The sequence below is a fragment of the Dreissena polymorpha genome, chromosome 11 (assembly GCF_020536995.1).
Source record: "Dreissena polymorpha isolate Duluth1 chromosome 11, UMN_Dpol_1.0, whole genome shotgun sequence".
Taxonomy (NCBI): Eukaryota; Metazoa; Mollusca; class Bivalvia; order Myida; family Dreissenidae; genus Dreissena; species Dreissena polymorpha.
Genome location: NC_068365.1, coordinates 38,228,820 through 38,372,998, shown reverse-complemented (window position 1 = coordinate 38,372,998; position 144,179 = coordinate 38,228,820). Strand labels below are relative to the sequence as shown.

The window sequence follows — 144,179 nt, the reverse complement described above, 5'->3', positions numbered from 1 at the left end:
ATCGAACCTTTATATCGTTTTTCCTTTTATTCACGTATGAAAACAAAAGAAGAAATTGTCCCCCATTTATAATTTTAAACAGTATCTCGTGGGACCTGAGCAATACAATAATGGTTTAAAGGGACCTTTTAACGTTTTGGTAAATTGACAAAATAAAAAAATGTTTCCGATTTGCAAATGTTCTTTGTAGTTATGATATTTTTGGAGAAACACGAATACTGGACATTCCCCATGCTCTAAAATATCCATTATTTGCATATTTTGTCAATTTAAAAACCTGAAAATAATAAAGCGTTACAAACGAGAAACGATTGAATAATTTCGAGAGTTTTGTATCTATAGTTATATTTTGTGACATGACGAGGATTGCGTATATAAGTTATAAAATACGCCTCAAAGTAAATGACGCTCACTCTTAACCCTAACCCTAATCCTGATACGTCAGGTCGGGCTGTAAAGACTTGGTGAAGGGGCAGGGTACGACCTGTAAAAAAACCCTGATATACACACTCAAAGCGATCACGGATGACCGATTGATTTCAGGCCTAGACTTTTACTCTGATGGTCAGTGGTTCGAGCCCAGTTTTGGATTACGTTTTTTTTTTCTTAAATTCTTGTTTCATAGTGGATATATTTAGTTCCAATATTTACATTTATCAATTAAAAGCATTTAATGACAAACTGCAAAACATGCCAAAATCTGTATAAAGTCGCGTTAAGGGAGACAACTATAAGATAATCCTAACTGATAAATCCAGAGTTAACTCTCTTGGACATTTAAACATTTCCTCACTGCTCGCCTACCCAACAATGCACCTCTTGTAGAATGTTATCGTAAGTTTGACGAGCCTGTCATCCCTGGCTTATTACATTCCAAACTACTTCAAAACAAGCGAAGTTCAGTACAGATTAGCCATCACACAATTTATCTTGTCGACATACATGTATTATCAAAGCGAAGTTATTTTACAATTAGTACGTCTTTGTTTACATATCGGTAAGTGATATGTTTAATGCCCGAGGTACAGCATCGTTTTACATTTGTATATCATCATTTCGAAAACACAATGCCTTTAATGACGATGCAGCTTTATGACAACTTTCTGATCTGACATCGGTACATCTTGTATATAACAAGGAATTCCATCTGAATTTTACAAGTGTTCAAAAACGGATATTTCTCCAATAATGTTGTTGTTGTTTAATAAAATATTAGACACTGGTAACTTTCCCGAGTCGTGGGGTCAAAGTATCATTACACCGATTCATAAGTCAGGTCCAAGTAATAACCCTGGTAACTATCGTGGTATATCTATTACGAATATTCTATATAAAATATTCTCTGGAATAATTAATAAGAGATTGTATGACTGGGCAGAAGAAAATAATAAGATTGATGAATCTCAAGCAGGTTTCCGTTTAGGATATTCGGCAGTTGATAATGTCTTTTGTTTACAGGCTATGATCCAAAAATATCTTTCAAAACGGGGTGGTCGATTCTATTGTTTGTACGTTGACTTCCGTAAAGCCTTTGATAAAGTTAACCATGTCAAACTATTTTCATCGTTAGAGAAGAAAGGAGTTTTTGAAAAGTTCCTCAGAGTTCTTAAATCTATGTATTCATGCTTGACTTCTCGTGTAAAAGTCTCAAAAGATGTTACAGATGCGTTTCCCTGTAATATTGGAACCAGGCAGGGAGACAAATCGAGTTCGACTATTTTTGCACTATTTATAGATGAGTTATCGTCACTTTTAAGGATTAAATGTGAAACTGGTATTTTCATAACTAATGATATCCCAGATATTTTATGTCTAATGTTTGCAGACGATGTCGCCAACTGTGCCGAGACCGCCATTAAGTTACAACAACAAATTAACATTGTTGATCAGTTTTGTACTGATACTGGTATGGAAATTAATCTGGATAAGACCGAAATCACTGTATTTCGCAATGGTGGTCCCCTCCGGAGATATGAATCTTGGTTCTTCCGCGGACAACAACTTAACGTTACTCCTGTATACAAGTACATGGGGTTATTGTTGACTCCAAAGTTAAGCTGGAGCTCAGCCCATGATAAACTAGCTTCCCAAGCGCAAAAGGCAATATTTGCTATACGAAATTATCAGAAACCATTTGGGTTTTTTCCTGCAAAGGATTTATTTAAAATATTTGACACTATGGTAAAGCCAATATTATGTTACGGTTCCCAGATATGGGGTAACGAGTACAGCCCAGCTATTGAATTTGTCCATAATATGTTTTGTAAAAAAATATTACATGTTCGTAAAACTACCAATACTTGCATGGTTTTGGGGGAATGTGGAAGACTCCCATTATGTATTACTTATTTTACCAATTGTATCAGGTACTGGTGTAAACTATTGACTATGACATCTGATAGATACCCTAGGCAATGTTATATTATGCTTAAATCAATAGATGATGCTGGAAGAATTTGTTGGGCGACCAAAGTAAAATCTATACTTTTCACATACGGTTTTGGATATGTGTGGATATAACAAGAAATTGGTGATTGTGATATGTTTATCAATGTTTTTAGAAATAGATTGATTGACTGTTTTACTCAAAACTGGCATGACACCGTGAGTAACTCAAGTCGTTGTCACCATTATAGTCATTTTAAAACCCTACTTAATATTGAGCGATATTTGATAATAGAAATGCCAGCCAAACACAAAATAGCCTATGCTAAATTTAGATGTTCAAACCATAAACTACAAGTTGAAACTGGCAGACATCTGAATATTACTTTCCAGAATCGCGTGTGTAATGTTTGTTCACAAATTAATATTAATATGACATTTGTGGATTGTGAATATCATGCATTTTTCCATTGCACTAAATATACAAGTATTAGAAATCAGTTTCTGTTCAACTGGTATAACTCTGGTACTGACCTGAATAACTTCTATGACTTATTGTCAACGAATGATTTTGAAACTATTAGAAAATTAGCAGTGTATATTTTCTATCTTATGAATTCTATAAAAGACTAGATACATGTATCAACATTTACTTCAATACAATAATAGTGTGACACAATTCTGCAGTCTCTGTATATTACATGATATGTATGTAAAAAATACGCAGTGTATGTTTTCTATCTTATGAATTCTAGAAACTGGTATAACTCTGGTACTGACCTGAATAACTTCTATGACTTATTGTCAACGAATGATTTTGAAACTATTAGAAAATTAGCAGTGTATATTTTCTATCTTATGAATTCTATAAAAGACTAGATACATGTATCAACATTTACTTCAATACAATAATAGTGTGACACAATTCTGCAGTCTCTGTATATTACATGATATGTATGTAAAAAATACGCAGTGTATGTTTTCTATCTTATGAATTCTAGAAAAGACTAGATACATGTATCAACATGTACATCTGTACAATATTGCAATGACACAACGTGATAATTTCTGTATATTACATGGTATGTTTGTGGTAAATTTGCAATGTATATTCTCTATCTTGTAAATTCTAGAAAAGACTAGATACATGTATTAACATGTACATCTGTACAATATTGCAATGACACAACGTGATAATTTCTGTATATTACATGGTATGTTTGTGGAAAATTTGCAATGTATGTTCTCTATCTTGTAATTTCTAGAAAATACTAGATATACATACATGTATTAACTTTTGCATCTGAACAATATTGCTGTGGCATAGCTTTGCAATTTCTTTATGTTACATGGTGTGTATGTATAAAATCTGTGATGTATTTTTTCTGTCTTACGAGTTCTGTAAAAGATTAGAGACTTATTGTCTGTATACTATCACTATGACGTAACTTTGTAATTTCTATATATTACAGGATATGTATGTAGAAAATCTGCAGTGTATGTTTTCGTTCCTATGAATTCTGGAAAAGGGACTAGATACATGTGCTAACATTTACATCTGAATAATACCACTAACACACAACTAACTCACTGTACATTGCATGATATGTATTTTGGGCCGGAGGCCTCTGTTTCTTTAATAAAATGTTGACTTGACTTGACTTGACTTGACTTGTAACGATTTACCAAATACTCTTGGCTGTCGTACACTTAAAACAATTTCTAAGCAAGGGTTTCATTTTAGCTACATTTTTCAACAGTCTATTTGCGTTGCGATACTGACTAAGTTTAAATTATCTGAAACCTACGTTAGGCTACAGCTTACAACTTGCTTCCGACAAACATACGTAAGGCTCACTCCCAACATATAGCCTATGTTTTCGACTTAAAATCTGGACTACTTTTTTCTTTGTGCAGTCTGGATTATTGTTTACTCCCGACATATATTAAACCGGGTAGGTTACAGGTTACTCCCGACATAATTGTATTATAGGTTACAGGTTTCTTTCGACAAATACCGTAGCCTGTAATACTTACCTAAGACATAGTCTTGTCTGCAGCTAACTTGCGACATAGTAAGATCTGTGACTTACTTGCGACACAGTAAGATATGTGACTTACTTGCGACATAGTAAGATCTGTGACTTACTTGCGACATAGCAAGATCTGTAACTTACTTGCGACATAGTGAGATCTGCAGCTTACTTGCGACATAGTAAGATCTGCAACTTACTAGCGACATAGTAAGATCTGCAACTTACTATCGACATAGTAAGATATGCAACTTGCTAGCGACATAGTAAGATATGCAACTTACTAACGACATAGTAAGATCTGCAGCTTACTAGCGACATAGTAAGATCTGTGACTTACTTGCGAAATAGTAAGATCTGCAACTTACTAGCGACATAGTAAGATCTGCAACTTACTAGCGACATAGTAAGATATGCAACTTACTAACGACATAGTAAGATATGCAACTTACTAACGACATAGTAAGATCTGCAGCTTACTAGCGACATAGTAAGATCTGTAACTTACTTGCGAAATAGTAAGATATGCAGCTTACTTGCGACATAGAAAGATCTGTAACGTACTAGCGGCATAGTAAGATCTGCAGCTTACTAGCGACATAGTAAGATCTGCAGCTTATAGCGACATAGTAAGATCTGCAGCTTACTTGCGACAAAATAAGATCCGTGACTTACTTGCGACATACATGTAGTAAGATCTGCGGCTAACTTGCGACATAGTAAGATCTGCGACTTACTTGCGACATACATGTAGTAAGATCTGCAGCTTAGTTGCGACATAGTAAGATCTGCAGCTTACATGCGGCATAGTAAGATCTGTGACTTACTTGCGACATACATGTAGTAAGATCTGCAGCTTACTTGCGACATAGTAAGATCTGTGACTTACTTGCGACATAGTTATATCTGTAACTTACCTGCGACATAGTAAGATCTGTAGTTTACCTGAGACATAGTAAGATCTGTAACGTACTTGCGACATAGTAAGATCTGCAACTTACTTGCGACATAGTAAGATCTGCAGCTTACCTGAGACATAGTAAGATCTGCAGCTTACTTGCGACATAGTAAGATCTGTGACTTACTTGCGACAAAGTAAGGTATGCAACTTATCTGAGACATAGTAAGATCTGCAGCTTACTTGCGACATAGTAAGATCTGTGACTTACTTGCGACATAGTAAGATCTGCAGCTTACCTGAGACATAGTAAGATCTGCAACTTATTAGCGACATAGTAAGATCTGCAACTTACTAGCGACATAGTAAGATCTGTAACTTACTAGCGACATAGTAAGATCTGCAACTTACTAGCGACATAGTAAGATATGCAACTTAATAGCGACATAGTAAGATATGCAACTTACTAGCGACATAGTGAGATATGCAACTTACCTGCGACATAGTAAGATCTGCAACTTACTAGCGACATTGTAAAATCTGCAACTTACTAGCGACATAGTAAGATCTGCAGCTTACTTGCGACATAGTAAGATATGTAACGTACTGGCGACATAGTAAGATCTGCAACTTACTTGCGACATAGTAAGATCTGTAACTTTCTAGCGACATAGAAAGATCTGCAGATAACTTGCGACATATAAAGATATGCAGCATGCTAGCGACACTGTCTAAAATAACCTTTGCGGAACGTTTCGTCTAACTAACAGCTTATTTGCTACCAATTCTTATATACAGTTTATTTGACAAACTCTATACTACAACTTTCTTACGACATGGTTATTATACAGCTAAATTTCGACATAGTCTACTCTACAGCGTAGTTGCGGTAAAGTTTAGATTACAGATTACGGTAGCTGCGAAAAAGTATCTACAGACTACTTTTGATATACTCGTGCCTACAGCTTATTTCAGACACAGATTACTATAAAACTTATGTGCGATTTAAGTCTACAATTAACTTGCGACATAGTATAGCGTAGTAAGCAGCTCGCTTGCGACACAGTCTATGCCACAGCTTACTTACGACATAATATATAATACACCTTACTTTCGACATATGCAATATGCACATTACTTTCGACGTAGTATTGTCTATCTGAGAGCATATGCTGAGCAATCATTTACTTTCGGCATAATCTAGACTAGAGCTTATATGCGTCATAATCTAGACTAGAGCTTATATGCGTCATAATCTAGACAATAGCTTACTGACAGTAGTGTTTTTCCATGAGGGCAAAGGAGCTTAGTTACGGCATAATTTAGACTACAGTTTACTGACTGCATACTCTAGACTACAGTTAACTTGCGAATTATTGAGACCACATGTTACACATTTTGACACAGTGGAGACTAATGCTTAATAACGGCATAGTCCATACACTAATTTACAAGTTTGTGGCGAAGTTTTAACAGCAGCTCTCTCGAAGCATAGGCTATAGGCTATAGCTTAGTGACGACATTTTACTTAATGTAAATCATGTAGCATACAGCTTACATATGACATACATAATTAATGTAGTTTATAATACACCTAACTTGCTGCATAATGAGCATACAGTTTACTTGAGATGCAGCACTTTCTGGATATCGTATATGAAGCATTTCTGAGTCACAAAGCACTTCGGGACTAAGAGACTGCCGAGTCTTGTATTTTAGCGAGCGATTGCTACATGCATGTTGACTTATGGTGTTGTTTCTGTGACTTCTCTGTGGTTTCATTACTTTGAAACTATCAGTCTGAGCTATTCATATGAGCCTCGCTCTGATAAAACGGGGTTTAATGACTTAGCGGTCAGTGTCGTCCCAAATTAGCCTGTGCTGTCCACACCGGCTTATCAGATGTCTACACCGGCTTATCAGGGAAGGCATTTTCCGCTTTTGCTGGATTTTTCGTATAAAAGAAGCCTCCTCTTACCGAAAATCCAGTTTAACCCATTTATGCCCAGTGGACTCTCCCATCATTCTAAATTGGATCAATTTATTTCCAAAATTAGGGGTGTCAAGTATATTTATTTCTATAGTTAGAATATTTAAAAAAACAACAACATTTAAGCAAACAGCGCAGACCTGGGTCTACGCTGTTTGCAATGTCCTTTTTTCAGGACGCTAGACATGAATGGGTTAAGGCGGAGAGTATCGTCCCTGATTCCCCGATAATCTGTGATGACACGTTATGCACTCGCATTAAGCGGAGTTTTCCCAGAATCAGGGTTCTATTAACGTATTTTGAATTATTTTATCAGAACATTTTGTATATATTTAAGCACATAAATGGCTCTTAATTTTGAAAGTGCATTTTGTGTATATGTTTGTAGGCTGTATGATAACTCATTAATTTAGGTTGGTTTTCGATGTCATTTCACGCCCGCTATTCCAGTACCCACGCCCAGTTTGAACCCTGCCCCGTTGTATACTTTAAACCTGTTGCAAATACCATCTACAATAATTTAGATAACATTTTGTTTGTTCTTCGGACCGGAGGAGTATTTTTACGATTGAGAACCGGCGTTGTGTCAACAAGCAAGTGTCTCTTATCAGTCAGCGTTCAATCAGGCAGTGTGTGAACTTATCTCGCCTGCTGCAAATTTTATTAGCAACCCGAGTCAATATTAAACTTATCGGCGTATTTTGATGGTGTATGGAAACATCTGTTCAACGCATAGTCGTGTTAAGTTAAGAGATACGTTATGGTCTTGCCCAGCTTCTTTCTGGTCTGGACGCTAAATAATCCTTTCAATGACAATGACTATCTTGTCTATTCATGTTTAAAAAACAAAGAAAATAAACTCAAATGAATTCTTTATTACAATTGCATTGACATTATTAACCAAGAAAGTCGGGCAGTAAACATGCATAAGTAAAAAAACTTTCTTGTCAACTGAATGTTTGTTTGTTAATTAAGGCACTTAAGTTTGTTTTTTTTATAGAAATTTCATGAAATTTGCCCAGCTTTCTCTGATTGTCGTGCATTCAAAGACCTATAGAATACGTGTATTTTATATGTTTTTTGGTGCATTAAAGAAGCATTGTGTATGTGCATTTTATCATATAACTTTTGCTATGGACCATTTGCAATACAGTATGGATGCTGTTGAAGCTAATTACAGTAGATCTACATTCTCTAAATTACATAAATCGACAGAAAAAACACTTAGCCACATAGCATACTATCTTATTAGGCTTATTTAGTGGGCGTCAAGTGCGCGGGTTTGATAGGGTTTGTGTAAATCTAAATAAAATAAACTTAAAACACGGGGCGTTAATTACGTCCCTGTCTCAAACGTCTTGCTAACTGTTGCAATTTAATCGACCGTGGTTAATTTGATAGTATTCCGAACCTTAAATTCATTTATATGGTTTAAAGGACGCTGAAAGTGATGGTTGTGCCTGAAACAGTCGTTAATGTTAAGTCTCACAACCCTATACCTTTGTTAAAAATATACTAGTAGTTTAGCGTATCTTGTTAGTTTCAGTTTTGTTTTGGTATATATTTTTATATTTATAACATTATAAAATATTTTTCAAGTTATGCCCTTATATAGTTTAGCTAAAAAAATAGTGCGCGCATTTTACTGCGCACACAAATGTTTTTGCATTTGAGAAAATTTATTTGATAATTATTCATAGCATTGTGAGATAGAAGATATTAGACACGTGACGTGTAAGAGTATCCGGCTTTTCGCGCATGCGCTTTCACCATATTATTTGGGGCGAGGCCGAAAGTGATTGAAAGTTAAAATTTACCAAGTTTTCTGAAGCCAAAACGCTGCAGAAATGAGTGACGACGGCACAGATGTTGCCAACGGGACACAGGCGCCTGATGAAACGAGCGATATTCCAAAATACGATCTGTATATTCGGGTATGCACCAATTAAACTTACTTTATTACTCGCTTGTCCCTGGAATTTTCGAGCACATATCGCGAACTGTCACCTGCTTATTAATTTCAGTACAATGTAAGCTTTAGATTCTTTTTATTAGGTACTAGTGTTTTCATGTGCCATATGTTTTTTATGTTGATACCAAGTTGTCAATGTGTACAAATACACGCGTTTACCAATATTCACAAGTGGTTGGAGTTATTGTTCTTGGTTGGAAATTAACCTTAAGCCCAATGGAGGGGGAGGGGGAAAGTAACCAAACCCAGGGTCGGCATTTGAATGTTGAGATAAACCAATAGGCATGCTTTAGGTAAAATATTCAGAAGTTGAAATTAAAGATAGTTAAAGCTGTGTATTATCGATTTCTTTTTTAGGTGAAAGGATTTCTATAAACTTATGTTAAGGGCGTATGATTAATGCGACTGTAAAATGACCTAATACATGCACCAAAATCACAAAATTTTTAGCATGTCATATTCTATTGTCTAAGCAGATCTCCAGTCAACACTCTATAAGGGATCCGGTGTTGCATCATTTAGTTTTTGTTGCATGACCTGAAGTAGAAATTCCACTATGAATAAATTGGAATTTGATAAATGGATTTTACTTCCGTACATGATGGATTGGAAACTCTGCGTTTACATAATTTACCATTATTAGTCTGTCTTACTGTACATGTTTTTTTTGAAGATACTTCATCTACAATACACGTATCTACAATATTGGTTTGTTATTGATTTTTATCAGTATTAAAATAAGTTGTAAACAAACAACAATTGAAATATTACTGTTGCATGAAGGGAACTTTTTTTTGGCCAACAAACACATATTGCTTAGTTACTTTAATTATGGCTAATTGACTATTTTCAGGCATCACTGATTGACAACGAAACACAAGGGGCGTGTCCTATGAGTCAGCAAGGATTTATGCTTTCTTACATCCTTGCTCAGGAGAAAAATGTTGACTTTAAAGTGTGGACTGTGAGTCAAGTGAACCCACCAGCAGACTTTAAAGACAAAAACAGGGCTAAAATTTACCCGTTTGTTGAGGGGATTAGTGGTAAAGACATTAATGGACAGTCAATCGCTGGTGTTATGCCCGAGTCTGCTGACAAGGTGGAAGACTTCTTTGATTCAGTGAATTTCGACTGTCCACATTTGAAAAGGCCAAAGAACTTGAAAGATCACATATTGGGGAAAATAGATGGCATTTCCACGGTAAAAAGTTTGTTTTGGCAGTTTTGCAAAAATAAAAATGTTTGGACCTAAAATGACATGTACATATTAACAAGTAAATACTTTGCCTATCACAACAGACATTTTTCGCAAAGACGTTTTTTTTTCAATGCATATATACTGCAATTATTTTATTACGGTTTAAAGTTTTACGCTTTATCCTTTCGGAGTGGGGAGCAAGAACTAACTTCAGTTTATCCAGACTCTATTTCAACTCTGTAAGTTTGTATAGACTATATTTCAACTCTGTAATCATTATTGTTCTGTCTGCGGTTCAAAAACTTTTTAGATTTTTTACTTAAATTGGTAAGTTAAGTTGTGTGTTTTTTTCCTTGCAAATGGTATAAAATTGAGAATCAGGGTTTGTAACAATACATTGTCTAAGGTGTAACTTATAAGGAGATTCATTGTTTTTTTCACCATTTTGGGAATGGGGCTGGGTCCCTTTGGATTGGGAAAATTTGCGGCGTTTTGACTAAAATGGGGAAATTAATGGTGTTGCTGTTTTGCTAAAAATGCTTCAAAATTGAGAATACAAGTGTTTTCAGTATAATATTTACTATGGTTGAACTTATATGGATGGGAATTGAACAAAGTATTTTATATTTTTTTTGAAACCTTCTATCGGCAACGTTTAGCTCCCATACTTTTTAGCAAAAAATTATTGTCGCCGCTTCGTCTGTCCGTGCGTGTGTGTCCATCCGTCCGTGCATAATTTTTGTCCGGGCTATTTCTCAGCAATTAATGACTGGAATTCAATTAAACTTTATGGGAAGCTTCACTACCAAGAGGAGATGTGCATATTATCAGCCGGTTCTGGTCGGATGATTTTTCACAGAGTTATGGCCCTTTGAAATTTTCCATTAACTGTACATGTGCATGTAGTGCAATTCTTGTCCCCCAACTACTGACTGGAATTCAATGAAGCTTTATGGAAAGTTTACCTACCTTGAGGAGATGCACATGTTATTTGTGGGTTCTAGTTAGATGATTTATTTAGAGAGTTATAGCCCTTTGAAATTTTTAAGTTGCTAAACCATCCATCGTATTAATTTGTCCAAAGTTATGCCCCTTAAGACGTTTCCTTTTTAACCAGGTTTTCCGAAGGAAAAAACTGGTTATTAGATTGGCGAATGCGGGCGGGCTGGCGGAATAAGCTTGTCCGGGCCATAACTATGTCGTTCATTGTCAGATTTTAAAATCATTTGGCACATTTGTTCACCATCATTGGACGGTGTGTCGCGCGAAATAATTACGTCGATATCTCCAAGGTCAAGGTCACACTTTGAGTTCAAAGGTCAAAAATGGCCATAAATGAGCTTGTCCGAGCCATAACTATGTTGTTCATCGTCAGATTTTAAAATCATTTGGCACATTTGTTCACCATTATTGGACGGTGTGTCGCGCGAAATAATTACGTCGATATCTCCAAGGTCAAGGTCACACTTTGAGTTCAAAGGTCAAAAATGGCCATAAATGAGCTTGTCCTGGCCATAACTATGTCATTCATTGTGAGATTTTAAAATCATTTGGCACATTTGTTCACCATCATGGGACGGTGTGTCCCACGAAAGAATCACGTCAATATCTCCAATGTCAAGGTCGCCTCAACTAAAAATAGATTTAAAAAAAAAAAAAACTTACAAAGGGGGTTAATTTTTTTTGGTCATTTCAAAAGTTCAGATTGAGTTTTCTCCCTTTATCAGATTTTTTTTTCACAATGAAAACCTGGTTTTGTGACAATTTTGTCCCTTGTTTTTAATATATAGTGCAATATTGTGACAAAAAACCTTTGGGGAGCATCACCTGTCTCTGACGGTTTCTTGTCTCCATTGGGAATGGGGGCAGATTACCGGACCTGGTTTTGAATGGAAAAAAACACACATGTTTTAAATAATAAATTAAAAACTTGACTTTGGAATATTGGCAGACATTTGGGAAAATAAATTCTTTTTGAATTGGAAAGAATTTTCACCCTGAACAACTTAGCAATTCATTGAAATCATTTTTCAGACTTCACTTAGTAAACTCCTTCATTTTGTCTTCAGCAATTCAACGCGTTCATGAAGGGTTTGAAGTCCGAGGGGGTGTTGACTAATATCCTGCAGTCTGTAGAGGACCACCTGGCCACCAATGACAGCACGTTCCTGGAGGGAGACATGCTCTCCTACACTGACTGCTTCCTCCTTCCTCGTCTGCAGCACATCATCGTGGCAGGCAAGGTGAGACAATCTAGACAGCCCTCACATAGGGACTGGGTTGAACGTGATTTATAACAACATTACACTGATGCTGTGAACAATCCCCTTGTTTATAACATGACTGTCGCTAAGTCTATTACTTGCAACCTATCAAAGAATAGGTCAGATACCTTATTTCATTATATGGCAATCCTAGTATTTTTCAAAAACAAACATGACAGGTAACCAATGTCAGATGGAAAAAGTAAAGCAGCCATTTTTTTTCCAATTGGGAAAAGTACCCGTACAGGTCCAATTTGGAAAAATTGAGTCGTGAAAACCCTCAAATTGGGAAAAATCGAGTCGTAAAACCCTCAAATTGGGAAATTGGTGTATTTGATTTTATGCTCCCAAATACTTTAAAATTGATAACTAAGTGTTTTCAAGCTGTCAATATTATATTTACCTAGGTTCAAACCATAGAGCTGCACAGGGAAACTAACAAAATGTTGCATTATCCAAAAAAAATTTTTATTTTTTTTTTTCACCTCAAATTGGGAATTTTTAGGCCAGCAATTGGGAAATTTGTAGTTTTTTCGAAATTGGGAAACTGCCGTTTACCGGTACTTTATAAAGAAGGAAAAAAATCTCTGTAAAGAAAAGTTAGGTCAAGCTTATTGTTATGCCCCCCTTCGAAGAAGAGGGGGTATATTGCTTTGCACATGTCGGTCGGTTGGTCTGTCGGTCCGTCCACCAGGTGGTTTCCGGATGATAACTCAAGAACGCTTGGGGCTAGGATCATGAAACTTCATAGGTAGATTGATCATGACTTGCAGATGACCCCTATTGGTTTTGAGGTCACTAGGTCAAAGGTCACGGTGACCCGAAATAGTAAAATGGTTTCCGGATGATAACTCAAGAACGCATACGCCTAGGATCATGAAACTTCATGGGTAGATTGATCATGACTCGCAGATGACCCCTATTGATTTTGAGGTCACAAGGTAAAAGGTCAAGGTCACGGTGACCCGAAATAGTAAAATGATTTTCGGATGATAACTCAAGAATGCTTTTGCCTAGGATCATAACACTTCATAGGTACATTGATCGTGACTCGCAGATGACCCCTATTGATTTTCAGGTCACTAGGTCAAAGGTCAAGGTAACAGTGACAAAAAACGTATTCACACAATGGCTGTCACTACAACGGACAGCCCATATGGGGCAGGGATGGAAATTAGTGGATGCCCGTGAGCCCGGCAGGGGTTTTTTTTAGAAAAAGGGGAAGACGCTGGACGCTGGGTAAAAGGGGAAAATCGAGCGCAAAAGAGACATATTTGGGGAAAAAATTTTAATGTCTATAACTCGCCTACAGACTTCAGGTTTTGTTTTAAAAAAAGAGGCATGTCTCTGACCTTTTTGTTCTTAAACACATGAACAAGTATGATATTAAAGTCAAAGTCCTAAATATAGTTGCAGGTGTAGATCTAATAATGAGAAATGTTTTCAACTGGGGCCGGGGAACGATGTCAATATTATGATTTCAATTTCATGATGAATGGGTTGACGATATAGATCTGCTACAGTATTGGAAGGGAAAGGTGCGGCAGCTGCCGATTGTCTACTTTCACTTTCACAATAATCCGACAGTATTAATCGATGTTGATAACATGTACCTCCGAATCCTGCTGGGTTTCAACGGTTTTTGATGATTCATTCTTAAAAAATGCGTCAACGCAATTAATATTTTCCGAGTCCGATCGTTTTATTTTGTTCGTGTATGAACGCCAATTGTGAGACTTTTTTTCTGTTTTAACGTTTATATCTTGGCTTTCATATAACCCGGATGAAAATTCGACTGGTTTCCGGTAATTAATTGACGAAACACCCTTCTCGCGCAAGACCGGAATCCAGTAAAATAGTCACATGATTAATACGATTAGTTACCCGGTTTCCATGACATACTTTAAGAGCTATATATAGAATCACTGGGATTCCCAGATTTGAGTGTTTGTCGGGAGAGAGAGAGAGAGAGCGAGATCGTTGTACATGGTACAAATTGGATACGTGTCGACTTTCCCAAAAGAAAAAAAACATGTCTTTGAGGGTAAAATATTATATTTGGGTGAAAATTATATTTTTTTGGGGGAAATGTTATTTTTAGGGGAAAAATTCTGGTAGGGGAAGACGCCGAATATCGGCGTCACTTTCTTAGTAAAAAAAACCCCTGCCCGGGGCCAGTACATTTTGGCCTGGGCAACTCAAATTCAAAAGTTAGTAGTCCGGCTGGGCAAATTGCTTTTAAGCTTGAAACAATTCATTGCAATTTAACATTTAATAAAAGTTGCGTCTGTGAGTTAATAATTAGTTTAATAAAATGCATTTATCAAAGCCAATAAAATGATTAAACTCAGACTTGTGACATAAAACTGAGACAGTTTGTCAATGAAGCAATGTTGTTGTTTATTTATCTTTAATTTTATATAAAGAAAGTCTTATATACACATGACACTACATGAACATGGTACTGGGCTCGTTAGTCTTTAGCTGGGCAACCAAAATACAAAAGATGGTTGCCCGTGTAGGCAACCAATTGTAAAATGTTAGTTTCCATCCCTGTGGGGGGCATGCATGTTTTACAAACAGCCCTTGTTTGTCATGATATCTCTTTAAACCTCACGCCATATGCAAGTAGTGTTGCCATGATCGCAACATCTTGATGAATTATAATTTAATTTTTTGTCTCATAAACATTAACTTTGTTTAACAAACAACCTCTACAAAGTTATCATTCCTACTGCCTTTCGGCACTTCATGAACCTGAAAAACTCGTAACTTTATGTTTCCTCAGGCAAATATCTTCTTTGTACAATAAACAATTTCTTCACCACGTTAATAATCCTGCTACACTCACTAATGCCTCAAGAATTAAGTAAAGTTCAGGTGATCCAGGGCTCTCGGAAACGCTTAATTATGCGTATTTTTATGCATAAATTTGAAAAAGGACGCATGTTCCAAACCAATCCAGAGTCTCTGGTACGCACGTTTTTTGCAATAAAAATATCGAAAATTGCATCGTATCAAGCAGTTGAAATGTGCCGAAATTGTCCGCCATTCAAATCTGGACTGGTTTTCAATTTGTTTTTATTGTCAGCGTAAGCATTCAAACAAAAAGCGAAACCCGGTCTGCACCATAGTAAGCAACCACGCGTGACCTTTTTATTATGGAAGCGCGCATGCTAGCTGGGCCAATCAATATCAAGCTCGCTTACACATGAAATGACGTTGTCAAATGAAATGTGAGAATGGGTGGAGCTATCGGATAATATGTGGTCATTCATGATTCATGCGCAGACACTGTATACATTGAATACACAGTTAATATCATCGTCTGCCCACAAAATAGGAACTGGACGCTAAATTGTATAAAGAGATTAGCAAGTGAAAAAAACAACGTGACAATACCCATAAATAAATATTTCTAAGCTGACCACTTTTTATCTTTCTACCGAATATTTGCCGTATTTGAAGTAAAGAGTGGTAATTAAATGATTAGTTCTATATGGCTAATATTACCCCTTTCTGGCGATTGTCGAATTTGGCATTTGATAAAGAATGTGTTTTGTTAATTGCATCTACACTGATTAAAACTAGACATTCAAGTAAGGACTAGTGTAATGTGGGTTTTTAATAATAAAACCAATAAGAAAATTATGTATATTTTGCTAAAAATTTGAAGATGTGTGCAAAATGCAACTGGACTCCTACTTTTTCCTTTTGGACTTCTTCTTTTTCCTTTTGGACTCCTACTTTTTCCAAGGAAGGAGTCCATGGACTCCTGTTTTAAAATCCTAGCGAGAGCCCTGTGATCTACGTCATTAGGTATTTTGCATATGTCATGAACTATATAAGTAACAGAAACTTTGAAACCTAAAAACACTTTTTGGAATTTTGGAAAAAGATTCATGATTGAATGAAGGAACTTTCATTAATCTTGTAGAACATGCGTAGATTTGATCTTAATCATCTAAAAATATGTGAAATAGAAAGAAAGACAATATCTTATGGAGAGATAAATGTACCTACATTATAAGCAAAGGACCTGTGCGACAATTCCCGGGCTTTTTAGTCTGTTTAGTTAACACCGTAGTAACGTTTTCCATGTATAAAAATGCTCAACCTTCCAACTTTAAGCGCCCAGTGGGACGAGGGATAGAAGAGAAAGTCACATGCTTGAGTACATTTCAACCCATGCGCATTGCACGCTTTTTTCGCATAAAAAACAGTGGAGCGATCAGGTTTTTATTCCACTTTTTGGGAAGATAGCCCATGGCTTTGGAATTGGGAATTTTATCAGCATTTTCATGAAATTGGGAAAATAAATTCATTAGCCTTTTTTTCCACATGAAAAGTCCACTGATTAGGGAAATACTAAATTTGATATAACTCTTTATAATCATTCAAATTAAAAGAACATAATCATATAATACTTTATTAGATGTAATTTAATTAAAATTGAGATAAAATAAGCATTAGACTTCTTTCTAAAAAAAAAATAATTTTTTTTTTTTTTTTTTGGAAATAGGGATTTTTTTGCCACATTTTGAAAAAAGTATACTTTTTGAGATTGGGAACATAGCCAAATTTCGGCTATAAAATCGGGCCAAAAAAACCCTGGCGATACAGGGCCAACATGGCCCTCTTGTTTTTGTTTAAAATAAGTCTCTTTAAAAAAGCCAGTTTAGCCGGAAAGTGTTGACCCGTATGAGCATGTGCCTGTACAAACATGCATTTAGCCCAGTTTTCCCAGAACAGGACTCACTTCTTGTACTGTGTGCATATCATTAAACTGGAAACTATATTATGCAATGTTTCCCCTAACCTTTCAGTATTTTCGAGGTTACGAGATACCGAAGACGTACCGTAACTTATGGCGGTACCTAAAGGACGCCTACAACTCCCCTGCCTTCTCTGAGACACTGCCTACAGACGCAGATCTCTGCAAGTTCCACTGGACTCGATTTCCTGACGCAAACTTGAATGAGTTCAGGAAAATGGGAATTAAAGGTAGAGTGATGTTTGAGGAAAAAACTTTTGACTGATTAAAAGTTGAAAATTATTAATTCCGATGCCTGATTTAAAGCTGAAAATAATGAAATCTGAAGGCGGATTAAAAGCACACAATCTTGATGACTGAACGCTCATTAAAAGCACACAACCATTAATTTTCACCATTGATCAAAAGCACAAAATCCTGAATTCTGAAAGGTTTCTTCTTGAAAATTGTATGGTCTTTGTTTATACATTTCAATATTAGCAGAATCTCAAACCTGGGATGATGAAGAATCCTTATTGCTATTAACCCTTTGCATGCTGGGAAATTTGTCGTCTGCTAAAATGTCGTCTGCTGAATTTCTAAAATAATCATTTTCTTCGTTTTTTTTCAAAGAATACTATCAGAATAGCAAACAGTTTGAATCCTGATGAGACGCCACGTTCTGTGGCGTCTCATCTGGATCCAAACTGTTTGCAAAGGCCTTCAAAATTTGGTTCCAGCACTGTAAGGGTTAATGGGATATCAATATATTTAAATTATGTTTAACAGTTATGTCTTTTTTTCCTTTCAAGAACATTAAGGTTTTGTTGAAGCAATTCTTTAAATGATTTCTTTCCTAGAACTTGTCTTAAGGTTGATTAAAAGTCAGAAAAGTTCTGTGTTTAATCAAATTCAGTGAAGTTCAAGACTTCATTGGTGAAAGAAATTGTTTTATAATGGCAGGGAATTTTTTTGTATTTTTTATTGTATTGAACAAACATCAAACATCAAAAATATTTTCATAATTAACATCAATCTCAAATGGCAGTTATTCTCCATGACCCCCAATTGTTATGCCCCTGAAGTGTGGCATAGAGTTTTTTAATTGTTGGTAAGTCCGTCCAAAAACTTAAATATTGGGCATAACTTTTGCAATATTGAAGATAGCAACTTGATATTTGGCATGCATGTGTATTTCATGGAGCTGCACATTTTGAGTGGTGAAAGGTCAAGGTCATCCTTCAAGGTCAAAGGTCAAATATATGGCTTCACAGCAGAAGGGGGGCATTGTGTTTCTGACAAACACATCTCTTGTTATAATCATGTATGATACATTTTTTACACCATTTTTGTTAAGCCATTAGATAGCACAAACCTATGAAGTTAGAGCTACAAACCTATTAAGTTATAGCTACTTTCTTGTACTTTAATTGACTTAATATTTTTATGCGGAAAAAAGAGAAAATGTGTTTCGTTTGGTGGATGTTTCATGGGTTTTTCTTAATTTATTGGGAATATGTCCTTTACATTAGAATAGGGAATTTTAGCATCCGTTCACTTTATATTTGATAAAAGTATAGTTGCTTGATGATGTAAAAGTTACCAATAATTATTATGAAAATTCAAACTCGGCAGAAAGTGTTGTCGCTGATTAACTTCTGCAGACTGCGCAGGCTAACATGTGACGACACTTTCAGCACATGCATTAAGCCCAGTTTTCCCAGAGCGAAACCCATATACTTCACCTCGTGTGTTACAGGTGTGTTTGGTGTGGAGACAACCAACAAGAAAACAAACTCAATTCCCGACGATGTTGCTGCCACCCTGAAAGATACCAGTGCCAACGGAGACGACGACGATGTTGTTGATGACATGGACGACTAGTCTTTGTCACCATGGTTAAAGGCCGTTGCGGGCAGGCTGATGGAGCCCTTCTTGCATTGAACTGCAGGCATTGCATACACAAGAAAACTTGCGGTTTCTTTATACAAAAGCAAAGTTTTATTTTTCGCTACACAATAGTATGTTTTAAGAAATGTTTAAAGATAATTTGTTATTGAAGATGACTGCACTGTTTGTACATCCAGAATTTGCTAATTGTAACAGCTGTACATTTTGCTTCTAACACAGAAGTGTATACATAGAAACTTGTGTTGTTTTTTTTGTAATTAGGCCGGGATTTATGTATCTAACCGTGCGTCTACACAGTGTGATCATAAGGATTCATTAATTGTACGAATTGAAGAACCGTGTATGCATATTACATGTACTTGACAAAAAAGTATTAACAATTAGAATTAAATATGAAGTAGCCTTATTTATATGAAAAAATCTTTTAAAGTCATGTACAAATACTGTGATACTTTTAGTTGTTACGCCATATTCCATGTTATATTTGTATACCTAATCTCTGTAACAGTAGTTAAGGTTTCAGACAGTTTTAAGACCCCGAGAATTACAGAAATAAACATTGCATATTTTGAAAAAGTTGTCAGGAGTGTTTCTTTCCCATAAGTCTTACATATCATTGTATCATTGAAAATGAATGTAATTGTTTTGTGTTGCCTTAAAATCTGATTACATGTTTGTGTACACCAGTAAGGTTGTGTTTAGTTACAAACTAGGCTAGGTAGCGTTGTAGGATGAACAAATTAACATCTGGTGCTCTTCTTAGCTTAGAGAGTCAGTGTTTCAGTTCTTAAATGCTTTCAAACATAAACAGAAGACACACATTATCCATTCACCTTTTATTGCACTTCAACTTTTGAATGATGTGATTGCCTTACATTTTACTACTAGTTATTAATATTTAAACACAAGGTGTTATTGTCTGTGTTCAAACTTCTTAAATGCTACTTAATGTATGCTTTTTTCCCCCTGGCATTTAATTGTTGTCTTCATAAAAATATGCATATATGGTGAGACAAATAAATAAAACAAAGACTTTTGCCATCCTAACCATTTGATCGATTAAATCCAGTTGAAGAAGGAAGAAAACAATGTTTTATAGTTGACTATGTTTATCAATGTTTTATAGTTGACTATGTTTATCAATGTTTTATAGTTGACTATGTTTATCAATTGCATAATAAGAGTAAACTTGCTTAATTTTGTTCAGTAAAAAAACACAGCTCCTTGTTAAATTCATTTATTTACGTTTATTTTTTTATTGGGTCAAAAGCTGCTATGTCAGCTTGTTGTTAAGTCTCACAAAAAGGGATTTTTAGGGTTCATTGTAATTTTTCTTGTCTTCTTTAATGCAAGTTATTTGTGTAATCATGTTTAAACAGTTTTGTGTATTAATTATATATGATATTACCCATAGTTCAATAGTACAAAAAAGGAAAGTTCTTGTTGAAAAGAATATTTTTTTAATTTTTGATCAAGAGTTATTGTTCATAGACAGATGTTAGATATTTGCTGTTGTTTTAGTTGTATACATTTCCTTGCCAATCATTTCAGAGGTTGGACCAGGGGGTGGAGAATATACACTAGGGTTTCCCTGCCCCCTGGCGACCCTTGTTGTATTTTTTTGTTGTACCTGTAATAATGTGCCTTGCTTCCTTTACTACTATCATCTTGCTTAGGCTATCTATTTAAAATGACGTCTATTATCACACGCTGACCCAATCAACCGTGACCCACATTCACAACCAATTCTAACAGGTCAGATGTTCACGTGAATAATATTCAAGTCCTTGCTCTAATAACTCTTAAACATGAACTACCAAAAATACAACTTCTGACTACAGCATCAACCTCTATAAGACTTATTTCTTAAGTCTGACATTTTACATCATAGTTTCATTTGTTGATTTTTTTCCCCAAATCTTAAGTTTTGGTTGGTAATTATAGTTTGTCAGTGTGATATTGGGGCAGACTGTATACCACTGCCTTGTTTAGCACAGAAAGTGTGAGCATTGCCTTTTCCTGCATATTCCAATTTAGATTATTATTCCTGCAAGCTTTGGGATGTTCATCATCCTTCATTGTATTTCTTTGATATGCACAAGTTTTGCATTGCTCTGGTTTTTCTACGCAATGAATAAATGGGAGCTGTGATTTTTAGTGCTACTTGAAAACAGTGTTAACAACCATTCATTTAATGGCAGAAGTGTGTAAAATACCTAGATAAAAAGTTGAAAGGAAATGGACTTAAAAAAAAGGATTTTTTTTATCAGCTTTGTGTTTGTTTTTTCAAAAATCGGAAAGTTTTATTTAATGGACTGTTTTATGTTTTGGAGTAATTAGAGACAATTTGTGTTCAAATGTAATTTTTTTTATTCAACTATGGCCATTGCTGAAATTTACTGCTAAGGACTTAAAATGGTGATTGAAGTTTGTCTATTGCTGAATTTCATCGCCAATGTATTAAAATCATGATCGAAAAGTTGTCAGTTTTATGTGACCAGCCATGTTTATAAGTCGTTTTTCAATTTGAAGATAATCTATGAATTAGTGAGGTATATTCTTCTATACATATTTTTCTTCTTTTCTCCTAAATGTATTTCTAACTTGCTGTCAAGTTTTGCTCAATACAAAATGTTGTGCAGTTTATTCAGTCCTTAAATGATTCTAGCTACATTCTCAAATAATAATTATCTTATCAGACTTACGAATGTGAATATTAAACTATGTATATAAGGTAATCCAACATGGACTTGTAATATAGTCCAACATAAATTAACAAGAAAAGATTTATACCTGAACAAGTCATGAAATCAAATTACGTTAATTATAATATTAATTAGAACTAATATGTGTATTTTGTGATTTCTTTGCTATTGAGTTGAAATGTTGTGTATATCGGTAAATATGCTTTAAGGAGTTTAAAACAGTGTGCCATATCTGAAACAACAAAAACTATTTTTGAAATGGCACCTAAATTAGAATTGAAGTATTACTGCTTACAAACCGTTTTTTTTGAATTCCCTATTGAATATTTGAATGCACAATATTTGTACAAGAGTTTTTCTAGTTACTTCTAGCCAATATATAGTGGGCAGAGACATATAAAAGCTTTTTATACATGTATCTGTATAATATGGATTTCAATGTGTATTATAGCATTGTATTACCAATAAATTGTGAAATAGGAATCAGAATGGTGTTTGTTTGAAATGCTGTCACATGACAAGGTTTGAACCAATGGGTGTCCCATGAACAGTTGATGTATTTTGAACTTTTATTTCAGAATCCCTTCATTCCCCAATCCTCTGAAGTAAAGTCGCTAAAAAATAACCGAACAACTACGAAAATGTGGACTGCTCACAGCCCGATTGGTATTAGTTAACCTTTTGTATGCTGGGAAATTTGTTGTCTGCTAAAATGTCGTCTGCTGAATTTGTACAATTAGCATTTTCTTCGATTTTTTTCAAAGAATACTATCAGAATAGCAAACAGTTTGGATCCTGATGAGATGCCACGTTCTGTCGTGTCTCATCTGGATCCAAACTGTTTGCAAAGGCCTTCAAAACATTGGGATATGTTAGTTTCCAAATGGGTTCATTCAATGGAAGCATACCATAATAAATTACTGTTCTGAAATACGTTAACTTGAGAACCTCATAAAGGTAAACTCTCGATGCGCAGGATTTTGAGTGATCATGCTAGATTTTTATCAGGCAATAAAACAAGAAGCATTGTAAACAATATTTTATTGGACGGAATGTGAAATATTAACAACAAACATTTACAGACAATGAAATGCAGATCTGTTCATTCATGGTAATCTTGTGATGACTTAAGATGGAGGAAATTCTGTCATCCTCTCTGCCTCACTTGGTTCACTTGCCCTTCTCTTTAAAATAATCCGCTGAAACAGTACAAGGAATGTTTTGAATGTGCTGTTGTACATGCTTTAACCCTTTGCATGCTGGGAAATTTGTCGTCTGCTAAAATGTCTTCTGCTGAATTTCTAAAATTAGCATTTTCTTCGATTTTTTTCAAAGAACACTATCAGAATAGCAAACAGTTTGGATCCTGATGAGACGCCACGTTTTGTGGCGTCTCATCTGGATCCAAACTGTTTGCAAAGGCCTTCAAAATTCGGTTCCCGCACTGAAAGAGTTAATCATATGTGTCTCTGATGTCTCAACATTTCCTGTAAGGTTTGTATGAAAACAGAAATTGGAAATCACTCGAGTATAGTTTTAAAAGTGAACTAAATGAAAAAAGCTTGGCCAACTTTTCTACACTATTGTTGAGATATAAGTTGGAGCAAACAACTGACTTTTTTGACATTCTGGGCATCTGATTAATGTTGTATTTGGGCCGTGCTCTGTTAAAAAGGGGTTTAATGCATGTGCGTAAAGTGTCCTCCCAGATTAGCCTGTGCAGCCCGCACAGGCTAATAAGGGACGACACTTTCCGCTTTAATATTTTTCGTCTCTCTTGAGGAAAAACCCAGTTAAGGTGAAAAGTGGCCTCCCTGATTAGCATGTGCGAATTGCGCAGGCTAATCTGGGACGAAACTTTAGGCACATGCATTTAGCCCCCTTTTCACAGAGTGCGGCTCATTTGTTTATCTGATAAAATGATAAGAATGAGCAGTTTTATGTTTTACCTCATGATTCATAGCACACAACCAGGATACACATACCAGCACATGTATCATACTAAATAAAAATTTCATGCAGCAATACTCGGCTACGTTATGTCAAAAGTTGTGACCTTATAAACAGCAAAATAATGAGTATTGTTTAATAGCAAAGAGGTTCATGGTAAAGGAATGCTAATTAATGGGAATTTGACATGCTTGAATTATTACTTATTTTTTCCATTTACATGACATTTTTCATATTGTTAAATGACTAACATTCTTGTTATGATGTAAATCTTAATGTTAATTGATCTCAACAATAATTGATGCTAATTGAACACAACAATTATTGTGTTATCAAAATGTACAACTTCAGATAAATAGGCCAGCAACTAAGATAAAAGTATTGTAATAAGAACCGTTTACAAAAGAGACAGTTTTTAAAAGCTTGAAAGTTTGTACTCGTGAAGTACACAAAAAACACTTGACATCTGTTGAAAGACACTTGGAGATCTGTTGAAAGCTGTGCCCATGCTTAGTCACAGAGCGGTGAGCAATGCACAGCAACAGCACCGTGACATGATGCATAAAGCTATCTAAATGTCAACATATGACACACAGATTTAAAATGTAAATCCTCTGTTGCATTATTGAATTGCATCCTTGCACATCAGTAAAAACCATAATGCAACAATAGACAAACTGAGATCACTGACACGCTGGAAGACTGCAGACAAACACGAGGCAGGAACAATTAGCGTATACATGAAGTTAAAAACCAAATTTATTTCTGCCTGGGAAAATGGGTTTAATGCATATGCGTTTAGTGTTCTCCACGATTAGCCTGTGAATTCTGCACAGGCTAATCAAAGACGACACTGTCCACCAAAACTTGAATTTTTGTTTATAAAAGACTTCTTTAAACAAAAAATTCTATAACACCAGAATATGTCTTCCAAGTCTGCACGGGCTAATCTGGGACAACTCATCAAACACATGCATTAAGCCCCATTTTCCCAGAACGAGTCTCATTAAATTGCAGCTGCAGTCAAGGATCAAACTCAAAACCTAAGCAGACAACAAAAAACTGTCTTCCATGCCCAACCAAACATCTTTTTCTTAATTTCACATTTATCTTCATTAAATAAATTATGGAAGTTTACCTGAAATAATCAGTTGTAAGCATGCTTGTTAAACCTAATTATAGTATGATTATCATGATAATAATTAATTTAAGCGTTTATATCAAGTTTTGAATACAGGCATAAGGCGCATAAATCATGGTACAGTGCCTTACAGCGTAATTAGAAGTTGTGCCTGGCATGCATAAACGGGCAGTAAATCCATGACTACACTTGACTTTCAAAGGTACAGTCTCACAGGTGTTTGAGTGCAAGAAACACTTTTTGTAAAAACTTACCTATGTTTAATACATGTTGGTGTTTAAGATAAAATCTCTTACAAATATCTGTAATTTTTTAAGATTTAAAAAAAATTTATGTATAGCAAACCTCATAGCATTTCTATTTTAGTATCAACATTCTGGAGCAATGATTTTCCAGTTCCAAATTGTGAAACTGTCCTTTTAATCCCACTGTTCCATTGTAGAGACTGGTTACCATAGTTACCTAGTTTCTCTACTGCCTCCACACACAAACACTAGGTTCATGGAGTTACTGTAGGTTGTCATAGTTACCTAGTTTCTCTACTGCCTCTACACACACACTGGGGTACATGGAGTCACTGTAGGTTGTCATAGTTACCTAGTTTCTCTACTGCCTCCACACACACACACATTGGGGTACATGGAGTCACTGTAGGTTGTTATAGTTACCTAGTTTGTCTACAGCCTGCACACACACCCTGGGTACATGGAGTCACTGTAGGTCGTGATGACCTTGTACTGTTACTCTGACCCACTGTGACCTTGACATACCAAGTTACTGGGATACATGGAGTCACTGTAGGTTGTCATAGTTACCTATGTTCTGTGCCTGCCAGCCTCCACGCACACAGACTGGGGTACATGGAGTCATTGTAGGTAGCTTGTACTATTACCTTGACATTTTGTGACCTTGACTTACCTAGTTTCTCCACTGCCTCCACACACACACTGGGATACATGGAGTCACTGTAGGTCGCGATGACCAGCAGAGTAAGTGTCTTCACCAGGATCAGACCTCGGTTCTCCTGCAGAGACAGATTTACAAGCATGTGATATGGGTAATCCTGTGCAATATCTGCCCATGTTTTTTCTTTGATTGTTTTAATGTGGTGGCCACCTAAAGAGGACCAAAAATATGGTCTTAAGACAGAGGCAGTATTTACTTACAATTCTTAGACTTAATCCTTTACCACTCAGATCCACATTTGACATTGACCTTGAAGTCTCCTACGTAATAATCCAATCAAATTAAAGACCTTTCTTAACCCTTTACCACTTAGATACGTATTTCAACGCATTTGAAGTCCTTTAGAAAATGAATTTAAATTTAAGACCTTTTTTAATATATTCAAGTTTAAAAGGCTTCATTTCCAACCCTAAGATACTGATGAGTAGCAAACAGCATAGAACCTGAACAGACTGCGAGTTACTCGCAGGCAGTTCTGGTTTTATGCTGGTTGCAAAAGCCATGTTCACTTTGCTTCTGATAGGGGAAAAGGTTAACCCATTTATGCCTAGCGTCCTGAAAAAAGGACATTGCAAACAGCGTAGACCCAGATGAGACGCCGCATAATGCGGCGTCTCATCTGGGTCTGCGCTGTTTGCTTAAATGAATTTCTTTATGAAATATTCTAAATATAGAAATAAATACACTTGACACCCCTAATTTTGGAAATAAATTGGTCCAATTTAGAAGGATGGGAGAGTCCACTGGGCATAAAAAGGTTAATAGATACAAGTTTTAAAGGATTCATTTGCAGCTGTTTAGTAACAAACAACATAAAACCTGAACAGTCTGCTAGTAACTTGCAAGCTGTTCCTGTTTTATGCTTGTTGCATTAACCCTTTGCATGCTGGGTAATTTGCCATCTGCTAAAAATGTCGTCTGCTGAATTTCTAAAATTAGCATTTTCTTCGATTTTTTTCAAAGAATACTATCAGAATAGCAAACAGTTTGGATCCTGATCATCTAGATCCAAATTGTTTGCAAAAATTAAAATTCGGTTCCAGCGCTGTAAGGGTTAAACCATTTTCACTTTCTTTCAGAGCGGGAAAGTGTCATATATTATGCATATTGTTTTGACTTGTTACAAGTTTACAACAAGACGTAATTCACAAAGCAACACTTGATCTGATGCATAAAACAATGAAAAAAGATATTACAATAAGATTTGTATCAACAAAGTTTTTCTTTCAACAACATTTAGGCCCAGAATGTCAACTTACTTAAAAGGGACCAAAAAGTTAAAAAAAGTCATTCATTATGTGAACATTAAAAAATAAAATACTGAGTTTGGTTTTATATGCCAACTCTAAACTCAACCTGTCATTATTTAGAAAATGTGAGAGATAAAATAATGAAATACAGTCTTTATACTCAGGTACTTGATGCTGTTATCATACATTGCAGTTATTTAAAACCATTTTAAGGAGAGGTACCTACAAATTTTGTTGCCTCAACCCCATATTTAAAATGCTCTTATGCAGTCAGTGACTATCACGGAGCAATAGATTGTCAGCATGAATATAGAAACATTCTGAGAATACTGGGCTTAATGCATGTGCGTAAAGTGTCATCTCAGATTAACCTGTGCAGTCCACACAGGCTAGGAGGCTAAACAGGGAAGACACTTTCTAATTTGTGAAAAGTTTAGTTTAAAGAAAGTCTCTTCAAGTCTCTTCTAAACGAAAATTCAGTGTAAGCAGAAAGTATCGTCCCTGACTAGCCTGTGTTGACTGCACTGGCTAGAAAGTATCGTCCCTGAATAGCCTGTGTTGACTGCACTGATCGTGCCTGACTAGCCTGTGTTGACTGCACTGGCTAATCTGAGACTACATATTAAGCACATGCATTAAGCCCAATTTTCTGAGACTGCTGCTTAAAACACTGTATTCTGTACACTACGATACTTCTAAAATGGTTATTTAAAATTATAAATGGCAATGTGGATTGTTATTTTCTTAAAATTCATTTCATAGGTCAACTTAGTCGTATCAATTATAAAATGCTATACAGGAGGGGGTTATCGTCTCATAAATCTTGTACCCAGGTGTTGATAATAATATAAGATAGCATACTTCAATTGCATGAATCACAAATGATAACACCAAATCAGGTCTGAACATTACACTGTTTACAGATGATTTCCTAGGACATGTCTATGGACATGCTGCAAGTTGAAGAATGCCAAGATAGGACATGTCTATGGACATGCTGCAAGTTGTAGTATGCCAAGATAGGACATGTGTATGGACATGCTGCAAGTTGAAGTATGCCAAGATAGGACATGTCTATGGACATGCTGCAAGTTGAAGTATGCCAAGATAGGACATGTCTATGGACATGCTGCAAGTTGAAGTATGCCAAGATAGGACATGTCTATGGACATGCTGCAAGTTGAAGTATGCCAAGACAGGGCTTAGTGCATGTGCATAGAATGTCACAGATTAGCCTGTGTGCACAATACTGGATTGTTTTTGTTTAAAGCCAAACAACTTATTTGACATAGTAAATTTAAGTATAAATAAGAAACATATTTTATTTATGCCAAATAGAATACATCTGGTGTTTACAAGATAGAAATCCGTCTTTTTTGCGCATTAAAACTTAAAAATAATCGCGTTTGTCCCAATGGACGTATATGTCTAGAAATCCTACTTTCGGTTTTAAAAGCGGTACAGTGTACCGTTGAAAAATAATAAATTACTTGCTAACTAGGCTATAAATTTAATTTTATCTATGCCAATTAGAATATATCTCGTGGTTACAATGTAGAAATCTGTCTTTTTTGCCCTTGTAAACTTAAAAATCATCGCGTTTGTCGAAATGGACATATTCATATAGAAATCCTACTTTTGGTTTGAAAAGCGGTACTGTTTGAAAGGTCAGAGGCTTTAAAGGAAGTCTCTTCTAAACCAAAATCCAATCTAGGTGGGAAGTGTTGCCATTAATTAGCCTGTGCGGACTGCACATGAAAAGGTGAGACAAAACTTGCGCATATGCATTAAGCCCCATTTTCCCAGAGCAAGTTGCATATCTTTAAATGGAAATCAATCTTGCTATGTCTCAGACACTGGTCTGATCCCCACTACACATGTTTCGATACAGACAAATCCACCATTAAGTTAACGATAGAGGCCTTGCTTTAATTTAACTCCATACATCCCCAATACTTGAAATATTACAAAAGGGTCTTAGGTCCACAACATTTGTTGCAGCTACAATTCCTTCCTTTAAGTTCACCTCATCAAGTCATTCAAATGTGAAAGTTAAAGCAAATGATACTCCACCAAGCAGTTTAAGAGGAATTGAGTACAAAATGTTTTTGGTGACTATTAACCCTTTATCCCATAAGAAGCAAAGTGAAAATGGCTTTTGCAACCAGCATACAACCAGAACAGCCTGCGAGTCACTCGCAGGCTGTTCAGGTTTTATGCTGTTTGCTGCTCATCAGTAACTAGGGTTGGAAATGAAAATTTAAACCTTGAATTTAGTAAGAAAGGTATTAAATTAAATGTAACTTTCTAATAGACTAGATGTGTCAAAACACGTATCTAAGTGATTAAGGGTTATATTCTGTACAAAACAAGAGGGCCTGAAAGGCCCAAAGTCGCTCACCTGAGATAACAATAAATTATTGGGACAAATCTTCTGATCATGTTTCATGAAGATAAGAAAATAAATGTGGCCTCTAGAGTGTTAACAAGGTTTTACTATATATAGCCATATAAGGAAAAATGCCCCGCCCCTTGGAAGCCATGTTTTTCAAGCAAACATAATTATTTCCAACTCATCCAAGATATCATTGAGACCAATCTTCTGACCAAATTTCATGAAGATTGGACAATAAATGTGGCCTCTAGAGTGATAACAAGGTTTTACTATAGCCATATAAGGAAAAATGCCCTGCCACCTGGTGGCCATGTTTTATAAGCAACCAAAACCATTTTCGAACTCATCCAAGATATCATTGGGACAAATCTTCTGACCAAGTTTCATGATGATCAGAAAATAAATGTGACCTCCAGAGTGTTAACAAGGTTTTACTATAGCCATATAAGGAAAAATGCCCCAACCCCGTGGTGGCCATGTTTTTCAACCAGCCAGCATCATTTTTGAACTCTTCGAAGATATTATTGCGATGAATCTTCTGACCGAGTTTCATGAAGATCGGACTATAAATGTTGCCTCTAGAGTGTTAACAAGATTTTACTATAGCCATATAAGGAAAATGCCCCGCCCCTTGGCAGCCATGTTTTTCAAGCAAACGTAACCATTTTCGATCTCATCCAAGATATCAATAAGACAAATCTTCTGACAAAATGTCATGAAGATTGGACAATAAATGTGGCCTCTAGAGTGTTAACTAGGTTTTAATTTAGCCATATATGGAAAAATGCCCCGCCCCCTGGCGGCCATGTTTTTCAACCAACCGGCATCATTTTCGAACTCGTCCAAGATATTATTGGGATGAATCTTCTGACCAAGTTTCATGAAGATTGGACAATAAATGTGGCCTCTAGAGTGTTAACAAGATTTACTATAGCCATATATAGCCATATTAGAAAAAATGCCCCGCCCCTTGGCAGCCATGTTTTTCAAGCAAAGGTTACCATTTTTGAACTCATCCAAGATATCATTGGGACAAATCTTCTGAGCAAGTTTCATGAAAATCGGAAAATAAATGTGGCCTCTAGAGTGTTAACAAGGTTTTACTATAGCCATATAAGGAAATATAGAGAAAACAGCCCCGCCCCCTGGCGGCCATGTTTTTTCACCGATTTGGACCATTTTCGAACTTGTCCGAGATATCAATGAAACCAATGTTTTGACCAAGTTTCATGATGATTGGGCAATAATTGTGACTTTTAAAGTGTTCACAATGTTTCTCTATAGCCATATAAGGAATACTTCCCCGCCCCCTGGCGGCCATGTTTTTCAATGGACCGGAACCATTTTTGAACTCATCCAACATATCATTTAGACAAACATTTTGACAAAGTTACATGAAGATTGGGCATCAAATGTGACTTCTACAGTGTTCACAAGTTGTTTTTTTTTTACCTAGTGACCTAGTTTTTGACCCAGCATGACCCAGTTTCGAACTCAGTCGAGGTATCAATAGGACAAATGTTCTGACCAAGTTTCATGAAGATCAGACAATAAATGTGGCCTCTGGAGTGTTCACAAGGCAAAATGCTGACGACGCACGATGGACGACGGACAAAAGGCAACCACAAAAGCTAACCATGAGCACGTTGTGCTCAGGTGAGCTAAAAAAGGACAAAGGGCAGCAATTCTGACAAACTGGGGTGGCGAAATTTCCTTTCTTGACAATCATTTTAAAATTAAGGTCATTAAACTGTAAAGGCTTGATTGAAGTACAACCAGCAGTGAAAGAGAAGTTGAGTTCACAAAGTTAAGGATTTACTTGTGAACATGTATGACGAACATGTGCAATGCTTGAAGAGTCCCCATTTGTGGGTGCATAAAAAACAACAGTTCTTAAAACATGCAATACCTGGACATCAGAAGATAATAAAACACTTGTAGTAGGGCATACATTTTACACGTTTTCCAAAATTTTGAATAGTATATTTACTACAGATCCGATGCATTAACATGTTTAAAATAATTGTTGCAGTATGTTATCTATTAATACACATTTTCCAAAACAGTAACTTATAAATACTTTAATACTGAAAAACATACACATTTTCCGTAGATGGATGTTTTGTCTGCTCGCACACATTTGAACTGTCGGTCGTCAAAGTAGATTCCCTCCTCCCTGGTCTGTGGTGGGTTCTTGAATGCGTCCAACAGCACTTGAACCTGGTCCTGGTACAGCTGTAACACATTTTAACCCATTTATGCCTAGTGGACTGTCCGATCTTTCTAAACTGGATCAATTTATTTCCAAAATTAGGGATGTCTAGTATATTTATTTCTATATTTAGAATATTTCTTACAGAAATTCCTTTAAGCAAACAGCGAATACCCTGATGAGACACCGCATCATGCGGTGTCTCATCTGGGTCTACACTGTTTGCCAAGGCATTATTTCTAGATGCTAGGCATTAATGGGTTAATTGTTAACTTACATGCATAATTGTTGTTTTGACAGATAATGCATGCATAAATTATGTAAACCAAAGGAGGTAAAATACACGCCTTTATGCTTGAATGGGCCTTATAAGACAAACGCAGTTGGTTTCTTTTGCAGGCGTTTACTTTGCAATTTAAATTCAAATGTTTTCCAGTCTAATGGAGTGATCATACAGCTAATTTAGACAACCTTAACCTCCTTGACTTATTGGGTATGTACACTTTAATTGAGTTTTCATTTTGTCCTATTTACTTCTAGAAATACAAATGAAACATCGTTTAAAAAGAAACAAGCTGTTATTTGCTTCACAAATTAGTAGTCTGCTTGGTCAATCTCCAAAACTTGTTTTTGTCATTGAACATTGTAACAGACTTACCCCGGAATTTGCTCGAGTTCAGAAAATACCCACTTATCCCTCTGTACAACAACGCTGGTCCATTATATCAACCAATGATAGCTTGATTCAAATAACAGTAGATACAGTATGTGATTTTGAAAGGATTATAAATGGGTCAGCTTTATTTGTACCAGCCGATTAGTGGATTTTTCGAAAAGAATGCTTTTCTGGGATACATATATTGTAATACCTGTCGATAATACCCGAAAGGGGAGTTAGACAGTATATATAGATAGATAGATCCTATCTTTAGTAGTGCTGCAACAATATACCGGTACATCGGTATTTATCGCAATACGCAATCCGCATATTGTATTGCAATACAATTTTCATCATACCGGTAAAACATTCTACAAAAATTCATCCACATTTCGTCCAGAAAAGCCATCCAAAATAATGATATCAAGTTACAAAAACAAAACCAAATCGGTGTTGAGTAAAAATAAATTGTTACGTAAAAATAGCAGTTTATTATACAGAGTAGCGTTTATACATGGGAGTCCGCAAGATCTGCTTTTGCATGTCATACTGTTAAATTTAAGATGAACCTTGTGGAAATACGGAAAAAAACCACTACATAATACATTGTGAAACTGTAAATTGATGTTATTATAAACAGAAGTAATAATGATATAAAAAAATTAGGTAACAGCATTCTGATAAGTTTCACGACCGGCTTTTAAACCTCCACAATTCTCTTTCAGGTTATTATTCTTAATGTTTAATGGGAATATCCAATGGACAAAATGACAATACTAATCTTTCATAACAAAATGCTTTGTCAAGCCAAAAACAGAGTAAATTGTGTTTATAAAGCATTTTGTAAAAAAGGCTAGAATTGCCAAAAGGATATAACTAGAACCTAAACAAACAATACAAAGTTTATGTTCATGTAATTAAGTTGGTTTTATTGATAAGCTGGCGAGTTTAAATATTCTAACACAAGTTACATGTAGCAATATATTGCAATATATTGCCATACGGGTTTTTAAACTGACAATATATTGCAATACGTTTTTTGGCGTATCGTTGCAGCACTAATCTTTAGATGCATTATATAATTGAATTTGTAGCAATAAATGCATGGTGCGTGAAAACATAAACCCAAAGCCTATTCCACATGAGTACACTTGCATTTACAACAATGTCATTTACATTTAGAAATACCATGTACCAGATATATGCATAATAAGGCGAGATCTAGCCCAGAAAAGGAAAATGGTCTTACATTAATGGATGAAGGGAGAAAACTGTATTTTACAAAACATTAAAGAAGGCAAGATTACTCCGGAGTTACTTGCCTTTGGTACTTGAACATTGTCCCTGTAGTCATAGAGAATTAAAGAGTCTAACATGAAACTCACAGAGTTTTTTATACACACTTTTTCTTTATTAAACTAACCACTAATGACCACTGAAACACAAAAACAACCACCAACATTTAAATGCAGGTATATAAAATGTAATTCCCTGTACATGAGCATATACAAATTTGGTCACAACCATTTAGTATTGAAATTATATTGCCTGTAACCTTTGTTGTTCTGCCATCTGGCCATCTAACAACATGAACAACTACAACCGCCTAATTAAATTCCTCTGCCTCAGACCTTCAGGTCAGTTTATTGGCCAATAAACAGTCATAAATCCAAAAGTGTTCATCACTTATGAATGCAGGAAAGTGTATTCGAGACCCCCTCTTGGAAAACAAGCAATATGCATATGTGTTAAGTAATGCCACTGATAAGCCTATGCAGTCTGCTTATTAGGGACAAAACTTTCTGACTAAACTGGATTTTTGTTAAGAAGAGACATCCTTGCTCCCCACAATGGCACACTGCTGTATACATGTGTTATACACACTCACACATATACTTACATTGAATTCTACAGAGCTGGCCCTCACAGAGCAGTCTTTCCTCCTCATTATGGCACACTGCTGTACATGTTATACACACCCACACATATACTTAACTTGAATCCTACAGAGCTGGCTCTCACAGATCAGTCTTTCCTCCACACTATGGCACACTGCTGTACATGTTATACACACCCACACATATACTTAACTTGAATTCTACAGAGCTGGCTCTCACAGATCAGTTTTTCTCCCCACTATGGCACACTGCTGTATGTGTTATACACACCCACACATATACTTACATTGAATCCTACAGAGCTGGCTCTCACAGAGCAGTCTTTCCTCCCCACTATGGCACACTGCTGTATGTGTTATACACACCCACACATATACTTACATTGAATCCTACAGAGCTGGCCCTCACAGAGCAGTCTTTCCTCCTCACTATGGCACACTGCTGTATGTGTTATACACACCCACACATATACTTACATTGAATCCCACAGAGCTGGCCCTCACAGAGCAGTCTTTCCTCCTCACTATGGCACACTGCTGTACATGTTATACACACCCACACATATACTTACATTGAATCCTACAGAGCTGGCCCTCACAGAGCAGTCTTTCCTCCTCACTATGGCACACTGCTGTATGTGTTATACACACCCACACATATACTTACATTGAATCCCACAGAGCTGGCCCTCACAGAGCAGTCTTTCCTCCTCACTATGGCACACTGCTGTACATGTTATACACACCCACACATATACTTACATTGAATCCTACAGAGCTGGCCCTCACAGAGCAGTCTTTCCTCCTCACTATGGCACACTGCTGTATGTGTTATACACACCCACACATATACTTACATTGAATCCCACAGAGCTGGCCCTCACAGAGCAGTCTTTCCTCCTCACTATGGCACACTGCTGTACATGTTATACACACCCACAGATATACTTACATTGAATCCTACAAAGCTGGCCCTCACAGAGCAGTCTTTCCTCCTCACTATGGCACACTGCTGTACTTTTTATACACAACCACACATATACTTACATTGAATTCTACAGAGCTGGCCCTCACAGAGCAGTCTTTCCTCATCACTATGGCACACTGCTGTACATGTTATACACACCCACACATATACTTACATTGAATCCTACAGAGCTGGCCCTCACAGAGCAGTCTTTCCTCCTCACTATGGCACACTGCTGTACATGTTCTGTGGAGATGAGGGCGTCATGAAGGAGGTTCTGCAGCTGATTCATCTTCACAGCATCCTGAACATATGAATAGATAATTATTATGATACAGTGGATTTCATGTGGTAGGCAGTGACAACATGAAATTATTTAAGCCTCGGTCTGGGAAAATGGGACTAAATCAAACTGTGTAAAGTGTAGTTCCAGAAAAGCCTGTGCAGTCTGCATAGCCTAATCAAGGACATTTTCTGCTTTTGATTTTTTTTTTGAAAAAGTCACTTCTTACTAAAAATCCAGTTTGGGCAGAAAGTGTAGTACTTGATTAGCCTGTGAGAATAGCACAGGCTAATCTATGGTGACACTTGACACACATACAGTAAGCCCCATTTTCCCATAGCAAGTCTCATATGGTGATGTGACATTTATGTAGCGTGGAGGTTACAACATGAAATAATGCAACATTTATGTAGCGTGGAGGTTACAACATGAAATAATGCAACATTTATGTAGTGTGGAGGTTACAACATGAAATAATGCAACATTTATGTAGCGTGGAGGTTACAACATGAAATGATACAATATTTATGTAGGGTGGAGGTTACAACATGAAATAATGCAACATTTATGTAGTGTGGAGGTTGCAACATGAAATGATGCAACATTTATGTAGGGTGGAGGTTACAACATGAAATGATACAACATTTATGTAGCGTGGAGGTTACAACATGAAATAATGCAACATTTATGTAGCGTGGAGGTTACAACATGAAATGATACAATATTTATGTAGGGTGGAGGTTACAACATGAAATAATGCAACATTTATGTAGCGTGGAGGTTACAGCATGAAATGATGCAACATTTATGTAGGGTGGAGGTTACAACATGAAATAATGCAACATTTATGTAGCGTGGAGGTAACAGCATGAAATGATGCAACATTTATGTAGCATGGAGGTTACAACATGAAATGATGCAACATTTATGTAGCGTGGAGGTTACAGCATGAAATAATGCAACATTTATATAGCGTGGAGGTTACAACATGAAATGATGCAACATATATGTAGCTTGGAGGTTACAGCATGAAATGATGCAACATTTATGTAGCATAGAGGTGACAACATGAAATGATGCAACATTTATGTAGCATAGAGGTGACAACATGAAATGATGCAACATTTATGTAGCATAGAGGTGACAACATGAAATGATTTCACAAATCATTTTTTGATAAGCTTTGCAAGGCTCACCCTTGCTTAAAATTTATTACAGAGTGAACTTTATATCTCATGCTGAAAGTCTTGTTATTTTGGGAATTGTTTTGACTTCAATGAAGAAAAGGCAAAATAGGAACGTATTTAGGCAACACAAATTGTCTGACTCACAGAGCTCTATTACTTTGATCAAAGCTGCTAATTCTTTAAGATTCATATATACCGTAATACGGTCCATTTTTATAAATAATTCCATTACAAAACAAATCCAATTTATGTTCACATGAACATGATTAGTGTTCAGCTACAATAAATTTGTTGTCAATCTTTTGTATAAATGCTCGATGTATAAAAGTCTGCTCCAAAAAAAAGACATGGTTTATCATATATTGGTATCTAAATTCTATTGTTTTCCTCTTATAATCTTGATCTTTAAAGAAAATGTTTCAACACTTTTAAAGATGCTGAAAAAATCTACAAAATTAAAAATTTGTAATGAAATTATATAATGTTTGTTTCCATGCAGAAAATTAATTACATGTGATGAAAATAATAAATATACCCCCAGTAGCTCATAGTAATGTACTAATGAATGGACGGTCTATCACTCAGACATATTAAGTTGTCCTATTTTTCTTTTAAAGTTTTTTTGGCATGTACATAATTCTGATATATTGTTTTTCTGTTTGCAAATTCATGATAATTATTTTAATGAATTTCAAACTTCCTGTTTATTTATGCTGTATTTTTACAGTAGATTTTGCTGATTATTTGTTTGTAAGCCAAATATGCCAAATTACATGATATTGTTTGGTAAATTGTTTTTGAACCAAATTTAATTTTTGGATAGGTCATGAAAATTTTGCTGTGTCGGTTGCAGGATGGGACACAGATATGTATTTAACCCTTTACAGCTTAAATACATATTTAACCCTTTACCACTTAGATACATATTTAACCCTTTACCACTTAGATACATATTTAACCTGTTACTACTTAGATACGTATTTAACCCTTTACCACTTAGATACGTATTTAACCTGTTACCACTTAGATACATATTTAACCTGTTACTACTTAGATACATATTTAACCTGTAACCACTTAGATACATATTTAACCTGTTACTACTTAGATACATATTTAACCTGTTACCACTTAGATATGTATTTAACCTGTTACTACTTAGATACATATTTAACCTGTTACTACTTAGATACATATTTAACCTGTTACCACTTAGATACATATTTAACCTGTTACTACTTAGATACGTATTTAACCCTTTACCACTTAGATACATATTTAACCTGTTACCACTTAGATACATATTTAACATGTTACTACTTAGATACATATTTAACCTGTTACTACTTAGATACATATTTAACCTGTTACTACTTAGATACATATTTAACCTGTTACTACTTAGATACATATTTAACCTGTTACTACTTAGATACATATTTAACCTGTTACTACTTAGATACATATTTAACCTGTTACCACTTAGATACATATTTAACCTGTTACCACTTAGATACATATTTAACCTGTTACCACTTAGATACATATTTAACCTGTTACTACTTAGATACATATTTAACCTGTTACTACTTAGATACATATTTAACCTGTTACCACTTAGATACATATTTAACCTGTTACTACTTAGATACATATTTAACCTGTTACTACTTAGATACATATTTAACCTGTTACCACTTAGATACGTATTTAACCTGTTACCACTTAGATACATATTTAACCTGTTACTACTTAGATACATATTTAACCTGTTACCACTTAGATACATATTTAACCTGTTACTACTTAGATACGTATTTAACCTGTTACCACTTAGATACATATTTAACCTGTTACTACTTAGATACATATTTAACCTGTTACTACTTAGATACGTATTTAACCTGTTACCACTTAGATACGTATAATTATGCACTTGTTGTCCCTTAGAAAGTTACATTTAATTTAAGACCTTTCTTACTAAATTCAAGTTTTAAGGCTTCATTTTCAACTCTTAGATACTGATGAACACCAAACAGCATAAAACCTGAACAGACTGCGAATTACTCGCAGGCTGTTCTGGTTTTATGCTGTTTGCAAAAGCCATTTTCACTTTGCTTCTTATGGGGGAAAGGGTTAAATTCAACCCTCTATAAATGATTATTGAAATAAGATCTACAAAACCTAGTATATGAAGGTCAAATAGTAACAAATAACCCATAATTCCATAACAAAAAACATGCTAAAACCTGTGCATCATTGCCAAAAAAACATGCTAAAACCTGTGCATCATTGCCAAAAAACATGCTAAAACCTGTACATCATTGCCAAAAAACCATGGTCAAACCTGTGCATCATTGCCAAAAAAACATCACAATCTGGACAGAAGAACACATGCACAAATGAGGAAGAACAAAGTGGTATATACATTATCTTAAGCCGGAAACCAGTTATCACTCTTGAAAAATAAAGGTTTCTTCAATCATACTTGCTAAAAAGTTAACAAGCATTCCTTATTCCTTACAAACTCTATTTCGGTATTAAGTCTGTTTGCCTTTCCCACTACAAAAACAATTAATACAAAATTCCTCTTCCAAAAGAGTTTAAAAAATCATAATAAAGAACACGTTACAGAGACAAAGCGACCCTTTGTAGACATGGTGATATTCCTGAAATGTAAACAAACATGGCATAAGGCGTAAACAAAATAACTGCTTGCTTACACTAACCTTTTTTTTTCATAATCAAATCATATACACTATATTTATTTATGCATGTAAAGAAAGAAATGTTCCATTTGGAAGATTTCTGTCATCGAACGTCACTATTCGAGTGGAAACTAACTCCTGCATTGTAAAAAAAGGAACTGTTTTGTCAACCAACCTACCCTATTATTTTCCATAAAGCCTTCTGGCTTTCACATGTATAATTTAGCATATCGTTCCGACGATATTTCTAATCGATTGCGATTTAAAGCATAAAAACAAATCGAGTATACCTCACTCCAACCGGAAGCGCTCTTCAATGGGAAGTCATAATTGTTTCGGCGATCGACAAGGTAGGCACGATTTTTTAGTGCTTTTTTCACACACGTGTTTTAACTTAGAATATTTTGTGTTTAGTATACAGAAAAGGGCTCACAAGGACGCTGTCCTTGTTTATAAATATTTATTTATAGGCAAGTATTCTTATATTTGTTCATAATTGGTAAAAATGAGCTCTGTTGAGAACGATGTTCTCGACTTATCGGATGTGAACGGAGACTCGGAGTTTTCCGGTTTCGAATCTGGTGATATCGTTGATACACCATATGTTGCTTCTATGGTTGAGGTTTCCACCGTGACTACTAAAGAGAAACGTGGAAAAAGTCCCGTTATGGGAAAAAAGAAAGTTAAGTCCGTTGTCAAAAAGGCCTCAAAACCAGTTAGTCGTAATCAGACACCTACAAACAAGTCAAAAAAGTTGCCATTATCTTCTATTGACATAAATCAGCTCTCAAAGGAAGATATTGTAAAATTAAGACAGAAACTGGGTATTCCAGATGTTGACCCCCACTATTATGATACATTTGATGAATATTCTTATCAAGAGGTGGATCGGCCAAATTTACATGTGCAAATAAATTCAGAGGATGTTTCAGACACTGCAACTCCAGGACCTTCTAGGTCTAAGAATATTGAAGAAGAACTGTTTGGCTCAGTTACTTCTGAGGATGAAAATTGGCAGCCTCCTAAATTGAAGGCTTTAGAAACGGATAAACCCATTGCTAAATCTTTAGCAAAATTGATTAAAGTGGCATGCACTTCTCAGTGCGATATAGAGGAAATTGCAAAGAAATATAAGATTCCTGAAAATGTTGATATGGCTGGACCACCACTTGTTAATCCTGAAATCTGGAAAATATTAGATAAAATAGTGCACACACAAGACAGAGGTTTGGCTGAAATTCAGAATATTGTTGCCACAGCCATGGTACTGGTAATCAAATTAGCTGAAAATCTGAAATCGGCTGCATTAAATCAGGGAACAAAAACCCTTTTGTCGGACACACTTACATTGCTTGGTCAAGTACAGTACAATATTTCAGTAAAGAGGCGCTACAGCATTCGTCCTCATTTGAAAAAGAAATACTTTGGACTGTGTAATATATCAATGCCTATTACAAAGAATCTGTTTGGCGATGATGTGTCCAAGGAAATTAAATCATGTGACTCGATGGCATATATTGCTAAGGATTCCCAGTATGGGTCCTACAAACCATGGCGGGGACGTGGAACCAACAGACCATTTCGCAGAGGATATTCTGGGAATTATAGATTCCAGCCATATCCTGTACAGAGAGGAAATTTCTCAAGACCTTTCAGGGCCAGAGCAGGCCGGGTAGGAGCTACTTCAGCTTACCCAAACGACAAGTAGATTCCTCGGTCGGTAAACTTAAAAATTGTTTTGAAAGTTGGGAAAAACTAACCACTGACCCATGGATACTAGATGTTGTCAATGGTTATTCCATTGAATTTTACAAACAGCCTGTTCAGAAAAAACTTCCAGATAGTATTAAATTTAATAATGAACAGCGAATTATAATAGATACTGAAATTTAAAAAATATTGGAAATAGGTGCCATAAAGGTATCCATATCAGAACCAAATGAGTTCATATCAAATATATTCATTGTACCAAAACCTGGTGGTAAATTTAGACCAGTAATTAATCTTAAAGCCTTGAATGAGTTTGTAACATACCATCATTTCAAACAAGAAACATTTAATGTTGTTTTGGATTTATTACAAGAAAATGATTTCATGACATCAGTAGACATGGAACAAGCATATTATTCTATACCAATTCATAAAGAAAGCCAGAAATATCTTAAATTTTATTGGAACGAAGTGTTGTACTCGTTCAGTTGTCTTCCGTTCGGATTGGCATCTGCCCCATATATTTTTACAAAAATTTTAAAACCAGTGTATTCCTATTTTCGACAGTTAGGCATACGCTGTTCATACTACATTGATGATTCGTTGAATATGAACCTGAATCAAGCTGTTTGTAAGGCTAACACACTAACAATGATTGACACTTTGCAGAAATTAGGTTATACCATTAACCATTCAAAATCGGTTCTGATCCCTACACAAAGGATGGTCTTTTTTGGATTTATTATTGACAGTGTTCAATTCATGGTTTTCCTCACAGAAGAAAAGTTACAAAAGATTATTTTGTACGCTCGAAATATTTATAGTAAAAATACAATTATTGTACGAGAATTGGCGTCATTTATAGGATTGATTATTAATGCATTTTATGCAGTTTTTGAGGCACCCCTACATTATAGGACTTTGGAAAGAAACAAAATTCTCGGTTTGAATTCTAGTACAGATTTTAATCAAAAGATGATTTTATCTGATGAAAGTAAAATGGAACTTTTGTGGTGGATAGAGAATATAAGATTAAAAAATGGAAAACGGATTCGTCCTTTTTCGATTCAGTCGAGATGTCGGACTGACGCATTTAAGCAAGGATGGGGTTGTGAAGAGTTAGACACTGAAAGATATTCTAACGGCAGATGGAATCCTGAAGAATCTGCTCTATCAATTAATTATTTAGAATTACTTGCAATTTTCTATGCTTTACAATCATTGTATGTTCATCATTGTAATGTTCACATAGAAATACAATCTGATAACATATCAGCAATAAAATATATTAATGACATGGGTGGCATGACATCAATTTCTATGGATTTGTTAGCCAAAGATATTTGGCAATGGTGTATTGAAAGGAAAATATATTTGTCTGCTATTCATGTCCCAGGTGTTTTAAATACAGCTGATTTTTATTCAAGAAATTTTTCTGATGCAACAGAATGGATGTTAAAAGCAGATATTTTTTGTAGAATTACTTCTCAGTTTTTTGTACCTAAAATAGATCTTTTTGCATCCATAATTAACAAGCAGATAGATAGATTTGTCTCTTGGTTTCCAGAACCTGGATCAACATATACTAATGCATTTAGTATTTGTTGGAAAACTGAAGTTCCATATATTTTCCCCCCATTTAATCTTATGGGGAAAGTAATCAATAAAATTAAAACTGATAAAGTAGAGAAAGCTATAGTAGTTTTTCCTATATGGAGGTCTCAAACATGGTTTTCTATGATGATGACTATTCTATCTGATTTTCCTGTCAGGCTACCAAAACACAGGGACTTGCTCACCCTGCCACACAACGGACAGGAGCATCCGTTAGCAAAGAAGATCATCATGGGCGCAGCAGTCTTATCCGGAAATCACTTGAGAGTCAAGGACTTTTACCAGAAACTGCAAACACTATCATCCAGTCATGGAGACCTGGAACTAGGAAGCAATATGACCTGGCGTGGAAACGATGGTATTTTTGGTGTTTACGAAGGAAAGTTAATCCCCTTATTACGACTGAAATTAAAGTAGTTGATTATCTTTATTATTGAAAGGATAATAATAAATCTTACTCAGTTCTTAACACACACAAATCAATGCTTCTACAGACATAACCTTTTTTCGGAAATTCTTGGTGTCAGAATTGTTTCTTAGTGAAACGATACCTTAAAGGTTGTTTTCATAGTAAGCCACCTGTACCGCGTTATAGATTCACGTGGGATGTATCAGCTGTTTTAAAATATTTAATGTCTCTTTATCCTTTGAATAATCTGACATTGAAAATGTTGACATTGAAATTGGTAGCACTGATTGCACTGGCTACAGCTCCAAGAGCACAGACTTTAGTTTCTATGAATGTTAATAACTTGTATAAGGAACAACAGGCAGTTGTGTTTACATTTCCTAAACTATTGAATACGACTAAAATGGGTGATGCATTTGTGCTTAAAATAGATCATTATGACAAAGAAGAATTATGTGTTATGCATACTGTTTTACATTATCTTAGAGTTACTAAAACGATTAGGAAATCGTCACAGTTTTTTATATCATATAAAACTTTTCAGCCAGTTTCCTCTAGCACCATTGCTAGATGGTTGAAAGATGTGTTGACTATGTCAGGTGTCAATTCTGAAATCTTTAAGGCACATTCGTATAGAAGTGCATCCACCTCGGCTGCATTTAGTAGAGGATGTAGTTTAAAAAATATATTGGACACTGCAGACTGGAAGTCGGATAAAAACTTTCGAAAATTTTATCTTCGAAAGGCTTTAACAAATGAAAATGTCTCATTCTCCCAAGCTGTTTTCAGTTCTCATGTTGATTAGACACAATATTTCTTATGGACATGGTCTTTTGTGTTGTTCAAATATCAAATATGTTTGATACATAATGCTTTTGAATTTGTTATACATTTTATAACAGATATGGTGCATTTATATAAGAGTGGAAGACAATACTTATTTGGAATTGATATTTGTTACACTTTTTATTTTTTGTGTTGTATTATATATCATTCTATGGAAAGAATGGTTTTGTTGCTTTTTAAAGATGCTAAATTATACATGTGAAAGCCAGAAGGCTTTATGGAAAATAATGACCCCTCATCCAAGCTTTAGTGATGGATGAAGGGGCATTATTGGAAATAAAGCCTGAGGCTGAGCATGTATATTCCCATCCCATTTGAACATTTTATATTTTGTTTAAAAAGGAATCAATGGATTTCCCACCCTTTATAAAGTAATGCAACAAAACATTCTTTTTACTGTAAATTATGACTTCCCATTGAAGAGCGCTTCCGGTTGGAGTGAGGTATACTCGATTTGTTTTTATGCTTTAAATCGCGATCGATTAGAAATATCGTCGGAACGATATGCTAAATTATACATGCTCAGCCTCAGGCTTTATTTCCAATAATGCCCCTTCATCCATCACTAAAGCTTGGATGAGGGGTCATTTTCTTTCTAGATGTTAGAACAAGCAACTTATTTGTTAGGGCCTTAGAACAGAACAGATCACTTAACATGAATTGAGCTATGACTGTTTCTCTTACTGTTGTTACCTGTGTTCATCCAACAGAGCACACTAATTAAAAAGGATTTTTTGTTTTATAGACAACACATAACATTGGTGCTGTACTCGCAACAACGAATCTAAAACCGTAAATGGAGGATAAAAACATTGTCATGCATAAAACCAAGATCAGAAAATTTATACGAGACATATTGATTTTAAAATTAGTTTTATGTTTTCCTGGTGTATCAAGCCACCTAAAATGAAGAAATGAAATAAAATTTGAATCATAACGCGTTTCACCATTTTCACGAGCAAAAAGATGAAACCACACCTACCCCACGTGCAAAAGCGCCTGATTGTCATGGATGAATGATTTTATCGTTATCTTGCGCAAAATCTTATCTCATTACTGAGATATTCAAGTTTAAAAAGTGTTATATTAGAAAAATCTCCAAGTGTAGATCTAAATTGTATCATTCAATTACACATTGTTTAAATTGATATATCAGAGCATTTTTTCCTCTTATCGTGCTGGTTGATATTGAACATGCCTTACTCAGAAAATTGCCCCAAGTGTTATATACCAGTGTTTGTATCCCTGCATATACCAGTGTTTGTATCCCTGCATATACCAGTTTTTGTATCCCTGCATATACCAGTGTTTGTATCCCTGCATATATCAGTGTTTGTATCCCTGTATATACCAGTGTTGGTATCCCTGTATATACCAGTGTTTGTATCACTGCATTTCCAGTGTTTGTATCCCTGCATATACCAGTGTTTGTTTCCCTGCATATACCAGTGTTTGTATCCCTGCATATACCAGTGTCTGTATCCCTGCATATACCAGTGTTTGTATCCCTGAATATACCAATGTTTGTATCCCTGCATATACCAGTGTTTGTATCCCTGCATATACCAGTGTTTGTATCCCTGCATATACCAGTGTTTGCATCCCTGCATATACCAGTGTTTGTATCCCTGCATATACCAGTGTTTGTATCCCTGCATATACCAGTGTTTGTATCCCTGCATATACCAGTGTTTGTATCCCTGCACATAGCAGTGTTTGTATCCCTGCATATACCAGTGTTTGTATCGTTGCATATACCAGTGTTTGTATCCCTGCATATACCAGTGTTTGTATCCCTACATATAGCAGTGTTCATATCCCTGCATATAGCCTTGTTTGTATCCCTGCATATAGCAGTGTTTGTATCCATTCATATACCAGTGTTGTATCCCTGCATATACCAGTGTTTGCATCCCTGCATATACCAGTTTTTGTATCCCTGCATATACCAGTGTTTGTTTCCCTGCATATACCAGTGTTTGTATCCCTGCATATACCAGTGTTTGTATCCCTGCATAAACACGTGTTTGTATCCCTGCATATAGCAATGTTTGTATCCCTGCATATATCAGTGTTTGTATCCCTGCATATAACAGTGTTTGTATCCCTGCATAAACAAGTGTTTGTATCCCTTTATATACCAGTGTTTGTATCCCTGCATATACCAGTATTTGTATTCCTGCATATACCAGTGTTTGTATCCCTGCATATACCAGTGTTTTTATACCTGCATATACCAGTGTTTGTATCCCTGCATATACCAGTGTTTGTATACCTGCATATACCAGTGTTTGTATCCCTGCATATACCAGTGTTTGTATCCCTGCATATACTAGTGTTTGTATCCCTGCATATACCAGTATTTGTAATTCACAAACCCACAGTTAATGGTTGAGACAATTTTACAAAATGCAGGATAAGCTAGTTACCACCCAACAGTGACAATACAAACAGAACAAAGTGCAACCAATGGCAATACAGAAAAAACCAAGTGCAATCACATAACATCCAACCAAAGAATCACAGCAATAAGAAACCCACATTATAGCGGTCAATCCATATCCTTCCTTTGTAACACACCAACCACCACCACACATTATAGCAAGATAAGTACCGAGGTCACATAGCAACCCATATCCAAGTTATGTTACCCACACCACCCAGCACCGCACACCATACCCACATGAATTCCAGCACAACATAGAAACTGATTACCACTGCAGTATTTCACAAACCACTCCCTAAACACTCTGCCAGCAGCATGATGATGAGCCGCATCAAATTGGCTCATCAGCACATTTGACTGTGCCTAAACAAAATATTACCTGCACTCACCAATCAAACGCGAAACTGCAACAATACATGTAACCTGCAGTCACCTACCAAACCCCTACAACACTGACAGATGCACATCCACAATAACAACACACACACCCACCCACTCCCCACTCCAGCATTACCACAACTTCGATGGGCGTTCTCTTGAAAGGCTCATCCTCGTATGAGATGTCCCGCTGTACATCACTAGTCACACGTGTCTCCTTTATTGCCACACGACTCGCAGATTTCTGTGAGGCTGACATGGCTATGATAGGAGTTTGAATTTATTTCACTCTTTTAATTTTTCACCAAAGTTTTTCTTTCTATTCTATATAGGTAAACAATGCATCAAACACTTTATATTCCATGTATGTCCTATTCCTTTTTATTTATATCGGTTTCATTATTCAGACTATTCTAATCCTTTTTATTTCTGTCTATTCTAAATGGATAAACAACGTGTCACACACATTATATTTTATTTTATTTAACATTCATTTATTAATATGATAAAAGGAAAGAAGTATTATACAAACTGAGTTGATAAATTTAAGTGTACTGTCCAAACATTTCATTAAACATGTAAAAAACTGTTAAAAGACAATCATGCATGAGCAGTGAACAGTAACCAAATTAATCAAGGATTGAACTATGCTGATGAGATTTCAGACACTGATTACTTGTAAAGTTTGTGTATTGTTTATGTTTACTGAAGGACAATTACCACCTTGATCTGTGGAAACATGATAGCACTGTCTGAAGTGGAAAATACTCTTAGCTGCGATCTGGGAAAATGGGGCTTAATGCTTGTGCGTAAAGTGTCATTCAATAATAGCCTGTGCAGTCTGCACAGAAAATTCCAAAGGATTTTTTCCCTGATAAGCCTGTGGTAAGTGCACAGGCTACTCTGGGATGACACTTTTCCAACATGCATTAAGCCTGGTTTTTCTCAAAATAAGGCTAAAAAATGAGGTCACTTTCCCAACCTCAACAAAGTCCACTCTGGCTATGATTTTTAATGATAAAAAAAAAAACAGACCTCAAATTTGCCTGCATTGTTTTAGGTTGAAACCATGAAGAACTCTGCTGGAATCTAAGAAATGCTTAAAAGAAACATTCTTTGGTTAATTCATCAATAAATTACAGCTCTTACTCCTCCCCCAAAGATATGAGCATTGCTCAAGGAAATCTTTGATAAATGCATGAGCTGAAAGTCTTGTCCCACAGTCTGCACAGGTTTATCATGGATGACACTTTTTGCTTCTATGGTATTTTTTGCTTGAAATAAGGCTCTTTTAAGCATAAGCAAAAACCCAATTTAGGCGGAAATTGTTATCCCAGAAAAGCCTTGCAGACTGCACAGACTAATCTTAAATTACACTTTACACACATGAATTAAGCCCAGTTTTCCCAGAATGAGGCTTAGATAACCAGAATGGATTAGTTACCCAGACATCCACCTCCTGCACCCTGGTTGGTTTCCTGCTACCATATCCAAACTCCTCTACCTTATCCATGTCCTGATGGGAACCAGAGCCGAGATAGTTTCACATGTATTCTCAAACACAAACTGAACACAAATATTCAAACTCTAAACAATTTGTTTAAAATTGTCCAATAATATCCTCTGAACAAATATCTAAATTTTTCACAAATATCCTCTAGACAATATGTCTAAAATTGTTCATTAATATCCTGTAGGCAATATGTTTTAAATTGTTCACTACTATCCTGTAGGCAATATGTTTAAAATTGTTCACTAATATCCTCTAGGCAATATGTCTAAAATTGTTCACTAATATCCTCTAGACAATATCTCTAAAATTGTTCACTAATATCCTCTAGATAATATCTCTAAAATTGTTCACTAATATCCTCTAGACAATATCTCTAAAATTGTTCACTATTATCCTCTAGACAATATCTCTAAAATTGTTCACTTATATCCTCTAGACAATATCTCTAAAATTGTTCACTAATATCCTCTAAACAATGTGTTAATTTGTTTTCACTTATATTCTCTTAACAATATGTCTTAAACTGTTCACAAATATCTTCCAAAATAATAACACTCAAAATGTGCACATCAAAATTTGTTCATAATACAAACTGTGCATTAAGTGCAAAATCTTGGCCCAAAAAGTTCAAAATAAAAAGAGCTTCATACACATGCAAGAAGTACTAAAGAGTGAATAATCAACTTCTTACAGTCAAGTTTTTAAGTTATTTATTACTGCTCTCAAATTCAACACTTGAAACATTTTAATGTTTGTAAAGTACAACACTTCTGTTTTCAGTGCTTGATCAGGGCTATCTGATAGTCAAATTAGATACGTGAAAGTTTTGAATACAACCATTTAAAGAAAAGCCTGCCAGAAGGTTAAAATTAAAATTTTCCATTAATATGGCTCAAAAGCTGAACAAAATTAGTTTTCACTCAAAAAAATGGTGTCATTATCAAGCAGGAAGATATTGAAGACTTAAGGTTTTTTGTCGACCATAAATAATAAAGTGCAATTAAAATAAATAAAATGCCACTGAGCTGTCATATTGGAAGGCAACTACAGTGCAAACGACAGTATAAATAATCTACTAAATGATCTTCAGACCTTGGTGCTAAAGCTTGTAGCTGAAATAATTAGCAGTGGGCAAGGTCATTGAAATGTTTTGGGCATTGAAGAAATCACACAGAGATGGTAACATTTTAACACTCAATTTTAGTTGCTGTTTCTGGCTTTGATTGTCTTTTTTCATATAGTCCACGAAAGTACACACCAACTCTTAATTCAGGTTAGAATAGAAAAAATGCTTTTCTAGATGCCTTGTATTTCTGAATTTAAAATAATAATTTTCCAGGAACATGTTGCTTAAAAAACTTTATAAGATTATTAAGAAATTCAAGTGTTTTAGACAGTACAATGTAATTAGAATTATCTTGGACCATGTCAAGATGTAGCTCATGTCCACAGCACTTTGCAGTCACTATAAAATGAAAGTTAAGCAGAACACTAAAATATACAAACAAACCAGCAAAACTTCAAAACACCAGATTGCTATCTCAGAAAAGATGGTCATGCAGGGCTGGAGTCAGAAAGAGGATAACATGAGAAAGTCCTTTGAAAGAAGATGGGACAGTCCATTAACAGTTACCATGTGATGTCCAAGATAAGAAATTCCTTTACAAAAGATGAGACAGTCATCTAGGAGATCCCATTTGATAAGGAAGTGAAGGCCAAGGTTGAAGGCCGATGTCAAAAAACAGCATCTATACAAGTCAATAAAGTACCTTCTCCAATTATAATGGTAGATCAATGAAGAGTACCAATACATGTCTATTACCATGTGATGTCAATTAACAGTTTCTGTACCAGTCAATTACCCTTGAATGTCTGTTGCCCAATGGCGAAAAAAGGTGTAGCCAGTATGGGACTCGAACCCATAACCTCCCACAATCAAGGTCTACCGAGTGAGGTAACTGGGCCAACCCCACAGATAATGAGCGATCAAGCTTAGTTCTGTACCGTGACGTGTCAATGACCAAAACAACCTATCTCTACTAGTCATGCCTCAATGTACTTACAGGAAGACCAGTCTATCTATACCAGTCATGCCTCAATGTACTTACAGGAAGACCAGTCTATCTCTACTAGTCATGCCTCAATGTACTTACAGGAAGACCAGTCTATCTATACTAGTCATGCCTCAATGTACTTACAGGAAGACCAGTCTATCTATACTAGTCATGCCTCAATGTACTTACAGGAAGACCAGTCTATCTATACTAGTCATGCCTCAATGTACTTACAGGAAGCCCAGTCTATCTATACCAGTCATGCCTCAATGTACTTACAGGAAGCCCAGTCTATCTATACCAGTCATGCCTCAATGTACTTATAGGAAGCCCAGTCTGTTTGTATCGGGGGTTTGTTTCGAAATCCAAGTCTGCCATGACTGCTCAGCGCACGTTCCTCCTTACAGCTATCTCTTTCAACACTAGATAGAGACTCAATCCTCAATGAAGGCACACATTCACCTAATCCTCTCTGCAAACACTAGCACTAATCTCCACTAATCTCCAGTAGAAGTCACCCTTCTGTGGATATTCGCAAGCCACCGTGTACTTTCCCAACACAATATTTACAAACACTGGTGTTTTGGCTTGATGATTTTTAAATTTTGTACTGTCAAAGATTTGAAGAGTCTTTACATTCCTTTCTGAACACGTGAAAAGATATCAATACAAGTTGAAATTGAATATACACAAACTCTTAAAAAAAATATTGATGTGAAAAAATGATAACCAGACTATTTCTTAATCAATGAATAATTCAATTGAAACCCATCACTTTGGTTCAGTAAAGGAATGACAAGTAAAACTGGAAATAGAATCTATTACTCACTTTATTCAGTAAACCTTCTCAACTGGTAGACCATAGCAAAATCATAATTAGCCTCCCATTAAATACATTTTATACTCCCAAGTTTTAGTTTACACCAATTAAAAAAGCTACGTAATGGAAATCTCTAATATTAAATTCCGAAGACAATACATTTTTGAGGAAAAAGTTAACAACACCCTTTTCATTATTTTTTTTTTCAACAATCCACAAAATGCTTATAGCTGAATAAAATGAGAAGGAATACACTGTTACTGAAGATTTTTATGTAAAAAAAGTTTCAAACTTTATGCACTAATTCATAGAAGCAGAACAGTTCATATCAATATTGTTATTTTAAGTCAGATCTTAAGATCGTGTAAATCTCCATATAAACAGACACAGATTGCAATATTACAAAACCCAAATATGGAAGCCTATAAGATCCTTCACTTTTTAGGCCGCTAATTTAAAATACCCTGTCCAAAACTCCAGTAAAATCTGATGAAAAGAAAAACAAGGTAGAATTTGATACAAATGCATACAAATTTGGAGTTGTAAATAATTCCTATAAGGAAACTGTCAATAAAGGTCGAGATAAACCATGGATTATCCGCTTTTGGTATCTATACAACATGAAAGCAGGGCAGGGTGCAATCATTTAGTGATAAGGATGAACATTCCATGCTCTTCTAAAGCAACTGAGCATCGCTCTGCAAAAACAGGGCTTAATGCATGTGTCAAAATGTGGTCACCGACTAATCAGGGACTTCTATTCCGCCTAGACTAAATTTTGGTTTACAAGAGACTTCCTTTTAATGAAATATTCCATAAAAGCCAAAAGTGTCCTTCCTGATACCATGTGCAGACTGCATAGGCTTATCTGGGACAACACTTTACGCACATGTGTATAGCCTGGTATTTCCAGAGCTTAGGGCTCATTTGCAAGCATGTTTAAAAATCCAGCAAGCTGATTTGGTAAGCCCTTTACTATATAGCCCTTAGATATTAAAAAAAATAATGAACATGTTTGCACAAATTCTCTCAGAAAATGCCAAGTAGATAATTTCCTAATGACAACATCTCACTGTGCTAAAAATCCCATTTAAATTCACATCCACAAAACTCCTTTTATGTGAAACAAATCAATGAAACACACAGAACATCAACCCGTTTCAAACAGTGGCCCAGTACACGGAGATACAAATCAAATCAGCAACACATTCACATCAATATTTCCTCCGATATCCCGATCATTAATTAATATTGTGAAGTCATCAACGGTCACCCGATGATAATTCTGTCCTCAAGGAACAATGTACCTACACACTTGGATACTTGCCAATTATTAAAATTATTAATCAGTAATAATCCTATACTGAACAGATTTAAACTGCCTGGCTGAACCATTGACCCCAATTGAAGCATTGGGGAAACAGGCTTTGGATTAATAAAATGAGAACTCTAAAACTTATTACCATAACCCTTTACCACTTAGATACGTATTTTGACGCATTTGTAGTCATTTAGAAAGTAACATTAAATTAAAGATCTTTCTTACTAAATTCAAATTTTCAAGGCTTCATTTCCAACCCTAAGTTACTGATAAGCAGCAAACAGCATAAAACCTGAACAGACTGCGAGTTACTCGCAGGCTGTTCTGGTTTTATGCTGGTTGCAAAATCCATTTTCACTTTGCTTTTTATGGTGGAAAGGGATAAGGAAATATGTGAAACTGCATGCGCTCAATTCAAGCCAATATTTTCAGACAGACATTCACTCAGCCATTGTTTTCCTTCTTTATAAAGTACCGAAAAACGGCACTTTCCCAATACTAAAATTTCCCAATTGCTGTCTGAAAAATCCCAATTGAAAGTGTTTATTTTTTATTTTTTGTTTTTTGTTGTAAATAAAATTCAACATTTATTAATAACACTATGCAGCTCTATGGCTTGAGCCTCAGTTAATACAACATTGACAAATTGACAACACTTAATTATCAATTTTTAAGCATTTGTTAGCAACAAATCAAATACATGTACACCAATTTTTCAATCTGAAGACTTCACAACGCCAATTTTCCCAATTTCAGTTTTTTTGTTCGCGCTAATTTTACTTAATTAATAGGCTTTGTTGTATTTTTTTAATTGGGCACAAAAATGGCTGTGATAATGAACTGACACATAGAACATGTCATTGTCATGGTTAATAATAATTTTAAGTTATATTTAAGGGACCTTTTCACGTTTTGATTTATTGACAAAATTGAAAAAAATCGTTCCAGATTCATGAATTTTTGTTGTAGAGATGATATTGGCTAAAGAACAGTAATACTGAACATAAACCATGCTCTAAAATATCCATTATATGAATCTTTTGACGATTAAAAACCTGACAATTATAATGCGTTCAAAACGAAAAACAATTGAATAATTTGGAGAGTTCTGTTGTTATCGTTATATTTTGTGACATTACCAGGATTGCTTTTATGAAAGTGCACGGATGGCCAAGTGGTTAAAGTGATAATAAAATCCAAGGGTCAGTGGTTGGAGCTCAGTTGAGGATAAGTTGTTTTTTTCTTTCTTTATTTTTATTCTTGTTTTTTACTTGAGCTATGTAGTACCAATGTTTATGTTTATCAATTTAAAGCATTTAAAGACAAACTTCAATACATGCAAAAATCTGTGAAAAAGTCCCTTTAAACAGGGCTTGACACTAACTTTTTTTACCTACTGACCCAAAGGGACCACAAGCTTTCAGAAATTACTGGTCCTCCAAGATTTCAAGTGGTCCGACAATTTCTCTGTTATTTTACTTAAATTTCAACTAATTTTCTGGACTATCCACAATGTATTGTGCATTTATAAAAAGAAAACTATACTATCTACTAAACTATCTCAATATCCCTTTCATATTTTCGCTGTACTTCAAGCTTCTCTTTATTAGTTTTAGGTTTTTAGGCGTAGGTTCAACCACCCCCGGAGTGAAATTCCACATCTCTAAAACTTGTAATCTTGATAATACACACGTTTACTCTTCCGCAATATCAAAACATTATTCGGCGCCCTCCAGTAAAAATTCTTACGGTAAACAAAGTATATTTTGATGGTATTAAGATCGATAAAATGCCGATTATTGCTGCTTTTTCAAAATAATAAATACCATTTTGTTCATTTCCCGATCCGAAGGATTAGAAATTTATGTTAATTTGTTTATCGATCACAGCGAAGTCCGGAGACATTTTCTGGAGACATAGGCGGATCGCAAATCTATTTTTTTTTATGCGACAACAGGTTTTTGTCATCCGGGCATCTAGAAAAATTGAAATTTCCAATATGTTGCTATTTTTATCTCGGTCTCGAGTCGGCCCATAAAATAATGATGAAATTATCGGTTTATTATAAACATATAAAGTTGTTTTATTGATGAAAACGGCTTTCCACCAGTATTTCACAATAAGCTGGCCAGGATTTTTAACTGATCCGACGGATCAACAAAATTTCTAGTTTCTCTGGTCCTCCCTATTTTTTACTGACCCCGGATCAACGGACCACCGTTAGTGTTGAGCCCAGTTAAAATCCTCTCAGGAATGTCAAAGTTACAGAGCGGAAACGATGGATGGTGTTAAACAATTCATTTTTAAAGTTGTGTGCAGAATTTCAACTCAACAAATCTTGACAAAAATAAACATGACATTGTTATAACAAAACTTTGGTGAGTAGAACAAGAGCCAGTAGACATTTGACTATTTTGTGGTGGTATGTAAAAATCAGAGTTGTTTATTGACTAAAATTAACAATATCGACAGGGATTGTGTACAATTTTGAATGCTGATTAATTTGAATCAAGGTATTATAAAAGCGATATTTTGTCTTGCTAATCTGCATTTGCATGGAATTCTAAACAACTATTTTGAGTGGCATAAAAGGTTTTTTTTTTAACATAATATTAATAAGCAGGGTTAAATTTAGTTAATTTATTATGTTTTTGCTATTGCTTTTATCAACTAAAGATTACTGTTTTGATTTATATAAGCAAAGACAAAAGTAGGATAAATAGAATACTATGTTAGTGTCATTGTGTGCTAAAATGTATCTGTGTTGTCTCAGAAAGGCTAACACGGGTTTGCAAGCCTTGCCATGTAAACCTTTCTGTAACTCATAGGATAAATTAACCCTTTGCATGCTGGGAAATTTGTCGTCTGCTAAAATGTCGTCTGCTGAATTGTTTAAATTAGCATTGTCTTCGATTTTTTTCAAAGAATACTATCAGAATAGCAAACAGTTTGGATCCAGATGAGACGCCACGTTCTGTGGCGTCTCATCTGGATCCAAACTGTTTGCAAAGGCCTTCAAAATTCAGTTCCCGCACTGTAAGGGTTAAAGTACAAAATGACACTAACATAGTATTCTCTACTTTCACTGGCTCTTTCAGAAATATCGGGATGTGTGAGGACATAGATGTACAGGAATGGTGTGTAATAGTCTAATTGAGGGCATTAAATCTAAGTGTACTCAAACCCAGTAATGATACCTTGTGGGTTGGCTATTCTTGCGGTATTGTCCCCTGGCTTTTGCTTACAAACAAACATTTATAACCTACTTGTTAACTCTGCAAGAAAACATCTCTTGCTGGAATGGATTTTTTTTCTCTATTCAGACCTCAAAAAACAACAGTCAAAGTCTTCCCTTGACTGATAGAAAATTATGGACTCTATTGTAGTGACATAGGGATTAGGGTCACTTGCAACAGGCTAGCTCTTTAGCCACGTGGTAAGAGTGTCTGACTATCACTCTACAGGTTGTGGGTTCAATGCTCCGCTTGAGCTCCGTATTTTTCACATTAATGGCGACGAGGTAAACATGAACTGTGAATAAGTAAATGGGTTTGAGTAATGGATTCAAGGACCATGTGGATTACGCTTGTGTAGCAGAGGGACATGATGAGTGCTTGACTACCACTCTGGAATTTGTGGGTTCAATCCCCCACTTGAGCTCTGTATTTTTTGTACTATTTAGAGCACTTGATTTATAACACTCTGTTTAGTTTCTTTCATAGCTCAATAGTTGTGCAGTGTTCTTATTTTTATTTGTTACGCAGGGATTTCAATAGACGCAGAATACTGCGTTTTGACGCAAGCAATTTGAAAATGACTTGAATTTGACACATCGAAAATTTGACCCGCGCGTCAGTCAGTTCACATCTCGAGTTCCATGGTTATAAATCCTGTTATACTCCTTACTGAGATTCATGCCCCAGTATTAGAAACTCTATCTATACATCGAGGTGATAACCCCCGCTTGTTGTTAATCTTATCTCTTTCGATAAACATGTCACCATCAACAGAGTAGTCCTGCGCACTAACTGGGCAATTAGCAGCACATGTATATGCGTTTACAACGGTACCTTAGAATTATGGTTTGTAATCAAAAACAATAATGAAACTGCGAAAAAACCTATGATTAATTGCTTTGAAAACACAACTATCCCCTAATCATTGACATAAAACTCAACAGTTTCTTTTCGACCGTATTATCAATTGTCAACACTTTTATCCGAACTGGGAGAACACCAATTGTTTATATCGGAGAGACAAATTCACGCGTATAAATTGACAAAGAACACAAGACGGTGAAGCAGTTCTATGTGACTCCTTTTGCAAAATTAAGTTTGCATGAACAGGGGTGGCAAAATCAAATGCCCGAGTTGCCCGAGTCGTACATTTGCTTGTCTGGGCAACTGATTTTTTTCAATTAATCCGTGGACAACCAGTCGGGTCGAGGAATACAAAAAAATACATTGTATTAAAGCTGTAATTAAGTTTCACAAAACAGGATGTTGACATGCGATTACATTATCAGTGCTATTTGCGGAGCAATCAAGCTAAAATATGGGCACTCTCCTGCGCAGTGATCTACCTTATTGTATAAGAGACCTGGAGCATGCCGCATTTTCAACATTCGGACCGACTGTCAGACAGTGTACAGCCTGGTTTCTTTATTTTTAAAATCAGACGGAAATAAAATTATCGAACTAAGATAATCAAAACACAGTCTACATGTACCTTGTTATTTCAGACAACTTGAACGGTAAAGATGGCACTGATGAGGTCCACATATTGGACTTATAGTTTAATTTGTAAAGATTACGATCAAAGCTCCACATAATTTTTTAAGATAAAGAGTATTTCACTCATGACTTTTTTAGGTGATGAGTAAAATACAAAATCAAAGACTTTTGCGGGAGTATTTAAAATACTACAGCAAAAGTCTTTGATTTTGTATTTTATAAAATTGTTATACATGAACATGCAGAAAACATGTATTAATAATAAAGAACATCTACTTTTGTTTACATAAACATGCATTTTGATATGGCTGATCAAATAACCCAAATTGGGGCACTGTTGGTCCAACTGATTATTGCACAAAATGCGTATGCCAACTTATTTTACTTATTTTGATTTATTCCACATTATTTTGCATTAATCAATAAATGCGTTTATAATTTATATAAACATTAACGCACAGGTGTAGTTCAGCAACGGACAAGTTAAATTTGCTAAATTGTTGTCCGTGGACAAGTAAAGTATTTTTGAGATTTCGCCATCCCTGATGAAAGTTCAAAGCATCCCTTTGAAGTGGTGCAGACTAGTGTCTATTGAGTAATTGTTGAGAACTGTAAATGTACCTCGTGTCACGTCATTGGCTTGGAAAGTTCATTAGTGTTCGCAATCAGTAATGTTTGTGAACAGTGTTAAATCAGATCTGATTTATTGTTTGTCAAAGGTGTAATCAGGTAATTACAAAGTACTTTAAAGACGGTGCCGAGAGTCATCATGACATCAAACCTTTTTACTGTGATTTCAAACTAAAAAGTTAAAAGGTGAGCAAGTAATTGCATATGGCGAGTAAGTTGCAAAAACAACACCTCTTAACAATTTTGTGTGCCAACACTTTAATTTCAGTACATGTATATTTCATCATGTCCGTTTATAGAACTGAAGTACACCGTTTTTCTAAAACCTGTGTTTTAATAAGACCGCGAAATTGATGCTGTAGTCTGACAAGTTCCACATATGGAAAGCGTACGTGCTGCAAAAGACCATGTGCTGTAACCAAATATAGACTTACAATTACGGTAAGTACATGTATTGTTTAGAATGAAAAACTTACATCGGAAATAATGCACACAATGAGAAAGTATTGATCTATTGAAACTACAGAAAATACGTCAATTTACTACTAATATATTGCAGAACATGTATTTTTAAAGAGTCAAATTGCATCTTGTGGTCCTTTATATGAATCATTTTGTATATGCAAATTATTTCATGTGGACTTCTAAATTAGATTTAGGCCTTTTTTACAAGTTGTTGGTCTGCCACTAAGATAGATATTTATAATTAATTGTTGTCATTTATAAACTTATTGGTAGCATTGATGTCTGTATTCATTATGCTTGATTTATGTATTCCTGATGCTTGATTTCTGTATTGCTTTACAAAGAAGCAGTAGTACATAATCAGGGAATAATCTACATGTGCGTTCCGCGTCTATGACGCACAAATATCGAAATAGACGCATCGTTTTGAAATATGTGCGTCCACTCGGACGCATTGCTGAACTGTATCCGTTAACGCATACGCGAATCACGATAAGTACGAACTATCTTGTGTACGAGTCAAAAGTGTAGCAATGAACGCAGAGTTTAACCAAATGAGGCCTGAAGACTGACCAGCAAGTCTTTTGATTGGCTCGAGCCGCTGCTGTATAATACGAACCAATTAGAATCGACCTTTTAAATAGAATGCGTTATGATATTTTCTCGAGTCCCCATATGAAAACCTGCTTTAACTTTGTGTAACTTAGTCATAAATAATACAGAAAAAATGCCTCCGAAATAAGGTGTTGAAGCTTAATCCAAAACAAACAAATCTAAACTTTAATAATGGCAGGTCAATGGCTCGCAATTCGGACGTAAACAATAATATTATTGAGCTGGCAATTCGGATGTTAACAATAATATTATCATCGATTTGAATCAAGTTGAAATGTTATAACAGGTTACATTCATGTAACAGATAATGTTATAGCCTATGTGAAGGCAAACAAGATAGTGATAACTCTGAATTTGTTGTTTTTTTGGTTTCAACAAGTTTTTGAGATTATTACAAGTTTAATGCAAGTAAAGTTATTGAGCTAGTGTGATTTAGACATATTTTTTTCACTTCTTGGTATCTTTCAAAATTTGGGACCCATTCGTTTTCAAGGTGGACTCATTAATTTTGGCCTGGGACTCATTGGTCTAAAATCTGCGAGTTCAGGGACCCATAGATAGTAAATTCTAGATTATTCCCTGCATAATAATAATATATTTTGTCATTATCATTTTTCACCAATTTATTAACATTATTTTATGTTATGTTTATTGTTATTTAATAATGTAATAAAGCAATATAACTTTTGTAAGACATTGTGTTACTCTTAGTCTACTTCTAAAAAAAAGTTCTATGTAAAAAAAAGAGAATCAAAAAGACAAAAAAAAACACACATTTCATGCACACTTATTTTTGCGCTTCAAAATTGAACCCAGCATTATTCTATTTGAATCCTAAATATTTCAGTCCAGGGGTCATTGACTCCTGGTTTTTAAAATCTTTTGACATCCCTGGTTACGAGTTAGATTGAGTACGAAACCAAACAAGTTATTTTTAATTGTGCACGTTTTATTTGACACAATATTAATAGCAATATATTCACACTCTGTGAGTACAGTGTGGTTCAGTATAAATTAATTTAAATGTTACAATACTTATAAACCAAGTGACTTACTGCTTAGTTACGGGTAAACAATCCAGCGGCACCTGTCAAATCGCCATTACGAGTAAGCTCCCTTTGATGCGATTCGCACTCAATCATTTCGATCCAGCTACACTTCGTACCCAATAATAAAACCATTTAAATATAGATTATTTTCAGAGATTAATTAGAAATCTTAAAGATATGATTTATATAAGAATACTATTTATTTGACATTTCATTTGACTATTTATTGAAAAAAGCTTATAAAGCAGATTAAACAAAAATTACTGATTCAATATATACAATTATTAGAAATTACGGAAAAGCATCACCACATATTTTACATTGATTTTATCGAAACAATTAAATGGCACAGATCAATATTTAGTACTTTAAAAAAAACTTGCTAACATCAATCAAATTGTAATGTTCACTACAATATTATGTTGTCCACTTCTTAATGGAATCAAGTGTTCGCCTTTTCTAACAATTCCCAAGAGTCCCTGGGACTTGATGCCAACACAAATGTTGAGTCCCAAATTCTAGATCCAATAATAGACATTCATTTATGTGTTTTCAAAATGTGAAAACGTCCTTATTCAATTAATATATTTCAAAGGTTAAAAGAAATAAAATTAAAATAAAACCATTTTTTAAAATCGAAGAAGTTTTTTGTATTAAACAAAGTTAACAAAAAATAGCTTGAGTAAACAAGAAAATTCCTTGAATTGATATCCCCCGCCAATTTCATAATAAATAATTCATCAAATGCGTGACCTTTGACCTCAATGTGTGACCTTGACCTTAGCCCCTAGGATTATGGGTGTTGAATGTGAAGCACCCCCAGATGATTGAGAACAACTATGGCAAGTTTCATGGCTCTGACTCATGTGTTGATGGAGATAAAGCTCTAAGCTTATATTAAAAAGCTTTTTTTTTCAAGATACAAAGGGACATGACCTTAGCCCACAGGATTATGGGTTTTAAATGTGAAGCACCCCCAGATGATTGAGAACAACTATGGCAAGTTTTATGGCTCTGGTTCATGTGTTAATGGAGATAAAGCTCTAAGCTTATATTAAAAAACATTTTTTCAAGATACAAAGGGCCATAACTCCGTTATTAACAGAGGGTGTACAATGCCATTTGGAGTGCATCATCCTCTAATCTATATATATACTCATTACAAGTTTCAATAAAATCCAACAAAGCACTACCAAGATATGGCTCCGGACACAAAAGTGCCTGACAGATTGAAGGACGGACAACGCCAAAACAATATCCCTCCGCCTATGACAGGGGATAATAATGACTAGCACAACTTTAAGACATCATTACAAGATGACATGAAATCACGGAAATGTTTGAATTTCTTTTAAAATTAAATAGACAGAAAGATTTGCTTTTAAACAAAGTCATGTTTGTATTGATAATTTTGTTGCGTCCCATAGATGCAACTGGCGATGAGTTATAAGGTCAAAATAGTTAACAGTTGTTGACAGCCTAAACGCGAACTCTGAAATTATGGCAAAATGTTGCAGCTCCAGATACATCAAATAAAGCATTAACCCTTTACCACTTAGAAACATATTTTGACGCATCTGTAGTCAATTAGAAAGTTAAATTTACTTAAAGACCTTTCTTACTTGAGTTTGCACATAGCCATTTTCACTTTCTTCTGAGTGGGAAAGCATTAAGTAAATATTTAACCAACACAAACTTGTTCTCAAATTTTTTATTCTTAATTATGAACATGCTAGTGAAATACAATAAAGGGTAAGAACTACGCTAACACTAAGCTGTACAATTAACAAACACTTTACAATTTCATTGGTCACATTAATGCAATTTATGGTACTCACTTGAAATGAAAAAATAACACTTATTTACAATTGTCATATTTTCATATGAAATTAATACAGATGATCATTAAATGATGATATTTTACATACATTCTAAAATTCTGTGAGACGTCAAATATTTACTAAAATGTAAATAGAAATTATGCAGTTGAAAAATAATATATTTTCACGTATTAACCTGTGTAATATTTAGAAAATAACAGACATGCAAAATGTGTGATAGTATATGTTAATTCATACATCTTTTTTATTTTTTCTGTTGCAGAAATTGTTTTAACGTTAACCTTATGGTAATTTTTGGAGAAGGTAAGAGGCAAGCCTATCGGAGAGATAGATCTCAGACCAAACTTGTTTTATTCTGATCCTTTTCAGGCCTTTTCCTGGCGTTTATACCGGTCTGTTAAACAGACCCATTCCAAAAGCAAACTGGTGAAACCAATGTAAAAAATTTCCAATTTACCCTCAATTTATTTTTTTAGAAAGAAGTTTCTAATGATTATATTACCTCAAGTTTAATTCAATAACAAAGTATATAACTATAATTTATAAGATCTTGTTCTTCTTATTTGAAAAATCATAAAGCATTAGATTAAATTCGTTTTGAGAGAAAAAATACCAATTCTGAAATTTGATTTTTTCCCAAAATGGCCAGGAAAAGGCCTGTCAGCATTAACAATGGATTGTACACTGACAATAGTAGAATTATTACAGGAAAAGTTCAGAAATTGAAATAAGATACAGAGAGGGCATACTACAAGTCCCTTAAAATAATGATGTACATACAAAACAATAAGAACATACCATATGGCTGCTTTAAATGCTGTTATTCAATATAGCATATCTTAGGCAAATGTATCAATGTAGGAGCAATGAGGATTTTATTCATACCATGCGTGACAGTATTCTTTTAAACTATTGTAAATAACATAATATTTTGGTTTTATTCCATTGAACAAGTCACAACAAAAGGTAATTACTTGAGTGGTCAGCAAAAAAATGTCATGTACATTTTACAAGCACAACATTACAATGGTAGCAATTCTTTTACAAATGATAGAATGAACTAAACATTTTTTTTAGAATAACTTACTTGATAGATATGTTGTAGAATGAATAAAATGTGTGAACAGATGAATTCATTGATGTGAGATTATTATGTTATGAAAATAAATGTTAACATGTTTATATGTATATAATTACATCCTCAATACACATGCTTTAACCCTTTCAGTGCTGGAACCGAATTTTGAAGGCCTTTGCAAACAGTTTGGATCCAGATGAGACGCCACAGAACGTGGCGTCTCATCAGGATCCAAACTGTTTGCTATTCTGATAGTATTCTTTGAAGCTAGGTGTTAATATTAACCCATTTATGCCCAGTGGACTCTCCCATCCTTCTAAGTTGGATCAATTTATTTCCAAAATTAGGGATGTATATTTATTTCTATATTTAGAATATTTCATAAAGAAATTTCTTTTAAGCAAACAGCGCAGACCCAGATGAGACGCCGCATTATGCGGCGTCTCATCTGGGTCTACGCTGTTTGCAATGTCCTTTTTTCAGGACGCTAGGCATGAATGGGTTAAAACCTAAATATACCATCTTGTACAAATGATTGCTGATTATAGGTATTACAACTGTAATTTTAAGATATTTGTTTTTACTTAATGTTGAAAAAAGTTCTATAGTATTTCAAACAATTTCGAAAGAAATTTTATATTTGAACACAAATTCTAAGAAAACGTTTTGGTGTGACAGCCATGTATGAAATAAGGCAATATGACACAAAGTTCATTACAGTTCTAATACTTCATCAGGTTCATTTTTCAGCTTTAAATCACACACAAAATGCAACAATGCTTCACAATAATCTGTAAGAATGTATATAACAGTTGTAGTTTACCAATAATACATGAACCGGTTAACAGATGGGCCATAATATTTGATTTTAAAGGTTCAAATATCAATAATCAACCATCAATCAACTCAATTTACACACAACAAAAGACGGATATGGAAATTTTGTTCAGGACAATAATTTTATTATGCGTATCCGTCTACCAGATTGGTGATTTGAGAGTTTTTTCAATTACTTGTCTGGTACGCAAAAAAACAACAACCTCTATCACACTTACTATAAAACTCTAAAATAATGATTTATATATTTTTGTATCAAATAATTTGTGAGTAATAAAAGTGTGGGAATCAATTTTATGTGTAAAAGAAGATGGACAATTATAGAGGTTCCTTTTGTTCAGCTGTCAATCACTTGTCATAGTGCTGTCAATCCCTGAAACTCTTCATACGCCTCACACTTGCTATGAAGCTCTCAATTAATCATTCATTTATTAGAAATAATTTTATGATGGCGAGAATCAATTTTATGTGTTAAACAAGATTGAAACTATTAGAGGTCCATTTTCTTCAGCTGTCAATCGGTCAATCAAATGTCACCATAGCTGTCAATCACTGCGCGTCCTCATACGTCTCCTCCTCTCCCTCCTCTTGCCCCTCCCCCGGGGCTCCCGTCTCCTGGACGCCCGACCCCCCGCCCGGCACCCACAGACCTGAGTCAACACACCTCTTCATGTGATACTCGGCCTCTGCCTTTGGCATCTCCAGCACAACCTGCTGTAGCTGCTCTATGTCCTTGCTCTCAAAACACGCCTTCATGGTCTGCAGGGAGAACAAAGTTTGTACTTAAACTTGAGCAATAATGTATAAAATTAGCCAATAGACATTTGGGCCTCCCTATGTGATTATAAGAGGATAATACAAGGCTCAGCCCGGCAGGGCAGTGATAATCGGCCAGCAGGGAGCATAATGGCCCGAGGCTCAGCCGTTTTTTTTAACTTCTATAATATATACCTTACTTTTATACTAAATTATAGATGGGCACAGGTTTTGAGTCATACTATCATTCTATTTTGGTCCTTCACTCAAATTTATGAAGAACCAGCTTTCCGTACTTTTATTTTCATTCAATTGATTACGCAATTTATGACGTATCTCATGTGACGTAATTTCAATGACGAAACTTTGGATTTAAGGACAACAATTTGGACTTGGAGGGTTTTTATTTAACAGTTAAATATTTTTTAAGCATCGAACGATTCCAAAACATATTTCGGATTGTGTGTTTGTCGTGCATAATTTTGAGCTTCAATCGAAATAAAATAAAATAATCGCTTCGACATTCAATTTCGTAAATCGTATTGGTGACAGTGTTTAGCATCCGTTACAAACGTTTAAAAAAAGTGTGATTTAAAATCAATATAGATAAACGATTGGAATTACAGAAAATGGAATAACAAATCTTTATTTTAGTGTTATATGAACTGGATTTAAGTTGTCATCGAGGTGTGTCTTTTACTATAAATTTTGCTGTTTGACGAATCTTGTTAAAGCACACTCAATTTAATGTGCAGATGAGTTTCAGTATCAATCGATATTTGACCAAATTGTGTGCTACGTGTAATTACAGTAGATTCCACTTAATTGAATAGCCCATTTGTCACGTCCGAACATTCAATTATTTGGAGTATTCAATTACATGGATTCAGTTATATTTCCAATGTTATCACTGTTTATCATATACATGTGTGTATGTTATCGTGTTTTTAACCTATTTCAAAGCTATATTGTAAAATACATTGCTAAATAAACTTGTTTTATTCAATAAATGCATAGAAAAGCGCAGAAAGTTGTTTTTTCTTCATTATACAGTGCATTGAAAAATAATCCACTAGTAATATTGAGTCACTCACAGGTTACATTAAATTGTAGATGTACATTGGCACTGACGAGTATACTGACGAGAAACACGTACAAACGATTACACAAAACATATTTTGTTGTTCTTTTTTATTAATATATTAATACATACACGAACTGAGAATATAGTGTCACATTCCATCACCTATTGCAAACTGTCGAGCAAGACACATCAACAGTTTGTTTCTTATCGGCAACAAACTCTTTAATTGTTTCTAATCAGCAACAAACTGTTGAAGTGTGTTACTCGACAGTTAGCATTCGAAAGTTTGCGTCTGACTGCAAACTGTGATTTGCGTCAGTTTTAACCGGAGACTCCAGTGTTTGCATTTTTTGTACTTGGCCCGCATACTACACCTGTTAGTCACGAGACGCTTGACAGACCCCGCATACATGCGTACATGCATGGTAAGAAATGAAAACAAAGGCAGTCAATGGAGCGTGTCTGTCAAAATCGTCGATACAATGCGTATCCTTGGATTTTTATGAGATTCTACGCTGGATTATAGTGTGCAATCAATAATTGGCTATTCAATTAACCTTAATACGCCATATTTCCTATCAGATTAGGCGATGTTTTTACAATGTGAAGAGATGCAAATGGTTTTGTGTTTTCAATTTCTATTCAATTAACCAGATTATTCGATTATCCGATATATATAAGTGGAATCTACTGTATAACTATGTTCAATTCTTATGTTGATTTTCGGCCTAATGTTATTGATCATAGTTGATTAAGACGTCATGAGCACACCTTCTGAGGGCCGATTATTTATAATGACCCTGCAATGGTGATAATGGCATGAAAAACTGTACACATTTGTTACTATATATAGTAAGGTATGTATTATTGGAGCATAATGCACAAGTGTTAGCTGTCGCATTAGATAAGCAGTCTGCACAGGCTAATAAGGGACGACACTTTCCGCTTTTATGGCATTTTCCGTTCAACAACAGTCTCTCATTAGTGAAAATCTAATTGTCATTATTGTCAAAATTGGAAAGTCTGTGACAACAATTTAAGTACTGCGAGGCTTATGTGAACAAATTGTGCATCATCCTTCAAGGCTTTAGTTTCAATTAGTCATGCAGACAACATTCCTTAATAATGACTTTGTTCTATATTTAAATGTCCCTTTACAATGCAAATAAGTGTATCTGTACACCTGTAACAAAAAAAAAAAACACACAAAAAAGATTAAAACAATTTCATGCCATTCTGATGAAAAAAAGGAAGAATATTGTCTGCAACAAAGTCATCACCTTAGTTCTGACAAATGGAGCCTGGTTCTGAGAAAACTAGGCTTACTGCATGTGTGTAAAGTGTCGTCCCAGATTAGCCTGTGCAGTCCGCACAGGCTCATCAGGGTCAACACTTTCTGTTTCAATGGTATTTTTCTTTTTAAGGCTTTGTTTTCTATATAGAAAATCCAGTGTTGGTGATAAGTGTGTTCCCTGATTAGCCAGTAAGGACTTATCTGATATGACACTTAATGAACATGCATTGAGCCCAGATTTCCCAGGGTGACGTTCAACTATAACTCCCAACTGGTACTCACATCTGGCAGTGACTCAAACACCTCCACAGGGTCCAGACCTCCTGGGCCCAGCCTCTTCTGTCTCTCCTCCTGCAAATACACAGGACAGTTAGTGGCTTTCCGGGAACCGGCAATGATAACATACCATATACACATAGAGATTGGACATAAAATGTTTACAACCATAGCACTTTCTGTTTCAATAATTGCTGTAATGGCAAGTGGAAAATATATAATATAATAAATTTTAACCTATATGTTCTTACAGGAATGTTTGTTCATCCAGTACAATGCTGTCTAGATCCAGCACCATTGTTTCATGTATAGATCCAATACAATAGTGTTATGTCTAGATATAGTACAATAGGATCATGTCTTAATCAAGTACAAGAGTTTCTTGTTGAGATCCTGTTTGAGAGGTTCATGCCTAGATCCAGTACAACAGTTTCATGTCTAGATCCAGTACAATAGTTTCATGTCTTAATCCAGTACAATAGTTTCATGTCTAGAACCAGTACAATAGTTTCCTGTCCTAATTCAGTACAATAGTTTCATTCTTTATCCAGTACAAATGTTTTATGTCTAGATCCTGTACAATAGTTTAATTTCTAGATCCAGTACAATAGTTTCATGTCAAGATCCACAACACAAGTTTCATGAAAAACATGAATTACTAATTCTTTGTAAATTTAATTCTAGAACATTTATCAACATGTAATATACTTCAAACAGAACAAGCCATTCTGAAGAAAAATAGCAAGACCAGCCCAAATTCTCCTGCTCCTTAATAGCCTCCTCAATCTGCCCTGACACCCTGCCCCTCCCTGTCCCCCCCTTCCTGTCCCCCACCTCTCTGCCCCCCCTCCTTTCCCACCCTCCTGTCCCCACCCTCACCTCCTCATGCTCCTTGATAGCCTCCTCAATCTTCTGTTTGGCGCGGGTACGGATCCGCTCCTTGAACCCTGACAGCTCATCATTGAACGCATCCTGGTACTCCTTCTGGGCCTGCTTGATCCTGTATAACATACATCAGGGCGTTGTGGGAAAACTGGGCTTAATGCATGTGCGTAAAGTGTTGTTCCAGATTTAGCCTGTGCAGTCCGCACAGGCTATTCTGGTACAACACTTCCCTCCTAGACTGGATTTTACTTATATGAAACATCCCTTAACTCTTTCAGTGCGGGAACCGAATTTTGAAGGCCTTTGCAAACAGTTTGGATCCAGATGAGACGCCACAGAACGTGGCGTCTCATCTGGATCCAAACTGTTTGCTATTCGGATAGTATTCTTTGAAAACAAATAAAGAAAATGCTTTTTTTTAGAAATTGAGCAGACAACATTTTAGCAGACGACAAATTTACCAGCATGCAAAGGGTTAAATGAAAATACCCATACAAGAGGAAAGTGTTTTCGCTGATTAGCCTGTAAAGACTGCACAGCATAATCTAGGAAGACACTTAACCCTTTGCATGCTGGGAAATTTGTCATCTGCTAAAATGTCGTCTGCTGAATTTCTAAAATTAGCCATTTCTTCGATTTTTTTTCAAAGAATACTATCAGAATAGCAAGCAGTTTGGATCCTGATGAGACGCCACGTTCTGTGGCGTCTCATCTGGATCCAAACTGTTTGCAAAGGCCTTCAAAATTCGGTTCCAGCGCTTAAAGGGTTAACGCACATGCATTAAGCCCTATTTCCAGAACAAGAAAGTGTCTAAAGTGGGGTTAGGGATCCAGAAGACACTGTCAAGTTTTGAGTGTTTTATCAAGAACAAGTTTAGAACTTATAACTGATGACAGCAAATTCAAACTTACTTTTTTGAGAATCTGACCAGAAAAAAAACTTGCCATGCGTAACCATTATATATTGCAATATAAGCAAATTCGTTAAATTGATATCCGTTGCTGAATAAATTTTATTTGATGGATGAAGAGGGCAATTACTGCAAAATGAAAAAGTGTAGGATTGTTGTTTTCATGCCTTGCAATTCTCCTCATTGATAGCTACACATCCATGATATTTCATGTTGAAATCTTGTAAAGTATCTGAGGTAAAGCACTGACAAGTTACATCATACAAAATCAACAAAGGGCAATAACTTTTATTTTACCAAGCGTATGGTTATGGTTCTTGTGCATGACACTTCTACTCATTGATATCTATATACCCATTAAGTTTCATGTTGTAACCTGATATTGTTTCTAAGATATAGTCCTGAAATGTTTGTGACAGACGGACGAACTGACTGACAGACAAGGCCAAAACTATATCCCTTCCTCTTCGTTGGAGGATAATAAACAGGAAACCTTTATATGATAAGAATTCTTTTTCTGCAGGGTTCTAGCTTGGATCAGATTTTAGGGAGAAGTCACTTCTCCCTCAGCTCATGTCATCGGACGTAATCCCTCCATACTGTGCTGGAACAACGCTCCCATTGGCTGATGTCGCCAATCGTTACACTCAGTGGTGCCTGTATCGGCAATCAAGATATGCCCGGAGGCGTGGTTTTCAATTCTATTGACAGACGTTGTGTATTCCCGGGGATTTTGACAAAATTTGTAAATGCCGCAAAGCAAAAATTAAGACGAAGTTTTTTTCGCTGTGAGGTCAGAACATGGCGAAGTTTTGAAACTTTAAGCGGCTTTGTAGCCGAAGTCGCCCAGTTGTGAGAGCCCTGGTCTGAAAGTTTGTTGTATTTGTGAAAACATCATAAATGGCTGCCATAAATATAGAATCTAGAAAGCCTGTCCTGTCATGTGGAGGAATACCAGTGTTTTTTTTCACCTATAGGGGAATGGTGGCGGGGCCCGTCCAAAGGGGAAAAACGTGCGTTTTTTAGGAAAAGGGGAAAATTAAGAAGTCATTCTTTTATATGTTATGATATTTATTATATGAATACACATGTATGTATGAATGTAATATTCACAGCTGAATGTCTCTGTTCTTTTTCTTAAATATATATCAATGATTTGTTCAACATTAGTTTCAGTCAGTTCAGCCGTCATGCACAGTATCAGTTTTCCAAGCCAATTAGAGTCTAATTGGGATTTTTTTAATCAATAAAATGGCAAATTTGAGCATTTTCTATCAATAAAAAGGACCAAATTGGAATGTTTTTATCAACAAATATTGACACAATATAGATACATCAGGCCTTTTCTTGGCCATTTTGGAAAAAATAATAATTAAGTCCACTGATTTGGGAAAACCTAATTTAATATAACTCTTTATAATAATCAAAAATCATATTAATTATAGTTATATACCTTGTTAGATGTTTATAAAATTAATTTGAGATATATCTTTCATGAGGCAGTTGTTTCTAAAAAAAAATTTAAAAATTGGGGGAAAATATATACTATTTTTGGAGGGGAATGGGGCCGAATATCGGCCCCAAAATTGCCATAAAAAAACACTGAATACAATACATATAAAATTATGACCCTGAAGACATTTTGATAGTGACAATGTGACTACCTCGATTTTCTTTCTCAACATTCTGGAAATGGGGTCAGGGCCCTTTGGATTGAGGAAAAATTCGTGTCAATTTGATTAAAATTGGTAAATTGGTGTTATTGTTTTGTTCCCGTAACAAATACTTTAAAAATTGAGAATACAAGTGTTCAAATAATATCGCTGGATAGGGAGATGAAATACAAGTTGAGATAAATTTTTTTTCATTTTTTATTTTTATTTGGAAACGTTCAATAGTGAATTTTAGGGCATTATTTGGAAACTCGAGGGCCATCGGCCCTAAGGTGCTCACCTGAGAAACAAAGGAACTAAACTATTCTGACTTAAAATGTGACTTCTAGATGTTAACAAGCTTTTTCTTTTATTTGACCTAGTAAACTAGTTTTTTTTAAAATCTAAAATGACCCAGTTACAAACTCTGGCAGGATTTCATTGGGACAAATATTCTGACCAACTTTCATGAAGATTGGACTAAAATGTGACTTCAAGAGTGTAACCAAACTTTTACAATAGCCATATAAGGAAAACTGCCCTGCCCCCTGGTGACCATGTTTTTTTAACATACCAGAACCATTTTCAAACTCATCCCAGATATCCTTAGGTTTAATATTTTGACAATGTTTCATGAAGATTGGACTGATTCTGACTTCTAGAGTGTTAACAAGCTTTTGCTATAGCCAGATAAGGAAAACTACCCGCCCCTTGGTGGCCATGTTTTTCAAGGAACCGGAACATTTTTCAAACTTCGTGGAGATGTTATTTGAGCAAATGTTCTTACCCAGTTTCATGAATATTGTGACTTCAAGAGTGTTAACAGGGTTTTACAATAGCAATTTAAGGAAAACTGTGACTATAAATGTGACTTTAACCCTTTCCTACTTAGAAGCAAAGTGAAAATGGCTATGTGCAAACAGCATTAATCCAGAACAGCGTGCGAGTAACTCAGTATCTAAGGGTTGAAATTAAAGCCTTTAAAATTAGAATCTAGTAAGAAAGGTCTTTAATTAAATTTAACTTTCTGAGGTACTACAAATGTGTAAAAATACGTATCTAAGTGGTAAAAGGTTAAGAGTGTTGACAAGCTTTTTTTTAATTTAAAGTAGTGACCTCGTTTTTGACCTAACATGAACTAGTTTCGAACTAAAGATATCATTGGGACAAATCTTCTGACCAAGTTTCATGATGATTGGACAATAAATGTGGCCTCTACAGTGTTAACAAGGCAAATGTTGACAATGGATGACAAATGACGGATTAAAGGCGATCACAAAAGCTAACGTGCTCAGGTCAGCTTAAAATATGAACTTTTTGATATTGGAAATGGGGCCAAATTTCAAGTTCTACTCAGGTGAGCTAAAAATATATACTTTTTGAGAATGGAAAAGGGGTCAAATTTTGGCCCCAAGTTGACCCAAAACAAGAGGGCCTGAAAGGCCCAAAGTCGCTCACCTGAAATAACAAGATATTATTGGGACAAATCTTCTGACCGAGTTTCATGAAGATCGGACTATAAATGTGGCCTCTAGAGTGTTAACAAGGTTTTACTATAGCCATATAAGGAAAAATGCCCCGCCCCCAGGCAGCCATGTTTTTCAACCAACCGGCATCATTTTTTAACTCATCCAAGATATTATAGGGATGAATCTTCTGACCGAGTTTCATGAAGATCGGACTATAAATGTGGCCTCTAGAGTGTTAACAAGATTTTACTTTAGCCATATATAGCATAAAGGAAAAATGCCCCGCCCCTTGGCAGCCATGTTTTTCAAGCAAACATAACCATTTTCGAATTCATCCAAGACATCAATAAGACAAATCTTCTGACCATATTTCATGAAGATTGGACAATAAATGTGGCCTCTAGAGTGTTAACAAGGTTTAACCAGACATTTCAAAAAGTGTCGGACCGTCGGACCTGACCGACGTTTTAAAGACAGGTCGATTGAAAATGCCATGTTGCCGGTCCGAATGTCCGGGAAATAATTCAAGAAGAAAAGTTGATTTATTTTTATAGAATTCGATCCAGTGTGCGATCATTTGAGAACGAATATTCCTGGGCATTCCGGAAATTTGCGCTTGGTACCAATTTCGTCCAGTCTTTTATTTATCGATTTCTAATTGGTTAGTGGCTGGCAAAGAATGAACGGTAACTGACGAAACCTCTTTGCTACTTTCCGAAAAATCTTATGATTCTGCGAAATGCTGCTAATGTCCGCCATCTTAAAATTTTAAGTGATTGATTTATAGCAATGTTAATCACTGCAGTAGCATATTGTAAAGAAATACGTTAACCAAATTATATATTGATTACATATTTGCTAGGTTACTGGTTACTCTTTTACATTTTCTACATTCAAACGATATGTATAAAGCACATTTTATTATATGTGCAAAACATGTACAAAACATGTACATGTTTTCGGACTGTCATATTCGGATACAGTATGATTCGTCAATTTTAATTTATTTTCAACATTCTTTATAATATATTTATAGAATGACGATACACATGCGGTGATACGGATGGTATGGTTTATAATATTTAGCACTGTAGTCACCAGAAATTGCAACTAGAAATACTACAAAAAAGTACAATAAGCTAGGTCACGGGGTTGTGCCCCATAGGGACTCGGCCCTTCATCCCTGTTGGGGTCCTGCGGTCCCAGACCCCTAGCCTAATTTTCCGGAATTCAAATTTGGGTCATTGACACCCCTGGAATTAAGAAAACAAATATGTAACCATACAACTTATCGACTTAGGAAAACAACCAACACTTAGTATTAATGGAGCATCTGAGTTGTTGCCGAACAACACAACACTTAACTTCACAAATATATAAATACGATATGTTTGTACATTGATGTATCGGTCCTCTGAATCTCCGTCCGGTCCTGCAAGTTATCTAAGACTACCGGACCAGATGTCCTGTGGACTTAAAATATTTTTGGGAATGTCTGGGTTTAACTATAGCCAGATAAGGCAAAATGCCCCGCCCCCTGGCGGCCATGTTTTTCAAACAAAGGGCATCATTTTTTTTACTCGTCCAAGATATTATAAGGATGAATCTTTTGACCAAGTTTTATGAAGATTGGACAATAAATGTGGCCTCTAGAGTGTTAACAAGATTTTACTATAGCCATATAAAGCCATATACGGAAAAATGCCTAGCCCCTTGGCAGCCATGTTTTTCTAGCAAAGGTTACCATTTTTCTAACTCATCCAAGATATCATTGGGACAAATCTTCTGAGCAAGTTTCATGAAGATCGGAAAATATATGTGGTCTCTAGAGTGTTAACAATGTTTTACTAAAGCCATATCAGGAAAAATGCCCCACCCCCTGGCGGCCATGTTTTTCAACCAACCAGCATCACTTTCGAACTCGTCAAAGATATTATTGGGATGAATCTTCTGACCAAGTTTCATGAAGATCAGACAATAAATGTAGCCTCTAGAGTGTTAACAAGATTTTAGTATAGCCATTTAAGGAAAAGTGCCCCCGCCCCTTGGCATTGGCAGCCATGTTTTTCAAGCAAACGTAACCATTTTCGAACTCATCCAAGATATCATTGAGACCAATCTTCTGACCAAATTTCATGAAGAATGGACAATAAATGTGGCCTCTAGAGAGTTAACAAGGCAAATGTTAAAGGCACACGACGCACGACGGACGATGCATGACGGACAAAAAGTGATCACAAAAGCTCACCATGAGTACATTGTCCTCAGGTCAGCTAAAATATTAACTTTTTGATATTGGAAATGGGGCCAAATTTAACTTTGTGCTCAGGTGAGCTAAAAATATATACTTTTTGAGATTGGAAAAGGGGTCCAATTTTGGCCCCAAAGTTGACCCAAACAAGATGTGTTTGTGAAACACTATGTCACCCCATATATTTGACCTTTGACCTTGAAGGATGACCTTGACTTCCCCAGTCTATGTATGGGGGACATAAAAACCATACTGACCTGGTAAAGAAAGGTTTGATGCAGCTGCGAGGGTCCAACTCCATCTGCTTGGCAAGTTCCAGTATGAACTGCATCACGATCGTCTGGTGTGACACCTGCTCCATCAACGCATGCTTCTGTGAACACAAAAACATGGAAACATTTGAGCTGCACTCTGGAAATGCAAGTGTAAAGTGTCGTACTTAAATAAGCCTGTGCAGTCTGTGCAGGCGAATCAGGGACAACACTTTCAGCGTTTATGAACACAAGAACATGGGTGTGGTTTGGGTTGTTTATCAGTATAATTTTTGTTACAACATTGATAGGTGAGCCATGCTCTGGGCAGACAGGTCTTAATGCATTTGCATCAAGTGTTGTCCCAGTAGTTACATACTGTGCAAAGATACGCACTTCATAGCTAAGTAATGCGGGTGAAATCCCGAATATTGGCCTCGTGAGTTTAAATTGTGGCCACCTGACCAGGCAGTTTGGGTTTTCTGTGAGGATTGCAGTTTCCCTAATAGCATATAACCACAGCAGTAATGAAAGTTATTCAGTAAAAAGTAAATACTGAAAAATCATCATTATTAGGGGACATTTATATTCATGGATTTCATAGGTATTTGATCCTTAAATTTTAGATCCCGAAGAAATATTATTCCCATTGTTTAATTGTTTTTGGGACAGAACAAACATAGACATAAAGACAATAAAATCTAATGTGATCCACCTACATATCCTTCGTTTGTTTTGAAATCCAGACAATCCAGTAACTACACTGTGTAATTGTTAACAATTTACATTTCCTGTAAATCCCTTATGCAGTACAGCACTATCTTCTCCATTATCCCCAGTAGGTGTATTATGGTAATCTTACCTCCTCAATCTCCAGATCTATGCACCACAGCACCAGGTAGTTTGCAGTCTCCTCACATACATCTTACCTCCTCAATCTCCAGGTCTATGCACCACAGCACCAGGTAGTTTGCAGTCTCCTCACATACATCTTACCTCCTCAATCTCCAGGTCTATGCACCACAACACCAGGTAGTTTGCAGTCTCCTCACAGACATCTTACCTCCTCAATCTCCAGGTCTATGCACCACAACACCAGGTAGTTTGCAGTCTCCTCACAGACATCTTACCTCCTCAATCTCCAGGTCTATGCACCACAGCACCAGGTAGTTTGCAGTTTTCTCACATACATCTTACCTCCTCAATCTCCAGGTATATGCACCACAACACCAGGTAGTTTGCAGTCTCCTCACAGACATCTTACCTCCTCAATCTCCAGGTCTATGCACCACAACACCAGGTAGTTTGCAGTCTCCTCACAGACATCTTACCTCCTCAATCTTCAGGTATATGCACCACAACACCAGGTAGTTTGCAGTCTCCTCACAGACATCTTACCTCCTCAATCTCCAGGTCTATGCACCACAACACCAGGTAGTTTGCAGTCTCCTCACAGACATCTTACCTCCTCAATCTCCAGGTCTATGCACCACAACACCAGGTAGTTTGCAGTCTCCTCACAGACATCTTACCTCCTCAATCTTCAGGTATATGCACCACAACACCAGGTAGTTTGCAGTCTCCTCACAGACATCTTACCTCCTCAATCTCCAGGTCTATGCACCACAACACCAGGTAGTTTGCAGTCTCCTCACAGACATCTTACCTCCTCAATCTCCAGGTCTATGCACCACAACACCAGGTAGTTTGCAGTCTCCTCACAGACATCTTACCTCCTCAATCTTCAGGTCTATGCACCACAACACCAGGTAGTTTGCAGTCTCCTCACATACATCTTACCTCCTCAATCTCCAGGTCTATGCACCACAGCACCAGGTAGTTTGCAGTTTTCTCACATACATCTTACCTCCTAAATCTCCAGGTCTATGCACCACAGCACCAGGTAGTTTGCAGTCTCCTCACATACATCTTACCTCCTCAATCTCCAGGTCTATGCACCACAACACCAGGTAGTTTGCAGTCTCCTCACAGACATCTTACCTCCTCAATCTCCAGGTCTATGCACCACAACACCAGGTAGTTTGCAGTCTCCTCACAGACATCTTACCTCCTCAATCTCCAGGTCTATGCACCACAACACCAGGTAGTTTGCAGTCTCCTCACAGACATCTTACCTCCTCAATCTTCAGGTATATGCACCACAACACCAGGTAGTTTGCAGTCTCCTCACAGACATCTTACCTCCTCAATCTTCAGGTCTATGCACCACAACACCAGGTAGTTTGCAGTCTCCTCACAGACATCTTACCTCCTCAATCTCCAGGTCTATGCACCACAACACCAGGTAGTTTGCAGTCTCCTCACAGACATCTTACCTCCTCAATCTCCAGGTCTATGCACCACAACACCAGGTAGTTTGCAGTCTCCTCACAGACAAGCTCTGGATGCTGCAGCAGGAACTCTTGGCTGTCGTCATACTTGCTGAACATCCCAAACTTCTTCATGTTCACCTTGTGCTGCTTGTTGAACTCGGCCTGAAGACAGACACACCTCGCACATGATCTAGTGAAATATCCTCCAGTGACCTAGTTCTAGTGACATAAGAAAACAATTAACAGAATCTCTGAACTAATGCAAACAATTCACATAAATTGCAAGTCACTTCATTAAAATTGTTTGAAATACATTTCATGCTGGTCAAATTTAAGCTAAGAAAAGTGCTTAAGGGAATCTACATTTATTGATTGATTTCCTATCTACATCTAGGGATTGATTTCGTCTCTTTATCTAGCGATTTATTTCCTCTCTATATCAAGGGATTTATTTCCTCTTTACATCTAGGAATATATTTCTTATTTATATCAAAGGATTTATGTCTTCTCTACATCAAGGAATTGATTTCCTCTCTACATCAAGGGATTTATGTCCTCTCTACATCAAGGGATTGATTTGCTATCTACATTAGGGGATTTATTTCCTCTCTACATCTATATCACAAGATTGATATTTTATCTGCATCAAGGGATTTATTTCCTCTCTACATCAAGGGATTTATTTCCTCTCTACATCAAGGGATTCATTTCTTCTCTACATCATAGATTTATTTCCTATGTTCATCAAGCAATTGATTTCTTCTCTACATCAAGCGATTTGTTTCCTATCTACATCAAGGGATTTCTCTCCTATCTAAATCTTTTACGATGATTCTTCCACACGGTCTTGACAAATGAAATAGGATAAATGTATAATATTAGACCATTGAGCTTTAATTTTGAACTTGCCATTGGCCCACAGTGCCTGGTTCTTGTGTGCAACACACCATGTCCTCATTTTGATCCTTCTGCCAAATTGTTTTGTGATTCTATTACAAACAATGTTGTGCATCTGACAAGGTCTGTTCAGCCTATAAAGCCCAGCCCTAAAGCAGGGGCATTCCCACATAACGCTAAGTTTCAAATAGTATTCAATTGGAGTCGTACAGTCCTTACCCACCCACTCCCAGTCTGGAATACTGAACAAAGAAATGGACATCTATATGGATAGAGCAATAGGAGTCTGGCTCTGCGAAAACCAGGCTTCGTGCATACCGGTATGTGTAAATTGTTGTCCCAGATTAGCCTAAGCATTAATGATATGTTCTGCTTTAATGATGTTTTTCTTTTAACCCTTTCCCCCATAAGAAGCAAAGTGAAAATGACTTTTGTAACCAGCATAAAACCAGAACAGCCTGCAAGTAACTCGCAGTCTGTTCAAGTTTAATGCTGTTTGCTGCTCATCAGTATCTAAGGGTTTGAAATGAAGCCTTTAAAACTTAAATCTTGTTTTTCTTTTAAAGGAAGTCTCCTCTTATTAAAAATCCAGTTAAGACTGAAAGTGTTGTCCCTGATTAGGCTGTGCAGATGATACTTTACGCACATACATCAAGCCAGCCTAGAGATCCGGAGGCCACAGGTTCGATCCCAAAAGTGGAAGCATTCTTTAGATTTCCCATATAGACCCTAAGTACTGGTTCTAGTCCCAGCTAACAGACTCTAGACCATTTCAAATATGAATTAGGATTTCTATGCAATCTAGCTTAAGATAAATGGGTTTCAACTAAGAAAGTTTGATCAAAGTGCGGCGTCAGGCTCATAGCTAGAAATGCTAGATAACCATATATCAACAGGATTGTAAGTGATTGTAAACGACATCATTTCACAAAACACCCTGAAATTTATGACATTATGTCTGAGCAATTAAAATGGGCAAGGATTTTGACAGCAGCAAACAAAATATGTGACATATATAAACATTATTTTGTCTTCTATATATAAAAGAGGTTTCCCTAATAAGTAATCAATCTATTTTTTTTAAATGTTTTTATATAAACTTGATAGATCTCTTCTAATGAGTAAAGTGAAATGATACAATTATTGCCAATTTTTTATGCTGTATACCGTAGTCCGTGATGTAGCAGCTTTAATGAAACCCCTTCTATCCTGGTTCATGCATCTATCCTACCTGTTTTGCTGCTCTTTCTTCCTCTGTTAATTCCTTTTCTTCTTTCTTGTACGTGTTCACGATCTGGAAACAAAAGGAAAACACATGTGATGATTTGAATTGGTTGCAACTTCACAGACCAGGTGATGAATTAAAGAGAGCAAACACATGTGATGATTTGAATTGGTTGCAACTTCACAGACCAGGTGATGAATTAAAGAGAGCAAACACATGTGATGATTTGAATTGGTTGCAACTTCACAGACCAGGTGATGAATTAAAGAGAGCAAACACATGTGATGATTTGAATTGGTTGCAACTTCACAGACCAGGTGATGAATTAAAGAGAGCAAACACATGTGATGATTTGAATTGGTTGCAACTTCACAGACCAGGTGATGAATTAAAGAGAGCAAACACATGTGATGATTTGAATTGGTTGCAACTTCACAGACCAGGTGATGAATTAAAGAGAGCAAACACATGTGATGATTTGAATTGGTTGCAACTTCACAGACCAGGTGATGAATTAAAGAGAGCAAACACATGTGATGATTTGAATTGGTTGCAACTTCACAGACCAGGTGATGAATTAAAGAGAGCAAACACATGTGATGATTTGAATTGGTTGCAACTTCACAGACCAGGTGATGAATTAAAGAGAGCAAACACATGTGATGATTTGAATTGGTTGCAACTTCACAGACTAGGTGATGAATTAAAGAGAGCAAACACATGTGATGATTTGAATTGGTTGCAACTTCACAGACCAGGTGATGAATTAAAGAGAGCAAACACATGTGATGATTTGAAGTGGTTGCAACTTCACAGACCATGTGATGAACCAAAGGGAGCAAACACATGTGATGATTTTCATGGGTTACGACTTCACAAACAATGTGATGAACCAAATAGAGCAAACATTATTTTCTGTGACAAATGCAGATAAATCAATCTGGGCTTTTATTTGTATACTACATTGTATTTCAGATTATTTTTTTGTTTTTTTTGTGGGTGGGGGTGGGGAGGGGGCAGGGGTGTTGTCAAGGAGGTTCAACATAAAATATATATAATTTAAATAACTAGTATTTTTAATTCTAAATATATAGTGAGACTTGTTAACTTTCCCATATTTTTCTCACTACTTACAAATTGTTTCAGTGCTAAATCACAACTCTTGGCTAGTATTGACAGCTTGGTATTTAACACTCACTAATATTTTTCTTCAGTCAGACAGAATGTCACATTGGGACAGGATCAATTGTAAGTGGGCCATCCTGAGTCTTCACCCAAATATGTGCATAATTAATATGTACATAATTACTAGTCACAAAATGTATGAATGGCATGTAGGTGAATGTGACAGTCTGCTGTCAATATACTATCAAAATGCAATATAGATCTAGATGCACTATCACAGTGTGCCCACACTTGCTTTATATTGTCAAAACCTAACACAATTATGAGCTATTTATGGACGCAGTCAGACGATTGTAATACACTTCTGACTATAAGTATGTGATTTCATGTCCTTAATGACATCTTGCTTATTGAGAATGAATTTAGTGGCAAAAGTTCATTTTTAATTACTGAAAAATTGCAAGTAGAAACATAGCTGAACTTTTATAAATCCGTATATTCTCAAGTTGAGTCAAGTTGTATGTAAGTTACACTCAGTATTGTATTACTTGATTTTTTAATCAAGAAACAGATCATTCAGATAATAATATACCTTAAATATAAATATTAATATGCTGTTTCTCTTTTTAGCAATTTCCCCAAAACTAAATTGATTATAATATTTTGTTTATTTTACTTGAATATAAAGTGCTGTTCACAGTTGTTCTTTTTATTTTATTTGCCTTTAAGTTTAGTTTTCGTGGTGTTCTTTTCAAAATAACAAAGTATAATGACTTTAATCAAGCAGTAATTAGCAGATGTTCTTGTCAGACCAATTTTAGATTGAGGCATTTTGGAAATTATTCAATATTTTTATGAAAGAAAGTAAAAAACGATTGCTTTCACCAGAATTTGCCCCTTCATTGCTGCATATTTAAATGAAGCAGAAGATAAAAAATTATCTGCAAAATATATCACCCTATACACACAATCTAAAGTCATAAGTGTCCATGGACTCCTATACAAACAAGATTATGGTTTAACTAGTTAGAACTCCATCCTTAAGAACACACAATGTTTGAAATACTCACAGTTTTTGACTTTCCATCATGACAGAGTGTATCAATGTTCCATGGTGTTAACTGTAACATACAACACACACTATCAAATATCATGCAACTAACCAGAATACAGAATTCTAAGTTAGTGACATAGTAACACATAGTTAGAACGCATATGTCACTATTTTGTTGGATAACAACATCTGTGACAAGCATCTTTAAGAGAATACACTGGATTTTTTAGTAAAGTATATTATAAAGAAAAAAAACATACATTAAACTTACCTAACAAATACTTTTCCAAACTTTTGCCAGAGGCATTAATCTATGCAGAGTTACAAATAAAATATTCTTATTGTTTGAACTACTCCGTAATGCTGTGATCCGCTCAAATTAAATAAATAGGATATACATGCTTCCTCAAGTAAAATTTGTAGAGGGAATACTGAATTAGAAGATATAACAGCAAACAACAATAACTGTGCTAATTATTTAATCTAAACAATCATAAAACAGCATAACCAAATCTATCCTTAAATAATACATGTATAATACATGTTAAGAAATATTGATTCTGAATCAGTTAGAACAAGAACTTTGTGAAACACGATGCCCACAAACAGCACTTTGAAGCCACGCAGCAGCTATTTTAGAGAATATTGTCTGCATTTAACATAAACCAATTGACTGGAATTAATCTCAAACTTAAAGATTAACCCTTTGCATGCTGGGAAATTTGTCGTCTGCTAAAATGTCTTCTGCTGAATTTCTAAAATTAGCATTTTCTTCGATTTTTTTCAAAGAACACTATCAGAATAGCAAACAGTTTGGATCCTGATGAGACGCCACGTTTTGTGGCGTCTCATCTGGATCCAAACTGTTTGCAAAGGCCTTCAAAATCCGGTTCCAGCACTGAAAGGGTTAATTAAGTCATGCCAGTAGACTCACACACCAAAAATAAAGTCAGTTTCTGAAAGCATTTTGTAAGCAATTCTGGAAAAGTATTGTAAGTGATGTAGGTAAACTCATACACACAATATCAGGTCAATATCTGCAAGCTTTAATGAAAAAAGTGCGGAAAACTATTATTCTAGAGAAAATGTCTCTATACAAGTATAAAGCAAAAGCTCTGCCAAAAATGGAGTGCTGGATGGCAGACAGACAGACGGACTGACAGTCCAACTGCTATATCCCACACTGCTTGCTTTTATCAAAGGACATTATTAAAGATAGTGGGAGTGCAGCCGTGCTTTGAGAGTAACAGTGGTATGTAGCCTGTTATGAAAGTAAGAGTGGATCGAGTGTAGTCATGATGACAGTAAGAGTAGAGTGTAGCCCTGATATGATCGTAAGAATTGAGTTAAGCCCCAATATGACAGTAAATGTAAATTGTAGCAATGCTATGACAATAAGAGTGGATAATAGCCCTGATATAACAGGCAGAGTGTAGCCGTGCTATGAGTGGAGTATTTGTGTCTTGTTCTGTGAAAATTGGGCAAAATGCATGCGCGTAAAGTGTCGTCCCAGATTAGCCTGTGCAGTCCCCTCAGGCTAATCAGGGACAACACTTTCCGCTTTTATGGTATTTTTCGTTAAGGAAGTCCCTTTTTACAGAAAATCTAGTTTAAACGGAAAGTGTCGTCCCTGATTAGCCTGTGCGGATTGCACAGGCTAATCTGGGATGACACTTTCCACACATGCATTTTGCCCAATTTTCACAGAACAAGACACATTTAGTGGCTCGTACTCGCTCTTTCTTCTTGATTTCCTCCTCTTTCTTCTTGAACTCTCTCTCCTGTCTCTCCATCTCTGTCAGCTCTGCCTTCAGTGACTCCAGGTTGGCCGCGGCTGCCTGCAGACAACAACCAGCACAGCCAGCATCAAAATCTGAGACACTTTTATCAGTAACAACTACAACCAGAAATAGAAACATCGGCAGAAGAGAAAAATCTCCTTAATCAAATCATAAGAGCTGTGTTTTGAGAAAACGTGGCTTAATGCATGTGCATAACGTGCAATCCCTGATTAACCTGTGCAGTCAGGGATGACACTTTCCGCTCTTATGGAATTTTTCATTTAAAGTTAGTTTTAGCGAAAAATCAGTTAAACCAGCAATAGACATGTAAGCAGAAGAGAAAACTTCACCAAACATCTATATTAACAAAATCAACAGCAGTACAAACTTCGTTAACCACCATCATCAGTAACACACGCAGAAGTCACAATTTTTACGAACACCCCTTTCAGTAACATTGGGTGCATCATAATGACTACCACCACCATCATCATCAGCAATGAAATCAGCAGCAACACCACAGGCATCTCGTTAACAGTTACAACAGTGACACCAGCAGAAGTCATGATGACTTCCACAACTGTTACCATTTACTACTACATTATCAGCATCAACAAAGCACTGCAAGCACTTCAAGTGTCAACATCATCATGAACTGAAATATTAACACTTGCAGTGAAAACTACCACCACCATCATCCTAAACATCATCCTAAACAATCATCCTAAACAATCATCCTAAACAATCATCCTAAACATCATCCTAAACATCATCCTAAACAATCATCCTAAACAATCATCCTAAACATCATCCTAAACATCATCCTAAACAATCATCCTAAACATCATCCTAAACATCATCCTAAACATCATCCTAAACATCATCCTAAACATCATCATAAACAGGGCTTAATGCATGTGCAGTCTACGCAGGCTTATCAGGGACAACACTTTCCACTTTTATGATAATTATGGTTTACAGGAAGTCTCCTCTTTTATTATGGTTTACAGGAAGTCTCCTCTTTTATTATTTTAGGTCATAATACACCAAATAGTTTCCCTATATAATTCAATGTAAAAGCGACAACTTTGAGCGAAAATAAATGCAACATTTTGCACATAGAGACCCCCATAACCATACCTTTTCTTAAAGGCCATTCTAAGCGGAATCGATATATGCAATAAAAAAGATATGTCATGTACAAAGCAAGAAAGAACTTGACACAAATCAAAATCGACTGTTTTTGCAACTTTTTTTTTCGGCCGTTTCTTAGTGAAATGTAACCTTTTCTACTGCAATGGTTTACTTTAGTCTTCAAGTGTATCATATTTCAGGGATTCAGTTGTGAACACCTATTCATGCCCTACCATTATTTCCGCAAGATAACACCCGAATAATGGTAAAAAGTGTAAAACATGCCTTCCTGTCAACTATGATATTTTTTTAGAGAGTACAGCCCTACATGAAGCGATCATTTAGTGTATTGTAACCTATAAGACAACGTTTACTGTTAACATCGCGAAAAATAAGCACTTCTCGATACGTATAAACCTATTTTCTATGTGCATGCCAATTTTCAGACCGATCTTTCACGTAGAAATGCTTGAAAATGCATTTTATTATAACGCCTGATAAGCCATGTGGCTTTCGCGTTCGGAGCTTTGATTTATAACGGGCGTTCAGGTGCAAAACGATTATCCTAAATAATAACAATCTGTCAAAATACTGGAATATTGTTACAAGCTATGTAGAAAAAGAAGTAAACAACTATTGAAACGTGTTCATGAGCTCTTTTAGCACAAATTGTTGCGATTTGAGATGGTCAAGACGAGTTTTTGTACGTTTTTTTTCTTATTTTCCTCTGAAAACGTATTTTTTTCTTAAAAACTCACGATGCTCCTTAAATTCGTGAAACAAACGCATTTATTCCGTGAAATTTGCCAAAACGCGTCATATCCCACTAAAACAATGATGATTTTCTGTAAATACAGCTCCTTTGTGACTAGGCCTGGTTTTGCGTTTAGGTCATAATACACCAAATAGTTTCCCTATATAATTCAATGTAAAAGCGACAACTTTGAGCGAAAATAAATGCAACATTTTGCACATAGAGACCCCCATAACCATACCTTTTCTTAAAGGCCATTCTAAGCGGAATCGATATATGCAATAAAAAAGATATGTCATGTACAAAGCAAGAAAGAACTTGACACAAATCAAAATCGACTGTTTTTGCAACTTTTTTTTTCGGCCGTTTCTTAGTGAAATGTAACCTTTTCTACTGCAATGGTTTACTTTAGTCTTCAAGTGTATCATATTTCAGGGATTCAGTTGTGAACACCTATTCATGCCCTACCATTATTTCCGCAAGATAACACCCGAATAATGGTAAAAAGTGTAAAACATGCCTTCCTGTCAACTATGATATTTTTTTAGAGAGTACAGCCCTACATGAAGCGATCATTTAGTGTATTGTAACCTATAAGACAACGTTTACTGTTAACATCGCGAAAAATAAGCACTTTTCGATACGTATAAACCTATTTTCTATGTGCATGCCAATTTTCAGACCGATCTTTCACGTAGAAATGCTTGAAAATGCATTTTATTATAACGCCTGATAAGCCATGTGGCTTTCGCGTTCGGAGCTTTGATTTATAACGGGCGTTTAGGCGCAAAACGATTACCCTAAATAATAACAATCTGTCAAAATACTGGAATATTGTTACAAGCTATGTAGAAAAAGAAGTAAACAACTATTGAAACGTGTTCATGAGCTCTTTCAGCACAAATTGTTGCGATTTGAGATGGTCAAGACGAGTTTTTGTACGTTTTTTTTCTTATTTTCCTCTGAAAACGTATTTTTTTCTTAAAAACTCACGATGCTCCTTAAATTCGTGAAACAAACGCATTTATTCCGTGAAATTTGCCAAAACGCGTCATATCCCACTAAAACAATGATGATTTTCTGTAAATACAGCTCCTTTGTGACTAGGCCTGGTTTTGCGTTTAGGTCATAATACACCAAATAGTTTCCCTATATAATTCAATGTAAAAGCGACAACTTTGAGCGAAAATAAATGCAACATTTTGCACATAGAGACCCCCATAACCATACCTTTTCTTAAAGGCCATTCTAAGCGGAATCGATATATGCAATAAAAAAGATATGTCATGTACAAAGCAAGAAAGAACTTGACACAAATCAAAATCGACTGTTTTTGCAACTTTTTTTTTCGGCCGTTTCTTAGTGAAATGTAACCTTTTCTACTGCAATGGTTTACTTTAGTCTTCAAGTGTATCATATTTCAGGGATTCAGTTGTGAACACCTATTCATGCCCTACCATTATTTCCGCAAGATAACACCCGAATAATGGTAAAAAGTGTAAAACATGCCTTCCTGTCAACTATGATATTTTTTTAGAGAGTACAGCCCTACATGAAGCGATCATTTAGTGTATTGTAACCTTTACAGGAAGTCTCCTCTTTTATTATGGTTTACAGGAAGTCTCCTCTTTTATTATGGTTTACAGGATGTCTCTTATTTTATTATGGTTTACAGGAAGTCTCCTCTTTTATTATGGTTTACAGGAAGTCTCCTCTTTTATTACGGTTTACAGGAAGTCTCCTCTTTTATTATGGTTTACAGGAAGTCTCTTCTTTTATTATGGTTTACAGGAAGTCTCTTATTTTATTATGGTTTACAGGAAGTCTCCTCTTTTATTATGGTTTACAGGAAGTCTCCTCTTTTATTATGGTTTACAGGAAGTCTCCTCTTTTATTATGGTTTACAGGAAGTCTCCTCTTTTATTATGGTTTACAGGAAGTCTCCTCTTTTATTATGGTTAACAGGAAGTCTCCTCTTTTATTATGGTTTACAGTAAGTCTCTACTTTTCAAGTGAAGGCAGATGGTGTTGTCATATAAGCCTTTGCAAAATGCACAGGCTAATTTTGGATGATACTTTATGCACATGCATTAAACCCTGTTTTCCCAGAACAGAGCTAATATAATCCTCTATATATTTTGTATTATCAAATAGCATTATTTCAGTCAAGGACAGGTACAACTGAACACATCACAAGTTGCTTACCGACTCTTCACTCTCCTGCAGTTTTCTCTTGATTTCCTGAACTTTTTGCTGGTGACTGAAAACCAACATGCTTACATTTGTTACATTGATTTTAGAACAGGGCATTTAAATGATGCCTGAACTAAGTTATTAAAATATTTGCATTAGCATGTGACTGACACATATAACGTGCTGTAAGAATACATAAAGGTTCAGAGACATGAAATTGTTTGTATGTTCCTGATCTTATTCTTATTCTTGAACACTGCTTATGCCTGATATCGTCAAAAGGTATTTAATATACACATAGTTTCATCTTTACTCTTCAAATCCATAGTTACATATCGAAATGACCCTTAGTTGCCATGGCTACCTGGTTTACTGACCCCTCAACCCCTTGGTTTCCATGACTTACAACTCAATGCCATTGTTGTGATGGGAACATGGTGGAATGATCCTTCACCATTTCTATGTCATGGATACCTTTTGTATTGACCCATCAACCCCTTGGTTGCGATGGTAACCTAGTGTACTGACACCTAAAAACCTTAATTGCAATGGTTACCTTGTGTATTGACCCCTGAAAAATTGGTTGCCAAGGTTACCTTGAGTACTGATCCTTAAACCTTTTGGTTGCAAAGGTTAACAAGTGTTCTTACCCCTTAACCCCTTGTTTACCTAGTGTACCGACACCTAAACCCCTTGGTTGCCATGGTTACCTGGTGTACTGCTGCTCAAAAGTCTCCTTCTCCTGCTTCTGTTGCTCCATGCGCTCCAGACGGGCCTGGTGTCGCCACCTGAACAGGCTCGGTGTGTCGATGTTGGGGTGAGTGTCGTCTTCATCATCAGAGACCTAAAACACACAACAGGGACAGTTGATATATTTGAAATTGTTGCCAGGGATTCAAGGAACTTTGTTTTAGGAAAAGTGATCTCAATGATGTGCATAAAGAATCATCCCAGATTAGCTTTTGCTGCAATGGCACAGGCTAATTAGGGTTGACACTTTTCCCTTAGACTGGAATTTCGTTTAGAAGAGACTTCTTTCAAAACAAAAAAATCCATAAAAGCAGAAAGAGTTGTCCCTGATTAGCCTTTGCAGACTGCACATACTTATCTGGGACGACGCTTGATAAGGCTTTATTTACATTGTTGCCAGGGATATAAATAGGAAGGAGCCAAGGAGTCAATAACCAATAAAGTTTGACCTAGGCCATTAGATTTGCATAGGAAACTCCCATGTGTTAGGGTTAGGGTTATGATTCTCCTTATCATGAAGAACTGAAAGAATAGTGTGGAAGACGGATTAACCCATTCATGCCCAGTGGACTCTCCCATCCTTCTAAGTTGGATCAATTTATTTCCAAAATTAGGGGTGTCAAGTATATTTATTTCTATATTTAGAATATTTCATAAAGAAATTCATTTAAGCAAACAGCGCAGACCCAGATGAGACGCCGCATTATGCGGCGTCTCATCTGGGTCTACGCTGTTTGCAATGTCCTTTTTCAGGACGCTAGGCATGAATGAATTAAAAATGATATTTTACAGCTCGTATTGCTAGTAATCTTTGGGGCACCAAAAGCACTCTTTAGCAACACAAGAGTTAAAGACCTGGGTTCAAAGACTTTAGTATTGTGTGATAGATGGCTTCCTTGTGGTAAAGAACATGGTTGGTGCCAGTGAAAAACACATCAAGTTCAATAGCCATCTTGTCAAGAATTGTATCAGCTAATAATACTTTGTTTTATATTTTCTATGATCACGAGTGAATTAAAATCGATATTCCATCGAATCCAACAAATATTCTTTTAATTGTATGCTTTTTTCCCCGTTTATTTAACTTGTAAAAAGGTTTAACTGGATAATTTTGCTGGATTTATGACATCATTTCATCGAAAAAATGACGACATTTCACAGTTAAACATATAAATATTTTTTATTGTTATTTTTCACTCTGTCAAACAGTGAAATATCAGTTTTAATTCACTGATATTTCTCTATAAACCACCAGAAAGCATAAAATAAAGCTTATTATTACTTTCTTTCAAATAATTGAAAATCATATTACTGAAATACCACTGAATTTGCATAATAATATTATTATTTATCATCTGTAACACCTTTTTTAGGGTATAACATAGTCATAAGGGTTTTACTATTGCGAAAAGCAGTGCACTATACATGTACTTGTGTTTTTTTCCATATGACATGCATAATTAGAAGCAGTAAAAATCAAGTTTTTAACCCGTAATTAGCAGTCCCCCCTCCTCCAGTGACCTATAATCCAGCTAAAAAAGCATCACATAAATCAAGGAAGTATAGGACTGCATAGCAAGTGTCTGCATGGACAGATTACTGCACACCAGTGTCACAACAACCAAGATAGGCTGACAGACAAATTTACAACTACTAATGATCTTGCACTTGATGTAGATCATTTTGTCACCTTTGCTCATACATGTGGTTGCACAGTAATACTGATACTGCTTCTACTACTCAGTGTAGTTTTTCATAATTTTGGGAATTGGGTTAAGGCTGTTGGGATTACATAAAATCATGTTGTTTTGACTAAAATTGGGAAATTAGTTTGTTTTTTTTTTTGCTCACATATAGTTTACAATTGAGATTAAAGTGTTTTTAATATTATATTTTCTAAGGTTTAACTTATAGAGCAGGATGGGAGGTCAACTAAATGTTGAGATTTGTTTGTTTGTTAAACATGAAACTTTAATTGGGAAATTTGGGCAGTCATTTTGGAAAAGGCCTATAATTGTGTTATTCAAATTTGACTCCCAAAAAACTACTGCTGCTGCCACAATGTACAAGTATAAACTCACCAAACAAGAGGTTATTATAAGGATGCTGCACCATGATTGTCTTTGTAATTTAATGACAAAAGCTCCTCGTGCCCTGCCCATCTGGTCAAGAACATTATTGATATAAACCCTGGTCGAGGATGAGTACACATGTTTAAACTGAATAAAATAAATAAGACAACAGAAGCTCAATTTTATGAAGCCCAAAGTAACCTTGACTCAATTTACAACATTATAGTTTGATGGTTTTTATATAATTAGTTTGATAAAATAGTTACTGTTAATGTGACAGTCCTCGGAATAGATCGATGTTATGCGTATAAATCATATAGCAAGAAATAAACTTAACATAAATTCATTGAAATATATTTTTATTGAGGTTGACATCGAAAACCTGGTCAAAATCGGTTTTGAATCGATAAAATAATATATAAATGATCATAAATACATGCAATAGGCGAAAATCATTGCATTGTCGCGAGTTATGCAAATTATATCTATATTTAGCTTTGGCTAAATATTATTAGCATATGGAAGATAAATACATAGATTTAGCAAAAACGTAGCGTTGCAACTCAGTTTCTGTCTGTAACAGATGTATTTGCATTTGTTCTTACCTTCTCTCCACTAAATTTGCCCGTACCGCAATTTTGTTTGTTAAGGTTTGAATTAACGTGTCAAATCATGAATATTAATTAGGTCGTTTTCGTACTTTACCGTACTCGACCCCAAAATAAAAATCGCTATATTGTTTGTTTTCAACCGATTTCATTCCAGTGATATCCTCAATAAAAACATGTTTTCTTACGATTTTGCCCCTATGATAAGTTGTGAACTGTCACTTTAAAGTTATACTGACTACAATTGAAGGTCTGGGTATTCTGAATCATTCTAAGAATTAACACTTAGTTATTTTAATTGTATGCTACAATGTAGGTATTCTTGGTTTTATTCTTAGACCTTTCTTTGAGAAATCTGGTTTTATGAAATTATGCCATAAACATGCTACAGTACAGCCAACGCGGAACAAATATAATCCTCAGGTACGCCACGGCCAGAATGTTAGTACGCGGCGGCCGCGTCTATTCATGCTGCGTATTGCCGAGGCACTTGGCATCGATCCGCGCAGCAACGCCGAGTCTATATTAACCTTGCATACTTTCGCGGAGTAAATCCGCCGCGGACGTACGCGGCTGATCTTGTGAAATGATATACACCTACATGTACATTTGTGTAGTGTAGAAACCTAGATTTACGCTACTTTCATACTTATTATTTTCACATTTTAATAAGCAATATGGCACGTAATACGCTTTAACAAATTATCGTTGAATTAATTACGCACAATGCTATTGTTTCGTTCAATTCTCAAATAAGCTTTATTAAATTTGTAATCCGAAACACGCCTGCAAATTTTAATGCTAATGCGACATTAACAAATTCTAGCGTCAAATAAATAGTGCTAAAATATCCTTTGTCTCCATAAAAAGCGCGCGAAAATTATGCAGACATGTAGAACGTCGCATGGAAAGTGTGGGTGTATTTTGTGTTGTATAAAAACATGAACATCACGTCAGGCGATTTACGCGTGTTCAGTGGAGAAAAAAACGCCCAGATTGGACGTTATTTCATCACATCTTTAAATAGTAACAAATGCCAAAATGTATTTGATACGGGTACTTAAGAATAATTGCGAATGTTTGTGTGTTTTGAGCACTTTTATCGTAAATATTTACCGGAATTTGCTTTAAAACTGGAATATACAGGATTATCGGGTAATCATAAGCGATATCAACTGTATAATATAAACAAAATGAAACGACTTTATATACGCATAGTCAAACAATAGTTATAATAAGCTGATAATTAACAGAAAAACAATTAAGTGTTGATTATTGATGTGGCTTCAAACTGCTTATTGTCTCAGCTAAAAGACATGTATAATTATTACTTTTGACCCTTTTTTGTTGAAAACATATGTGACTAACAATAAAAAAAGTGTCTATTGCAATGTAATATTTCTTGTTCTTAGACTGCTCGTGAAAAATCTATCTAAGATAAACAATTATCTAAGCTAAAGCTAAGAAAACTCTTGTCTTTGTACTATGTCTCTAAAAAGGGGAACTATGTTGAAGTCTTCAGAAATACTTTTTAAGGACAAAAACAAGATTATCACTTTATAATTCAAGTCTTACCAGGAAGCTAACTCTATCAAATATTTTATATCATAATCATATTGTTTTTTAACAGTATTTCTCCCAAATTTATAATAAGGAACATTTGCAGATCATTTGACAAATATAAAGAAAGAAAATAACCCTGAACCTCAGTATTTTTAAAAACTAAAATTTCATTTGAACCATCAAAATAGACTGATCCCTGAGTTTGCATGAGGTGAGAAAACCCCACTAATACCTCGGTACAATTAACAACGCTGTTCCATTATATTAACCAATGATAGCTTATTTAAAATAATAACGGTTGATACGGTGTGTGATTTTGAAAGGATTATAAATGGGTCAGCTTTATTTGTACCAGCAGATTAGTGGTTTTTTTCAAAAGGTTGCTTTTCCCAGATACACATATTCAAGCACAGGGTCATTTGACTCAAGACTTTAAAAACCTATTGAAATCCCAGCATGGTTACATACACACAGTTCTGACTGCCCTGATGACCACTACTAGGTCAGTCCCCAGCCTGGTCATGCTCCTAGTGCACATCGTGCAGGCTAATTAGCAGCTAATTAGGCCGCCTGACACCCCCAGTGACAGGCCAACATGCACAGTGTATCCAGTGACAAGCCAAGTGTATCCAGACATCTACCTAGGCACAGGCCTGACAGATCTGTACGACCTTCAACATGCAAATTAATCCCCAAACAACAGTTTTACTGCATTGTCTGAGACGACACCTGTCAATTGCGACCCAATACACACAACCATCTAACCAACCACCTATATAAGGCCCATGTTTCTGACATTCAGTCACAGTGTCTTTCTTCTCTTTGCTTGTGTTCAGGCCTGGATCTTGTGTGATCACCACCACAGTTGCCATGAAGGTCATCGTCTGTTTCCTGGTTGCGTGTTTGGTTGCTCTGGTTGCCGCCCAGGCCCCTATGGGTGCTGACCCGGCTGCTGCTGCCAACCCGATGTCAGCGCTCGCTGGAGGTGGTGGCATGCGTGGAATGATGATGTTTAACCTCATGAGAAGTAAGTCTCACTTTGTTCACAATTTATTATATACATGTAGTGTTCAGTATTTTTAAACCATTTTAATAATGGGGCTGGGATCTTTAGGATTTGCCAAAATTGTGATGTTCTTTTACTTAAAATGGGAAATTAGTGTGTTTTTTTCTAACAAATACTTTCAAATTGAGGATATGTTTTTGCATATACTAAATAATCTTAGGTTTAAATAATAGTAATGGGTATGGAGATGAATTGCAGGCTGTAATTTAGGCTATACATTTTGTGTTATAATAATTTGTTGAAACCTTCAATTGGGAATTATAGGCACTTATTTGGGAAAAAATATACAGATTTTAAGATTAAGTATGGGTCCTTATTTAAGCCCCTAGTTTTACCAAATAAATCCAATGAGCATTAAAAATACAAAGTTTCAGCTTAAAATTTTGCACAACAATAAAATGTTGGTTATTTTTAGTCATTTTATGCCATTATATATATGTATATTTGTACATTGACATTTTCATCTTTTTACTGTCTTAACCTGCAAGAAATTTAACATATCAGTATTTTCCTAAAACAATGTTTTGCAGTAGATGCTATATAAAACACTAGGCCAAAACCAATAGAAGAACAAAAATCTGATGAAATTTAGAGAATATTCAATGATCATGTTATACAACTTGAAAAAATAAAAATAATAATTGATATTGTTTGACTTATCGCACACTTTAATTCAAAGAAGGAATGAGACACCATTCTTGGAATAAAATGATTTTTTAAGCAATAATGTAAACTCTATTGGTTTTTGGCCTAGTGTTTTATATAGCATCTACTGCAAAACATTGTTTTAGGAAAATACTGATATGTTAAACAGTCTTGAACGCAAGTTAATCTTAATTAAATTAACTCTTTAATATTATGCTAACATTCATAATAATATAAATTGATAATTAATCCACTTTTTTTCATCTATTTCTGAAATGTCTCAAAATCCATGCATTAAGCCTGGTATTCACTTGGCGCGACTCAATTTATTTGTTTTCTGTCAAAGTTTGTAAAATTTATATATTGTTTTATAGTATTGACTCAAATTGAGGAAGTACAATGCATTGGTGTAATTGATTTTACCATTTGTATGGGTTCTTAGTATGATATCTTGTTCCATATTTACATAATAGTAATAGTGTGCTTATACATTAATTTTAGGGGATTTCTGTTCCCTTTATTTGTTTTTTTACTTCCTCAATTTGAGTCAATACTATAAAACAATATATAAATTTTACAAACTTTGACAGAAAACAAATAAATTGAGTCGCGCCAAGTGAATACCAGGCTTAATGCATGGATTTTGAGACATTTCAGAAATAGATGAAAAAAAGTGGATTAATTATCAATTTATATTATTATGAATGTAAGCATAATATTAAAGAGTTAATTTTAATTAAGATTAACTTGCGTTCAAGACTGTGGCTTTTTTTATTGATTAATAATATCAGAAAGGGTTTATGAACTTTGGATAATAATAACAAATATTAATAATAAGAATTCATGAATTTTGGATTATAATACCAAAAAATCAAACACTCAACGTGTTCCCTTAACAAAAGCATACTTGCTTAAGTCATAATAATACATTTAATCTCTTATTGGTCCTTAAAATGACTCCTTTCTAAAAATATCTATATTTGACCTCAACACCACACCGTTCCTTTTTGCTCCACCACTTTTTGATCTGTACATACAAAATTTGCCACATCATTCTCTGTTCCTACTCCACCCACCCCCATGTTTTACAACCTAATTTTGCTACACCATTCTCTTTTCTTACCCCACCCACCCCTGTGTTTTGCACCCAAAAGTAACAAAAGAGTGGTCTCCTTTTCAGGTAACGAGATGATGTACGAGTACATGATGTGTTCCCAGGCCAGAATACCCATGTTCATGTGCATGCAGATGATTTCATAAGCTTGATGTCACATGACCAAATACTGACCAATCAAATCCAGGCTTACACACTGCAGAGAGACATTCCTATGGAATCAAGATTGCTTATAACGACAATGTCAACATGGAGAATTCAATCAAATTTCTCAATAGATTTCTCAAAAGTGAAGCTTTTTGATAGTTTTGATTGTTTATGTTGATAATGCTGTTGTGTTTATATATATTATTTATTGAAATAAACATTTAATATTTACTATATCTTTTTTTATACAACAAAGCCTTACACTTTAACTTGCATGTTAACCCTTAAAGCGCTGGAGCTGAATTTTAAAGGCCTTTGCAAACAGTTTGGATCCAGATGAGACGCCACAGAACGTGGCGTCTCATCTGGATCCAAACTGTTTGCTATTCTGATAGTTTTCTTTGAAAAAAAATGAAGAAAATGCTAATTTTAGAAATTCTGCAGACGACATTTTAGCAGACGACAAATTTCCCAGCATGCAAAGGGTTAATCCAATTCAGTTTAAATATTTGGAATCAGTACAGTCCTTTGATTGATTTACATTTGAGCATGATTGCTCTAGAAAAATGGGGTTTAATCCATGTGCGTAAAGTGTGGTGTCAGATTAGCCTGCGCAGTTCACACAGGCTTATCTGAGACAACACTTTCCACCTAGAATTGACTTTAGTCCATTATTAGCCTGTGCAGACTGTACTGGCTAATCTGAGACAACACTTTCCACCTAGAATGGACTTTAGTCCATTATTAGCCTGTGCAGACTGTACTGGCTTATCTGAGACAACACTTTCCACCTAGAATGGACTTTAGTCCATTATTAGCCTGTGCAGACTGTACTGGCTTATCTGAGACAACACTTTCCACCTAGAATGGACTTTAGTCCATTATTAGCCTGTGCAGACTGTACTGGCTAATCTGGGACGACACTTTCCACCTAGAATGGACTTTAGTCCATTATTAGCCTGTGCAGACTGTACTGGCTAATCTGAGACAACACTTTCCACCTAGAATGGACTTTAGTCCATTATTAGCCTGTGCAGACTGTACTGGCTTATCTGAGACAACACTTTCCACCTAGAATGGACTTTAGTCCATTATTAGCCTGTGCAGACTGTACTGGCTAATCTGGGACGACACTTTCCACCTAGAATGGACTTTAGTCCATTATTAGCCTGTGCAGACTGTACTGGCTTATCTGAGACAACACTTTCCACCTAGAATGTACTTGAGTCAATTATTAGCCTGTGCAGACTGTACTGGCTAATCTGGGATGACACTTTCCACTAAGACTGGACTGCTGTCCCTGATTAGCCTGTGTGGACTGTACAGGCTATTCTGGGACGACACTTTACACTCATGCAATAAGCAGCAGCCTCTATTTCCCAAAGTAAGACTTATTTGAATAACAATAAATTTACTGCAATATCTCGGTACGCTAGCGGTATTTCTGCAGTGTATTATGTCTAAGATCAAGAACAACTACTCTGTTGAAAATGGAAATCTAAAGACCAAGTTGAGTCAAGAACTGTTACTGGGCTGAAAGTAAGTGATTAAATTTGTCTTTCTGTTGAAATTCTGTCAAGAGTGTTACAATAATCCTGAGGCGTTTGATGCAATCGAGCTAAAATAAATAGGTTTAAACTAAATTCTGTCTTAAACAATAATTTTGCGAATTGAACACAGACGATTGAAAACCATATTTTTAGCAAAAAAAATCATGTTGTTATAAGACCATGAGACCATGCTTTGCCTTAATGAAATGTGATTGAGCTAATATAAATTACAAAAATGAAACATTATTCAAAAGATGAAAACAAAATTTTTTAAGCGCTTCATTGTGGTAGTAGTTGAAGGAGTTTAATTTCTCAAAAGTTTTTGCTAATTTTTTTTTTAGTCACACTACAAACAAGTAAGTTTAAATCGGTACTGTTTAATATTAAATCATTGTTCATGATCTAAGATTTTCAATATAAATGTCCACTTCTTACGTGAATTGTTATCATAATAACTTTTAACTGCATAATATTATTCTACAAATAGCAGACACATTGTAGAGTCACATACTATGTCAAATGAGAACATAAGATGTTATACCCACTGGTAAATTTGGGCATGTGCAATATAATATAACTTCAATCATCACCATTACCCCTGATTTTTTTGTCAAAACAAAACATTAGTAAATACTTGAGATTGTGAATTATAAAGCTTCTCTTTGTTTGTTAAGTATACACGCAATAAGAAAATTATATAAAATGAAGTATGACAATACAGAATTCAGTATTGGGGTGCACTGTATGTAGTATTAATATATCTTGCACGTTATGGCCACTCAGTGACATTCTGACAGCCCAATCCTGGTCAGAGATGACAGGTTGATGGCATATTGTGGCCTACAAGACAGGTGGCTGACAAATCTACACCTTAAGGTGATGCTCACTATTTCTGTTTATGCTGGTCATTTCCAGTTACATGAACATTATCATATCATCACAAAGAATAAATAATGTTTCGTATTTTGAGGAAAAATTTTCTTATGAAAAGATTTTCATATTGACCCACATCACTACTTGTATCCAGAATTTGTTAATCCTTTACGACTAAGATACGTGTTTAACCCTTTACCACTAAGATAGGTATTTAACCCTTTACCACTTAGATAGGTATTTAACCCTTTACCACTTAGATATTTAACCCTTTACCACTTAGATAGGTATTTAACCCTTTACCACTTAGATAGGTATTTAACCCTTTACCACTTAGATAGATATTTAACCCTTTACCACTTAGATAGGTATTTAACCCTTTACCACTTAGATAGGTATTTAACCCTTTACCACTTAGATAGGTATTTAACCCTTTACCACTTAGATAGGTATTTAACCCTTTACCACTTAGATAGGTATTTAACCCTTTACCACTTAGATAGATATTTAACCCTTTACCACTTAGATATTTAACCCTTTACCACTTAGATAGGTATTTAACCCTTTACCACTTAGATAGGTATTTAACCCTTTACCACTTAGATAGATATTTAACCCTTTACCACTTAGATAGATATTTAACCCCTATACCACTTAGATAGGTATTTAACCCCTATACCACTTAGATATTTAACCCTTTACCACTTAGATAGATATTTAACCCTTTACCACTTAGATAGGTATTTAACCCTTTACCACTTAGATAGGTATTTAACCCCTATACCACTTAGATAGGTATTTAACCCTTTACCACTTAGATAGGTATTTAATCCTTAAACACTTACATAAGTATTTAATCCTTTAACACTTACATATGTATTTAACCCTTTACCACTTAAGATACGTATTTTGACACATTTAAAGTCTCTTAGAAAGTAAGATTTAATTCAAGACCTTTCTTACTAGATTCAAGTTTTAAAGGCTTCATTTTAAACCCTTAAATTCTGATTAGCAGCAAACAGCATAAAACCTGAACACTTACTCCCAGGCTGCTCTGGTTTTATGCTGTTCGCACCTAGACATTTCCACCTTGCTTCTGAGTGGGAAAGGGTTAAATGAAGGATTCTTATGTTGGGAGGTAACTGTTACTCAAAATATTCCATGGACTTTAAAACAATTATTGGATGAGCTTCTTGCCACAAAAAGACTGTTCTGAGTTTTAGTGGTAGTTGAAACAATACGTTTTCTCCTTTTATCAACTGATGCCTTCAAAGTATTGTCTGACAATTGTCCCTCAAAACACCCATTCAATACTTTCCAGTTCTGGTTTGCACAAGAACATTTCTTTATTAAGTCCTTTTGCCAAAAAAAATATTTAAACTAGCAAAGGGCAAGAACTAAGAAAATACAATAAAATGAACTGAATTTTCAATTGGGGTAATATCCTATACTTAAGCATAACAAGAGATGTGTTTGTCAGAAACACAATGTCCCCTAATGCGCCGCTTTTAAATTATTGTTTTGACCTTTGAGCTTGAAGGGTGACCGTGACCTTTCACCACTCAAAATGTGCAGCTCCATGAGATACACATGCATGCCAAATATTAAGTTGCTACGTTCAACATTGCAAAAGTTATGAAGAAGGTTAAAGTTTTGGTTAAAGTTTTTGAATTTCTTTTTTACCTTTGACCTTGAAGGATGACCTTAACCTTGACCTTTCACCACTCAAAATGTGCAGCTCCATGAGATACACAAGCATGCCAAATATCAAGTTGCTATGTTCAATATTGCAAAAGTTATGAAGAAGGTTAAAGTTTTTGTTAAAGTTTTAGGACACATACACACACACACACACACACACAGACACATACAATGACAGACAGGCCCAAAAAAAATATACCCCCGATATTTCGATCCAGGGGCATAAAAATAGTAAAATATCACTTCAAAAATATTAATAAGGTTGCAATCAGTTTTTATCATTTTCTATCATTATTTGGGTGGGTCCCTAAACATTTGAGCTTAGTTCTAGAAAAAATGGGCTTAATGCATGTGCGTAACTTGCCTCCTTAGATAAACTTGTGCATTTTGCATAAACTGTCACAGGATGCTATTTACACTATTGTTGTAGTGGGTGTAATAATAAATAATTCCAAGTTCTATTTCTATATTTTATTTCCATTCTACTCAACTCAAGTCAACATTACTTAATTTCAAATAATTTTAACTCGCTTTCAGACATCCTATTCTTAACCTTCCTATAACCTTCACTGATTATCATCTCTATCCCTAACTCCCTTCTTTCAGCATTCTGACACACCCCTTGTTCCTCTCTTCCAATCAAATGAAATTATCTTAATACGCATCTTTCAGTCATTAGTCATATTCATATCTCTTACATATCCAGCTGTCACAGCATTTTACAACACCCTTACCCCCTACTATTTCACACATGTTGTAACTATCTACCTCTTAACCTGGTGGAACTATTTCTCTATAGGTGTCCCTGAATCCTCTTTGATCATTATCTTATCAATATAATTAAAGACAACTTACATATTTACCAACATACATGAGAGATAAAGTAATGTGCATCATATAACATATTAAATATACTTTTATAACTTGACCCTCAGGTTACAAAACCATGCAAGCACGATAAGTGTCCATCCCTACAATGACAAATACAATAGTTGCAGTATCCACATATTCCTAAAACTTATTTTCATTGACATATATGGCACATATTCTCTCACAATTTCTATTTTTTACCAGAACAGAGTTTGCTATTTTTGGAATTTGATTGATTTCTTGCATAAACTTATCTGCTGCAACGTTCTATCTTCCTTAAAGAAATAAATCATCTTTGTCTGTTTGTGACAGAAGGTAATTGCCCTTGTCAAATAAAAACGCACTTTTTACCAAAACGCACATCTAGCCACTTAAAAGTGCGTTAACTGTGTGTTTTTTGTTAATATGTGCGTTTTCAGTGTTCAAAAGTGCATTTAAGTGCGCTTTTTGTGCGTTTTTGCTTTTCAAGTGCGTTATTTTAATGAAAAAGTGCGTTTTTTGTGTGTTTTCTTTGTAACATAACGCACACAAAACGCATAACATAACGCACACAAAATGCACATTTGGGGCATTGTTGGATTTATATAATGATCGAAATTTGTACCACATTTCATACAATCTTAAATAGGCAGCCATCTGGATCAACGAATCATTAGCCTCGGGTTATAATTACCGGACACGAATATTTGCTTACCGTATGTGTCAATATTCGGTAATTCCCGTATGTATTCGTTAAGTGTCCGTTGCATACGTATATTTAGGTTGCAGACACGTGACTTAACAAACGGCCAATCAGAATTCTACATGTAGACACGTGACGTTACACAGCCAATCAGAATTGTACACAAAACAATTATCAAAGCTTTCGTTGTTTATATCTATATTTATGGACAGTCTTACTTGAACGGCCGAATATACAAGTGGCATTATTGCTGGCTTTCGCGGGATGGGCCCATTGCGGGCTTCGCATGTATCTTGTATTTGACAAACATTTTGGAAACGTTGTGTTGTGTTAATAAGCAGAAATAAAACGCAAAGAAATCAGAAATGAACTTTGTTTGTTACTGTGTGTTCTCCACGAACAATACGCAATTACGTGACACAGTACATTTTATGGAGCCGTGTACCATGGATACGACCGAAGTACGATCACAAGTGCGATCACGTGCCGAAAAAATGAAAACATCACAACCACAACGCGACAAGAATTCAGGTCAGTTGTTTAAAAAAATTATGGCAAACTTGGAGAGGGAATTTCAAAATTTATAAAGTAGAAAATTAAAGTAAAAGGCGTCATGACAACGAAATTTTTAAGAATTGTTTTAAAGAATTTAATGTAGTTAGATGTTAAAAATAATAGTGTTGATAATAAATTATGTACGAACAAATTTTACAAATATCAAAATCATGCCAATTTTGCATTTATCGGTACATTTTTATAAATAACGGTGAATTGAGAATAAAAAGAGATATTTGAGTTTTACATTATTTTTATGAGTTATAGAAATAATGAAATTAGAGGCGAACAAATCATTGAGAATATTTAAAGAATTTTTATATAAATTGCGTATGATTATAATAAAGATTGTATACGAACGTGCGTTTTTTGCGCACAAATCCATTTTAAATTGTTGGTATTTTTTGTAAAGTTCCATTTAATTAAAACGTACAAGGAAATAATAATATCTTATATAGTTGTGTTTATTATTTTAATAAAGAAACTTTGGCGGTGGTTTTATTTATTAATATAGTAGAAAAAACTCGGAGATGATACAAATATTCAAAGAATTTACCTAGTATTTTACATTGGCAGAATTAAGAATTTAGGAATTTAGATTATTTAAGACAGTTTTGTTTATTATTTTAATAAAGAAAATAAGGCGGGTTTTGTTTATAAGAATGATAAAGAAAATTAAAGAGGACGAATAGATAAAATTATTGGAAAATTTAAAAATAGTTTTCCGAATTGTAAAAGAAAGAAAATAGGAAATAAGAAAAATAATGTTGATTGCGAATATGAATAGGGCAGACACACAAAAAAAAATATTATGTAAATATGTATATAAGTCATTGTGTTGATGCAAATATATGTAGGATATCGGTAATATTGAAGGTCTTGATTAATTTTAAGTAAGAATTTAATGCGATCTGACGTGTATAGCGCAGTGAAAATATAACGATATGTACGCATTAAATTTCTAATATAATTGTTTAAGGGTTACAATTATATTTTATGAGCACGGCTGACTGATCAGCGTTCGGCATACATGCCATACGTCCCGGATTGTCCGGGACAGTCCCGGAAATGAAGAACTTGTCCCGCTGTCCCTGACATCTGTCAAATGTCCCGGAATTTACAAAATCCATATATACATGTACCTTTTCTCAGGCTAAACTGCACCTCGAATCTGTGTATATCTGCAGCGTCTCCATGACAATGCCTACCCGAATAGGCAGACTACGCTATGTGTCAAAGTCGATCAATTAACAGGGGTCCTGTTATCATATCGATTGTCTCACGTTCGCGGTCAAACCGAAAAGGCGGCATTGTTTAATATGGTTGTTAATTGACTTTAATCTACTACGTCATTATTTCCCGCTGCGTATGGGCAAAGGATAGTTGTTCACACATCTGAAGTCCAACATCGCTGAGTAAAAAATTAAAAGCAGTTTATGTTCGCACGTTTAACCGACAAAGAAGTTGAGTAAAAAAAAATGAGTATGTATTGTGAATTGATTTGAGTTGACGATCTAACGGTACTGTATTGTTGTATTTTTTACTGTATAAATGTTATAAATGAATAAAGGCGTATCAACAACTACGTGTTACACACCGGTCTAAATAACAATAACGCAGTGACGTCACCATCTATGTTTAGAACGCTTACACTGAAAACACGTGGCTTGTGTCTAGTAACGGAAGTAGTAATGTTTAATTTGACGTTAATAGATCAAGTGTATTTCGGATAGGCTTTCGAACTTTTGCAATTAACGATGCGAAACAAAAAAAAACGTACCAAAAATGCATATGTCTATAAATATCCCTACATTTTAAACATGTCCCGGAAAATCGGTAAAAGTCCCGGACACTTTAACTCAATGTCCCGGAATTGGTCTGAAAAATTATGGCATGTATGGCGTTCGGACATACCGAGCCCGAGGTTCTGATAACCTTAGCGTCCTCATGAGTAAGAGAATTTATCCCTGTGCCATCGAAGCAAATTACGCTATGGACAGAAGATGCGATGTCGCATAAGAATTATTTGAGTAGTTCGATTAGGAGCAAAGACCTGAATTTTGAAGTATACCGATACGTGTTCTTATATTATGAATGCATATATATAAAAGTCTGCCTTGTCATATTTGCGCATTTTTACAAGTGCACAGGTCAAATATGTCAATATATCTATGCCCAACGGCAAAACTATAGTGATAAAGATGAGGTTTATGAACAGGTACGTCTATCATTACCCATTACTCTAGGTCAATAAAGTGGCGCGCGCCTGTCAAAAATTTACTGGCCGCACGTGCGTTAAATGATTATGCCTAAGGCGGTACACAAGTCATATTAAGTAAATGGCTTGTCAGATGTCAAACTGTCATGTACTTATCCGAAGTATGTTTTGAGGAATTGACTAATATTTTTTCGTTGTAAAGAATTTATTTTTTTGAATAAGATATCACAGTAAGTTGTCATGACGATATTTAACAATAACTAAGGGGATATTTATAAATGTTTGCCATGATTTTGAACAACTGATACTTGTATCACCACGACGCAGATAAAAATATCGAGATTTGAAGACAACGCCAAAGAAGAGCGACTTCGCGAGACAACGCCTTCCACAACGAATAGAAGAAACAAACAACATAATTAGAATGGAACATCACGGCGTTTACTCTCAAAGTTAATACCTGGTTCTATCGCTAAAAGAAGACCAACGCCAGAAGATTTCGAAGGACAACAAGTGACGCAACACTGGACACAATACTTGTGACGTTAAACACTATAGAGTAGATGCAGCCGTTCAACTGTTTGACGTGCGTAGATAACGCATTCGGAATGATACTTCCGAGGCCTAAGACATCAAGGAGAACACTGCTATAGTTAATACCTCGTGAGCATTATGGCCAATAGAAGATCTTAATGTTCCGAGAGAAATGAAGACGCTGGGGCCATCAACAAAAATACAAACGACAACGAAAACAACAACAACGATGAATACAACGGAAACGACAATCGACGACGCAAGTTAAACATCGGAAAGCAGAGCTGAATCAACAAACGCATTCCAATTGCCACGGGCGAATCCACAATCGGCTTATCTTCATGACGGCGACAATGACTTCAATGAAACATCGTATTCGCCGCGAGCTACAACTTCAAGACAACATGGACGACACCAGATGTACAGATGGCCAACGATCAACATATGATGTTCTACACAACATTTCGATTGACATTTAAATTGTATATCAATTACTAATGTTATTTATTTCAGCAGAGATGCTTGTCAAGGAAATTATATTGTTATCCGCATATTTTCCATCATTTGAGTGTGTTTGTATGAATGTAGTTTTTGTTATTTAATTAGTTATTCAATAGTAAAATTTTAAAAGATTTTTTTAAATCATAAAATATAAAAAAAATCAAATTAAGGGGGAAAGTTGTGTAACATAACGCACACAAAACGCATAACATAACGCACACAAAACGCACATTTGGGGCATTGTTGGATTTATATAATGATCGAAATTTGTACCACATTTCATACAATCTTAAATAGGCAGCCATCTGGATCAACGAATCATTAGCCTCGGGTTATAATTACCGGACACGAATATTTGCTTACCGTATGTGTCAATATTCGGTAATTCCCGTATGTATTCGTTAAGTGTCCGTTGCATACGTATATTTAGGTTGCAGACACATGACTTAACAAACGGCCAATCAGAATTCTACATGTAGACACGTGACGTTACACAGCCAATCAGAATTGTACACAAAACAATTATCAAAGCTTTCGTTGTTTATATCTATATTTATGGACAGTCTTACTTGAACGGCCGAATATACAAGTGGCATTATTGCTGGCTTTCGCGGAATAGGGCCCATTGCGGGCTTCGCATGTATCTTGTATTTGACAAACATTTTGGAAACGTTGTGTTGTGTTAATAAGCAGAAATAAAACGCAAAGAAATCAGAAATGAACTTTGTTTGTTACTGTGTGTTCTCCACGAACAATACGCAATTACGTGACATCTTCATCTGTAAGTGCGCTTTTGAGTGTAGATGTGAGCAAAATGTGTGTTTTTTATCTAAGAAGTGCGTCTTTTATTTAGGAAGTGCGTTTTTTGTGTGTTTTCTTCATCTGTAAGTGCGCTTTTGAGTGTAGATGTGAGCAAAATGTGTGTTTTTTATCTAAGAAGTGCGTCTTTTATTTAGGAAGTGCGTCTTTTATCTAAGAAGTGTGTTTTAAGGTTTACAGATGTGGGTTTTTTCTCACAAAAGTGCGTTTTTCTATTTTGATGAGCGTCTTTTTTTAAGCATAAGTTAGTCTTTTATTTCATAAGTGCGTTTTTATCATATGATCTGTTTTAAACGGATGTATCTAAAAAGACACATGTTGAACACACTTCTTAAAAAGTACGTCTTTAACAACCGTTTAGAAAATGTTTTACAGAAATTGAACAAGAAACAAAATTGTTGCAGGCTCTAACAATTTATTTACATCAAATGAATAAACATAGACATATATCTCAGTAACCTGTAATAATATAAGGGGCAGTTTGAATAATTACTGGTTGTCCATATTAACCTGTTTAATGTTTACATACTTTATCATACAATTTCAATGCATACCCTATTGCTTAAGTTTTAATCTCAAACATTTCTAAAAATTTCCACCTAAATCAGACTGTGGGTAACTAATTAAAAATATTGAAAGTGTCAAAAGTATTATGTGGGCTTGATAGTATCAATTATATTTCCTCAACATAAATAAGTATTTGAACTTTCTTATACTGATATTTATACCCTAATACAATTAATGTCTACCACATTGACCATAAACATACATTTTAAAAGGCAATTAAAATAATATTTATACTATTAATATTATTTGCTAAAACCATTCAGCATGTTATATTTTAATATTTACAATTAAATATAATGTGTTATGGGTGCTGTGTATTTTTCAATAAATATTTTGGTGTTGAAATGACTGCCTTTTCAGTATTTCTCAAATTATGTAATTTTTGGCTTAGACACAGCATGGAATCAGATAAGAGAATTGCCAGTCCCTATCAGTCCTCCATCTAAGCCTAACTAAGGGGTGTTGATATACTTTTGATTTGTTCAGGCACCATCTATTTGAGAACCACAGATAGGAAGTTATTTTTTGAAAACAAGCAGCATCAGCAACTGACTTTAAGCTAGATTTTAGGTACATGTATCAAGTGAACAACATTAAGACCTATTATTCTAGTGTAAAATGTCTTGAAATACTTTCAGCATGAAGTATTGTGTGATGAAAAAAAAAGTGTATTTACTACAATGTGTAAATCAACAATAAGTATGTTGCAAAGGAGATTAAAAGTGGGTGGTTAAAGACATATAAAGTGTTATGGTCTAGTTCAACAACTGCCTGTATTTTTGGAATACTGAAGAACATTCTGTTGTAACAGGTTTGTATTTTGAATTCTGCATCCCTTTTTTATTTAGTTTATTGAATTAATTATGATCATTATCATATTTATGTATTGTCACTGGGAAATGTAAATGGATGAGTAAATGTAATGCAATTTTAAGCAAAAACAACACCATTTGAATTATTATGGCTGTATTTTATGGTTATTGTCATCTTAAAGTTATTTATACCTATTTTTGGTCATTAATGAACAGATTTTTCCCCCATATTAAATGAGAACTTTTATATTTAAAGGTTAAACCCCATGGTGACCGTGAAATTTACATTGATCAGAAGATCCTTTGGAAAGAATGTGCATCATCGCATCGCCTGCCAAAAAAGGGAGCAAAAGGGAGACTATCTGATGTATGGACTTGAATACCAGGATTTACCCTGCACAAGCTGGCCGACATGAGGAGAACAGGAGTGGGAAAACCGCGCCCTCTCCTTGACCAAGAAAAGCTGGATTTGTTTAGAGGTAAAACTATACAGGGTACTGGTTATTGCATTTTAAAGGTGTCACACTTCCGACCAGTCCACACAGCAAAATGATACCACGTATCTTGGTACATTTTCGAACAGTATTTTCTATCAAACGTATTTATTTATGAAAAGCGTTAAGTCACATGTGATCAGAGGATTAAAATTGCAAAATAAACAACCAAAAACAACAAGCAAACAAACTAGTTTTGAATTAAATTTATAATTTTTATAGCAACGAGATTACCATAACAGCAATATTCAACACTTACATTATAAAATATCTTTCAGGACCTGATCAAATGAGATCATGCACGAGACGCATCGCGCAAAGGCCATGACAGTATAATAGTTGCAAAGAAGTTTGACCGGCTGGTGGCAGACGTGGAGAGAAAGATGAGAGCTGCACTCCGCCGCCTCAAAGAAATGCTGACAGGCCTTGATTGATATGCATCTTTCTTATGTATATAGCTGTTCGTGTGTATATACTGTACATGTTATTATAGTATGCTATTATTTTTTGTTTATTTATAATCAAATTATGTTTATATTTATTTCATCAAATTGCCATTGATATTTAATTACTCATGTATGTTAAAAATGTTGGTGTACATTTAAGTATAAAATTGAATTATCTTGTAATTATTAAAATACACAAATATATATGTTTATATAATTATTGGTTTTTATTGTTTATCTGAATTAAAAAAAACTTTTAACAGCATATAATTGAATCAACTGTAAAGGCAAAAGATGCACCTTTAACGCACATGTGTGCTTTTTGTGAGTGCGTTTTTTACTGCCATTCATGTGCGTAAATTGTGCGTTTTGTGTGGGTTATAACTGCCCTTAACGTGAGCTAAATGTGCACTTTTTAAAATAAAAAAGCGCACATTTAACTCGCTGAAAAGCGCAGTTTTAACCCACTTAAAAGCGCACATTTTACACACATGTGCGCTTTTATGTGGGTTATAACTGCGCTTAAAGTGAGTTAAATGTGCGCTTTTTAAATAAAAAAGCGCACATTAAACTCGCGAAAAGCGCACATTTAACCCACTTAAAATACCCACATTTAACACACATAAATGGCAGTAAAAAACGCACTTATAAAAAGCGCACGTTTAACGCACATAAAAGCGCACATTTAACACACATGTGCGCTTTTATGTGGGTTATAACTGCGCTTTAAATGAGTTAAATGTGCGCTTTTAAAATATAAAAGCGCACATTTAACTCACTAAAAGCGCACATTTAACACACTTAAAAGCGCACATTTTACACACATAAATGGCAGTCAAAAACGCACTTATAAAAAGCGCACGTTTAACGCACATAAAGCGCACATTTATCCACAAAAAGCGCACATTTTCTTGTTTGTTTGTTTTTGTTAAAAACTCACTTGGTAAGAAAAAGCGCACATAAAACGCAGTGCCAATACCGCCACGTTTACCACACGCAAAACGTACTTAAAACGTACATTTCACACACTTTTTTGAGAAGGGTGTCCAGATATAAACCAATTAAAGGGAGAAAACTATGTATAACATTTAGAGATCAATACATGGAAGTCTATTACTCCTTCAAACTTGTCTTGTCAACGTTTTGACCAATAATAAGAAAATAGCTGACTTGAAATTTAAATATACATTAATTGTTTTTACAAAATTATGTTTGTGCGGTCTTTAAAAAATAAATAAATAAACAATGCAGTTTTTTTTAAATAACTTTTGGGGCCCTTTGCCCTCATTCTGAGATAGAATGATATGACTTTTGACATTTTTGATGAAAATTGATTCATTTTAGTGAATCTGAGTGAAAATGGTACTACTTTAGGCATTTTGAATTAAAATTGTATCACTTTAGGCATTTTGGGTATAATATTATAATTTTAAGCATTTTAGGTGAAAAGTGTACACTTTTTGACATGTTGGTAATATTTTAGACAGTGTAGGTGATAATGGACATTTAAGGAATTTGGGGTGAATATGTTATTATATGTTTTTAAGTCATTTTAGAGAAAATAGTTTTTTTAAAGGTATTTTGGGGTGAAAATGGTATCATTTAGGCATATGGGCAAAAATGGTATTATTTAAGGAATATTAGGTAATATGAAACCTCATTTATGAGGGTGTCTATTAGAATGTTATTAAACTGAAAACAGATGCTAGAATGTTTGGTGCTCCTTAGTAAACCTTATGTGATCAACTAACTATGTTGTATAAATCAAACAGACTGTACTACTATCTTAAGAACTGATTGGCTGTCCAGATGACCCAGTGGTTGAGAAATTCACTTCTCGCCTCTGCCACCCCGGTTCAATAGCGCAACCAAATCAAAATAATAGCTTGAAATTGCAGATTTAGATATCATTCAAAGAACACCAGGACCTTCGTGAGCCTAGTCAGTTTATTTGCTGTTGAATAGGAATGCCGGAACCGACACTGGATCGTCACAAAATGCAGCATCAGGCTTGGAAGGACCTCATAAACTTTGAAGAACACACAGGTGTTATTTGCATATTTTAGTCCCTGGCACCTTACCAGGCAAAATAGTGGAAATTTAATGAAATTGATATTAGTGTTATTTTTTATATCTTGAACATGATGAGATGTCAAAGTTTATAGTATTTTATCAGCCTTGAACATATCTTTTTTCTGATATGTATAAATATATATGCCTCTATGTTACATGTATTGATATTTATGATATTAGGTTGTCTAGAAACAGAGTCTGAGAGATGTTGATTATAAAATATGATGAATAAAGTAAAATTGCAATTCAATCGCACTTCTAACACAACAAGCTTATCATTGCTGTCAATCTATGAGTGCACTGCTTCTTACCATGTTATCCAATACATTCTTTGTATTGAATTTAATAGCTTTTTTACTAGATTCAAGTTGTAAAGGCTTCATCTCCAAACCTTAGATACTGATGAGCAGCAAACAGCATAAAACCTTAACAGACTGCTAGTTACTCGCAGGCTGTTCTCGTTTTATGCTGTTTGCACATAGCAATTTTCACTTTGCTTCTGAGTGGGAAAGGGTTAAACTTATTGATATCCATGCATATGTTCAATTAGAATAAAACACATCTCAGTGCTTTCCACAGGCCAGTCAGCTGTCCCTCGCCTGGGAGTTTGACTTATAAAATCCGAGTCCGCGGGGCGTTCAAAATTTATCGACAAGTGTTCTTTTTCAGTAACTGCAACTAGCCATTCTTCAAGCGATATCCACTTCGCCAAATATTTTGAGAGCCTATTTAAGATCCTCTGTCAATAACATGTATGTCTTTACCAATCGTAAGCCCGCCTATCATTGTATTGTATAATCGATATTGGCCAATGAGAGCGCATGCTTTGCATGTGCGACAGCATTCATTTATGCATTAAATGCATGAAGTAAAATCATTCAGATGTCGAGTGACATAATTGTCATAATAGTGTGGTTTTGTAACAGTTTGTTGGCTTTCTTACCTACCCCACTAATCAGTCCCAATGATGTTCACCTCAATGATGAAATCTCTGCAAGTTACTTAGAAGACTGATGATGACAACCAGGTGTAATTTCATGCATCATAATTAAATAAGTGTTCTCCAGAAAAAATTGAGAAGCCATGCAGTTATATGTTCACAGTAGCCAGCGACTAAGCAATACAAGAAACCGTCGGAGACGATTGATGCTCCCCAAAGTTTTTTTTTGTCACAATATTGCACTATATTTAGATAAAAGGAAACGTCTTGAGAGCACAGTAGTTGGTGGGACTATAATTTTTTTATAGCAAATTTCAAATGGCCATAACTCTGTGAACAAGAAACCGTCGGAGACGGTTGATGCTCCCCAAAGGTTTTTTTTTGTCACAGTATTGAACTATATATTCAGATTAAAGGAAACGTCTTGAGGGGCATAACTTTGGACAAAATAATACAATGTATGGTTTATCAACTTAAAAATTTCAAAGGGCCATAACTCATCTAACCAGAACCCACTAATAACATGCGCATCTCCTCAAGGTAGTTAATCTTCCCATAAAGCTTCATTGAAGTCCAGTCAGTAGTTGGGGAGAAATAGCCCAGACAAGAATTGCACTATACATGTATGTACAGTTTATAGAACATTTCATAGGGCCATTACTCTGTGAAAAATCATCTGACCATATCCGGCTGATAGTATGCACATCTCCTGTTGGTAGTGAAGCTTCCCATAAAGTTTCATTGAATTCCCGTGATAAATTGCTGAGGAATAGCTCGGACAAGAATTGCACTATATGTACAATGGAAAATTTCAAAGGGCAATTACTCTGTGAAAAATCAGCCCACCATAACCGGCTGATAATATGCACATCTCCTGGTGGTAGTGAAGCTTCCCATAAACTTTCATTGAATTCCCGTAATAAGTTGCTGAGAAATAGCCCGGACAAGAATTGCATTATATATGTACAATGGAAAATTTCAAAGGGCCATAACTCTAAGAAAAATCATCCGGCCAGAACCGGTTGATAATATGCACATCTCTTCTTGGTAGTGAAGCTTCCCATAAAGTTTCATTGAATTCCGGTCATTAGTTGCTGAGAAATAGCCCGTACAAGAATTGCACTACATTGTATATGTACAGTAAATGGAAAATTTCAAAGGGCCATTACTCTGTGAAAAATCATCCATCCAGAACCCCCTGATAATATGCACATCTCCTCTTGGTAGTGAAGCTTCCCATAAAGTTTAATTGAATTCCGGTCATTAGTTGCTGAGAAATAGCGCGGACAAGAATTGCACTATATGTACAGTTAATGGAAATTTCAAAGGTCCATAACTCTGTGAAAAATCATCCGACCAGAACCGGCTGATAAAATGCACATCTCCTCTTGGTAGTGAAATTTCCCATAAAGTTTAATTGAATTCTGGTCATTAGTTGCTGAGAAATAGCCCGGACAAAAATTGTGCACGGACGGGACGGACGGACGGACAGACGAAGTGGCGACTATATTCTCCCCCCCCAAATTTTTTTTGGGGAGCATGAAAATCATCCGACCAGAACTGCTGATAATATGCACATCTTCTCTTGGTAGTGAAGCTTCCCATAAAGTTTCATTGAATTCCAGTCATTAGTTGCCGAGAAATAGCCCAGACAAAAATTGAGCACGGACAGACACACGGATGGACAGAAGAAGCGGCGACTATATGCTCCCCCAAAATAATTTTTTTGGGAGCATAAAAACTGGTGTATTTGCACCATTTCAATTGACACTTTGGGGAAAGTAGCCGGCATCTAGATTGAATGTAACCGGTGAAATTGCCAGCTACGGGTGCTTTCAGAGAACACTGAATAATAAGGTCAAAACATTTATTCAACTCGTAAAGTGTTTTAACAAATTATTACTGAAAGCATTACCAGAACTATAAGTGTTTTGTTGAATTCTCAAATGAGCATTATTTAATTTGTAGTCCAAAACAGCTTCCAATTTTAATGTTAATGTGACATTAACAAATTCTAGCTTCAAATATGCAATGCTTCATGTTTTTCATTTATTTCGTGTTGTTTCTTTGTCTTAATTAAAACCATACGAAAACAAGACTTTTGCCAAGCAATATATGTCCCCATCCGGCCCCACAATTGTCAGAATTTATTTATTTATTTTTGTTATATTTTTTGCCATAGCAACCAGAATTTTTGACGTAGGAACAAAATGAAATGACGTGCATAATTTCCATATTGCCATCTATCCATTTTTCAAGTTTCATGAAAAAATACGAAGAACTTTTAAAGTTATCGCAGGATCCAGAAAAGTGTGACAGACAGATGCACTGAGCGTAAACCATAAGTCCCCTCTGGTGAAACTGGTAGGGGACAATTATGCAGACATATACAACGTCACGTGGAAAGTGTGGATGTATTAATTGTTGTATTAAATCGCAAACAGCACATCAGGCTTTCAAAGCGTGTTCAGTGGCAAAACCCCATCCCGATAAGAAGTTATTTCATCGAATGTTTAAATTGTCTCATATGCCAAAATTAATTTGATACTTAAGAAAAATGACAAATGTTTGTGTTTATGAAATTCTTGAGCGCTTTTATTCTCAATATTTACCAGAATTTACTTTTATACATGGAGTATGCAGGATTATCTGGTTATGAATAGCAACAGAAAAGGAAGTTAGTATGCGGTTATTGATTGAGTCGGGTTGATATGGATGTATTGGACAATCCATCGAGTCAGGATTATGCGTATCTATGTCTGAAACTGAAAGATTTACACAAAATAAAATTTCTTTATCAATGACTTTATAGCTGGTTTATTTTCTTTCAAGTCATAGAAACCACAAAACTACATAAACAAATGCTATTAAAATAACGTATGCAGCGCCCTCATACTACTTTGAGGGAAGGGGTCCGCAGCCCTTAGGAGGGGGAATTTTTTGTAAACGGGGCAATTTTTCAAAGCAAACTTACTTTACAGCAAAAAAATGCAAGAACAGGAACTTTATCAAAGATGTTTACTATTCTAAACATCGTTTCTTGAAATAATTTTAAATAAAAGATCCATGCTGAGGCCATATCAACAGAGTCAGGGAGTGCCTCTGCGATCTCGGAACTCGACATGGCATCTTCACTAGCATCGTGACTAGTAGTACTAGTGGAACAAAATGCATCTGCATCTCACTGAGCAAGTGACTGTTTATTGAACAGAAGATCAAATTTTTTTACATTTGGTGAATGTTTTACTGATATTTTTGCGATAAGATTTGCTGTCATGAGACATTATGTTGTTTTGACCTTCACCTTCATGATCGTCTTGGTGTTTTTTTCCCGATGTTTTATTGAGCGTCTAATCAATTAAGGTTAACAACCACAAATTCCATTAGAACGAAAGAAGTGTAGATAGCATAGATATTTCAGTGCGCGAAAAACGTTCAATTTTCAACTATGAATCAGCCATTTTTTATATTTTATATCCATTTTCTGAGGAGGAAAAAATCTGTTTTGGAGGATTTAAAAAAATACTTTTCAGATGGGGGACTGCCACCAAAATTCGACAGCAGATTTGGTAGATTGAGGGCCCTGGTATGTAGGGGGTTGCCCTCCCTAACTCACCCCTAAAGGCCCGGGTCGTCTGAAAAAAATCCTGCGGAAAGCACTGACACATTTGTAATGATAAAATACAAATTGCTTGACTGTTTTGAGATAATTTCCTTTTTCGGTGGACCACAACTTAGCATATGCATGTTTGTCAAGAAATGTCATTCAGTTATTTGTTTCTCGCAGAGGCTTGATGAAAGCAAGGATGACACACTGCTGTAAATAGAACAATGTAAAGATATATCAAATATATGTTGTTATGGAAGTGATTTATAGATTCCCATTAATTTGTTATAAAAAAATTTCCTGATATTTTCAAATTTGTTATTCTTCAAACTCTTTAACCTTCACCTATTCAATGTAGTGGTTGTTAAATCTATAGACTAACTCTTAAACATTGTTTCTTGGTTGATTCATCTAAAAAAATTTTTTTTTTTACATTTTATTGGTTTTCTCTGTTACATACGTTTATGTCAATAATTTGAATGTTTTTTTCCCCACTAAATGCCCATATATTCAGGGTTCCCTCTGGGCTTTCAAAAGTTGTCGCCACACTGGGGCAACATTTGGGCAATTGAGATCATGTTATTATAATACAAACAAAAACTGAGCATTTACAGTATGTTAAAGGAATTGATTTAATAACAGTAGTATTAATAATAACAACACATTTAACATTGTTCATTAAATAAAGGCACATTCAATCAGTTGTAAGTCTTGTTGATTGACACCTTCTTAGCAGCCTGAATATGTTGCCACAGTTTTGGTTCTTCAGAAGCTTTATGGTATTCTGAAAATACAAAAAGGGAAATATAATATTAATATAATACTTATAATAATCAATTAATGTATAGTATATAAATAATATAAATGTGTGCAATCATATGACCTACTACATAGAGCCCTTAACATAACAGTCAAATAAAATAAGCATTTGTGTATATCAAATGTCAAATTGATTTCCATGTGCTTAACTATCAGGGCTCAAAATAAACACTCGCAAAATGCGAGTGAAAAATACCGATTGCGACTTTAGTTTTAAACCACTAGTATTTTTTTGCGAGTAAAGAAATAGTGAGAAAAAAAAAGTAATATTGCTAAATGCGCTCGACCTCGCGAAGGCCAACCGTAGGTCAATTTATAGAACGTCCAAATACCCGTATGCGGAAGTGCGCACCTTGTATGTAGACGGGTATACTTATAGTACAGATACGCATATTGTATTGTTACCATGTTGAGTAATACAGTGGTTACTGCGTAACACAGACGTCATCAGCCGAGTTCCCATCAGTCATCAGGTGTTTCGCCCCTTATCTCGGAACACCCTCTTGATGGCGGGGCAGCAGTGGTGATCAATCACTGCTCGTCTGTGATGGCTTCCATGTCGTTTCATTGCGTCGTAGCCAGAGCCAACTGGACGCTCTCTCTGCCGCCTTGCCAAGGGCCCGTACAGAGCTTTTCCTAGCGCTGCCTTTGATGCCCAAAGCTCCTAGCGCTTTCCACACAGATTGTGCAGGGAAGCCCCTACATCCTACTTCTACAGGGAAGATCCAGGTGGTGTATCCTCTCTCCCTGCACATGTCTGCCAGTTCTTGGTACTTTGACTGCTTCCTTTCATTTGCCTCATCAGTTCTTTCTTCCCAAGGGACAGTCAGTTCCAGGAGTATCATCTTCTTTGGAGCTGTTGACCAGATGACTTTATCAGGGCATAGGTTTGTTTGAACAACATCTGGGAATACAAGTTTCTGTTGGAGATCAACCTTCATCTCCCAGTGTCTGGCCTCTTGTAGCAGGCTTGTGTTCTGGCTACCCTTTGCCTTCTGTCCTTCCCTGACAAAGTTGATGTAACCTGGCCCTTTGGTGTTGATTTGCCACTCCTTCCTTCTTTCTTGCTCCAGGATGTCGGCAAGCACTCGCAGGACTTGGTCATGCCTCCATCTGTAATGACCTTGAGAGAGAGCAACAGGACAGGATGAGAGTACATGTGCTAGTGTCCCTCTCTGGCTGCATAGTGGACAGCTTGGGTCGTCGCTAAGCTTCCATCTTTCAAGGTTTGTTGGTGTTGGCAAAAGATCATATACTGATCTCAGTAAAAAGGACAGCTGGAGGGGTTCATACTGCCAAAGTTCACTCCATGTCAGCTTTCTCTCTGGCAGATTCCATCGACTCCAACAACCTTGTTGGCCCATCTGCACAGATCTTGCAGACCGATGGGTATCTTCTGACCTTCTGATTTCCTGTTGTACCATGGAGCGTCTTTCCTGGCTGTCTGCCTTTTCCCATCGGGGCTGTTGCCCATGCCCTAGGCCTTCCCGACCTTTGTTGGTAGCTCCAACAATGACCTGGTGGTGCAGACTACTCTCGGCTTGTTCAACTGCCTTGCTTGCCGACCACTTCCTCCCTGTTCGGATTTCTATTCCAGCTTTACTGATCTTCTGGTCTGCGGAGTCACGTAGTGTTAGGAACAGCCTTGCTTTTGCTACCTTGTATTCCTCTACTAGGCATGTCAGTGGCATCTGCAGCTTTGTACACCTTCCATATAGTCCTATGGAGCTGAACGATGGTGGCAGCCCTAGCCATCTTCTTATGTGCTTGCTTACTGCCTGTTCGAGTTGCTCAACTAGACTCACTGGTATCTCGTTGACCATCAGTGGTCAAACAAGCCTTGGTAGTAGACCGTGCTGATAGATCCAGGACTTGAACTTCCCTGGTAGTTCTGCTCTGTCAATTCTCCGGACACCTTCCTCAAGCTGTTGCCGGATTCTTCCTTTGCTGCTCTTGTCTGAGAGTGTAGAATCAAACCATTTACCTAGGCACTTGATTGGGTAATCTACCAATGATGGGATTTCCTCGCCTTGGATGAATAACTTGAACTGTGTCGTGACCTTTCCCTTCTTTACTACCAGACACCTGGACTTCTTTGGCTTAAAAACCATTCTTGCCCATGTCACAGTCTCATCTAGGGCTTTCAGGATCCATCTAGCTTGGATATGGGTTTCTGTGGTGATGTTGAGATCATCCATGAATCCTCTGTTTGCTGGTAGACGGATGCCTGCGTTGGTAAGTGGCCCTCGTGTTTCTCTTTCCCCTGCTCTCAGGATCATATTCATTCCCATAACAAAGAGAATCACGGAAATAGAACAGCCTTTGACTATACCCTTTTCGAGCGATATCCAAGATGTTGTGAAGCTCTTGCATGAGAACCTGAGGTGGATATTGCTGTAGTACATGTAGCTCCGTATGAGGCTTCTTGCATGCTCCGGTACATGGTAATGCTGTAGTGCTTCTTGGATTAGCTGGTGGGGAATGGAGCCATAGGCGTTGGCGAGGTCTAGCCACACAATCGTCACGTTCTTCTTGTTTATTCTAGCCTCGTGAAGCAGTTGAGTGAGGGCACTTGTGTGTTCAACACACCCTGAGAATCCAGGGATGCCATCCTTCTGTACTGATGTATCAATGTAGGTGTTGGTGGTCATGTATATGGAAAGCCGTCTTGCCAAGATAGAGAAAAATATCTTCCCTTCGACACTGAGAAGTGAGATGGTTCGAAATTGCTTGACATTCTTTGAGTCTTTCTCTTTAGGGGCAAAACAGCCCTCTGCTGCCTGCCAGCATTCAGGAACCGAGCCTTTCTTCCATACAGCTCTAAGGAGGAGCCAAAGTCTTCTCAGCAGCTTTGGGCATTTCTTGTAGACCTTGTATGTAATACCACTTGGGCCAGGAGCAGAGCAGGCTCTTGCTTTCTTGACAACGTCTCTGACTTCTTGGAGTGTTTGCTCTTTCAGGTCCAATGGGAACAGTGGGTGATCGGCAGGTGTTATCTTGTCACAGTCACCTAAAGGCTGGGCCCCTTCTGGGTTGGAGTGGACTTCTTTTAGGTACTGGGCTACTTCCTCCTGGTCACTTTGAAGGCTACCTCCCTTCTCTTCGCCAAGCAGAGTCTTGGTGAACTTGTACGGGTTTGCGATGAAAGCTGCCCTTTTCCTTGTTCGTTTTCTACGTTTCCTCCGAAGTCGTTCTGCTGTTGTCAAGATTTTCAATCTAGATCTAAGCTCTTCTCTAAGCTTCGCCAGTCCCTTCCTTTCTACTTCATTGGCCTTCTTGTATCTCTTTCTCAGGGAATTAAGCTCTTCCCTGACCTTCTTCTTTTCACGTTCCCTCCTGTTTGGGTTAGGAGCTGGTTTCAGCTGACTCTCCTTTTCATCAGTGCCAAATCGTTCAAGACCCAGTGAGTAGACTAGGGTGGTCAAGATGTTGATTTTCCTTTCTACCCTACCTTGGAGAGTGGTCTGAAGGATAATGTCAAGATCGTTGTCGAACATATCCCACTTCTTGTCATTGGTTCTTGGCCAAGAAATCTTCTGGCGTTTGGTGATGTTGGGGACTTTCCTTCTGTCTTTTGTTGACCATTGGTCTGTGCTCTGTTCATTGGGAATGACAGCCGGGCTTTCTCTAGCCTTGGGGGGAAATATTGGGATTCTTCTCCTAAGAATTGGCTGAAGATTGGAGACTCTTCTGTCTTGTCTGTCTGAGTCATCAGCAGTTCATCCTCTGAACTGTTCCCAACTGCTTTTTCTGTCTCTGCTAAGGATTCTAAGGATTGCAATTCTTCAGGCGAGCAACCACTTCCAGTTAGTGACAAAACTGGTGCTGAGAGACTTCTGGTACTATGGTTGGCCATCGGACCAGTCTTCTCCCTCGTCTTATCAGGTAACCCTTTGCGTTGCCTCAATCTATCAGGTTGCTGACAGTTGCTCCTTGCCTGGTGAATCTTTAGCCCTTGAAAGTTTTTGCAGACTTTCCCACATGTACAGGCCACTGTATCGGTCATTGTTCGTTGTTCTTTTCTTGTCGATTCCATTGTGTCCGTCCGGTTGGGTCTCTCATCCCCCCCCTCTCGGGAGACCCTGGGGGTGTTTTCCGTCATTTGTTGTTGTAGCTCGCGTAGGTTGTTCCCTCACAGGAACAGCCAGGTGGGGTGCCGGCCCTCCTAGCACCAAAATAGTGAAGCAGTCGACTAATTCACACGTGTTCATTGAACTTGAACAGACAAGGCGTCGAAGCAAAAAGTAACTAGTTTCTTTTTGCCCACAGACGGAAAAAACAATACGAAAGATAAAGCAAGTTAGCCGTTCAGTCAGAAAAAAAACGAAATTAAATTATGTTTCCAGCTTAATTTGCGATAATATTTTTGATTTTGCGAGTAGGTATTAAAGCTGCTCGCAATGTTTTGCAAGTAGAAAAAAAGTTAAATTCGAGCCCTGACTTCAAGTTAACCTTTTTTAAAACAGTACATCCGGTAGTGAATGAAGTGATTAGTGTATAAGATATAAAGAGTTCAAAGAGGGGGGGGGGGGGGTGAACGTTTGCATTTTGAATGAGTCTCAAAATTAGCAGAATCTAGTGTTCACTTTCTAAAGTCGTTTTACACTCTGAACTTGCCATTTTGACGAGTGAAACAGAAATATGTCACCGTTTAATAGAACCAATACATGTAAAATGTTTTACTATTTTCTACAATTACACCGATTTTTCTAAAAACAATCGATAATTACCTTTTTGATTGTCATTGTTGTCAATTAAACGGTCTTGAAGCTGCTTCGAACACTGTGGCAAACACTTCACATTTAAGCGCAAAGTCGGTATATTTCAATAATGCCTTATCTCTGAAGCAATAAAACTGCAGACCAATTAAGATAACTTGCAACAACACCCCAGATAATCGCAATTATCGCCATAACATGCCACTTTGCGGTAGTCTGCAGTCAGCACCACGCTCCATTGATTACAGCGGTATCGCTTACATCATGTTAATCTATAGTATTACGACTGCCGTAAGCGGCTGGTAAACACCACGTTTTTTGTCATTTTAAGAAAATATGAACGCAGAAAATTGCCGCTTTTTTTTTAAATCGCCATTTACGAAATTTTGTCGCCAGATTTTTTATTTTGTCGCAATTGGCGCCAATGGCGATCGACAGCGGGAACCCTGATATTTATTACAAATCAGAAATGTAATCTAAAACAGATATCTTATGAGCTTTGACCAGTATGCTATGTTCTCATACATTCATGCCCCTTGACTATGTATTTCGTGCATGCGCATACAATGACAAGTATTTTTAGCATTGTATAACTTTTATATCCTCAATAAAATACTATTTCAGTATTAAACCATCTGAAAATCGTCTTTGTTTACATATTTACTATTTTTTTCAACTCGTGAAGGTGAAGGTCAATGATCTGCATCATCCAGATCATTTTTCTCATTGGATTCGTGCTCCTCGCTTGAACGCGTTCCAAATGGGGCTCCCAGTGGGGAAGTTATTTTTTACGTAACGGATTGCAATGTCCTTCTAAGACACAATTGAATGTGTATTTAATGATGGAAGTGATTTATTTTCAAAAATAAAATTCCAAATAAGAGCAGGAATCTAAATATTTTTAACCATGGTTATTTTCAACAAAAACAATGCCAGGTTTTTTTTACCTTATATAACAGACGCCGAATATCAGCGTCTTCCCCCACCAAACTAGGCTGGTTTTTTCCCCTTTCAGAACCAAAAATTCCCCCTAAAAAAAAAAAAAAATCTTTTTTTTTTTTAATAGAAAGATGTGTCTCATGATTATGATATCTCAATTCTATTTCAATTTAATCTTGCAAAGCGTAATAAATTATGAAAAAAAAACAATGAATATAGTGCAAACATGTACAAATGTATTGTAATAATGAGAGAGTAAGTAAACAAATCCCCCAAAAAGGGGAACGCCGCGAAAATTCCCACCCGCACAATTTTCCCCAAAAGTGGAAAATCCCGCATAAAATTTCCCCCACATAAGGGCTAAAGGCCCCTTCCCCCACAACCCCAAAAAACCCCTGAATGCAAACGTTTTAATTGAAATATAATTGTCTCACGCGTCTTGGATATTGAGTTACAATACCATGTCAGGTACCTCTCAGTGCTCCGAATTGAATAGAGCACGGCCTTCCTTAGAAATGCTTCTGCCACTTGCACAGAATTTCTTAACTTTTTTGTTATAAGTGCTGGCGATTTATAATGCAATAATACTCTGCAATGGTATTTTTTACCACAATTTAAGCAATATCTTTGTCTGTGTGGTACATTTCTTGTTTAAAACTCATTTTCTTGGCAAAATAGTCAGCAGTTGTAAACGCTTGATCTACTTGAATAGAATCCTGACACGCAAAGTATTTGGCGAGAGCGAAAATGACGTATTAAATTGAGCACGAATCCAATGAGAAGACACGAAAGTATGAGAACGAGGCATAATAATCATATTTGACTATAGTTGCAATAATTCAACTATCAGCTTTATAACCCAATGGGTTGCTGATAGTTGCAATGCACTCTCTCTTGGCCATGGGTGCAAAATGTTATCAACAATGCAAGGGTTAAGGAACACTGAAACTGCAAGAACTTATACAAGTTTACCTATCTAAACCACAAACTCATCCAAACAGGACCATTTAAGCAAGAAATAATTGATTTTATTGACTTAGGTTTTGTTTTGTACGCTGTATCCGCCATATTGGAAAATTGACCGAATATTGGTTAGGTCGTAGTACACCAATATTTTGCATGTCGGGTTATGTGCTCCAGCCTATGAAGTCAATAACGATGTGGTATTCGATACAGAATACACTGTTTCAAATTTAAACATAAACATGTCAGCGAGAAAAGTGTGTTGAAACATCGTCGTGTTTTTATAGGGTGCATGCAAAGGATGACATCCGTAGTTTGCCATTCAGGTAAATTTAACATGTTTATGAAGTTTATTCATTATTTTCCTCAATTTGTCTCGAACGACGTCTGTTTAGTGAAGCGCACGGATTCGCTGCGCTGAACTGCACCCATGTTTATGAAGGGGTGCATATGGACTGCCAGAGCCGCCATAGCAAAAATTATCAAAGGCTCTAGAAGTCCGTTTATATGGACTAATTTGACTATATCACAAAATGACACTAGCGCAAGTGACATTGTGTGTGGACACAAACACAAGATTTGCATAGAGATATGTCATAGGACCCTTGTCGAAAAAATAAAATGTTAAGCTGTTTTCACTTTCCTTAATGTTAACTTTGCTTCAGTTATTTAATGAATATTTGAAAAAGAATTTTCCAGAATTTCGAGATATCACGAATTCAACATTGCAAATAATTTATTTAGCCAATCGTAATTGTTTTTAGTTTAAAACTTAGATATAGTGTACCTCTATGTGGTCCCACTTGCTGTAGTTAATCGTCGACATAATGTGACAAAGAAAATGCACAAACAAAAACAAAATTGAAATCAACTTCACGTCCGGATAACACTTCTACTTATAAAATTTACCCTATTGTAAATCAGACCTGTTGGACAGGTTACACACCCCATTTACATTTTCTTAGCCTTTTAGTCTGTCTGTCAAGTCAAGTGAACAACTACTACTGCACCTCCTCCTCCTCCTCCTCCTCCTCCTCCTCCTCATCATCATCATCATAATCATCATCATCATTCTAATTTTTCATCTTCATCATCGTCACCGGCGCAACCACCACCACCACCACCACCACCACCGTCACCGCCATCACCACCTCAATCATCATCATCATGATCATCATGATCATCATCATCATCATCATCATCATCATCATCATCACCATCATCACCATCATCACCATCACCATCATCATCATCATCATCATCATCATCATCATCATCATCATCATCATCATCATCATCATCATCATCAATTAGAATTGTCTTCTTCTTCATCATCGTTCCCATAATAATCGTCAATATTAAAATCACCCGCTCAAGTCGCAATGTCATTGCCAAAGCAGAGACGTATTGTCATCTAGTTACTTTGTTTTCCGTCTTTGTGTCAGTTGGTTTATTCCGTCTTTGTGCCATCTTGTTCTGTTGCGTCGATTCGTCATTTGGTGATTAACCGTTATATGGTTGTTTTTCGACGTGTTATTTGGTCGTATTCCGTCGTTGTGCCATTTTGTGATCCCCGCATACCAAACATGTTGATTGTTTTTTTTATAAAGTTTATCCGAACATGACGCATTATAAGATGCCATCAGATCCAGTCAGCGGGTTGAATAGAAGTGTCAGACTGATAGTTTTACGAGATTGATAAATTTCGGAAACTTTGGAACAATCTTGAAGAATGATTTACACGTCTTTATAATTATGGCCCTAGTATACGTATCGCCTGTTCCGCAGCATATGTTTCAAGCGAAAAAATGCGTGAATGCCTTGTAATTGTTCACTGAAGTCTTCAAATGGCTGTCAAATTAGCGCCGTGGTTTGTACACGCGCTTCTCACTTATGTGAAAGTCGTTGGCTCCCCTCCACAACACAAGACCACACCAAAATTGAAAATCTTTCAGGTACAACAAATTAGCTGGAAATTGCAGCTAAATTCAAATTTTGTCGCAATTTTCGTGAGAGTAGTAAGCTTATAAGGTGCAGCCTCAGTTCACCTTGCTTCATTTTCAAAAAAACAAAAAAAGTGTTAAACAAACGCTAACACGTGAATTTAGTCATTGACAAGGTTGACATTAACTATTAATACATGTGAAAGAAAAAATAAAACAATACAATATTACACCTTTGTCAGCTGTTTTTCATAATTTTAAAGTTAAAAAATATAATAAGTTTCACTGAAAACGTCATTTGTCCAATCAGATTAGTATTAATTACATTGAGAGATTAGTTAATAAACCGACCAAACACGATTTTGACCTACTTTTATTTTGACAGCGCGGACAACTGGCTTTTTTTGGCCCAGCCATTCAGTCCATATGATATCGAACATATTTTTGAAGAGATATTATTTACATTTGGAATTTTGTGTGTGCAATCTCATGTGGTGTTATTTTAAAGACTTCAAAAATTAGTAAACGGAAATACAAAATTCTGATCACCTCATAATAAACCAATATTAGCTTTTGGATTAAACCTAAACTTAGGGACAACAATAAGCAGTATCATGATGAGCAAGCATATGCTGCTTTATTTACCTTACTAGTTATGTTAACTAGCCAATACATATCTCAATGAAAAAAAATAAACAAAAAGTAATACATAACAACACATGTCTGTGATGTTAAATATGTAGGCATCGATGTCGGGGCTGTCAATATAATGAAAGGTACCAATCCCGGGGTGATGGTGGGTGGGTGGGTGGGGGTGGGGCGGTAACTTCCCAAATTTTAGGGTAGGGGCGTTGTCCCGCTGAGACTTCCGAAATGTGACCCATTTTTATACCGGAACTCTTATAAAGTAGACCCATTTTGATATAAGATTTGTTTTAAAGCATACCCATTTGTATAGGCTACAATTGAGAAAGTGGACCCAGTTCAATACAAGAATTTTGATAAATTTGGAACCATTTAAATACTAGAATTTGATAAAGTGGACACAGTCAAGTTTCTGCATCTTTCCCGTTACTGAAAAATACTTTTGATACCAATTTATATACAAGAATGACATTTATCTTACCCATTTTGATACTGTTACTTTCAAATCTATTTGCATACATTTATTTATATACAAGCAAATTTCTGATTTCGATACCCATATCTATACTTAGATGCTCAAAACCATATCTATAATTTCAGTCGAAAAACACACCCCAAAAAATCGGCATACACCTATATACCCATATATAGGAAGTTACCCCCCGGGGTACAAATGTCACAGCTGTAAGATGATGTAAGAAACAGTGTCTGAGTTTTCAAAATAACTTAAGAAAATAATGCAGGAACCATTTTCTGTAGAAACAGATGTAAAAAGTTAAAAAGTTAAAGAACAGGTTTATAGTTATATTGATGACATGCGCATTTTGAGCCGAATTTCACGTGAACCCAATGATCACTGGGATATAAGTCGTCCGTTTACAATAAGCACAAGATGTAGCTTATGTACATTGGCTTTTTACCCTCAAAGGTACATATTTACACACATGGGCGTTGAGGTGCAAGATTGAGATTAATATTTTGTTATAAAAATTCAGTGCGGGACTCGAACCATCGACCTTGCGATTTCTATACCAACACCCTACCACTAGACAACATTCTTCTTCAGGGTTTTGAGTGGGATGTTTACAATAATTAAACATTCTTAAACCAAAGGTGAAAATAAACCAACAAAAAAGACACAATTAAAACAAAAGATAATCTTGACACTGTTACAAATCTGTCTTCAAGAAAGTTAACAGGAGAAGAAACAAGTCTATTATCCAAAGGAATATGTTTTGTACCGTCTAAAAACATGTAGACGTCTTATCAAGGATATACAGTGACCTAGCAGAATGGGAGAGACGGACGAGACTGGCAGAGTATTTCAATGACGATGAAAATCAAGAAAGGACAATTAAAAAGGAAGAATATGAGATAAAGAAAGAAAGCCGTTTTACTCCTGAACCTGGTAAAGAAAAGTGGCTAGATGCTTACATGGATGTAGTTAAAATGATATACTAAATGGCATTAAAGAAAAAGGTCTGTCAAATATAACAAAACAAGAAAAACAGGCATTGCACACGTTACTAAATAATTCCAGTATAATAATAAGGCTTTCAGACAAAGGTTCTGGAATAGTGATAACACACCCAAATGAATCTGAAGAAAAACGCAGGAATGAACTTAATGAAAACACATCATATGAAAAAACTAATTGGAATAGACTTGAAAATGCAAACAAAAAGGTAAAACAACTAGCAAATAAACTATTATGTTATGACATTTACCGACTATTCAAACAAAATACATAAAAACATCAAAGTAGAGTTAAGATGGAAAACAACACAGATAGACTTCTTAGACACAAAAATTCAACTGAAAGATGATTAAATAACAACTGATTTATACTCAAAACCAAAAGATACACATCAATATGTCTAATATAAAGAAGTGAAACTCCAGCTGCTGGAGCAGTATTGAATTTTCATTAAAAACAATTAGTTGGTCCTTTATTTAAGGCAAGTGACCGATTGTCCAAACAGTACACAACAGCACAATACAGCACAATACAAACCATCATAAACACAAAATATGAATAAAGCTGGGGTCACCGCATTGAAACGGTCAATGCAAAGCATTGGGGGTTTAAACCTGGTTATAGAGCGCTCAACCTCACACTTGGCCCATCAATATTCATATAATACATTTAAGTGTAAATAAAATTTAACGTCATAGCATTGTAACTCAAATTCAACAATAATAAAAGGGAATTAAAACGCATTCAATTTAATTACTATTTAATTACTCAATTGCATTGAAGATACAAGAGTAACAGAGTAACAATTTTTTGACGAATGATCAAATAAAACTATTAACAAATGTCAACTACATTCCTTCTTTATAGAAAAAGATTTGAGAATATAGCGTCTTGGAGTTAAAGGGGCCTTTTCACAGATTTTGGCATTTTTTTAACTTATTCATTAAATGCTTTATATTGATAAATGTAAACATTGGATCATAAAAGCTCCAGTAAAAAATCAAGAAAAAAATTAAAAAAAGGAAAAGAACATTGCCCGGAACAGGTTTCGAACCAGTGACCCCTGGAGTCATGCCAGAGTCCTGAAGTAAAAACGCTTTAGCCTACTGAGCTATTCCGCCGAGTACACATTCTTGACGTATTTTATACCTTATATAAGCAATCTTCGTAGTTTCACAAAATTTAACGACAAAAACAGAACTCTCCAAATTATTCAATCGTTTCGCGTTGCAACGCTTTATAATTTTTAGGTTTTAAAATCGTCAAAAGATGCATATAATGGCTATATTAGAGCATGGTTAATGTTCAGTATTACTGTTTCCTCACAAATATCATAACTAAAACGAAAACTTACGAATCTGAAACAACTTTTTTCAATTTTGTCAATTTACCAAAGCGTGAAAAGATCCCTTTAATATCTCAGATAATCATCGCGCAAATACAGGAAGAAGCAGCAATAATGGGTGTAAAAATTCCATATTACATAGCTTGGTTGTTTATGTGACTGCTAAAAAAATTAAAAATAATTAAATCAAACAAGAAAAGCCTGTCAGAGAGAAAATATAAATAAAATGGAACGCTATAAACCCAATGACCTATGCATGTAGATCCAGGGGCAGTACTAAATTAAAATATTAATGGGGCTGTGCTACTAATAAAACAAGTTTAGGTGATTTAATATTAAGAAGCAAATGAATAAAAATGGTAATTCCATTAAAGCGACATTATTGGAATCAAACAGTATGTAGGTGTTTTGACAACTGAAGTATGCCCCAGACCATCCAACAAATGTGAAGAAGGCGATTCTCTATGGACTTGGAATACGTTTAAAAAGAAAATGTTCTGACGAAAACAAATACCAAAGTCGGAAAAAGAACTAAAACACAATCTGTAGAAAAGAGGATATCCAAATAAATTTGTAAACCATGAATAATCCCGAGTGGATATTTTAATTAGGAAAGACTTACGTAAGAAGAAAGAAACAAATAATTTAGCCAACAAGAGAGTACCACTAGCTATAATTTATTCCAACGACCTTCCTAATATCCACTCAATCATTCGAAAACATACCGACAAACAGAATCAGACCGAATGAAAAATGTATTCCCATATGTACCAATGATTGCTTACAGACGAGATAGAAATATCGGTTACATTTTAGTACATGGAAAAAACAAACAAAGACATAAACAAATGTTTTCAAATACCAAAATTATGCAAAACAAATTGTGTAGTCTGTAAAATGTTAAAAAGAGGTTTTCATAACAACTCAAGAAGTGATATTCGAAATGAAGCAATAGAACAGAACTGTTACATTTACAACTTGGCAGAAGATGGTATACGTAGGGGAGACAAGCAGATCTTAACTAAAAGAACGTGCCAAATAATACGAGGCTGTCGTGCGGCTACGGAGAGATAAACCAATCTCAGAACATTTCAATGATGCTGGCCACGGAGAGCAGGACATGGGTATATCGAAACGAACACAAATACGAGACAGTTCCCGTTATTACAGACTTATTAAGGAATTGGAATTCATAAAGAAGTTTGAAACACAATCAACACATGGATTAAATACAGAAAATCAACTCGATGTCCTACTACGAGAAATTATCTAATAAAAAATATTTGTGAAAAAACATTTTATATTAATCATCAACATAAATGAATGTTAAAATAACAGTACTATATCATATGCAATGTATCTTATCCATAATGTGTATATGCTACATAGAATAGCAAGTATACATCATTATTTAATCATATATCATTATATTATCTTTTACGTAGAAACAGATTGATGTCATTAAAAATAAAAATAAAATTCATAAAATAAGTTTACCCTATTTAATTAAGGATAAAAAGTTAAGGTAAATTATTATTATATATGATGATGTATTGTTTTATTGTACAAACATCAATTTATTTAGTATAAAGCACACATTTGACATAAGATTGATAGATGTAATTAGTAAGTTTTTATAATCATTTCATTTTTGGCGAATTTTTACGATTTTTGGCGCCATTTAATATAACGTCATTTATGACGTTATTATGTACAGCGTCATTTGACGTTTAAAAACATTTACTTTGTTATTTAATTTTTGCTGTCAAAAGACGTAGAATGTAGTTTACAGATAATGTCCATTGTTTTGATAAAGGCATAATGCCAAAACGTTAAATTAAAGGAGTAGAGTCAGAGATTTATCATTATTTGATATCCCTAAGGATAGTGCATTATTATCCATAATGTGTATATGATAGAAAGAATAGCAAGTATATATGATTATTTTATCAAATACCATTATAATATTTTACGTAGATATGGATTGAAATTAAATTCATTAAATAAGTTTACCCTATTTAATTTATGATGACATGTTTAGGTATATTATAATTAAATATGATGATGATTGTTTTATTGTAAAATGTCAATTTATTAAATATATAAAGCCAGGTTTTTTTGGGGTTGTGGGGATGGGGCCTTTAGCCCTTATGTGGGGGAAATTTTACGCGCGATTTTCCACTTTGGGGGATTTGTTTACTTACTCTCTCATTATTACATTTGTACATGTTTGCACTATATTCATTGCTTTTTTCATAATTTATTAAGTTTGACAATATTAAATTGAAATAGAATTGAGATATTATAATCATGAGACATATCTTTCTATGAAAAAAAAAATTTTTTAGGGGAAATTTTTGGTCAGGAAAGGGGGAAAAAACAATCTAGTTCGTTGGGGGAAGACGCCTATATTCGGCGTCTGTTATATTAGGTAAAAAAACCCTGAAAGCAAACATTTGACATAAGGTTGAGACAAAATATGTAAGTGTTTAAAGTCATTTCATTTCTGGCGAATTTGTATATTTTTTGGCGCCATTTTATAAAACGTCATTTATAACGTCATCATGTACAACGTCATTTGCCGTTTAAAAACATTTTCTTTGTAATTTAAATTGTGCAGTCAAAACACGTAAAAATGTAGTTAACATATTATTTCCATTGTTTTGATAAAGGTCTTATGCCGAAACGTCAATTACAGGAGTATAATCATTTTTTTTAATAATAAACTTCTGCTGAAATTGTTCAGAAAAAGTTGATACACTACTTAATTGTATTTTCAGTACACACTACATACCGTCAACGAGATTGGAACTAATGCAAACAAAGAAAAAAAATTATGATACGGTTGATAAGATGAGTGCTGCCTGCAAAATTCAGTTCCATAAAAATAAAGTTAATATCACAGTTCAAATGTCAAATTGATCGAAGTGTCGCTTGCAATAAACAGATTCCTAGATCCAATAATGTATAATTATCTCGCAGTTGAAGATCGAAGGTCAGATGTACAAAATTATACTGAACAATTTGTATGAAGCGCAATTGGTATGGATGCATTATCCACAATTGGCCCGAAGTAATCAACAATATTACACCTCAGAGGTATTGGTCCTTCTATATCTATATGACCGGTTTCAGTTTGTAAAATGCGATAGAGAAACCTAAGAGTATATGGACCGGTCACTATTTTTTGTATATGGACCGTTCTAGGTTACACACCACTAAATGTATACTGTGTTGAAGCGTTTTTTTAACAGCATTGTCACTATTTCAGCTTTAGAAAGAGTTAAAAAAACAAAACAACTAAATTTAGAATAAACGACACGCTTACCTCAATGCCAACGTTAATCCATTGTTTATAACAATAAAGTCGAAACGATATTCACTTCCATTTTCTTTTCGTCCATCCCTTTATCGAAACTTATTTTAAATCACACTATTGTATTGTATTCCAATCGAAGTTTACATTATGTATGATAAACACACAATCCGAAATACGTTTTGCATTCGTTCGATTCCTTAAACAAATAACTAACTATTAAAAAAACACCACGTCCGACATGTCCTTAACAACCAGAGAATTTAGTTCCAACTGGAATATTTCGTCACAGAAACTACGTCACACGATATACGTCATCGTTTGCGCATTCAGTTGCATAAACAATAACAGTACGGAAAGCCGGTACAACACTGTACAATTATACAGGGGTCACTCTTCGGCTTCGGTCCATATAAGGTTTGTGGCTGCCTGGCTGGTCACTATAATGCCATAGGGACCTCAGTGGGGTTTACTATTTCTTAATTATAATAGTGGCCCGTGAAATAAAATGTTCCTTGGGTAAAGTCACAAATCAAGGTTAAGGTCAAATGTAGGTGATTTTGGTCTTCATGATCAGAGTGTTGAAAGAAATATACGCCTTGGTCCAATTTCAATATAATAAATCTAGGTAGAATGTAAAATTGGTTATTCAGAACTTACTACTTTGTCCGAAGCATTAATTGAAATTTCCATTTATGGTATCGAGTGAGCACTGAATATATGACTCAGAGACTTTCCCACCAACCGCCACATGCAAGTTGTTCTAGACGGGGACGGGGCTGTTTTTCAAATTTACTTGTATTGACAGTTTAAGTCTGCATTATATTATATTACATTAACTATCTATATTTGTTCCGCCAGTTCATATAAGCGTGCGTACAGGGTGGTTACCAGTCTATACGTCTGAGCATTCGACTGTTCAAATGACGTATTCGTTCCTGCATTGATAATATAACTTATTAAAGGGATCTTTTCACGCTTTGTTAAATTGACAAAATTGAAAAAAGTTGCTTCAGATTCGCAAATTTTCGTTTTAGTTATGATATTTGTGAGGAAACAGTAATACTGAACATTTACCATGGTCTAATATAGCCATTATATGCATCTTTTGACGATTTTAAAACCTAAAAATTATAAAGCGTTGCAACGCGAAACGATTGAATAATTTGGAGAGTTCTGTTTTTGTCGTTAAATTTTGTGAAACTACGAAGATTGCTTATATAAGGTATAAAATACGTCATTATGTGTACTCGGCGGAATAGCTCAGTAGGCTAAAGCGTTTTTACTTCAGGACTCTGACAGGACTCCAGGGGTCACTGGTTTGAAACCTGCTCCGGGCAATGTTCTTTTCCTTTTTTTAATTTTATTCTTGATTTTTTACTGGAGCTTTTACGATCCAATGTTTACATGTATCAATATAAAGCATTTAATGAATAAGTTAAAATATGCCAAAATCTGTGAAAAGGCCCCTTTAAAAAGGTCAACAGAAAAAAACGCTTCTGCTTCAGATATTATTATTATTATTTTTTTAACCTATTTATTTTAGCTCGATTGCATAACAAGCCAAATGCTTATATGAAACGCTCTCTTTGGTGTCTATGGGGGAGATCTAAAGAACGCTCCCTCAGTGGGCATGGAACCCGTGACCTCCCGATCGCTAGGCGGACACCATATCCACTACGCCACGGCGATCTTGATATTATTTAAACACAGCAAAAATTTCTTTTCTCTAAATTGCGTAGGTTACAATTTAATATAGCACACATTAATTGGGTTATCTTTTGTCATTCATATTTAAGTGACGTTAATTGTATTGCTTACCATCGACTACGACAATACGATAATAATAATACATGGTAAAACTTTCGGATTGGTAATGTAGGCTGTCATTCCGTTCTGGTGTGTTGTCGTCATTCTGAAAAACCTTCTTTATAACGCACGAACGACAAAAAAAAAACTAAACCGCCAGAACTGCAAAAAGGGTGCTCATGTAAAGTGTGTCGCCCTTATTGTTATTCTGGCGAACATACTTAAATTGCGAGCGAAATGCTTTTAACGTCAGCAATCTAACATGTTTTAAATACTTTTTCGTTTGCATTTATAATATATAATTAATTGATTTTACTAAAGAGCAGATTTCTAATTAAATCAGTAAACGTTTTCGGATTAACATTTGCATTATTTCTATTGAGCAAATGGCCGGCGCGCGTCAAAATATAAAAATAGGATTATCATGAACTCAAAGCAACGATGCATATTCTGTTAACACGTGGTTTTGGTTTCACTAAATAACTATTATTACTCGTCTGCTAATATCCTGACGTCATCCACGTCATGTAAACATTGTGCCGTTAAATCACAATGCACGCGTAGTTACGATGCTTTTTTGAAACTGATTTTAACAAATGCGATGTAGAAAGTTTCTTACGATCTCATCTCAACGTTTAAACATAAAATATCTTAATATAGAGTTACACGCTGAATTCATGATTGGGAAGAACGGAAGGCTGAATCGCCCGTTTTATAATAAGGTTTAGCGCGTGCAGAAGGTACCCATCCAGAGCAGCTGAATAATTCATGATGTCGCTTTTTTATGAACGAGATTCGAAACACATCTTATTGTGAATGCCAAATTAGTCACTTGTATCAGTTTAATACAATAAGTATCACCCGCCATACACAATGATGTCGTTTTGCTACCCATGCAAATGGCAACGCCTCGTCTGACACTGCCATTTTTTGTTGTTGTTATTCGAGTTTTTGTTCTTACATAGCGTGAAGTTCAATGTAATCATACTTTGTTGATCATGCCTAATGCTAAAGGATTTGCATTTATTAATGCAACATAAAATCAACACATCCATCACTTAGTTTATGTTCTATTTGAGCAAAACTTTTGTATATAAAAGAAACATTCGTGTGTGGGATCTAAGCCATTTTATAGGCTTTTTACACACATATGTATTTCAAATTAATACAACAAAACATTTTTGTGTTAATTTTTTTTCGCTTGATATAATGATATCAAACATTAGACGTTATATTATAAATGGTGAATGGGCGGTTTTTGTATGCCCATTATGTTATTTACTAATATACAACTTTCGTTCTCATTTAATGTTGATCGAAATAAAAACTTAATTGATAATTGTTTAATATATAGAATTATGCATACACAATGCATACGTTTTTTCAGGTTTGCCGGATCAATCGAACATAGTTAAAGGTAGAAACATTTTGTTACTGAAAAATCATGGCAATAAAATTCACAACACTTTTCTGTAGTGTTAATGCTGGAACATGGTGATTTAATCAGACGTTTACATGCTTTGAAGTTATTTTACTCGTAGTTTGTTAATATCCGTGGATTCTCCTGCAAAATCTATTTTTCATATCAGAACCTGTTATTCCATATACGGTAAAGAATGAGATTCGTATTAACATGCAATAAACCCATTTTCATGTATGCTGATTTTAATAAGAGGAAAATAAAACGGTATGTACCGAAGCATCAGAAGTACTTCAAAATAACGTGCCTTCTGTTCATCAAATTTAGCAGGATGCACAACTTCATATTATGCGCTGTTAAAAAGCAGCTTACATAAACAACATTCACTTGCGACGTTACAATTGTATGGGTATTCCTTAGTGTTGAACAATTACATGAACTGAAATCCCATTCGCATGTACCAGTCTTTCATATGCAGTATTGGCTTGAATATGTATAATATATGTTTTCCTAATTCTATTAAACAGGACGAATAAAACATTATTTTTATATATTATAGAATTTTTAATAACGACCAATCATCACACAAATTATCATATGAGTATCATTGACTTCTCTCATTTTGGAATATTTTTGCAGCATCTGACAGTTTTACTATTAATTATGGTTCACCTCTTGCCAAAAATGGCACATTTTGGATGTGCATTAAACCCATATCACTAAAAACTTTGTTAAAACAAATTGCGTTTACCATTTAAAATAGCATTAATAAATGTTTCCAAAACTATGGTTTCGTTTAAATGAGATCATAATAATTATTATCTAAAAGTGAAATAAACAACAATATGTTTGGTTGAATAGTAATGTGTTTTGTCGTTTTCTATGCTGTTTTATACAACTGAATTTTTGGTTTTCGAAATACTGATAACCTGTACTATGTTCTTAAATAATGAAGCCAACTACAGTATACAATATCAGTACGACGCTTTCGTGTGCTACAACCAAGACGACCCGGAGGACAGGCGTTACGTACAACACCTGATAGAGGAGCTAGAAGGTAGAAGAGGACTTCGTCTCTACGTTCCAGGTCGGGATGATCTATTTGCTGATTCCGAACATATCAGCAATGCTGACCAAATTGAGAGAAGGTATTTTTAGGTCACGAACATTTAAATAGGGTGCAATTCGGGACCCCACACATTATGTGTCCTTTAAGACATGTCATAATAACATTATCATACAACATGTAACTGTGTTTTATCCATCAGAGGTATGAGCGCTTATAGCAACTATATATCAAGTTTTTTTCCCATAATTAAAAAGTCGGTGGTATATTGTCGTATTAATAGCGTAATTTTGTCTAATGGAAAATCGTGAACTATTCGACTAGACATCGTCCTTAGTTGCGCACTCACTCACACTTATACTGATAGAACACAATTTAAAGATTTTTTAACATATAGTTATAACTACTCCAATACGCCTTTACACACTTTGTGTCTAACATTAAACTTGCGAACAGTCAAGGACAAATTTGATTTAATCAAGCATCGCATTAGAACCAGATGACGAATATGTAAGATTCTCAAAAGAAGCCAATCTATAAAATTAACATATATATGTTGATGAGTTTCTTCCAAAATCAAAAAAATAATTCATAAATAAAATAATATTGCATTCATTTGTGTAGATTGAATCATCAACTGTTGTAACGTAACGCAATACAAAGCTCCATTAAGTCATAAGTTAATGTAGGGCACATGTGGACAACTAAACTGGAGGAAACAAAAACACATATACATCTACCATTAAATCCGAACAACAATACTTACAATGTCTTATTATTATATTTTATTAAACAAATGTAGTATTGTATCGAATCAAACGGATTGATATATGGATGGATGGAGATATCAATGCTATTGTTCGAATTGAGTGTGCATACTGCGTGGTAATACTATTTAAAAAACATCTCCGATCTAAAATGAAACACTAAACATGTTCACGACAAACATATATTGAACGGAGAAGGCTTGATGCATTTTTTAAACATGATTCTTGTGTAATTGCTGACGGATGACGCTTACTTACATAAAAGGGATTTATAGGGAAGGTATTATTAAACAGATTTAATCATTGCTTCCGATCATATTGCAAAAGATACACACTATGATACGACATATTGAACAAAAGTTAATTTTATCGGTAAATAAATATGGAAGTAAAAAGGCAAAATGGCGCTCGCATGAAACCCGACTATCTGGCCAGAAAGTATTCATAAGCAGTGTAACTCAATGAAAAACTACCTAATCTTTGGCGGAAAAGGTTTTCAATTTACATTACTTTTTTTTTACTTGGCCGATTTATCGTTTGAAAAGAATGTTTAGCGAAATGTTGACTGCTACAGTGTTAACAAGGTTCTAATTTAAACATGTCAACGTCGGTAAACTTCCTTCCGAACTCCTGAAGCGATGTTTCAACAGGTGCAGCAGGGTGATAATCGTCATGTCGAGGTCGTTTCTTTAGAGCCCTTTAGCAACATTCCAATTACGATTTGCAGACGCATTGTCACGAGGTTGATTTAATTGTAGACAATTTTGTTTTGACAAAATATAACTAAAAACATTTTGTAAACGTATCTTTTCTATAACCACGAAAGTACTACTTTTTTGCATCCTGGATATTTGTTCTTAAATTTGTTACTATACACATTTTTGTTATGCTCAATGTGTTTCAAATAGTGTGTTTGATGCGTTGTGTATTTTGTCGTTAATTTTTATCGTATCTTTGCTTCTATAGACGCAAGGAGGGAACGGTTGATTCCAATCATCAGAGAAGAAGGTGTAGTCGTGCCAAGGCTACTAGAAGGTCGGAATTCGAATGATTTAACCAATATCCACACGTTTGAGGATACATTGACCCGTTAGACAACAGGTTTAAGAACAACAATTGATCCGGAAACATATGTAGGACTTACTAGTAATGAATATCTGCGAAATATTCAACCGCTCTTTTCTGACGCCTGCACAACTAAAATATCATAACCAATCAAGAGCGAATCTTCAGCAAAATCTGACCCATTCGCAGTCAGGCTATCCGTATCATCCTCACGGGTCGTCTACCTCATCAAACATTCCTAAAGACCAGACATCTCGTATACCGCGCAATGTGCCGCTGACGTCTGAGCCTACTTCAAACGATCAGCAAACCAAGCCCGCAAACTCAAATTCCCAAAAATCTGAAGACCATGATGATGAAGGTGGCACACACAGTAATAATTGGTCATTTGAATCTAATTAACAATGTTGCGCCCCCAAAACAGCTGAGAGAACTACAAACTAAGGCTCCATCGTTATGACAGGCCATATATCCTTGTTTTATAATACTCAAACAAAGATAACAAGGCTATTAGTATTAAAGCGTTAGTTCCATCGACATAAACATCAACAGAATAAGTCCTTCACGACTCTGAAAACGACCGACTATCATGTCAATTGGAAGTGGATTTCATGAACATATATAATGTATGTATAATTATACTTTTCTGGAAAAGCTTACTCTGAAGATAATTGATAACAATATATCGAAGCTTCTTAAATACAGTTTGTGTTACACATACTAAGAGGGAACAGTGTAATATACGGAAAAATATCTGCTAAACGATATATATATTTTCGTACATAACACAGGATGTAAAATGGTGTTTATACTTAGAGAAATGTGCAGTCTTTCTAGCATTTAATCTTTATAAGTAGTGTCAATATTTGCGATATTTATATTTGCTTTTTATGTTTCAATAAAATACGTATCAGTGATGCAAATATACAAGGCTATTTGTTATATCACTAACTTATCGATTTTACTGATTCATTTGCCTTCATAAAGAGTGTTTTGATGGTTGAATAGTTGGTTTAAAAAATCCAATGCGTATTGCATATTAAATAAATACAGTATTCCGTTTGAAAGAGGATCTTAAGTTGGAAACCGTTCTACTTTAAGAAATCTTATTATAACGAGTTTATACGACCTTTTACATTTTTAAAAGCAGAGTATACGTTGATTAATCAAAAACTTGAGTTCAAGTTCAGAAGAAGTACAGTTTGAAAATGAACAAAAGCAAGCTAGCATTTGTTTGTACATAATTTTACTGCTCTACAACAGAGAACTCCTTCATGTACACATCTGATATGTACTATGTTGGGAAATCCCCTCACGTCTTTGCAGATTCGTTCATCTTACACATAGCCTCACGTTTAGTTCTTAAACAGTCACGAGAAAACGTGATGGTATCGCCGTTCACTTACTTATATTAAACATATAACAATAAGCACAATTTGGTTGATTGTGTCATATAAGGAATGTTAATTACTTCTTTGTAACATTTCTTGGTCATATTCAGATATTGTTTTAATATTTTGAGAATAAAATGTTAACACATATACTGATCCAATCAATCATTGTTCAATACCCAATATTAAAACACTCGTCTTTACATTGTTTCAAAACAAGATAAACAGCTACCACAACAAGTAAAATCTACAATATTGCTGAAATGTAATATTTATAGAAAAATACCTTTATTTACCATACACGCTTTTTAAAAGAAAATGGTGATTCTATAGCAGGGTTTTTATTCAGGTTAAATAGCCAGTCAGCACAGGCGCACAATGCTATGCAGGAAGTCATATCAGCATACAGAGGTGATGACATGTTAATATAATTTTACGGAGTATACCACATGGATATTTATCTAACATTCCATTTAAATCGCATGCGTTTATCGTTCGTTTTTATACTGATATTTGTTGTCACGCGTTTCACTCAGTCACAACTATCAATATACAGATAACCAAAGGGAGAGCGAAATAAAGCAACTACCGAATCAAGGATATGTTATGTGTTTTAGAGGTGAACCGCTCATCTTCATATATGAGCTATTGCACAATAGTATGATTTCGGTATCGGAACATTCCGTGCACCAGAGAAAGATTCTGATACTTGCTCGAGCATGTATATATGTGATAGAATTGTAATAAATACATTTATCTACCTTGTTTATTAAACATTTACAATATAAACTAACAAGTTTGCATACAAAGGTATACGATCGTGTTTTAGATTTCACGACTGAAACATAATGATTACTGCAAAAAAAAGCCGCTTAGTTTGGGCTAAGCTTCAAAAAGGAATAACTCAGATTTTAAAAATAAGCTTCTTTTTTACATATTTAATGTGTTGACATATCCGCTTATATATATATATATATATATATATATATATATATATATATATATATATATTTTGTTTCTGGTTATGTATCTCCTGTATGGCACTATATTATGTTAGGATAATACTTGTTTTTTCTCTTAATAGAATTGCTGCAAATTTATATTACCATATCCACATTTACCGCCATTGTTTTGTGTATATGTTTGAATATATTCTATTAGGTTATAATACTATTGACTGTATTCGCATTTACATATCAAGGGAGACACATTTTGATTACTGAAGACATGTTCAGTCATATGATAAGAAGAGTCTCCCTTAAAGTGGTTATTTTTCTGTAAAAAGGTATTAATTAACCGGCACATGATCATAGACCAGTCACTCTTGCTTGTTTTTTTTCCATTTAGTATAAATAAATATAGTTCAAAGAGATGAGCAATTTAATTTTAACTTATTTCACAAGTCCTTTACAAAATCAGTAAGGCCGATCAAGTGTTTCGATATCTCATATATCTCAAGCTTTTGTAAAAAAAACGACTTCCTAAATTTATTTAACGTTATTTTAAGTGCATGACATAAAAGCAGATTGTACATTATAACTGGTTTACCAAACAAATTCAGCATGAATTTCGGGACCATTAGTGGTTGTGCATCATGAGCACATTCATATGTTGGTTTCCTTAATATTAAAACAAAAACAACAAAATATACAAAATGTGTCATTTGGATCAAAACATACATTGAGACATCAATGTGTTGTTAAACATTCTGAGGTCATCTCTGGTATCGATGCAGTCATTATTGCAGCCCTGGAACCACGACAGGGCCTGTTACATCATAGAAATATTCTAGTACTTATGTGCGAAGATGAGCTGCAATATGCACAATGGGCTCTCAGTAACATTTAGAAATTAACAGTTAGACAACAACGTATTTCGTACAATTCACTCACTATTACGCACGTAATAGCCATAGCATGCGAACGTTAAATGCACGCGAGCGTACGTCTTAGCTATCGCGTGCGCACGTCATAGCTATCGCGTGCACAGATCTACATTTCGCGTGCAAATATAAAAGTTATCGCGTGCGCACGAAATAGCTATCGCGTCTGCGCGTCATAACTATCGCGTTCGCATGTACTAGCTATCGGCAGCCAACTGTATAAACAATTTAACCACAAGGTAACCGCAAAATCGCGGTGACCGCTGTGGTAACCGCGTCTCGGCGGTTTGTATAAAAAACGACGTTGACGTTAACCGCCCTTTTACCGCGGTTATTTTTAACCCACCTCTACGAGCTGGGTTAGATGCTGGTTAACACACGGACTACTGACCAATATGGCGGACGTTCTCTATTTTAGACACAGACAACAGCGACGAATTGACTTACAAACGAATGAACTTGATGACGACGAACTGCGCCGAAGGTATAGGTTTTCTGCCCAGAGCCTAGACAGACTTGTCGAACTCTTGGACCCTATTTTACCCAGACAGACGCGACGAAACAGGTCTCTGTCAACACGACAGCAGTTACTTATAACTCTTCGAATTTTGGCTACTGGGAATTTTCTTCAGGTTATCGGCGACACCTTCGGCGTTGACATAGCTACTGTTTCTCGGGTTATTACCGCTGTCGTTGACGCTATTTTCGGACTGAAGGACCGTTTCATTAAATTTCCGACCAGCGACGAAGACCGACGCCGAGCGACTAATGACTTCTTCCGAGTTCAGGGATTCCCTTCCGTCATTGGTTGTATAGACGGAACCCACATCCGTCTTCTTTCACCCGGGCAGCCCGACGAAGCAGCGTACGTCAACAGGAAACATTATCATTCGATCAACGTACAGGCAACTTGTGACAGAAACGGTAAGCCTATTTGTGTTATTGATCTCCAGGAAAAACTGCATTAATATTTTAATCCATGGAATTTTATCCAAAACACGTCGTTCATATTTCATTATTTCAATGATGTTCCGGTATGACTAGATGCCGAAAACAGTACTGTTTTCGCGAAAACAGTAAAATTTACAGAAAACAGTGTTTTATTATATGAAAACATTGAATATTAAGACGAAAACATCGCTTTTTTCCTATGCCTGGTTTAAAAAAAGTAGTTTAAAGATATTTCAACATATATGTTAAAACTTTTTAATAAAATTTATTTAAATAAAAATAATGCGCATTTAGTTTTTTTCATATACGAAAACAGTAAAATGTATTCCGAAATCAGTGAACAATTATACGAAAACAGTATGTATTCAATATGTTAGCAACAAATATATATGGATAATACATCACCAATTCTATTTTATTAATTTGTATAGAAGTCTATTAATTCAATAACCCTAATTCAAAGTACGAAACAAATAAATACTACCGAAAACAGATACCGAAAACATCATAGCAAATGGGTGTCATAATTGGTCGCTTCAATATATTAGTTTGCTAAGTCGGCAATGTTTGATTAACGTATTGAATCTTGTTTAGTTACTTTTACATATATTTTCATTTTATAAGAAATATTTTCACATGATTTATTCTTGTACAGAAAGTTAATATACACTAAACAAAATATGCAACCTATGAATTCTTTGTTTCTTCGTCAGTCGTTGTCTAACACCTTCAATTGTTTGTATAACAATTGGCGTGCATTACTTTTTTTGGAGTGTTAAGTATATTTGTCATAGGTGTGAAACCTCTGTTTAAAACCGGCATACATGATTTTAACCCTATTACATGTTAATGTAATGGGCCATAGCCCTAGCTCTGATCACATGACGTAGGTGCAAGCGGTCGCAAATTAGCGGGAGAGAAAAATAATACATTTTAGCGAATTAACAGTGTTTTAAGTAATCACTTGGAGTGGAAATTATTAGGATTATATGTGACAATGTGATTTACATCGGAATAGTATGTTGGACACTGCCGAAATCGAAAAGCAGTAAAAGAAAACAAAGGAACAGCAGTGACAATAACCATGATCCTAATGCTGTCAAGGTGCGTAAACAAAGAGGCCCGTCATCGGACTCCGATAAAGGCAACGTGTCAGTGAGCGATGTATTAAATAAGGTGAACTCAGTGTTGTTTGGTGTAGACACTTCAGACAATAGTGTGTTTGATAGTTCTAGCAGTAGTGGAAGTACCAGTTGTATCAGTGAAACCGGAGGTGGATTTGTTAACAACATGGAGTGATCAAATAGACAGTTTAACACCCTTATATTCCACATTGTTTTTCCTGAGACAAGATAAGTATGTGCCTGGTAAGATTCTCCCTTTGCTCTCATTGGAATATACGGCCAGAGAGTCAGAACGGTTAAAAACAAAGGTACGGTTACTCACAGGGACTTACATGCTCCAAACAAAACGTAAGAACTTTAACCAGTATGACATAAACCCAACATGTCAGATGTGTGGTGAAGAGAACGAAACCGCAGAACATTTTGTGCTCAAGTGTAGTGCCCTACATAGTGTTAGACAGTCAATTATGGTAGACATAGAACGTCAGTGGGGGCGATTACAGAGACTTCATTTAATACTTTACCCGTAGACGAACAGCTCTACATACTCATCAACAGTTGGCCAACTTTAAAGACTTTCCTAAAAACCAATTTGTCTACAGAATTTCACGAGTTTGAGAAGCAATGTGGACGGTTGTTGTACGGTCTGGACAGGACACGTCAGTTGCTCTTGGTGACCAATGCAAGCCAGCGACCACCCCGTACCAAACACAAAAAAAAAAAACTAAAGAAGGGCATAATTCTTAATTAAACTGGCAATAGTGTTTTTTGGGTATTTTTATTCAAGGCAATACAATTCTAATGTATGTACAGAAGCACTCTCCGACCTTCCGTAAATTCACTTAATGTTTTATTTTTACTTTTATCTCATTTAATATTTTAACAACTAATGAAAAATCGCGCGTACAGTTCTAAGTCGCATATATTCGCGATTAGTGGATAGACTTATATTCTAGTGAAAGGTGTGTGATTTAAGGAGTGAATAGTGTGAACGTGTAATATAGAGTGTTTATATTCGGTGGAGGATTATTCACTGTCTACAAACGATTGTTTGGTTCCTCTACAAAGGGGGTTCAAGAAGAACACAGAACAGAACATGGCAGATAGCAGTGCGGAGCCCACTATGCGTGATGTGATGGTTCTTCTGAAGTCCGTCTCATCTCGTTTACAGTGTTTAGAGACAAAGATGAGTGTTATGGACTCGATCGAGAAGCGGATGGAAAGTTTTGAGAAGGAGATTAAGCAGTTGTGGGTGGTTCATGAGGAGAGGGCCAAAAAGGTTGAGGAGAGGGTATCACGCCTCGAAGATAAGGTAGACGGTGCAGATATTCATGCTGCAGAGCTCGCAGAGAGGGTCCAGGAGCTAGTGAAGGAGCGTGATACCCTTCGGGAGGACGTTAGCTACATTCAGTCGCAGTCAATGCGTAATAACCTGGTCTTCACGACAATACCAGAAGCAAACGGAAACGTATTTGAGACGCCAAAGATGACGGAGGACAAGCTACGTCAGCATTTGGTGAGCGCTTTCAAGCTGTCGCAGGAAGTAGCCACTTCTAATAAATTCGAACGCGTCCATCAGTCTCAGGGATCGCCGATACATTGAAAGATAAGAAACATTGTGGCAAAGTTTTCTTTCTTTAAGGACAGAGAAATGATGAGAAAAAGTGGAAGGAGCTTGATGGCACAGCGTACCGGGTGTTCGAGCAATTTCCCCCGGAAGTCACGATGAAGAAGCGTCAATTAGTGCCGAAAATGAAGGAGGCGAGGCGGATGGGTAAGCGGGCTGTGGTTGAAACTTGACCACTTATTTTTTAATATATCAGAAGATATTTTATATATGCGCAACATATGTATGGGGGCATGCGTCTCCAGTTTATAACACTTTAAATGTAGATTTGTTTGACATTTTAGAAAACGATATATCT

The 144,179-nt window shown here is 35.6% G+C and overlaps 3 protein-coding genes across 8 annotated transcripts; 1 reads left to right on the top strand and 2 right to left on the bottom strand.

The window, feature by feature from the left end:
• Positions 1-9,045: 9,045 nt before the first annotated feature.
• On the top strand, positions 9,046-22,592 carry LOC127851695 (chloride intracellular channel protein 5-like). Its single transcript, XM_052385545.1, has 5 exons — positions 9,046-9,240; positions 10,132-10,479; positions 12,546-12,719; positions 17,567-17,744; positions 19,253-22,592. Exons 1-5 carry the CDS (start codon positions 9,154-9,156, stop codon positions 19,375-19,377), a joined length of 912 nt encoding a protein of 303 aa, XP_052241505.1. The 5' UTR covers positions 9,046-9,153; the 3' UTR covers positions 19,378-22,592.
• A 541-nt stretch (positions 22,593-23,133) lies between these two features.
• On the bottom strand, positions 23,134-51,277 carry LOC127851698 (profilin-4-like). 3 transcript variants are annotated; one of them, XM_052385551.1, is made up of 5 exons: positions 51,018-51,277; positions 35,721-35,849; positions 31,912-32,046; positions 26,119-26,224; positions 23,134-23,308 (listed from the first exon to the last, which is right to left on the bottom strand). In XM_052385551.1, the coding sequence occupies exons 1-5, from the start codon at positions 51,069-51,071 to the stop codon at positions 23,280-23,282; spliced, it is 453 nt and encodes a 150-aa protein (XP_052241511.1). In that variant the 5' UTR covers positions 51,072-51,277; the 3' UTR covers positions 23,134-23,279. The 3 variants fall into 3 exon arrangements, with proteins under 3 accessions (XP_052241511.1, XP_052241510.1, XP_052241509.1); XM_052385550.1 differs by lacking the exon at positions 51,018-51,277 and adding an exon at positions 48,571-48,654; XM_052385549.1 differs by lacking the exon at positions 51,018-51,277 and adding an exon at positions 47,263-47,400.
• A 12,412-nt stretch (positions 51,278-63,689) lies between these two features.
• Positions 63,690-122,967, bottom strand: LOC127851694 (hsp90 co-chaperone Cdc37-like). 4 transcript variants are annotated; one of them, XM_052385542.1, is made up of 12 exons: positions 122,841-122,967; positions 88,118-88,251; positions 87,420-87,474; positions 83,279-83,383; positions 81,562-81,612; positions 79,373-79,435; positions 77,284-77,406; positions 76,712-76,747; positions 74,918-75,033; positions 68,372-68,492; positions 67,499-67,567; positions 63,690-64,841 (listed from the first exon to the last, which is right to left on the bottom strand). In XM_052385542.1, the coding sequence occupies exons 1-12, from the start codon at positions 122,877-122,879 to the stop codon at positions 64,632-64,634; spliced, it is 1,122 nt and encodes a 373-aa protein (XP_052241502.1). In that variant the 5' UTR covers positions 122,880-122,967; the 3' UTR covers positions 63,690-64,631. The 4 variants fall into 4 exon arrangements, with proteins under 4 accessions (XP_052241502.1, XP_052241504.1, XP_052241503.1 ...); XM_052385544.1 differs by lacking the exon at positions 76,712-76,747 and adding an exon at positions 76,042-76,077; XM_052385543.1 differs by lacking the exon at positions 76,712-76,747 and adding an exon at positions 75,841-75,876.
• Between the last annotated feature and the right edge of the window lie 21,212 nt (positions 122,968-144,179).

Coding starts and splice junctions, on each gene's coding strand:
- LOC127851695 (XM_052385545.1), top strand. CDS start 9,154: ATGAGTGACGACGGCACAGATGTTGCCAACGGGACACAGGCGCCTGAT. Junction 9,241..10,131: donor AATACGATCTGTATATTCGG/GTATGCACCAAT, acceptor GACTATTTTCAG/GCATCACTGATTGACAACGA. Junction 17,745..19,252: donor CAGGAAAATGGGAATTAAAG/GTAGAGTGATGT, acceptor CGTGTGTTACAG/GTGTGTTTGGTGTGGAGACA.
- LOC127851698 (XM_052385549.1), bottom strand. CDS start 47,385: ATGTCAGCCTCACAGAAATCTGCGAGTCGTGTGGCAATAAAGGAGACA. Junction 35,850..47,262: donor GAACGCCCATCGAAGTTGTG/GTAATGCTGGAG, acceptor TCATATGTTCAG/GATGCTGTGAAGATGAATCA. Junction 32,047..35,720: donor CCAGCTCTGTAGGATTCAAT/GTAAGTATATGT, acceptor AATGTGTTACAG/CTGTACCAGGACCAGGTTCA.
- LOC127851694 (XM_052385541.1), bottom strand. CDS start 122,879: ATGTCGACGATTAACTACAGCAAGTGGGACCACATAGAG. Junction 81,613..83,278: donor AAATCAAGAAGAAAGAGCGA/GTACGAGCCACT, acceptor TGTATGTTACAG/TTAACACCATGGAACATTGA. Junction 64,842..67,498: donor TGTTTGAGTCACTGCCAGAT/GTGAGTACCAGT, acceptor TTCTCCCTGCAG/ACCATGAAGGCGTGTTTTGA.